The sequence below is a fragment of the Rhyacophila brunnea genome, unplaced genomic scaffold (genome assembly GCF_057557595.1).
Source record: "Rhyacophila brunnea isolate RB1 unplaced genomic scaffold, BYU_Rbru_1.0 scaffold_9, whole genome shotgun sequence".
In the NCBI taxonomy this organism is placed as follows: Eukaryota; Metazoa; Arthropoda; class Insecta; order Trichoptera; family Rhyacophilidae; genus Rhyacophila; species Rhyacophila brunnea.
Genome location: NW_028233361.1, coordinates 25,498,948 through 25,620,843, shown reverse-complemented (window position 1 = coordinate 25,620,843; position 121,896 = coordinate 25,498,948). Strand labels below are relative to the sequence as shown.

Genomic DNA, 121,896 nt, shown 5'->3' with positions numbered 1-121,896 from the left:
ATTTACAATCTGTGACACAGGACGCCAACATAAGAAACGGATTTTTCGACATATATATGACCGATCGTCATAGTGTGTATTTGAAGCATTAACGGATTGGCACATACGGGTGTCATAGAATCTATGCCCACGCCTTTGTCATACATTTTTTTTATATATATTCGCTTATGTGTAAACGGAATGGCATAGATATGATCATATACACTAAAACGCTCTTGGCACAAATGTGCCCAATCGTCATAGAGTGTATTTTTGGTCCTTAACAGTCTCGGCCATTTCTTATCCACTTGCAACATTATTCCTATCATAGACTAATATTTTTTTTATATCTTCTTTTAGCTTTTAGTCTATGTTTTCTATCCTTCTATCAGTATCTAGATAATAGAATTTGACAAATAGTAGATGGATTAAGGGATTTTGCCACTTAATTAACCATATAAAAATATTAAAGCAACTGCAATGTGGACCTTATCTGTAGCACGATCATCTTGCAGGGTATCGAGCCTGGCCAATGGTACATTTAATCCAACAAGAAATATTGCTTTGACAACTTTTAACAGAGAGTCCTTCAAAATTCAGGATGCAAAGGATTTCGATGCCAAAGTAAGGAATAGCAAAGTTCCAGTGATTGTCGACTTTTTCGCAACGTAAGTTATAAGTGTTTAATTTAAATGCACAAAGACATAATTTCACTTATATTAATGCCCAATTTTACAAAATATTAATGGTTACGATTGGGTAAACACTATTATAAAAAAAATACTCCCACCTTTTTTGTCATTAGAAATAAATAATGATGACCTAATATTATAATATATGTGGAACCTTGAATGTTGTTTACAGGTATCTATAACCACACCTACCCTAGAGACTATGGTAGTTTTATCTTAATGTATTCTCCTAATATTTTTATCGGCCTATTATGAATAATTGCCCATATAATGCTTTAGTTTAGGTTTTTCTGCGACTGCAATAAATCTGCCATGTCAGTCTGATTAATTAATCAGCGTTGGAATCGTAAAGAAAGTTGTAAAATCTCATGGCCACCTCTGCGGCACATTTACCAATTGTTTATTCAGCGCTGCATAACCCTAGGCTCTTTGTCTCACAAAAAAGAGATGCACCAGCCGCGAAATAAGGTCATACCGACTAGAAAAACAAGACCGCCGTTGGTTGTAAACAGTCATTTTCCTACAGATCTCCCAGTGAACACGAACTGCATCTTGTGTATCACTGCCCTTAACTCTGATGTGATTTTGCTATCTTTAGATTGCCAACGACATAAATACCCTTAAGCTAACCCGGCGACACTATATCTCTATAGCAGTAGTATCATCGTGTTGAACCAACTAGCTAATAATAATTATTCTACAGTAATTGTGCCGCAGAGGTAGCCATGAGCTTTTATAATTTTTTTTTACGAAACAGTTTATTCTATGTAGACAATAATTATAATAAATACCTTTTCCTGTGGGCGCGCATCGGCTTTTCGATCCAATAATCGTTAATTGAAAATTTTCATACATTTTGATGCAACATTATCACAAACTAAGATTATATGAGATAATATCGTCGGTGTTTTGTAAAAAGGACGAATTAACCAAAATGGTATTTTACAGGAGAATTTTTAACTATTGACATTTATTTGTTTATGACCTGTAGATTATAAATATCTAACAAATTTATAATAAAGCTTAGAAAGAATACTGTCATTATAATAGGCATTATTACATGATATTTTAAAAGGCCTAATATGTCACATTCGCTTTTTATTCGTAATTTTAATTAATTTAATTTTAGTCGATTATCGCCGTTTTTACACAACGAAGCTAGTGGGGTACATATTGTATTTTCATTAGAATTTCGATTTCGCCAAAATGGTTGATTCGCCTTTTTTACAAAACACCGACGATATTAGGTTGGGGTAGGTTAGATAAGGTTTGGTTTGGTTTGGTTCGGTCTAAAAAGAAAGTTGTAAAATCTCATGGCCACCTCTACCTATTCTACTATTGCAAAAATTACCTAAGGAACCAATTAATTTGAAAATATAGTATCTAAGTAGGGTAGTAAAACACGGTGGGTCAGACATTAACGCAACCATCCTGGTACCTATAATGTGTCATGAATTGAATTTAACTGCTTCACCGCATAACATTTAATTACCACATTTAAATAACATGCTAATTATATCTAATGGCCACCTAATGAGGACACAACAGCTGTGCCATCAGCGCTGTAAGGATTAAACTGTAAACAATCTGGCAATTTTCAAAACTCATCTAAACATAATCATTCGTTTTCTAGACTGCACTCCCATTCATATAATTATATTCTCTATGAAAAATACATTTAATATATTGCTCTACTATGATTATGTTGAACTAATAATTCTTAATTCTATATTTTGAATTGTTAATGTTGACATCTCTCTCAAGTTACATAGCTGTCTTCAGAACGATTTATCGATATTTCAAATTACATATCAAAATAATTCACTTATTTACTTTATTCTGTCGCGCTTATCTATAGCTATGAATATATCGGTTTGAAGATGGGTTTGTTGCCTGGAACATTACTGTCAACATCAATAACTGAAAAGATTGTAAAATCAACAGAAACTTCTGTTTCAAAGGGATTAATTCTTTCATCGCAATGTATGAGTAAAATCAATTATTGTCGGCTGATAAATAATATTTAGATATCCTTGATTTCTAACAGATATGTTCAATTCGGAATTATTAACAGTGAAAATAATTTCGGTGTGTATTCTCTTAAATTGACAGATGGTGCAATCCATGCCGAATGTTGACACCAAGGCTAGAAGCAGTAATTGCAGAACATGAAGGCAAGATAAATTTGGCAAAAGTGGATATAGATGAAAACACCGATCTAGCATTAGACTATGAAGTAGGATCCGTTCCAGTATTGCTCGCAATAAGAAATGGCAAAGTGGAGGAACGACTTATCGGATTACAGGACGCTGATAAGCTTCGCAAATGGATCGAGCAAGTCATTGTTAGGGATGGACACGGCAAGAATTGATGTTAATTTATTTTGATTCACTAGAAACCTCAATGCTTTTAATAATTTATATTTGTTGTAATATAATAACACATTTTAATGCAATCGTTACGTGTATAATTGTTATTTTAGGTCACATTAATAAAACTATAAAAAACTGATGAAATATTGTTTATTATTCTTGTATATTTTGTAGTATATCCCGCGCTCTTTTGTATGCTACTTCTGAAGGTTTGGCCTCTGCATTGGTTGCTTCTGAATTTTTCTCAATCCACTTTTCCATTTCATTGATTACTTTGTTGGAGTCATTTATCAAAACTTGCTTAATGCTGCCGGAGGCTGCGCCAAAATATTCCAAATATGGCAACCACAGTTCATCGGGTACCTTATTTGAGTCAAATTTGCTCTTATACAACCATATCTGCTTCACTTTGTTGAATTTCCATTCTGCTTTATTGTGTTTCCACAGAGATAAATAGCTTAGGGCTTGTGTTTGTACGGCTTTGTGAGAGGCTAGGTCAGCTTCTGCCAATCTTTCCGCGTGTTTTTCTCTCTTCAATTGACGTTTCGACATTTTAGATTCCGAGACGCCAGATTGATCTTCAGGTTTTTTCTTTTTTTTGTTTCTTTTCTTGGAAGACAACACTGCCCCATCTTCAACATCATTGGGTGCAACTACTGTTTCTACAACAGGTTCAACGTCATTATTTGTTGATTCACTAGCTTTCCGCTTACGATCCCTGCGTCTTGTTTTTTTCGATTTTGTCTTTTCTTCTTGCATATTCTAGCAATAAGCACTTTAAAGTTGTAAATTATATCGATTTTAAGGTTATGATCAGCGTCGCGATATAAACACGAATTTTTTGACTCGTGCTTTCGAATTTTGACGTGTGGTGTTACCATATAAATTCAACGTCATAGATAATAACAATGTCTCAAAAGACATTACAAGAGTAATCTCTTTGCTTAATTAAAACCGTTTTAGCCGCATTTGTAAGAGCGCTCAAGATTTTTTACAAAGATTGTGGAAAACAAAATTAAAGACGATGATGTTAAGATAAAATATAACATATTTATTTTTAAAGATGTGTACCTTCCTCATAACGTCATAGCAATCAGTTTTTATTAAAATATATTATAGGTCATAGGTACTATTGTTAATATGCCACGTCCAGTGGCGTGCGTAAAATGCCTTGTCCAGACCAAGATACTGCTCGATGAACATAGAACTGAAAGTTGTAGGCACATAACAGATTAATAAATTGAATAGATACTTAACGTAAAAACCATCGTCCCGGACCAAGGTTTTGAAGCAAGGTACTTTATGACGGTCAGGCCGTAAAACCCAAGTACCTATAACGCAAAGTGTGCACAATATTGAATATAAGTACACATTTAGGTAGGTAGGTACCTAAAAGGCTTTAAATGTATAGGTATTATTATCATACAGACGTAACTAACATATTTTTAACACGCAACGTGGGAAGGTACATACTCGAAATCCGTAGCTTGTTACCACACCCATTAGAGTAGCCAGTTCCCATTCATTTGTTTCCTATTTCCGATTCAAATTATCTCAGAATATTTAATATCTACCTACCTAGTTACAGTAATAAAATATTACATTATAATGGAAATCTATTTTTATAATTTACGCAACTTTTTAAGAAACTTACAAAAAAGCAAACCGAAGCCCAATTACTTTGATTCTCTTCGTCGATTCCTTGTGACTAAGAATTGTGACCACCTTGAAATTTCGCCATCTTTTATTTTTTTGCTTACTGACCCATAAATTATTAGTCGCATGCTATAACAGATACCGACAATGTTTATTTTAAACCCAAAACAAAGTCTGTATACTGAGGATGAAATTTCATAGAAATTGAAATCTCAAAAAAAAACTTTGTGAAAAAAGGTAGTGTCATTTTCCTCCATTTTCGAAAGTGAAAACATGCTGTCACTTTGCTTCGTTGTATGGATTTTCGTCTGGATTCGAGACTTGGAGATGAACAAATAACACACCGGAATTGTGTTGGAAACAGCAAGGTATATTTACGTTAATATTCTAAAGGTTACATTTTTATACAAACTCTTTTCAATTCATGGTTTTGTTGGATAGCGAGGTTAACACTGCTTACTGCGTTGCTGTCAAAAATGCTTCTCCGCTAAAAAAACGGTCGCTTACGAGCCATACAAATGCGGCGTTGCCATTCGTATTTTTTTTAACGGCATTCAGACAATGTTGCCGGTCAGATGTTTAACATTATTTAATTATTTTCGCAATCAACCAATACTATTTGTTGATTTGATATCGATTTGGTCCTCTCCAGATTCACAGAGACATCCCCAAATGGGGGCCATTTGGGAAGGTAACAGTAGGTAGGTATAATGTTTTTCAAACAAAGAGATCCCAATCTCAAATGTCAAAGTAGGTACATACAGACCTACAAACTCATATAAAGAATGGATGGGGGAGCCACAGTCGAAAACTACCCAATCAAGACTCGTACAGACCTACAAACTTATTTGAAGAATGAGATGGGAGAGCAACTGTCGAAAACTACTCAATCACGATTCGTAACTGGCAAAATCTGACATTCGAATGACGTTTTTCAAAATGGTGTCCTATGGTAGTTCATAGTTCCATTTTTGGCCATTCTCCAAATAAGTTTGTAGGTCTGTAACTGGACAGAATCTGACATTCGAATGACGTTTCCAATATTGCGTCCTTAAGGTAGTTCGTAGTTCCATTTTTTACCGTTCTTTAGATAAGTTTGCAGGACTGTCAGTAAGTTACCAATCCTTGCAAAAAGAAATTAATATTCTTACCAACATTATTATTATTACAATGTTCCGATTATATTATATAAAATTACCCAAGTGAATTTGATTAGGTAAGTGTTTTATTAAAATATTTTACGAACTAGAACACTTTTTTATTTTCTTCACAAGCCCGAGCGATAATCCAATGATTTCAAAAACAAAAGTTGTGCTTCAAATAGGTACAGTAAAAACGAAACAATAATGTGGTCGGTCGATAGTGTGCGTGCGTATGGGGAGCCGTAATAAATGCCATGACCGCGCAAATATTCAAAAAGTTATTTGTCACACATTTTGAAAAATACCATTTATTGTCGATTCTGATAGTCCATATTGAAATCTAAGAAAGGAAACCAGAATCAGTGTTTAAAGAAAGTTTTATCCTATAGAAAATGTATCCTAAAAATGACACATTCAAGCAAACCATGATTTCTCCAGCACTCGATTTCAATCATACAATGTTTTGTCCTACTAACCAATCACAGCGTAGGAGCCGCCATATTGCATATGTGACTAATCGCATTTTGCACTATGTTTTTCATGATAATCTCAGCTCAACATTTGTGTGACAAATCACTTTTTGAATGTTTGCTCCTCATTCGTTCATATTATACAATCGACGAACGGCATCATTGTTTCGTTTTTACTGTACCTACCTACTCCATTTCAAACCCTGGGCTTAGGTATCTTTTTTTACAACAAATTAATATTTTAACTGCAAGTTAAAAGAAACCATATTATTTCAATAGTTACCTACCACACGTTGAGTTTCTATGAAATGAATTCACACAAATTTAATAACCTAATAAATCTCAATCGAGTGAATTAATCTCACCCCGTTTTACGATTTTTTTTTTAATTTTCGAGTCCATCACTATTTCAAAATTATAGTAACGAAAGAGTTCATTTTACGAACACATGAGAGCAAAAAAGCGCAAGGTGGCAGCTTATGTCAATTTTTTGTGTGTACGTCACAGTCGCGTCATCATGTACCCATATCTTCCGTGAGTTGGCCGTTCGTCCGTTGCTTATCTGGCATCTGGACTGTGTCTGTGCCAGTCGACTCGTGTTGTGTCATATGTGGAACAATTAATTCTACGGTTGACAATATAAATTAACCATGGAGTTAATCAATCAAGTGACGAGCACGCAGTTTCTCTTCCCGGCCGTAGTTGTGGCCGGAGTTCTCATATTGGCCGCTTTAGTTTTTGTTTTCGGTTTTAAAGACACCGAACCGCCTCAGTTCGACAAATTACCTCTCGTGGTTGATGACCGCAAGGGTTCTAACAAAAAACGGAAGACTAAAGAGAAGGTATTTATAGAACTAATTGACCTTATTTCATACATTGGTACTTATTTCTAATTATATGATTCTTGTTGCCAAAATGTATTTTCGTTCACCCATATGTTCCAAATGTGTCACATGCTCACGCTGACTTGTAACTGCGCTGTCGTCCGACTATTTTCAAAACATTTCTCTTTCATGTGTGAAACTTGAATGATTTTTGGTTCTTTTATTCATAGAAGACTGTGTCCAACGGCCAAGCTGTCCACGAAGCGGAGGTGAAGGTGAAGAAAGCGACTTCCCCCGCGAAGGAAAAGAAATCTCCAGCCAAAGAAAAATCTAAGGAGCAAGCTGAGAAAACTGTAAAGCCCAAAGAGAAAACTGCCGAAGTGAAGAATGTCGAAAAAAAGACTCCTAAAAAAGAAGTTGCCAAGCCTAAAGTGAAAAAAGTCGACGTGAAGCCTGCCGACTATGATGACGGCGATTGGGAAAAGGTGCCGACAAAGAATGACAAGAAGAACCGTAAAAATCAAGATGAACCCAAGAAAGAAAGTCCCGTTAAGGAGAAGAAAAAGGGAAAAGAAGGAAAGAAGGAAGAAGCTTCTTCCGAATCAGCTTCAACTAAAAAAGAGTCTCCGAAACTATCTAAAACTGAAATTGATAAAGATCTTCAAGCTAAAGTTGATGAATTTAAACGTTTCCTCAATGAAGTTAGTACATAAAAAAATCCTTTTTTAACTCACTACTTACCCCGTAAACATGTTATACCTACATATTAATTAGTTTATTACCGTCAGAAATTTTTATTGTAGTAATTTTGCACAATCAACATTGAAACATACAATTTTGGCTGTGCAATGACCAAGTTTTCGTCATGAAAACAAAATGAAACCTCACTTTAGTGTATCGCGGGTTTGAAATCTGTCACGGATTTAAATTACGATCTTTTTTTGCAATCGGTGGTTTTATACTTTGGGTAAAGACCCTACGGGTTCAGAAAATGCATAAAAGTCAATCTTAAATAAGTATGTTAATCTTCCTCACTGTGGTTGTCCGGAAGTCAATTGCGAAAATGGTGTTACCTTAAATATACATATTATTTTGATTGTAATTAAGTTTATAATAAGCTGAATTATTGATGAGTAAACAAATTATTGATATATACATGGTCGACTCACACGCTCACATTCTCTTGTTATTCAATGTTAATTATACTGTGCATTAGAAAGTATTAATGCCTGAGTGCTGGAAATATGCACACACGATATACCTATGTATGTGTAATTGCAATGTAGGATATTTCTAATGCATGATGTTGCATAAATTTAATGATAAAAATTAAAAGTAACTAATTATTATACCACCGAGGCGAATTCTATTATATTATTCACAATAGTGAAAGAAATAACTTATTTAAAAATGACGATCCTAAGTATAATCTTAATATTAACATGTTCAAAGCTATAACTCCATTTATTTTTTTTACAATCACATATCCATTATAAAAATTCATGCATTCTTCATCAAGATCAATTTGATGTCGGGTTTTTATTCCTTGTCTGATGAGAAAGCGTTTTTGCCAAATCATTTGAGGTTAACTGTCGGCTGAATAGTTCTTGACATGTGTCATGTGTCAAATTATATGCAAGTGTCCTTGTTATTGTTCTGCACCCGGCCCAAATATTCCCATCTCCAATTGTTCATTTGAGCAAATTATTCTAAATCAAAACGGCCATATAATGAGGATTTATTATTGATTAAATTATCCTTTATTTGTGAAAATATATACTTATGTCAATCTTTAAAATACCAACGTATATCTAAGTATAAAACATTAATATTTTATGTGTTTTGGTATTCAAACATAACTCTATTTCAATAATCAAGTACAGTCAGACCTTGAAATGCAAGTATAATTCGTTCTGGATACGAGTTTGTAATCCACAGCACCCGTATATCAAAACGAATTTAAGAAATAATCGTAACAGATGCTTCTTTCCAAAGCCCAAAAATATCCATATAATAATGATTAATACAATAGGTATATCTTTTTTATTTTTATTATTTAAATTAAATATAAAGTAATCGAATTTATTAATTATTGTGTAGGATGACTTTCAATGTCACTAACGGAATCACTGCTAACTATTGGCTCACTGGAATCTTTTTCTTTTTGTGCGACTTTAACTTTTAACTGCTGGTAGGTGTATATATGGCGGTACCTTGCACGCTGGCTAGATGGCAGCCACTTGCCTGCGCGGTATAGACTTTTACAGCGCTTTTCGTTTTCCGTTTTCCCATTCATACACATGGGTTTCCTGATACAAACCGGTTTGCACAGGTAAGATTGTCGCAAAGCATGAGCGTCTAGCCGGCGCTTAACACTTGCTTTTGCCGCTTTTTGAGGATTTCTCAGTGAGAAAGAGAAAACCCGTAGATTCAGTTATAATCACGTGACGCTCGACAGACAAAGCATATACGTACTCTGCGTATTGCAAGATCTCTCTTATTTGTTAAATTAAAATTTATTACAAATTTTTGCTTGTCTTGCAAAACACTCACGGATCAAGTTATTCGCAATCGAAAGTTTTATTGTATAATATATATATATATATTTTGATATTGTCCAGTTCTTACTGAAATTCAGTTATTTTACACAAAATAATATACATACAAATAGAGTATTCGAGAAGATTTTATTTCAATCAATTAATACGTAATGATATTATTCGATTCGCAATCGATTCGAATCTTTCAAATTCGATTTTCTCAAAACATACTTAAAACATACTTAACCGGAATTCATTGAATTAATCTCCACTGATAATTTAGGATGTCTTACTATATCGTGTTATCAATAATTGTTATTTAAAGTGTCGGTAATATTGCATTTATATTATGCCCGAGGTCAACAACGTTTTCATTATAATGTTTGTAAAATGTCATAACAGGTGGAGAAACGTGAGAGGTCGCAGACTCCAGTAAAGGTGCAGCAAGCGGCCACGTCTGAATCCGAACCTGACTCGCCCGATGTCAAGGACAAAAAGAAGAAAAAGCCGGCTGAAGAAGTAAGCCCTGTTACCTACCACACTAACTAATCACAAATAGTTTTAATTTCCACCTTGTTCATGTGAAATGAAAAGTGAAGTAAATTATTAAGCCAAGAAATGCGCAATCTTCCTGATCGTCTGTTCTCTATCTTTCCCTGTATAATTAACTGATATTGTATTTGGCCAAAGATAATATTATATTACTAATAAACATACTGCTAGTCTTATTAATTTATGTACCCATAATACCTCTTCCATGACTTTTTTATGCTGGTGTAGTCTGTTATGATTAATAAATAGTCTTATGATTTAATAACCACACTGTTTTATTTCGTTAAAACTTGTGGTTTTTTCGACAAATTTTAATTATTTAAATAAAAGTTTTATAGTCCTCCGTTAGTATGGATTTTTAGAATTATCTGCTGAAAAAATATGTGTATGAATGAACTCTGATAATATTATATCTAAAAAACGAGATGTTATACTTATCGAGAAATCGATTTATATATTTATTTGTTGCATTAGTATTTGGATGCCATACTGTTCTAAGTAAATTTGATGTATTTTTTTCATTCATTTTTACAGCCCATTGTTGCTCCGAAGGGAGACAAGAAGAAAGAAGTATCCAATGATGACGATGATTTTGTCATCCCGCCCGTCTCTGAAGGGGCTGTAGTATTCGATGAACTCGGAGGTAAAATTCGCGTCAATTAATTATTATCCACGATATTATGTCTATATTATTTTTATGTTGGTAAAATATTTTATATTCCCAGTGACATATCGTTCACCTCTAAAAAAGATTGATTCATTGAATGTAAATAGTTGACATTATCTTAATTGGCTGAATTACATAACTTGTTGACTAATAATATTGCTTTAAAGTAATGAGCCAAATTGTAGATTATAGAATATAATTGTTATCATTAGATTGTATATATTTTACAAAGATGTTTTTCAAATCACATACATAATATTCATTGAGTAGATAACAAATTTATAATGTTAGTTTATAAGATATTGAAATAAACACAATGATTAATGTTCTTGTACATAATATGTAATAATATGGTTTGGAATCTTTCAATATGTCAATTTATTTGAACTCATACTTTAATTTTATTAGACTTGGAACTTCCCGTTCAGAACGCTTTAAGTTACAAGTTTTACTTAAAATATATTTTGTTTATTGGTGATCACAACATTGATATGTGATCATTTCACTGAAGCAATGACAAGATGTGTAATAGTACTTCCTGCGTACTTTGACATATTTTTTTATTGGCCAGAAAAAATAACCAAAACTGAAGTAAAAATACACCCACAGTGGCCTAGTTGGTAGAGCGGTCGTCTCTCAAGCACATTTACCTATTATTTGACCACAGTTTTATTTGTACCTGAATATTTATGTACATATCAGGTAATGATGGAATCAATGACAATATGTATTATGTAGTATCTTTCAGCGTCTTTATTATAATAAATATGTATTAGGTTAGGAGTTTTCGGTCTGGTCTTGATTCGTCGACTTGTATTATTTATTGTAGATTCCTGGACTGATGCTAAAGCTCCGAAGAAAGGAAAGAAAAAAGCCCGCAAAGACCAGTGAATGAGAAGAGGTATTGGCGATTGTTCCTACGGGACCACCCGTTGTGTCCCTCACCTGCCACGCCACATGACGAGTCACGGAAAGAAGACAGCACCGGCCGATGTGTTCTCCCAATGCAGCCGACTACAACTTTCACTTTCATGGCCCCTGTGCATGTTCCGAGCGAATTGATCATGTACCCGGGAAAAGTTTCCACTTCAACAACATTTTCATCCACTATATTATTACAGCTTCGTAGCATTCTATCTTTTCCCGTGAATTTTACAAAAGTAATTGTTACATTATGATAATTTTCTTCAGCATAATATTTTTTTGTTGCTTATTTTGGAATAACATTTTGGCGGTGTTAATATTGTTTAAGTTATTTATGTTTTTCTTCTGAATGCATTTTGCGATGCTTATAATATATATTTTTTTGTATTTAAATATTATTGTGATTATTTAATAACGATGCAAGAGTTACGAGAATTGCTATTTGTTGAATATTACTCTAAAAGTCATTACGCTCCCTCCTTCTACTGATATTGTTAAATTTCTATTACTTAATCTTATAAAATGTACTTGTTCCGCATATATTTTTTTATCGTATTCAAACTAGCGGTAACATTGAAAAAGCTATATCGGGTCTATCTTTGTTTGCAGCTTACGTTCAAATTTAAAAAATATAGTAAAAAATTATTGTTAAAATATCAACGAATAAAAATAATTACCTATATAATTTTTTACCTCTTGTTCGACGTAAAATTATATCGAATTGAACGTTTAAATAGTATTTTTTGTGAAAATTTTGTGCCAAAGTGACTCGTCTATGTCCGCAATCATCCCCCGTATCCGGCGTGTGGCATCTAAAAGGTTTAAAATATAATTTATTACATTTTTAATAAAATTGCGTCCGATCGGAACAATGCATTAAGGCCTTAAATGACAGTTGATGCATAAGTTACTTAGAAATGTAGTCTATAGGTGGACAGAGTACATTTGGAAAGATATGAATGCAGTAAAACAATGTGAATTCAAATGCTCGTTATTCTAAATTTCGGTCTCTATATTTGAATTGACGAAGTTTTACTGTGTTTCGGATTTGTTTTGGAAAAACTTATAAGCCGATGCGTGAACGCCGTAAATACTGTGACGTTTACTAAAACGGCAGAATAAGTTAGGGTTGATAAATATTTTCGCTTCGGCTTGCGGTCACGCTCTAATCCGCCTAATGGATACATCCCCGTTATAAATTAAGGTATTCAGATTCAGTTTGACATAGAACTGCTGTGACTATGCTAATCATCGTGGTTAAATATTGTGAATATTGTACATTGTTATAATAGTTTCCTCTCGTACAGATCGTTGCAGAAAGAAGCTGATGCATAATATATTTTTGTGAAATAAATTATAATAATAATTAATAGTTGATAGTCTTCCGTTGATATTTTATTCCGATGAGATCCGCGAATGTGCGCGTGTATATTTTTCGAATCTATCAGGAGGTGACATGGATTTTGTGTTTTAAAACTAGCTAATTGAAATGTAATCGAGCATTCGTATTAATATGACATGTGGATTACATTAAATTTATAACTATATTTTTATATTGTGCGATTCAACCAAATTAGTAGTGATCTTGGCTCAGTCAGCTATTTTGTACATTACGATTAGGAACGTTTTTTCTTTATTTTAGCATCTATCAATTGCTTTGTGAAACTTATAATATTATTATGTTTGACATTTTCCTATAGACGTTTTTATTTTGGTTGTTGAATAATTTTACTGTATTTAATTCATATGTGTACATTATGAATGTTTCAAACTATTTGTAAATTTTGATTTAAAACAGTCTTTTTTTTTTGTTCATTTTTGTTTTTATATTGTGGTAAGTGTAAGTGTTATTTTTTGAGATAGAACATAAGTATAAGCTTACTTAAGTCTGTTCTAGAGGAACGAGTACTTCAATAATAAAATTGGTAACTTTGAGGCGGGCGAAGGTCGCTTCGGATTGGATCGACAGTAGCGCTCGACTGCGAAATAGGTAATCTACTCAGTACCTACCTACTCATCAGGATTGCTCCGTTGCTTGTTTTTAAAGCAATTATTATTTCATTGTATCGTTAGTAGAAAATAAGAATGTTTGATATCTGTTGTTTTGAGGAATAATTAATATATTTGTATAGGTTTAATTACTGTCCTGCGGGCTGTTCGTTTTTGTATTTGGAGTTGAATTAAGAGAAAATAAATGCTGATTTTGATTCGCTTCGAGACTTTTTTTATGGATCACACTGTGTGTTGAAAAATTTAATACTTGTTAAATCTGATTTTCCCAACCTAAATTTTATATTAACGAATTGACATCTACTTAAAAACTTCAATCATAACCCATTATGAACGGCAATGAACATTTTCAATATTTCAAACTGAAGATTTACTAATGCGTAGTTTACTTACAATTTACATTAGTATTTTATACTAATGAATTAATTGATCATTCAGTATTTCTTCAATAAAAATTAATATAAATAAAATGACTATTTTAAAAACTATATAGCCATATTATAATTCTCCAAAATATGTTTAAATATTAATGGTAAGAAATGAGAGCCTTGTTTTATATAAACAAAAAACAGTTGGGTCTATCAAATGACTTTGGCAGATGACAGTATCCTACATAAATATAGGTCATGCATTATTCTGAATATAGTAAGTGTTTTCAATACACTAATTGCTAAGAAAAACTGATATTGAATTCTGTTAAAAAGGTTATTAGAGTTGGAAAATTTAACTTAACGCTAAAAATAAATTTTATCGAGTATCATAAATATTTCTCAGACACAAATTTAAAGCAATAATCTTCTTGATCGTTATAAAGATGGCAATTAAAAATGACATAATATTTCTATAATGTGGTTTTTTTTAAATGCAAAGCCATAAATATAATAGTTTTGATAATCACATTTTGATGTACAAAGAAGATCTCAGCTTGAAATAGATTTTTACTGCGGATGTCTTTTATCAGTGAATATATTTATGTACTGTCAAAATATAAATATAGTTGATAAATATAAAAGAATGATGTAAATAGAATTATTTTAGTTTTTGGTGAGGTCATTGTGTAATATTGTCATTAATATCAGTTAGGGACCATTTCAAAATAAAGGTTCGTAAATGGGAATTGTTTTTTTATTTATTGGTGCATAAAAACATTACAATAACCCGCATACAAAATCTCGTCATCCGAATACTGAACATCTTATCCATCAAAACGGTATAAATAACTAAATAGGTAGGTAAAAATGTGAAAAGTCTCTATGTCTACATGCTTAGAAATACTAGAGAATCTATAAATATGACTATGATACATTAGTATCTTTATTCTACAATGGTGGTTGTTACATTTTCTTAAAAATACTTACGTGGCAATACGAATCTGTGCACTTGAAGAGTTGTCAAATTAACGTTTCCCATGTAGATGTGTTGTGATATGGTATTTGAAGAAATTTTATAATAATTACATGTTGTGAAATAAGCTTACTTATCTTGTGAAACATTAATCTCATATCTCAACACAACGAGTAGATAATATCGTAATTTTAAAGAAATAAAATTTAATAAGTACCTACAATATTGTAAGTACATACATTAAGTACAAATGATTAAAGCTTTCAATTGGGTCATAATGTCACATAGTGAGTTTTACCTTTGAAAAGATGATTTAAGTATATAAAATACATAAATTGGAAAAACCTAAAAAACATATTTATTAGAAAAATATTTGAATAATGAATCTTTCGTAAAATTCACATGATTTTTTCCATGATTTTTCAATATGTATATTTTTGATGCTTTTCAAAGTGATGTATTTTCAATAAATAGAATGCTACATACATACAGTCTTCAATAAAAATAATTTAGAGCCAGTGTATTGTATGTCTAATTGATTTACGATATAGGATAAGCTTTTAGCTAAATTCCCATACATAACTTCTGACAGTAAGTAAATCGGGTCCGATCATTGGTCGGCCTATTGATATCAAGTGTTATATAACCAATGAGGTGTCAGCTGACTACATAGTATGGAGCGGTTTTTTGGCAATGAAATTTCACATCGCTATTATGCAGGTGAGCCTAAACTGAACACGGACTTCGTCTTCGGCCCTGGCACCCCCCAAAATTATCAGATTGATTTTAAACATTGAAATTGAAAGACGATAAACTATACCTTTGGGCTTAGACAAATAAAAACACGGCCAAAAAATGATTTGTAATTTTCGAAAAATTTCTTAAATTTTAATTTTTAACACAAAAATTTCGAAACACTAATGTCTGGTTTTTTTAGAAACCCAATCCCTAATGGAACTGTCAAAAAATTCTCGGTGTCGACCCAAAGTGGGGGGCCCGGCGTGTCGGGTTGACCAGATAAGTGAGATAAACACATCATAAATTAGCTTTAATAGTAAAAAAAGTCGCCTGCGGGCGCTATTATACTTCATGACCGTGAACATTTTCAATTATATAATTGTGCAATATATTTTTTGATTATTATGTCTCGATACTCGACAGCTCCATTATTAAAGTAGATGTATTAAAAATCGCCAATAATTCACTGTATGAGTAGGTACCCTTAATTTGAACTAAAACACAATTTGAAAAACGTTAATGTAGTGTTTCACACTGCCTTTAATCTTCGCGGTAGGTAGGGGGCCCGCCAAATATCCTAGCTTGAGGGCCCGTTTCAGGATGTGGGGACCATGGTGTAGGTACACCAAGTGCAATAGACAAAAGGCCGATAAACGAGAAACTAGGCTGTGAAGAAGAAAAAGATCCTATGGGACTAATTTACATTATCCTCCTTGGCCCCCCCCCAATATTAAATCCTGGGTGCGCCACTGTATCCAACAAAAACACTTTCAAGAAAATATAATTTAAGATTTTTCAACCGTTTGATGTCTTATTATTTTTCGTTTTCTGTAATATGTGAATTCGTCCTGAAGATATACTTTGGGCACAGAATCTGTACCTACTTAACTAATTTTCCACTGAATCGTATGTACAACATACTGGATCTGAGGTACAGATATATTATATATTTAAATTAAATACATAGAACTTGATTTATTCAATTCACAAGAAATGAACCCTGTTTTTCTTGGTTGGCAAGGAAGAATTTAAATAAAAATAATGGATGAGATATATAGACAGTAAAATACATACAAAAGTTAGTAAACCATGAATTGGCCAGAGTTATTGATCAAATACCACCAAATAGATGATGTCACTGCAAACTATGACAATTATCTTCAAATTTCCCATTCTTAAATATTGTATGTGATTGGCGTAATTCCACGTAAAATCCAAACTAATATTGATGAATATTTTTGTCTATTTATATTTCTCTTATGTAAGTTAAAGATTTTACTACAAGCAGATGGCGTTAATTACCTGGATAATAATATGTTAATGGCATTATGCTATTCAACGGAGTTGGTTTAACAGTTATTTATTGATTAAATCGAACAATATAATATGCCTTCTACATATTATTGACAGTAAGGAACAATATATTTAAACAGAGGCACAGTCAAGGTCATAATAATATATTTATTAAGGCTTTTTATGCATTATCGACTGGTCTCCGGCTATCAGAAAGTGTGGCTGGTTGCTGCAACCATATACGTAAACGCTGAATTCCTTTATTTTTACCTTGTGGTTGTGGCAACCAAGGTTTCTGGAGATCAGTCGACAAGGCTGATTTAAATAAAATATAAATTTTGGGCAGTTTAGTTATTATTGTTTGAGATGTTGGTACCTTGGGTAAATAATAAAATAGTCCGCCATGGTGGGCATAATGTGGATGGATCACAAAAGAAACTATAATGAAGAAAAGAATGTGGGATGTGATATATTCTTGTTAAAACTGCTGAAACAACTTGAACTGTCACTTCGAAAACCAGACCACAATGATGGCGATGTAGGTTCATTCTGCGTATTAAAAAAAAATCAATTTACAGACATGTGACCCATACAGCAAAATAAATAATCATTATACATAATTTATGGCTACTTTACATAATTTATTTTATAACCAATGATATGTAGGTATTTATATTGATATTATATTATTTAAATGATTTGAAAATGGACAATTTTAAACTTCTGTATCGCTCTTGGCACCTGACGATTTTCCTTTTGCTTTGACAGTCTGCTTGTTGCCTGCGCTTTTGCTTCGTGGTTTCCTCCGTCCTCTACGTTTTATTCTACGGAGTTTTCCCCCTTCCTGGTTTCCAGCTGTTGACTTCAATGCTCCCTTTCTTTCAGGTTGAACTAGAACTCTGGCAAGTCCATCGTAGTTATTAATGATGCACAGCTTACCTAAAAAAGGTAAATGGGAACAAAAATATAAAAGGATCATTTTACTGGTACAAAGATCTACATAATATGGCGTGTAATGTTTACATAGTGAAAGTAAAATGGATTACTTTTTTTCTCTCCATTTAACTGTCTGTTTAATGTTATAATAGATTAGCAAAGACAAAGCAAAGGAACAGTACTATTTTTAAAATACATCCTACATCATATCCGATGATGCGTGTTCTGGTCGATATAATATGTTGTGGAGGAAAGCATTAATAGGGCCTTATTAGTTATGCCCGGGCAGAATGATAAAGACTTATTTATTATTTATTATATTTGAATAATTAAATTTTGTATGGCTATACAAGAGAAAATAATTATATCTAATTTTTCTATGAAACAATGAACCAAAATTAGGTTTAAAAATAATGTTTGATTTTACCAAAAAGTTTATAATGCGAACAAGATAATTTCGGAAAGATTTGTCGACAACAATTGACTTTTTAACGCCCTGTCAAAATAATAAATTAAATTTCAAGATATTTATCACTCTATTGGAGTAGGTACCATGCCATTAAACTCAATTAATCATTTGACCCATATACACAATATTATACAAAATGAGTTTACTGTAAAATAATAAATGTCTGATGTTTTATAATAATATATTAGATTCACTTAAATGCTTTACAAGTAGAAAAATATTGAATTATTTGTTTAACAACCACATGAAAAAAGGTAGGTATATCTATTTTAAAAATTAGTATTATGTATGCACTTTACCACAATCAGGACAGTTGAAATTCTACTGTACCCCAATCAGTATAGTGAAAGTCCTACAATGAACTTTTAAGAAAAAGTATTCTTTCAACTTACTGTCACAAAATTCTTCACCGCACTCGGTGCAAGACACGACTCTGGTTTCCACCACTCCTGATCTGTTCTTTGTTCTTCTTACAGCCGTATTCATTGTCAACTCTCTCTTGTCTCTCACAATTGTTCTCAATTCAGACTTGCCCAATTCAACCAACCTTTAACAGAAAGAAATAATATCACTACAATTGAATTTTAGTCAGAATGGAGTAGTCAATAAACAGTAATATGATTAGCAAAACAAACCTGCTAAAGTAATCTTCGTCTATTTTGGCTTTGGGTCGAAGCGATGTCAACATTTTCCAGTCGATAGAAACTGAATAAAGATCTTCTAGTTTTAGCGATTGCATTTCTATAGGGATTGGATCCATGAAAGTAAATTGTTTTTCTTCAAAACCTCTGGTGCCGAGTTTTTCGTAAGCTCTATATTCTTTTTTAGATATTTTAAACTTTTGTTCCTCTGCACCATCCCTGACCCTGATGTCTTCTGGACGAACCTTGCCAAACACATCATTCAATACTAGTTAAACTTTTAAAATATAACAACAAACTTAAATACATACATACAAATACAAATACATATTTTGATAATTATAATTTGGTTATTTACCTTCTCAGGTTTAATCTTGAAGTCTGGAACCTTCTCAAATGTTCTTCGGAATTCCTCTTGAGAGTTTATAGTCACCTTGGATAGATCTAAAACATCCGCAACTTCTTTCTTCTTTCCAAATATATCATCCATTGTGCAATGCTATTTTTAAGTTAAAGTCATTAGCTTATTTTAGAATTCAAAGCAGTATTTTGTTTAATCAATAGGGGAGGTATTAATATTGATCTAACAAAATTGTAGGGTATGTTTGCTATGGTGATCATATTGCATGTCAGCTAACTGCATCGACAATTTTCAAAATTGTTTTGAAAGCATTTTCTATAATATCAAAAGTGCATCGAATTATTACTTAGATATTAGGTATTTATTAATAGTAAAAAATGAGTCTTGAATATTTAATATTCTTAATCGATTTCCAAATCAACTTCATTTTTTGGGCTCGGAGATCGTTTTGATTTATCATATTTACCCCAAATCTGTTGTTGTTTTTTAAGACTATTTCGTAAAGATCTCAATTGGTCTAAAACTATTGGTTGATTTGATTCTGGATCACAGTAGTAGGCTGATTGTTCCCTTTTTGCTTTATTAAGAGAATCATAGTAATGTTTTCGGTTATCATATTTCTCCTTGTCTTTGGAATTTGTGTTATGGTCATTGTATTTTTTATAATTGTTACCAATGTCTGATAGTACCATGTTATCTTGACAATCGGATGGCCAGAGCTTAGAATTCCCGTATTTGTCAATCATAAATTTTTGCGATAAGGTCATGCCGTGGTTGGATGTGATTTTTTTTTCATAGATTTTTTTTTGATTTTGGTAATTCACATTATTCCGTATATGAACCACTCCTGACTTGTCACATTCGAGGGGGGAGATTTGTGTCGTCTCCACTATAACATTTCCAGAGTTAAACATTTTCTCCGGGCTTTGTTTTTTTTTCCTCCAATGGTTTTCACTCAAACTGACTCTATTTCTGTCGAGCGGATTTGTAGAGAATTGATTAATCAGCTCTCGTGGTGGACTCGGCGATCTATTGTCATCGCTCGAGTGTGAAGTGTATTGTTTCTCCTGAACACGCTTTCTTTGTCTGAGCTTACGTTTCTGAGTGTAAAATATATCCTTTTCACTTTGCTTTTTATATTGCATGGGTGGTACGTTCACTCCCCACTTTGGTCTGCTCTCCAAGTCTCTGTTGAATCGTTCTTCAGAAGCATATCTTTTCTCTTTCTTTCCTATGAGAGAATTTAATTTTTCTTCTGATGTGTTGTTACTATTACTTTGATCTACTATTGTATTGATATTATTGGTAGAATTTCTCATTCTGTCATTATCTATTATGGACTCGACAACAATGTTTTTATGAATAAATTCCAAATCTGTCTGCGTACTCACATCTACGCTGTTAGGATTTCTATATTTTGATGGTGTTAAAACTTTGCTTTCCCTGTTGGAGCCACTGTCGTCATCTGTTTGGGAATGGGTTTGATAAACAGTCTGTTGATGATGCGCTAAACCGTCATTTGTGAAGATCGAAGAATGCATCCCCATGGGTTGATGCATGCATGAGTATAAACTGTTAATGTGTTGGGGCATCAGAATTGCCATCTGAACCCCATTACTATGAGCAAAATGAACTGGAGTATATAGTTCATGGGGCATCGGAACTTGTACTAAACTAAGAGGGGGCTCTGTTAAAAGGTTTATTGGTTGACTGGGTTGCAGAATGGCATTATTCAACTCTGGGTTTTGTCTTGTTGCATCAAATTTTTGTTCATCGCTTAATTGTGATGCAATAGCTAAATTGTCACTTGTTTGGCGATTGAATCTTGCAGAATGAGGATGACACATTAACATGTTGGTTTCATTCGAACTTATGATGGCCTGGTGGGGTTTGCTATTTTTTTCCGGAGATAAATTACGCCTGGGACTATACGTCTGTTCGATATACTTATTTTGGATAATATTAGAATCGCTATTACTACATGGTAAGTTTAAATGTTTCTGTGGACTTTTTTCAGCATCCTTTGTGTTGTTATTAATATTGATTTCAGAATGAATGCTCATGGCATCAAAGTTATCTTGTAATCGTTTATTCTTCTTGTTTTCTTTCTCGAGTTTTGCTTGTTGCTCTGCTCTCTCTAATGCTTGTCTTAGTGCCTCTGTTCTTTTCTGTTCTCTTTTGCGTTTTTCCTCAGAGATCTTTTTTTCTTGATCCAGTCTTTGTTTTTCTAGATCTCTTTGCCGTCTATATCGGTCTTCTTCTTCTCTCTCTTCTCTGATTCTTCTGGATTTTTCTTCTCTTCTCTGCCTTTCTCTTTCTTCCAACTGTTGCATAATGGCGGTTTGTAATTCCAAGGCTTTAATTCTTCTCGATTCACGTTCTGCTTTTAAGCTGGCATCTATTGGGACATTTTGTCCGAGTAAATATGTGTTTCTGGAACATAAATAAATGCGGTATATACTATACAATTAATTCATACCTTTAATATAATATGATAATACGTGTTCCATTGCTACTAACCTATCAGAACCATTTTCTGAGCGGTAATCTCCATCACCCACCGATGAATGATTGCTCTGTTGATCGAGAAGAAGAATTTGCGTGTCGCCATTATCTATTGTCGTTAGGCTTCGTTCCACCCATGCCGGTGTCCCTTTCGCTTGCACCTTAGAAGACAACAATAGAAAGAATAAATTAATTGAATACAATTTTGAAGAGTTGAAGAGGCCAAACTCAAATGAGGAAATTTTTCTTTCTATCATTATGTATCATGACGTATCCGTATCATCAAAGATAGATGTACTTACAAATATGATAAAAGGCCGATGATAATAATAATTTAAGAGCAGATACTGGATATGTTTTCCTCTACGTCGGCTAAGAATCAAAGTAATTACCTATTATTAGAACCTTAATTTAAACCACAAAAGCCGGTAGCCAATATTAACGAAACCTGTAAAGTCCGTCTGTTGCATGATTATCAGTTAATTTCATCGTAATTAGATAGGTAGGTGACTAAATTGGTAAAGCACTTTGGCCAGAATCCAATGGATGTAGGTTCGAGTTCTGTCCGGTATCATATTATTAATAATAAGATTTTTTCAAATAAGCGTTTCCAACTTATGTATAGGTAATATTCGATACATAGAAAACCGAATAGTAAATAGGTACTTGATACATTATTGAAGGCTTTCATGTAAATAGTAAAAGTGGATTTTAACGGTGATAAAAATTATTTATAATAATATTTACTGTTATAATAATAAATGTACCAACTGTTGAAAATCATTACGAAGGTACCGCTTACCGTGAAGATATCTTCAAATAGTTTTTGTATGTCCGTATTGTTTTAGCCTTTTTTTTGTATTGTATCATAATATATACCTACTATTAAATTCATTTATTTGTGTTTTTTCTCCGTGATTTTCTCTCTCATGTCACTTTTATTAAATAACGTCAATCAGTAAACTCGGTCAAAGCTCACTTGAGAGCGTTTCGACCTCAGTCTTGGGTATATGTTCCTGAGACATTACGAGGCGTAAAAAAACTGTTGCTGCTTTACATCGGACGGAGCAGCGGAGCAGGTTGATTTGGAGGGATCTTTGTTTGTGTTGATATAGATCTTGCGTGTTGTCGCCGAGAAGGCTGCTTGATAGCCACACCATACGGGTCACGATACACAGCCACCAGGTTCCGACGAAGAAGAAGAAGAAGAAGAAGAAGAAGTAATATTTCATCACCTAAATAATTTGTTTTTTTCTTCGCCATACCCGAAAACCTCAATCTTGTGCATGCGCTTGACCTTTTGTTGGATGTAAAAAGGTAAATTGCTTCACTAGATAAAGTAACCATTAAAATACAGTATCGACTAAAATTTTCTGAAGTACACGGTGCCATGTCGTAGTATTAACGACATTATAAAAGAGACTTTGTTGACCTCGTACATTTTATGAGCGATCGATTTTTAAATTTAAATAATCCAGACTTAATTAGGTGGGTACTAGGTAAAAACAAGACGCCGGTCTAGGTAAGTAAGCAGTGACGTCCCTAGACAAAATGCCGCCTCTAGGCAGTGCCAAAATGCCACCACATTTTTTTTATACAGTACCTACTTTTTATCATCCTTTCGTGACTCATATATCTAAGAAATGTGTTGTTTGGATACATTACTAACAAGATATACTTATACCACTAAATCTAATTTAAATGCCATCTCTGCTTCAATAGCCAATATTGCGTTTCTACGGTTTCAGATAGCTAGGTACATATTTGGATAAATTTTAAATTAGGTATGCACGTGTCATTGCTGTTTCAATTCAATTTCAATTCAATTTATTTATTTTTATTTTTAACATATTGTGGACATTACACCAAGAACGTGACGTCCAAAGACAACGGAAGTAAGCTAGACATCGCGAACTCGACAAAAAAGTCCTGTTAAACTTTTATAGTAGGTACCTAATAAATACATTTTGTTTCCAACCAGTGAGCTGATTTTTTTTAATGGAAAGATATTTCCGTTATTACTAAGTTTAGGTAGCTATTTCTATATATACCTAATGATTCTCCTCAATTTGCCGCCCTTTAGGTAACTGCCGCCCCCAAGCGACGCTCAATCTGCCTACCCCCATGGGACGTCACTGTAAGTAAGTACCTTCTAGTTGGAACTAAAGTAGCATTTACAATTTACATAATAACGGCTATTTAGTAAATAATCATTGTGTAAGAATAGTTTTGTATACCTATGTCGTTTTGATGTGAAACTTAGGTATAAGCTGTAACGTAACATATGTGTGTATAATTAGTAGAATTGATTAATTTGTTTCGTTATGAAAAAATCCTGTGAAAAAATGTGCCAGTGACGTCCCTAAATAAAATGCCACCGGTTAGCCACCAGCTTTATCATTCTTGCATGAGTCCAATATCTAAGAAATGTGTTGTAAGGACTACGGATACATTACTAACAAAATATCAGACTAATTATTCTCAAATCTGCACATGTCGTTTCTGGTCACCAAGGACGTCGAAGGGCAACGGAAGTAAACTAGATATCGCGAACCCGACAAAACCAGTGAGCTAATTTTTTTAATGAAAAGATATTTACGTTATTACTAAGTTTAGGTAGCTATTTCTATATATTCGAAACGATTTTCTTCGATTTGCCGCCCTTCGAGTAACTGCCGCCCCCAAGAGACGCTCAATCTACCTACCCCCACGGGACGTCACTGATATGTGCTGACACCCGCGATTGTCGAGTGAACAAGCACTTTTAAGGAAGTAGGAAAGGGAAGAGTAATAGTTGTTCAAGTCGGTTCAACCAGCTAGCTGTTGGGCCCATCGGACCGTCCGACCTGGTCGCCACAACGGCCAATTTTATTGCATTTAGAAAAATTACGGTAAATTTACATACTGTCAGTTTCAACGTGAAGATATTTTTACTTAGATTGTACGTCAGTTTTGCTTATCTTTTGTTATCTATTTATTATTTTTGTAAATTTTGATTCAATGTGGTCTTTTCTCCCATGGGCATATTTAAAGATATATCTTCTTCTTATTCTTCTTCCACGGCGGTGGGATTTGGCCTCCTCCACAGCCGCTCTTCACTCACTCCGGTCTCTCGCCACACTTCTCCAGTTACCGGGTATTCCTATATGAAGCCAGTCCACTTCTACGGCGTCAGCCCATCTCCTTCTTGGACGGCCTCTGGGTCTCTTTCGTTGGGGTAGCCACTTCGACATGATCCTTGGCGCTCTAACTTCAGGCATTCTCTCCACATGTCCCGCCCATCGTAGTCTTTGGGACTTACAGTATCTTATGATTGTTTGCTGTTCAATCAGCTCTTCCAACTCGTGCTTCATTTTTATTCTGTAGTTCCCATTTTCCAACGTGGGTCCAAAGATTTTGCGGAGTATTTTGCGCTCGAAAACAGCTAATTTGTTTTTCTCGTTTTGAGTTAAGCACCAAGGCTCACAGCCATAAGTGACCACTGGCCTTATAATTATTTTATAAATTAGAAGTTTACTTCTTCGGCCTAAAATTTTCGACCCCACCAGTCGCTTGCAGGCATGCCAGCATTTATTCCCGGAGATAAGGCGGATTTTTATCTCCTCTGCTGTCTTATTTTGGGTATTTAGGCTGGATCCGAGATACGTGAACTTGTCCACCCCTTCATATGCATGCTGTCCTATGTCTATATTCTGCAGCGGTACCTGATCGCGTGTGCTGACGATAAAACGTTTAAAGATATATAAATTCAGTTAAAAAACATACACGAGTACATGGTGACCTCAGTCTTGGGCAACTGCTCCTAAGACATTTTCAGTAATAAAAAATACTGGTACTTGACAATCAAACGGTTCCGTGATACGCCGCTATTCAATAGCGTTTACGCAGTAACGTCCCTGGACAAAATGCCGCCCCATTTTTTATACAGTATTTTTATCATCCTTTCATGACTCCAATATTTAAGAAATGTGTTGTATGGATACAATACTAACAAAATATATACCACTAAATGTAATTTAAATGCCATACTTCAATAGACAATATTGCGTGTCCACGGTTACAGATATATTTAAATATACACCTGACAACTTTCAAAACTCGCGAATGACTGGCAAAAATATTAGAAAAATTAATTAGGTCAGTATGTACCTACCTATAATTCAAATATAATTCGCAAATATGCACGTGTCATTGCTAGTTATCAAGGATGACGTGACGTCCAAGGACAACGGAAGTAAACTAGACATCGCGAACCCGACAAAAAAAAATCAGGCCTTTTAAATCTTTTATGTTAACTAATACATTTTGTTTCCAACCAATGAGCTCAATCTTTTAATGGAAACATATTTCCGTTATTATTAAGTTTAGATACATATTTCTATATACACCCACTTGCCGCCTTTCAAGTAACTGCCGCCCCCAAGCGACGCTCAATCTGCCTTCCCCCACGGGACGTCACTGCGTTTACGTGGTAGAATTTTAATGGAATGGTTTTTTTTCGTAAACCCTTTGACGATATTATGGTGTTTATCTGTATAGGTACGCGTTAAGCCAAAATGTTTAACACCATTATATCATATTACGAGTATTATACTATACCAACAGTAAACTATTTTTTAAGTAGGTAAGTGTTAAAAGAAACACTATCCATCACGTAATTTATTACTCGTCTACGGTCTATGCGGCGTAGCCGTTTTCGGCTAGCAGCGTAGAGGTTTTAGGCAAGACGCGTAGCGGTCCAGTTGTAACTTGTAACACATTGCTTCAAATTACAATAATATGTGAATGAACCTTTATGTATGTCGAGTTAACCCCGTTAAAGTCGGCGCCGTTGCGTGTTTGCCAATGTTAAAGAAACGTTGGCAAATCAGAAAAAAAACTAAATTTAATATTATTATTGCGAAAATGGCCTCAATTTCATTTAATGATTATTTCTGTGGTACGCTGGCGAAACCTGTTATTTCCGTTTTACTAAAACTTGTAGGAGATGGAAATTAATCCAATGCGAAAGTAAATAACTATTAATTAAATCCTTTACTTATACGAATAAAATTGTTGCTTTTCGGTTTATAAAAATATATGACTGATGTAATACCTATTAGCTAGATGGTTATAAATATTGTAAATGGTTTAAGACGCATAGATAATTAATACTGTGTAATTTTCTTTCGATGTTTTTAATATTTAAAACGGTACCCGACATTACCGCCCGAACAAATCCGCCTAGACAAAACCGCCCGCAAAAAATGGAAAAATATGTAAAACAAGTGCTCTTTTGGTTTTTAGAATTGCTTATAAATATATAAATTTACATAGGTACTTACGATAATCAGTGTAATTTGAGATTTAATCCGTAGCAGTGGTGTTGTTAGTAGAATAATAACTTAAAATCATCAGCTTTTAACACTTAGTACTAAACGGAAGACTGCAAGAGTTAATGCCTTTGTATGGTAGTATTTCTAATTTAGAATATTTAAGAAGGTTAGCACACAATATTGAAATTTAATTTTAAATAATTTATATATTTTTTATGTCTTTATTTTTTATATATCCTTTATTCGCATGTTTTTTTATTTGTGTATTTAAAATATAATATTATGTAAAAATAAAAATAGCCTTTCTAAATTGTTTTGGCGGTAATTTCCGGGTGGTTTTGTCGGGACCCCATTTAAAATATATATAATACTAGCTGACCCGGCAAACGTTGTTCTGCCATATAAATTATTTCTAGTGAATATTTTGGTTGTTAAATAAAAAATAACGAATGTATCGTAAGTGTGTGGGGATGGGATCTATGACAGAAAGAGGAATAGAGCGCTGTAGACGATGACCGCCGATAAAAACAAAAAAAACATTAACCATTCATTTTCTCAATTCAAAATGAGTAATGATGTTCATAATGAATGAATTACCTGTGACAGGATCTCGTTGTTTAATGTTTATGCAATATCCGTCTTGTCCCTTCCAGAAAATTAGCGGATATTGGAGAGCGTCCTATGAACGGTGTGTGTCAGCGATGAACTCCAGATTATTGTTTCTTCTTCGAATCACGATTTCTCGCGTCGATGTGCGGTCGCCAACCATGATTCCAGCAATGTCGTCAACAACAGGCGCATTGAATCGACGCACGTGCTCTCCAGCTGGTGTTTTATCAGGATTGATGACAATAGCGTGATTGTCACTTTGCAATTCGTGCATGTGTGCTTTGAAGAATTTCAATAATTCATTGTGCTCATTCAATACGGCGTCCAGTTTGCCGACGATGCACCTGGCATTAGGCAAATTGAGGTTATTGTAGCCGCAACGTGCATCCACACGATTGATGTCCTTACCGTCCATGAAGTAGATTTGTAAAAATGTATGTGGTTCGTTTGGCATTGGCAGCAATGAGCCTACTTTGTGGTATACTTGGCCTTTGATTTTGAACGTAGAATGGAATTGTTGACCATTTGCCGCAGTATTGTGAACTATTTCTGTTGCTCCGGACGAAATCATTTGGAAGCATAAGTTGAATGTGCGAATGGACTTCAGGAACAGGTTTGAATCTGGAACCGTGCCGATGAGCAAGCTGTTCAATGGTTCTGGTGGTATCTCAATTTCTGGTAGTTGCACTTTTCCTGATGCGCAACATATCCCGGCTGATTCATGTTTGAATTTGAGCGCATGACAATGGGGACATTCTTTGTCCATAGCACCAATCAGCACTTTCGGATGAGCGGAATATTCAATATCTGGCTCGTACTCGAATGCGAGACGAAGGAACGAAGCGGATGTAAATGTTCGATGTACTTGTTGGCGTTGTCGGTCATTTGCTCTGCGTGTGTTAACTACGAACCGGCGCGCTTGGCTCCGTTCCAATTGTCGTTGTTGATTTCGTTCAGTTCGTGCCTCTTGTGATTGAGATGCACGCAATTGCGACATGCTTACACGCACGTTTTTGTTATCTTGTTGGATTTGTTCGTCTGTTCTTTCTGCTCTACTATTTCGCATGTTTGTTGCTTTATTAGTTCGACGGCCCAAATGGCCCTCCTTGCGTCTTGCTGGCATTGTGCACTGTAATACACGCACATAAAAATAGATAAATTAAAATAAATCGTACAAAATTTTGCACGCACTGCGTTGTGATATGCCGAATGAAATGTCAAAATGACGCGACGCTTCTCTTGAATTCTTCTCGGACGTAGAGCCATCTGTCATTCAACAACATAAATAATTTCGTTCTGTTTGAAATACGAACGACGGTTAAATTTGTTCATACAAAAATAATAAAATCGCGATTAAAAAATGGGAGGGTGGGGGTAGGAGAGTGAAAATTTGGGGTTATATGTATTTTTTTATGCCAAATAAAAAAAAAATACAAAAAAAAATTGTCAAAAAAATAAAAGAAAAATTTTCTGGATAGAGATACCCTAATCACCTAGCGGTATGAAATATACTTGTTGACCTATTCTCATACCTAACAAATATACATAAAAAAAATCATAAAAATCGGTCGAGCCACTTCGGAGGAGTTCGACCACAAACATCGTGACACGAGATTTTTATATATATAGAGATATATTATAAGCTAAATTTTGAATGAATACAAAAAAAGACAAAATGTGGTTGATAAGTTTTAATATTTTTGAAACTAAACACTACATTTCATTTATAGGAATCCACTGCATAATAAGTAATTTTGTTTATCAATATTTGGAAGCTTTTGTGAGTTATTTACCTGTTGGTAATTTGTCTATGATGCTATTTTGCCTCAAGATATTTAAAGAAATATTTTTAGTTAGACAAAAAGATACATTTAAATGAATGAATTGAATTTAGACTCTAGTCAGTGATTCCCAATGTTGGCGATGTCGCCCCCCTGGGGGGTGCTGAAGCGATTCAGGGACGGTGGACGCAAAAATGTAGCAGAAGAAAATTTCGAAAAACTATCCGTACATGTTTCATGTGTTGTGTAAATTATAGTTAATTCGTAGTGATTTCTATATTTTCTAAACGAACACACAACATTATAACATTGATATTTTCAAGTAACAAACACAGAAGAATCTCTAAAATTACAAGAATAATAACAGAAGTGCTTAGTGACAATGAGGAATTGAAATTCAAATTGAAATACGGCTATCAAACGTTCTGTAGTTTATCTTGGATCTATGGATAGTACATTTTTTTTAATTGCATTTCCTTCATCATATTTAGTGGATTTAGTGAGGTCACAAATCTGTTAACTAAAAAAGAAACCGAATGCAAATAACAAATTGTGGTGATTTAAGAATGCTGATGACAAAAATAAAGTCCAGCATTAATAAATTGGTGGCAGCACACCAGGTTCATCTTTTGTCTTTATTGTTATTTGTAATTTTTATTGTTAGTATAGTTACAATGGTTGATTTTAATGACTAAGTTTTCAATACAGACATTATCTGATTTATAACACCATCTTCATTTACTACGAATAGATACAGATAATAGATATGTACACAAAGGGACACTTCTTAAAGAATATAGATTTCCATGGGGGCGTTTGAGTTTTTTTTTCTGCAAAGGAGTAGGTAGTTCAGCAAATAAGTTTCGGAATCAATGTTCTTGAATCTAGATAGACGGAGTCTTATATTTATTTAAAATCGAACTGACTTCAAAATTCGATTTTAGAATCAAATGATTGTACGCATGGTTGTATTAGTAACACATTCATTACCAAAAATAAAATGGCGGCTTGAGGTCTATTTTGAAGTCTTGCTTTGTTAACATAACCTACTTACGCATTGCTCGGTGTTTTACGTGATTATTCATCTTTAAATAATCCTGGATGTTTGCTTTTGGCTGCCTACATAAAATTGATGACGAAGTATCTTTCCACAAGCTTTTTAGCTACGGCAATATGTAAGATGCGTAAAATATAAAATTTAAGTCGAATTTAATTATACATTATCCAATCCGAAGAATTACAATATTTCTGGTTTATCTAGCAATATCTGCACATTTAATTATGTATGTAATTAACTAATTGGGTGAATTTGAAATTATAATGAAATGTCAAAGTAGACGTGTGAAGTTCTCTTCAAATAAAGATTATAATGCTCTCACCTGTTTTGCTTTAATTTCACACATTCGGGTTCCATCTCGATAGGTTTTTTTTAACAATTTTGCTTTCGGCCTAATTTAAAATCAGTTTTTTGAGGCGATTCTCATAGATAGCGAAAGTAGGTACTCACTACTTAAATTTTAACCAAATTAGCGTTGACACTATTTTATACCGGGTCTTTAAAATATAATTTAAATTTGAATTTTACTTTCATAATAACTAGGGCGATATATTAAACACGTTTTTTATTTATGTCTGTAACATATAAATACTTATATTGAGTCTTTAACTCTTCGCAAAATATGTGTTGTAAAATAATATATCAATATATTAACCTGTGGGAGTCTGGCATCAGGTTGCTGGGGTTCCCAAAGTCTTCCTGCGGCCATTCCGCGGTCTCCCCAACGCGGACGTTGGTCACTCTCTTCTTTTGATTGGACTACACCCGAGTCTCGACGAATTTCGTCAGGATTTCTTGAAAAAAATATATGTATATATTGGTATATACTTTTCACTCACAATCACCTGCTTAATGGAAAACAATAAATAACCGTTACGAGAGGCAGTAGGTGACTGCCTTTGTTCCCAATTTGAAACATAAAGTGGGTAAGATTTGTAAATAAGCACTTCGCGTGACTCCTTTTACGAGTTTTGATTTTGGTTAAAACCACTACCGCCCAATAGGGAAACATAATAAGCACTGGTTGACTTATTCTTGCTGTCGCTATAAGTGTTACGCAGCTTTTAGCACCTGCGCCCTATAATTATTAATACACAATAAAAATGGATAGGCATGTATTAGCAATGCGCGCGCACGTTTGTTGTTTTGCGTTACAGGTTAGTCGAGAAAGATTTCATAATGTAAGTGATGGGTTAATTTGTTAGTTTATAAAACCATATGTAGTATTTTCATCAGAAATCCCGAAAAATAAAATTTAAACGGTCTCTGTAAATAAGTTAAATGCATTCAATATAGCAATGTCAAATTGGGTAGATAATCAAAAAATGGCTAGCTGATTACTGACATAACAATCACCTCATATTTTGACTTCACTTCGGATGTTGATATATTCCACCTACGTGAGGATGAGTATAGGTGGGCGTTGTTTTATGTGCTTCCATGCTTTACAATTGTTGTACCTTTTACTTTACTTTTCATACTGTATATATGTTTATTTCTTCTTTACACTGTTTTAATACTATTTCTTCGTTTTTAAATGTCATATTGTGAACGTCTTAAACGTTGACGTTGTAAAATAAATAAATAAATTTGAATTTGAATTCATTCCTGAAGATGGTGATATATGAGTTAAATACCTATATATCACTCGGTAAGATTTATTTTATATAGTGTGTGTTTTATGTCAGAAATAAGATTAAAATTTATTATAATTAGTGCACTAGATCGAACGTATATTGAAAAAAAAATCATGTTTTTGTGTCCAGTCGCGAGATCGAACTTGTGAACCATGGCCTCACAGACGAAGTTTGTTATCGACCCTATTAAAATGAACGATTCTTTTATTTGCGTGTCAGTTTATATTTCAAATTTAGAATTTATGTTTTTTCTCACCTTACGTCTTCTTCGTGTGTCGCTCTCTCCTACACATATATATGCGTTTTCTTTCATGCGTAACATACAGGCAGATATATAAATCAGGATAGTTATAAATATTGTAATAATATTATTATTAATGTAATAGATCGATAAACCCACCTGTCATTATATTGCCAAGCAGGGACGGGCAGATGATATTGAGCGTTGTCTTTCTTAAAGTTCCTCTGCTTATTCTGCCAAAGCTCTGGCGAAGACTGCGGTGCTGATTCGCTGGCATATCCTGAAGTCTCTCCTTCGCCATCTTCATACCCGTATTTATTTGGCTTCCCTGCAGCTGCCAGCTTCTGAACTGGTTCCGTACCACCGTTGTCGCCAGGTGTTTCGTCGTTGTACCTCAATATTGGCGGTAATGACGGACTTCGCTGTCTTCTTGGTAAGAGGTCCTGCTGCGTTATGGCAGGGCAGGTATTTCTGATTTCTAGTGTTGAGCCATAGCGGCTTCTGCTTTGTGAATATTCCAATCGATATGCTGGTGGAGGGAGGCCCCAGGGTGTACAGAAGTTTTCCATTTCAGCTGAAATGTTGAAAAATATTATGTATTGGGTGATGAAATTAGTGGGCGTGTGAAAAAATGCTAGACTTAATGGAGGTCAGATATTTGAATTGTACAAGCTACTTATAGAAGCAATTGCTTTCATAGACCTTCAATTTTCTTTAAAAAAACGTTAAAATTTTAGCCAGAGGTGAAGGTTGAATATTATTATTAAAATATATGAGAACTAAAGTGAGATAATTTTTGTGAGATATGTATAATAAAAGAAGTAAATGTATATTCATATATTATATAATTACCCAATTTATATTAAAATTAGTTATGCATGTCACGTGTTTTATAAATAAATGATTATGCGAGAAAATTGGAATTTGAGACCAGTTTACGGAAAGATAATATTAATATGAGCAGATAAGGTAAGGGCTGTTTTTACATGACTGAATAACATGTATATAGTCATGACTTTAAGCTGAGATGCCCATGGTAGCCGAGGGGATAACGTGTCGGCCTATAATGTCGTGGGTCCCGGGTTCCAATCCCAAGTCTGTCAAAAAAAAAACAAATGTTGTTTTTCAATGTGTATTTGGATCCAGAGAATGGACCTATAATATTGAGCAAGTTAAGGCGCTTGCCTTCCACCCGAGAGTTCTGGGTTCGATTCCCTGTCAAGACATAATATTTATGTGTTTTTATTAAAGCCTGGATGTTTGCGATTGTTCAAAATTACTAACAACCACCTTGTACGAAAAAGCAAGGTCATGGTTATTAATAATTCTTTAAAAAAATCTATATCTCGTAAAATCAAAAATCTGTGAATACAACCAGCACGCTGTGGAGGCCCATATATGTAATCTCCTTAGGATCGGACATGGTATAAAAAAACAATCTGAGAATAAGAACTACAATGACAGATGCTGTCTTTACGGTCATACTATAATATCGTCACTGTTCTGGCAGAAGACACTAATTCAAAAAAATGACATATTGAGTTAGTTATACCAAAATGTTCCTTATTTCAAACTTTACCGTCTGGAAACCTTCTTAATAAATAAACAGTCTTTATTTTAAAGTCATCCTTTTTACGATTATTTAATAAACTCACATGATAGACCATTTCAAACAAATTAACAACTTCAAAGTCAAATTACTCAAAACTAGAATTCTCCAGTTAGTGTGTTCTGCCAGAATATGGTGTGTGGCGTCGCCTCTCAGAATTAATAACGCTCAGACTATTCATGTTTCGTATTAGATGGATACACGAATCATTGATGTGGTGTCGAGGATGAGAACTTCTAATTAGAAAGTTAGCATTATTTGTCCACTTAATTCAGGACTATTCTAAATAGTTAACAATATAACACGTGTTTCCGTTATTTTTATTGCTCCAAAATAACATGGATTTTACTCGGAGTAATGTGGTGAACAGGGTGGTTATCTACAATACTTTTAATACACGGCGCTGCGTGATTCCAAACGCATCTGATTAGAGTAAAATATGACGTGTTAAAAATATTTTGTAGTACTATTCAACGACATTCGACAGCTCGCTGTTAATGCGGTCGTGATCGGCCGTGTTCAAAAACAACCCGCCTGATCGTTAAATTTCTGGGATAATTAACTGTCTGAATACGACATATCATATTTATGACCCTTTTTATTGATTTTGGAGTTGATTGATATTTTAGAATAGCCCGACTGATCAGAGGTGTGGCAGATAGGTGAAAAAAATTCAAAATTATGTCCGATAACGGAAATGGTACAGCAAAAACAATATGTTGGTATTATTTGTCTGATTAAACTCTTGACTTATATATTTAAAAACATATTCTTTCTGTTGTCTATTTAAACCATATATTTGATTAAAATTACTTTTGTGGAAAGTATTATAATAGCTTACAAGTATTTATGGGAAAACGTAGTGTTGAACATATTAAATTCCAATGGATTCAAGCTCTGTACTATTCCATTTAAGTCGTTTTTTGCGACCCGGGTTTCGCCTTTCGGCATCTTCAGGGGCCGAGTACACTTACCAAAGGTAAACACACACTGACAACGAATACTCTTAACTCTAGCTTATATAATAAATCAATACAATAAAGTAGATAAAAACTCCATTGGCTACCTATCAAGTCAAAGGTCACAAAAATACAATAAACCAATTATGAATAGTTGAAGTGTCAGTAAATAAGCTGTGTTTACCTTTGGTAAGTGTCCACGGCGCCTGAAGATGCCGAAAGGCGAAACCCGGGTTGCAAAAAACGATTTAAATGGAATAATACAGAGCTTGAATCCATTAGAATTTAAATTCAATTTCCATCAAGTACCTTCAGTCGATAGTATTAATATTGAACATATTAATAAGTGTTTGTTTTTATTAATAATAAGGCGTAATATATTTAAGATAAACAATTATCAAGATTACTTTTTCGTTTAGTAATGTTAATGTACGCGTAGTAAAAATATCATTTAATAAGTAGGAAAAAATTATTGTATTAATATATTTGATAACCTTTTATTCATTTGACTGAACTGTTTGAATTATCTGGAAGACAATTTATAAAGGATTCAATGATGTCAGTATAAGTTTATTTGTTTTCACTCAAACACGTCTTTATATTAAATAAAAAATGGCAATTATTAAAGGTATTTTTACACTAGTATTAGCCGTCATATTAATTAGTGATAAAACCAATTCCATGTACGTTGTAGACAGTGTTCAAAAAATCCACGTGTCTTTCTACGTCACTAGTGGTTGCCAGGATACAATCAGTTTTATAACTAATCAATTATATCCAACGTACAGAGAATTAAAAGACTATATAACCGTTGAGTTTATACCGTGGGGGAAAACGACTAGAAATGGCGGCGAATTGATGTGCCAGTTTGGACCGAAGGATTGTATCGCAAATAGGATTCAATCTTGCACTCTCCACATGCTGGGCGATGATCAACAGAGACAAGTGGAGTATATGAATTGTGAATTTTCAACGTTGTCTTCGACTGTACAAAACTACAATTGCGTAGCAGCTGTAAATATTTCTCCAATCTACGTAAACCAGTGTGCTGGATCGTCTTTAGGATTATTTTTGGAGGAGCAAGCCGAAAAGAAGACGCAAACCATTCCTTTGAATTTTGTTCCGACGATTGTTTTTAACAATAATTTTGATGCTGTATTGCAGGAGAATGCATTCAAGGACTTTAGAAGTGTTACATGTGGTCTCTTACAACAATATTATCCATGTGCTTGCGGGTGCAATTCATATTAAAATAGTTGTATAGATATATTAATTAATATATTATAAAATAAAATGTCTGCTTAATCAAAGAAACCAGCACAAATATAAAATTAAATTTTTATGAAAGCCGTTGAAAGGAGTATTTTTTATTACTTTATTGTATATGCCTAATGACACTTCATGAAAGATTAATAGTCACAAAATACTTAATTATATTTTGAATAATATTTTGAAATACCTACATTTTAGGAAATACTTTGTAGTATTTAAAAAATATTGAATTGAATTATATTTCATCACAAAAACAGTATTGATTGATGTATTTGGCAATACTTTTGGATAATTTTATTGTACTTCAAAGATGTAAAACGTAATAGTATAAACAGGTAAAAATATAATATATTGAATTATCATTTAATTATATATAATATATACTAACTACATACACAATAATATATAACACGTGTTTTTATTCGACTACAGATTTCAAATAAACGTATTAAAGATACAGTAATATGATGAATCTGTATACCAACATAACTGTAAGCGAATAATATTAATCACTATAAGCTATTTTTTTTAAAAAACAATATAAAAGTAGCATATAATTGATTTTATGTGATAATAGTATAATGTATTAATATCTAGTACAGAGATCGGTGGTGAATATTTGTTACGTCCCCTACTGGGTTCGGAATGTTTATCCTCAAATAAACAAATTATGGAAAAACGGGCCTTCTAAATAAAATATCAATTTATTTTCATTATGAATCTTATTTGAATAAACATAATATACCTATTCTATAACACCTTTTTTAAAAATTAATCCATTGTATTAAAAAAACTCGGTGAATAGTCCTGGTTGTACCTACATATAAGGCATGTGTTGCAATTTAAAAAATATGTAAAACAATACGAACCGAATAAAGGAAGACATGACAATAAAATAATTTCTACACATTTATTATTTTATTTTCATTGGCAATAAACGTACGATGCAGAGTTAAACTACTTTACAGCACATAATTAAATTAATATCAAATGTGTTTTAGAATTTTATTGTTTTGAGAAAGTGTAAATCCATATTTCTTTTTTATATTAAACTGTCTAAACAACATATACATTATTCATGTGCGTAATATGTAGGCTAAAATCATTATAAATACTTTACGTTGAAAGAATGAGAAATTATGGAAATAATAGCTTATGAAATATTCATGTCAGAATCGTTATAAAATACACCGACTAACATTATTTCTTCAAGCTTTATCAGTGTAAAAATCTTTCGTAACACTGAGCTTATCTAGAGTAAATTATTCTAAAAATTGGCCACTAATTATTTCCATGCAATAATAGCTTAAAACATTTTTACATATAACTATATAATATTTAATAGTACACTTTTCTTTCACTGTTTTCAGATTCAGTCCTAAAACAGTATTTTACAGTCATTCATAATCTTTCGTGAGGTTTAAAAGACACACTGATTGAATCATTAATTATTAATTACATCTGTCTTCCTTATTATTACTCATAATTGACACAATATAAACTTACTGGTGGCGAAGTCTGTCTATCGGACAGAAATAAAGTGTTAATAATAAAAATATACATTCAGATGGTAACCGACGCGTTATAATATACCTGCGGCATAAGGCGCATATATTAACATTTATTATATATATTTTTTTTAAATATTCGGTTTTACTCGTATATTTCAGAATCATCCGAATATGTTCAGCTAATTTTAAATATTGTTTTTTTTACATAAAATATCCTTTGTTTTTTCTTCAAAGTGCGTCGCTAGTAATCCGTATTCACATGCAAATTAGTTACGATTACAGATCCAATAATTTCATTGTACTTATTCTTTTATCTCATCCGTTTGAGAGATGCGGCTAAATTCTTTCTAACCAGCGGTGCCACCTGCCAATATTCGTGTCGATGCGTTTAATGTGGTTAAAGCGCAGACGAAGAGAGACTGAGTGCTATGCTGTGTTACACTGCTTCACATAAACGTAAAAAGTATAGGTATATTATCTGATAATTTACAAACTAAATGTTACCTACATACAATTATTAGATGACAACTAAATTCTATACTTGGATTATTTTTCGATCTTTGTTCTTCTGAAAACGATGTTATGTTATGTGGACACATTTTTTCGAAACACTTGATTCTCACCACTTTTAGTGTTTTTTAAATCTTGCATTTTTTTCTGTCATCTAGCTTGTTTTCTTACCCTATCTAGCGTATTTTTGTGAATGATAGTTGGAAACACAGTTTTTAACAATGCCTTGGCCACCATGATAAATGCACTTAAAGATGTCGCTACGAGCTTACCACGTTCTAATAATTGCATTGCAATGGTCTAAAAAATCTCGTATTTATATCATTTTACGAATCACGGTAAACGTTAAATAAACACTTAGTATCGAGTGTCCGCCACTAGTATTAACCAAGTGAGAGTATTTATAGTAATTTCATTTTAACACGGAACATGTTTTACTCATGATCTCCAACTCAAAAGCGTTACGAAAAATAGACGTAGAATAACTATAGACGCGCAGCCCGCCCACTCCGATTACTTAAGAGCGCCGATTATTTTCATTTTACGTTCAGTAGCCTACATTCTGTGCTACGTATTGTTTGTCTGCTATTATCACTTCTTTAATTTTATAATTGTAATTATTAAATACATAATTTTCAGAGAAGTACAATTGTTTGATTCGGTTACTTTGACAAATAAATTTTCTTTCGAATTTGGACAACCAGCATTCAGAGTATCAGTAGGCAAAGCATGTTCCATGTTTATTAATTTTAGCCGTCGGGGCTTAAGTAACCATCTGTTTTACAATGCATTTGTTGTTACATTTATTTTCATAAATCTATTTTTATTAAATTATTAATCTCTCTCCAAAACCAATGTATACAACGTTTATTTTTTTGGCACGATAATATCAATGTCTGTAATTATCTTTTTATTTTAATTTGGAATCACTCATTTGAATGCAATGTGTTTACTATTTTATGCGATACGCGGTGAAAAAAATAGTTAATTGTTTTGTTATTATACAAACTGTATTATCGCTACACCGAATCTTTAAAATGTTTGTCGGTATTATCACAAGCATCAACGTAAATTTGCTAAATTACTTTCAAAAATGTATTCAGACAGGTAGAGGATATTTCATATCGCATGCGAGTAAATGAATTATTGGTGCATTATGAAAATTGAAGAAAAACTACCGTTTCTGCAACTGGCACGGATATCTTGAAGGTTTTTGATTTTGATTTGTACAGATGTTTATCTAGTCAAAGAAATTACATGTCTGTTTGGCAAAATAAACTATTACATACATGAAATAATATGACAAATCAGACAATAATAAATTTAGAGCGATTATATAAGCCAATATTCAATAAAATATAAAATTATTTTATAAAATGTGTCAAATAAAAAGATTTTCATGTAGGCATGAGAAATTATTTATACGTTATAAGCTGGAAGTGAATCATTTTTGTGAATCAATTTAATGAGAGAAAAAAACAGTTGATTCGATTTTTCACTTATCGTGGAGTAAAAGTTAACACATTACGCTTTTGATCGATGAGTTAAAATCATGGATGGAATAATTAATAATATCAGGATAAGTATTTACACTCTTAATTCCAGGATTGGTAAAAAATGAAATCTAGCTCAATATAAACATGAATTTTGGTAAGTATTAAAAAAACTCAAAATATTTTTTTTTATTTAGTGATGTTTTTATTATGATTTAGCATGAAAACATTTAAATAGTGAAGTATATTTTTTCCGACCGTGAAATTTCGAGATATTTTCATGTATTCTTTGAGACAATCTTTATGCTATCATTTCTGCTGTAATGACGAACGGAAAATAATGTCTACATGTAAACAAATATAAACTGTATAATTTATTAAAATAACCATCCAGTAAAATATGGGAAAGTAGGTGTAGTTTTTTTCCATTAAAAATATAAAGAATAACGTAGAAAGGGATACGCATTTTTTAAATATATTTTTACCTTATTATTTGAAAATTTTTATTAAAATTTATAGTTCACAAAAATAGTTTTTTCAGGTGAAAATCATATACTTAAGTTAAAAATTAATCCCAGAATTCTGAGATTTGACAATTTTAAACAATCCCAGAAGTTTGAAATCAATAAATCGAGCAGAATTCTGAGAAGTTGAGATTCGAGATTCAGGGATTGTAAACCGTTGTTGCAACCTGGCTGAGATAAATAATACACATGCTATTTTTTCAATACCTACTATAATGTATTTGATTCCTGATCGCAGGTTTGCCAGATCTATTTTTTTGAATATGTTCCTAGCTTTCAAATTAGATATTCTAGAATATAAAAATAAATATACCATACAATATATATTATTATGATGACCAAATTTGTGTTTACATCAAAAATTACAGTTGTATTAGGCAAGTAGGTGTTTGGTAGTCTCTAAACGGTATAAACAATCATATTATATTCTTCAATTCTCGTTTTTGTAAAAATAATTTTTAATTAAGAATGTCCTGAATTTTATTACTATTTGATATTTTTTATGAATATCTTGAACGCAAATAATTTGAATAATTTGTATATATGACGTACAGATAGTTTTTTTCCTAACTTAAGACCTCGTAGGTACGTACCATAATTCATAATTTGGAATAATCGATTAGAATATGTTTGATGGATCATGAAAAACTATAATAATACATCCTATAATACTATTGCTTTTAACTGCTTTACACGGAAGAACCATGCGAGGACTTGGTTTAATTATTCACAACCGTTTGACGTAGCAACAGCGGCTCTACGGTTAATGCGTTGCGTAGTGACGTAGACCATGCAACAAGACACAAATAATTACCTCACTGTTTCATTTATATTGTTACAACCAATTCAAAGGAGGGTTATTTTTTTCTGCAATAAATTGTTAATGTTAATATGATATAGCCATTGAAATATTTTTTAAATCAGGCGGAGGCTATTAATATCTTGATTCAGGATGTTATTAAGTAGATTATATAATTCCGCAAGCTATTTCACCCACGATGGTCACGCGGCTTAAGGGGTGGCCTATATCATCGTGGTTCCCAGGTTCGAATCCTGGGTCTGGCATGTACACATATTGTTTTTCAATTTGTGTATGAGTCAGAGTATGGACCTAATAGGTTAAGCAAGTGGCTGAAATCCATTTTTCGTAAAAACAAAATCTGTTAATACAAACCTCCACTCTGTGGAGGCCCATATGATCCTATTAGGATCGGACATGGTCGAAAAAACAATTTCACATTCTGAAAATTGTTAAGGTTGCATTATATAAATACATATTTTATAGCCAACGTCGCAACATGTGTTATTTTATCGCCTAAGACTTCTGAAAAACAAGGCACTCTCAAAATAAAAACGAAAACTATTTTTTATATAACTTTTCTGTACCCAGTATTAATGTATGGATAAGAATACTGGATAATCAATACACAGGACAAGATACAGATGGGTATATTTCATAGGACAGTGATGCGAAGAATCTTTAAAGTTGTTTAAAGAAAATGGAATTTAGAGGTTTAGGTATAATGAATAACTGGGATATGAAAATATAGAGTACGTAAAAAAAGCTTGTTCCGTCGAAATTAAGATGGTTGGACTACGCCACAGGAGATATAAGAATGCTCGGTTTAAAGCAACTGGAAATTGTCGCCGTTGGATTGTCCAGGTGGATTTTTTTTGATAATACCAAGATCTACCAAGGTTTATGGTGCTATTATAGGTGATCATTTTCAGCACAGTCCAGTATCATATAAAATACGTCCAGAAATTGCATTTTAATAGTGCTTGTGAAAACATCAAATAGAGAAAAAACTTTTGGTTGACAAGAGGATGTGTAACAAATATTAGAATCGCTTCACAAATTTTTATTGCAGAAAAAATCGCAGAAATGATTACCTTTTACAATAGATGTCCTGAGATTATCGATATCTACAGGATACTCTATTTCGTACAATATCGGCGCATCTATTATATACATAAGGCTGCTATCGGCGGCTATCGAGGGTAGTTTATTATATGTATGTATTGAGGAGGTTAATTGTTACAGTAACTTAACCGTGTCATCTGTCAAAAAGTGCTATGTTTTGACAGCACCTCTATTTACTGTGTTTTTTTAGAGCAAGATATACAGTTTTGACAGCTTAAACGGCTAACTTATTATAACAATTATAATATCTCAATACATAAATATGATAAACTGACCTCGATAGCTGCCAATAGCAGCCTTGTGTATAGAATATATGCGCTGAAAAGAAAAATGGTTACTTTTTCCAAAAAAGGTAATAGACATCTGACACAAATCTTCAGTTCAGTATTAATTACATACAATATGTATTTCTAACAATTCACTTTTTCATTTCAATTAAAGCAACAATAAAATGAACGCCGCCCGGAAATTAACCTCTATGACAATGCAGATAGGGTTAATTTTCTGACTCTTTCATCTATATTTATCTGTTATTGCGAAAAAATATTTTTTATGGAATGATTCAGGTAACTATTTTATTATCATTGTATTTTTCATATACTTTGTCCATATTATAATTAATAATTACAAGATAAAAAGAACTTTTTTTATGCAACGTTTTTAAATTTTCTGTTGAATCATATAAACTTGACTTGACTTAAACGATCAAAATAATTTGTACTTGATAGAAATACTGAATAAACATAGAATACTGAAATGTCATTTTGACATTTCATATTGATTTCCATAGTAACGCACGGATATATTAATAATTTAGTTGCTAGGACCCCAGACCCCTAGTAACCAATAATAGTGTTTTACTTTTTATGCATTTCTTCCAAAATAACTTTTCATACAAAACAGAATTAACTGAAAATGAATTTAAATCTACTTAAAAATGGCTAAAAGTATTAAAAGAATGCATTGGCATCGTGTTCTGATATATTCAAAAATTTTCAAATGTCTAGCTAGTCGGGAAGTTAGTTAAAAAAATATTGCAAGATTTGCACTGGATAAACAACCACCGGACAAATAAGAATACGACCTAATAAAAACGTTGTAATATATATAATATAAATAGAAGCTTTTCTTGGCGATATTTTGACAAGTTTTAAGTGAAGATATGGAAGTTATAGTGCTATATTAATATAAAATAGATAGTATTATGAGGCTGCGGTTTCCCTACCCACTTGACCCTTGCGCTAGATCCAAACATTTCGGAAAAAACAAGATATTTTGCGTTTATATGCACGGAATTGGACTGCATGATACTGGCGATTAAAATATTTATTTATTTTTATTTATTTATTTATTTGAAAAAGACACGTTAAGTAATAACAAATTATTAATTCAGGACGTTCACAACATGACATTTAGAATAAAAATTACAAGTAATCAGTTCGGAAAATCAGAAAAAACAAAGTGGAGGAAAAAAGAAAGCAAAAATAGTTTTATTCAAAAGAAATAAAATTTAAAAAAAACAACAATGATTCAAAAAGTACAAATTAAACAATAAAATAGAATTTAAAAAACAGAATATATAATGGATCGCCAACAATATCTACATCTCTAGGGAGTGCATTGACCAACCGCACAGCCCTCGCTATTGGTGCCTGGTGGGCCTGATATGAGGAAACAGCTTTCACCCAAAATAGGTCATGGCTGCGACCACGCATGTAATTGACGGGTGCGTAAAAATTTAAATTTTCTAGAATATCGGGATTGAAAATGATTCCACGTGAGAGCAGGGAAAAATGCTTTAAAAGCAGAAGTGATCTACGAGCTTCAAGAGAATGAAAGGCGAGCATGCCTTGAAGAAAGTTAGTCGGAAAAGACTCGTTTGAGATGGTGTCAAAAGGAAAATAATTATAAACTTTAAAATAGAGATGACGAAGAATTTTTTTACATCTTTCTACACAACCACTGCCGCGTTTTTCACTTAGATAACCAAAATAATTTTTCGACAAAATTACCCTTGAATAGTAAAAGCATGCATGCATATTATATTGACGTTTCTATTTTCAAGTAGTTGAGTAATAGTGTTACATTACGTGATTGATTGATACGTTGTTGTTATACAAGCTTAGCGTGCACACATGTGTATAAACATAATTTATGCTACAGTGTGGATTTATCCGGACCCGACAGGTGATGTGACCTAATGGTACAATGTAATTTTTTCAGTAAAGGCCAAAAAATAACATAACCCTGACATTTAAAACGCGCGCGGTTTTATTTGAAATGTAACACTCGTATTTTAATATTCGAATGCAAAAATAAATCACGAAATAAGCGAATTGCGAATGAATTTTGTTTTTCTTTATCTCTATTGAAAATATTGTGTTTTACACTTATTCACATTGCCTTTCGAGTCGATATATTAATTATTATCAAGTGCAAATGAGTCGGCTATTGAGTAATCGGGGAAAGTACAATTTGTACCTTTAATTACATAACAGATAGCACCTGGTATAATTCCATCCATATCTTTTTGGCACCTCGCTATGTTGTAAATAATAAATCGTGCTTGCTACGCAAAGTTATGGTGGAGTAATATGCTACGTTAATTTTTACAACATATTCGAAACAGGCTTAATTAGATTATTCCGACGTACTGTAATATTTGTAGAATGATTGATTATTAGTCATTAGTTTAACTAATATGTACAGGGCCGAAAGAAATTGAAGTTAATGGCCCATCAATCCAAACCACACCCGGTCTTAATCGGGCATATCACAGAACCCTGCGTTTGGATGTGAAGCATCATTTTTATTTTTATGACTGGGAATGTCTTAGGAGCAGTTACACAAGTCTAAGGTCGCCATGCACTCAAATATGCTTTGACTGAATTTACATGACTTTAAATTAAGGTATCCATGGGCGAGATGAGGACGTAGAGGCAATATTAAAAATTGTAGTAAGTAACAAATTAAAGCTAATACAAAACTGCCGAACATTCTAAGTGAAGAGATCTTTACGTTGGCAGTATGACGCCGCAAATTTTCTAAATGCAAAAAATTGGCCTTTGTGGCAACCAGGTCAGACGCTCCGATATGCCCAACAGCTGGTTGAACCGATTTGAGCAGCTTTTCCGTTTCTATACACATTTAGGAAATTCCCAGAGGATGTGGTTTGCATCCTGTATTTCTCTGCCACATGGACATGTTGAACGGATAACAAGACCAAGCTTAAAGAGCCTGCCAGCGAAGCCACCATGCCTAATCAAGAATTGACTGGTGTAATGATCTGGAGTCAAAGCAGTTATCTTCATTCACTATTTGACATTTGAAAAAAAAATATGTGTGCCTGCCTTTGGTGGAGGCATCCCATTTTTTCTGCCTGGCCGGAAGACAATAGAATGCGGATAACACCATAGATTATTTTATTGTATTTTGTTTTTGGGTTGTGGTCATACATTCCACCTTCTCATTCTTTCCGCCATGTTTCGGTCTCGTTGCAAAGACCATTCTGAAGGGATATCGAAGTAAATAGTTAAGTGCGCAAGTGCGCGATGAAAATACAGCAGCAAAATCCAATAATACTTAATCGTAAACGTCTCATGCAATCATAAAATTAGTTGAGAAATGAATCGTACAAATTCAAAAGCATAGCAGAACCGCGATATAATGGACTAATGCGGGTGAGGGTGGTGTAAAAAACATAATAATCTATCATTTTGGATTAGGTTTTGAAATGCCACTTCAATTTGTTCCAGAGACAATTTTTGAAAATCGGATGTGCGCGGTATTTACGATGCAGATATGGCCCCGAAGGCCGAAATCTCGAATACCGAAATCCAGAACGCTGAAATCCCGAATGGCTGAAATCCTGATTGGCCGGAATCCCGAAGGCCGAAATCCCGAAAAATAAAAAATGATTTCGGCCTTCGGGATTCCGGCCATTCGGGATTTCAGCGTTCGGGATTTTGGCATTCGGGATTTCGGCTTTCGGGGTTTCGTCCATTCGAGATTTCGGCCATTCGGGATTTCGTCCGGCACCCGGTGAGAGGCGCTGAATTAATATATACATTTAATCTTTTGGGTCAATAGCTATTGAAGCGTTCACACGAATTGTGTATTGCTATCTTGACAATGTTGTGAAAGACAAATCTACTACTAACGCAAAATTTGTGGAATTAAATTCGGCGTACATATTAAAATATTAATATTAATAATAACAATAGCATATTCTAATGGATTTAAATTTAAGTTTTGTACTATTCCATTTGAGTCGGTTTTTGCGACCGGGTTTCGCCTTTCGGCATTTTCAGGCGCTGTGTATACTCACCAAAGGCAAACACACACTGTCAATGAACACTCTTAACTCTAACTTATATAAAAAAATAACACAATAAAGTAGGTAAAAACTCCATTACCTACCTATTAAGTCAAGGGTCACAATTGGAATAGAACAAAACTTAAATCCATTAAAATTTAAATTCAAATCCCATCAAGTATCTTCGGTCGAGAGTATTAATATTAACAATAACATATTATGATTACTTAAAACACAATTTTATCTGAATTTTGTAAAGTTATATTATACTTACCTATAGATCGTGGTACCGTATGGATGTCACGGCATCTTCAGGTTTATTTATACGATATGTATTATATTATGTGGTAAACACATCGCACAAATAAAGCCTGAATATGCTGAAGGGCGAGACCCAGGTTGTATAAATAATCAATATCAATGATTTGAGCAAGTTAAAAGCAAAAAGGTTATGTTCCATTTTTAAATCGATCAAATTAAGCCAAATAATTTTATTTTAAACAATGGTTGAACTATTTCAGTAAACTTTACAATAATATGATATATTAATATTTATAAAGTAAAAAGAAAAAATATTTTTTTTGTAATTAATACCAAGTAATGACCATTTTATAAAATAATCAATATAAATTTCAAAATCAATCTAATTTCCATCAAATATTCCATGATATTTTTTTTGTATTAAACGAATGAATACAATATATTATTTTCGTTAAGAGCGTACTTCAGTGAAACGGCAAATAATTTTCAACAGTAAGTGCGACAAAATTTCTCACTAGTCGCCAATCGGAGACCGACAGTCAAGGTGTCCTCACGTCGATTTCTTTTGTCATGGCGTCGGATGAAAATATTCTTTAATCGTGTAAAGATGACTAAAAAACTTTACGTAAAAAGAAAACATGTCAATGAATATACTATTATTATTAGTAATATAACAATAAACATAACATTAAATGGACGCATGTTGGATTTTTATGACAAATTGTATTTCGTTCGGCACGCGTCATTTGCACAATCCGCGCATCGCCTAGCCACGATCTTTTTAGACCATGCCACAACTGAAGTATAGCCTTAACCAATTTATGATATTGAGTAGAATGGAATCAAAGTAGGTTATTAATAATTTAGAATAGCCAGAGAAACAGTCACATTAAGGAGTCATTGAAAGAATAGTACTATCGATAATTCAATTTATTGCTAGTAAATTGTTAAAGTATCGAGTTTTGTATTAATAATTTTATTATGACAATATTCCTGCAAAGTAGAAATGAACCCTTCCAATCGATTCGATCAAACGAAAAAGAAATTAAATTTATCCGAATATAAATGGGTGGACTTGACAATGTATATCAGCAATCAGTTATATTTTTAGGCACGCTAGGTTAATGTGAGTTATTGTAAGTCATAAATCGATTCCATTTCATTACCGATTCTAAAAAGGTCGAATCATATTTTGAGACAATTGTTTTTTATATACATTTTTTTATTCATAAATTAGGTATATTTAATCAGTATCAATAAAATAATGCTCATTTGTATAGAATAGATTGAGAAGGAAAAGGTTTTTAAAATTTGTATTTGACGATAAAGGGTTATTAGCAGTGCTTGAAATTCAATCCTGGATATTCCTGGTAAAAATATGTGAAATTTTATTCAAAAAGCTTTTTTAATATTCATACCAAAATAGATTGTGAATTTTCGATTCTTAAGGGGTTGCTTATACCAGCAGAGGCACTTAGCGGAAAAATACGAAGCTTGCAATTTGAGACATTTTTTCGATAATTTACAATTTCAACTGTATTAATTAATAAATATGTATCTGAAAACATCAAAAAGAAAGACATATATTTTTAACTCAAAGATAAACTTACAATTACAATGTACAAAAAAAAAATCAGAATTTGTTACATATTTATGTCCCCAATTACGTTATTACTAATTTTTATTTTATGGTCATATTTATTATTAAAATTTAGTTTAAAAAGTTTTCTATTTTTTCTCGTACAGATTTTTGACTAATTCATAATTTTAATATTTTTGATATTCATTTAAAAAAACATCGATTTTTATAAAAATAGAAATGTGTATAACTTGAAATATTTTTTATTCCTCTTATTCTTATTTGATAATATGAGGGATAGTTCTTAGGAAACGTATGTTCTTGATCCAGACATATATTGAAAAATTTACATATTAGTGATATCCGTCTACTGGATTTGAACTGAGTGGTGTTCTGTCTACCACTCTTTTAAAGTTTGTTAACATTGTAACTTGTTATTGGAGAATAGCGGCACTGAATCGTCTGGGGCGTGTAAAGTTTCTGGAGGAGACCGAGATCCCCAAAGATTGTAGTGCCAAGAATAATGATGATTTTTTATATAATCATAAATTTTGTTATGCCGGGGCATTCTGGATACATGCTCAATGATATTAATTATCTCAGTACATTGGATTATTTTGCACACCGTCGTTGACTTAGTGATATTTCATGTGTCTTTTTTATCAGTTTTGAGCATTGATCTACTGCATATTCCACACAATATTTAAACATAAAAATTGGTGTTTTTCGTATAAAAATCTGTAAGAACTACTGTTATTAAAATATAGGTAGAGATCGCTTTTAAGTATGTATATAGAATATGTATTTATTACAATTATCTTCAAAAATATGCCAAACAATTTGATTGTTTTATTTTATTTAAACTTAAAGTAACAGTGCAAAATTTTTTGAAATTATTATTGACGTACACAAATCATGGTGTTTAGAAATTGGCACTTATTATATTGCAAATAAAAGTGATTTTTCCGTAAATGTTGTCTGTATTAATCTATATATTATGAAACAATAAAAAAATATGGAATAATTATTGTGGCAGACTAAACTATTTTTTACCATGTCCGATCGTAAAACAATCAGATGGTCCTCCTTGAGTGGAGAACAGAATTTTGTTTTTATGAGAAATGGATGTTAATCACTTGATCAACCCATTAGGTTCACACTCTGGTCCGAACACACACCGAAAATAAACATGTGAATTAGTAGGACTTGAGATTCAAAAATGGGATCCACGACATTATTAGGCGATGCGATAACTGCTCGGCCATCGTGGGCGCTAAATTTTAGGGTTGACAAAGTTTTTGTAAGTATTCATATTATTTTTCACACACTTCATCCAAATAATAAATCCTTCAATGGATTTAACGCTATTTTAATTGTAGGATAGGTAATTTTTGTATTCACCTGTTCATAATAAAAATAGCCTGATACATGATGAAAATAATTATAAAAATATTCTATAAAAAATATATGCCACTTGTTAGTAATAAGCAGATTAATTGTTATTTTCACAGTTTTAATTAGGTATATATTTTTTCAATTCAATCAATAATTAAAAGCACCCCAGTTTACCCATATGTTCTTTACAGTTTTATTTGTTCCACTGAATAATACGATATTGTGCACATATTTTAATATCGCAGAACCACCAAAATATACAAATTAAAATTAATAATAACAAATTTCCCAATTAGTCATGTTTATGTTTAATCAAATAATAATATGAAATGTTAAAAATATCAACAGTTCAAAACACACTTTTGAAACAGCCCTGATTTAATAAAATAAAATGTAATATTAAATAATACTCGAAGAACTGAGAAAATATCACCATTAATAATTGAACGCAAGTAAACAAAAGCTTAACTAAAACTATCACTATTGTGAAAATGAACCGACACTAACCTCGCTCTTCAGCCCACTGGCGCTTTTTTCTTTCAATGAGAGACATAAGTTTATTTATTTTGTTTAAAAATTAAATAAACATCTGGAAAACTCACACAACATATTAATTACACTTTCCACGCATTTCGCTCTGAAATCCGAAAACAGCGCGATGTCCGTAAATAAATAAATAATCATTTGCACTTTCTAACAACATGCGAACTCTTTTATTTCCTATGCACGAATGACGAATGAATTGCTAATGTACATTTTATAATTAAAATTAAAAGAAATTGTTACGCCGTTGGTCGCGAGTACTTGGTTAGTTTGTTACAATTAACGGGCATCAAATCGACTCGCTGGATAATGGGAGCGAAGTTTTCGGTTCAATCACCTTCGTTGCGTATATGTACATATACATATGTTACGTTACTATAGCACACAAAGACGTATACGTCTTCGGCGAAAGAAAAACACGTCCGCCATCGAGGGTTGTCCACCCTCTACTGGCGGAGTACCCGTGGAACACCGGCATGATTTGTTATTATGGTAGGAATGAATATTAATTCATACTAAGTATTTCAATTATTTTTAGTTATATTTTTGATCAAATTGTCGATTGCTTTATGGTAGTAACGTGGTTTATATATTACATAAGAATCAACTCAAATAAACAACTAACATTATTGTATTACTATGTTACAGTAATCATATTGACATACTATGTCAACGTCAAACATTCTAATCAGCACATATATTTATGTAGACAATGTGCGCAGACAGTTATTATTGTTTTTCATCGGCAACTAACAAACATTTTTATATGCGAAAATTTTCATTCATATATATATATGTACTACAATTAAAATATTTTAAAAGTTTGTAAAGAAAAATGGAAATGAAAATGAAGCTAATATATATTTTATTTTTCGAAATTAAGTGTTTATTTGTTACTGGATATAAACATTAGTAGATGACGATACGATGATGGGAAAACTTTTGATAATATAATTGTCTACCTGGAAGTGTTATATTATAAAAGAAAATGTTTCCATTTATCAAGGACATTTTTGACATAAAATGAGTTTTTAAAAGAAAATCTGGTGATATATATTAAAAAATATAACGACAGGCTTTGGAATGGACGGGGAAACTGCTTTGCGGGCCAAAAAGAGATCCTCATCAATGGCACTCAGCTCGAACAGATGAAAAGCTATATCTATCTGGGACAACAAGTGTCTATAGATGGATGTATATGTGATGAAATCGTGACCTTCCACTGTGCCTAAAGCGCAAAGTGTTCAACCAGTGTGTGCTTCCCGTGATCACATATGCGTGTGAAACATGGACCCTAAGTTAAAAAGAGATCCAGAAACTTAGAGTGGCACAACGTGGTATGGAGAGGTGCATGCTGGGCATAACGCGAAAGGACAAAAAGAGGAATGAGTGGATAAGGAAGCAGACAAGGGTTTGCGATGTAATAGAGTTTATTAAAAGCCTTAAATGGAGATGGGCTGGACACATTGCTCAAAGAAGAGACAATCGTTGGACAAATCTAGTCATCCGGTGGTATACAAGAAGTACAAAACGTCCGCAAGGTAGACCTAGAGGCCGCTGGATCGATGAAATGATAAAGTTCTGCGGAAGTACGTGGCAACGCAATGCACAGGACCGAGAGAAGTGGAAGCAGCTTGAAGAGGCCTTTATCTAGCAGTGGATAGATATAGGCTGATGATAATGACGGGATCAGCAGAGAAACAGACACAAGGCACAACTAATTGATCTAAAATTTGTCACTCGTTAATGAAGTAATTACGATGTTAAACAGAAAAATTATAATATTGTAAAGCTATTTAAAATGAACTTCATACATATTATTTTTGTAAAGTTTGCTTATAACACAACAATAAAAAGATTTACCGCAGTATACATTAATCATAACAATAGGTACCTAATTTTAGTCGAAATACAGAATTTGATTTCTAGTTTTATTGATTTCCATGTCATGTCGGTGAGTAGTTTTGAAATAATTGGGAGTAAGTGAGTTACTGCCAATGGTATGACTAAACAAAGTACAGACTGAAAAAGTAGGTAACGAGTATTCAGAAAATTGTAAGTACTTCAAATATTACAATCTCCCTGTATTATCAAAAGGTTTTTCCATTACCACGGCAACTAAAGGAAACTTATGAATATTACCCAATAAGTAAGGGGTCCGGAATCTTATTCAATACGCGTAATAGCACCTTTTACTGTATATTACTATAAAATATACTAATGGTTTCTTAACAATTTTATAGCAATCATACCACTCAGTATTAAATTAGTGACATACTTTATTATGTATGTTTTGTTGTCAAAACAAACCAATAAAAAACCGATAATGATGGTCAGCATTTCATCAATCATAATAATTATGATTTCTTAAATGCGACAATATCTCTTATATTGTAAGTACTGCATTTGTATAAATTGGAAAGACAATGCATGAATCCTCACTCACTCATCGAGCCTGTCACATGACGCAATACTATCGTCACGAGTCCTTCACTCGACATAGTTAACCGTCATTCCACTCGTCTCTCAGTTCATTAATATAATCAATCTCTCGATTACATCGATTTTACCAGTGCATAATTAAAAAATATCCAAGCAACATCGACGCTTTATCTCCTCCACCTTATCTACTGCCAAAAATTAATTGTTAAAATTTGGTTTATGTCAGGCAGTGGCGTCTTTATGGACGCGTAGGCTGGACGCACTGAATGATTTAAAATTAATAATATAAAAAAAACATAAAAAACCTAGTACAAATACTAATGTACCTCTTTCATAGAATAATAAAAATTTTGTTGAATATGACACAATATAACAAAACGATTGGTAAATTTTCTGTATATCTCTTTGAGTGGTTTTATCATTCCTCTTTGATGACGGCCCACGTGCTCGTCGTAGGTCAAAATTGAGTTTTTATTGTATTTTCAAACCATGGCCCTGGACACGCCTTAAACGTTGTAGATAATCTATTTATATAATTTTGAAGCCTTATTATCCTTTATAGTTATTTTAAACATTTGATGACTGCATAAAGTATTTTTGTTACATAAAATAGTATTCTTTTAAACCTCTCGCTCTAATGTTTTAGAATATAGTCATATTTCGGTACATGACTGTGCAGTGGTGTTAAAATTTTTTACATTTATTAATTTTTAAACGCATTTATAAAACCATTAGTATAATTTATTACGAGATAATTTTTGTAAAATATTCACGATAAAAAATTATATTGATAATCTCTGTGATCCCAAATTTGACAAGAATTAGGCATTTTATTATTCAAAAAATTGGCAAGATTAACACATTTGAAGATGATTCTAAAGATACTTATTATAAGCTATGTTTTTGACTATTCAAGTGTGATAAATATCTTATGAATAATGATTGCTTTATAATAATTATTGACCTAAGAATAAGGTAGTGTTTTTTTGAAATACGCCATTTCTTTTGTCATTCCCTAGTGGTTAAGCTACAACATACGGCCGTAACCATAAATTGACAAACTATAATTAAAGTAGGGAGTAATATTATTTTAACGCGCGTGTTTGAACATGTACCTAACCGAATTTTTTTTTATTTTTTTTTAAACAGTACATGTTCAAACACGCGCGTTAATATCATTTTACTCCCTACTTCAATTATAGTTTGTCAATTTATGGCTACGGCCGTATGTTCTAGCTTAACTACTGGGGAATGACAAAAGAAATGGCGTATTTCAAAAAAACACTACCTTATTCTTGGGTCAATAATTATTATAAAGCAATCATTATTCATAAGATGTTTATCACACTTGAATGGTCAAAGATATAGCTTATAATAAGTATCTTTAAAATTATCTTCAAATGTTTTAATCTTGCCGATTTTTTGAATAATAAAATGCCTAATTCTTGTCAAATTTGGGATCACAGAGATTATCAATATAATTTTTTATCGTGAATATTTTACAAAAAATATCTCGTAATAAATTATACTAATGGTTTTATAAATGCGTTTAAAATTTAATAAATGTAAAAAATCTTAACACCACTGCACAGTTATGTACCGAAATATGAGTATATTCTAAAACATTAGAGCGAGAGGTTTAAAAGAATACTATTTTATGTAACAAAAATACTTTATGCAGTCATCAAATGTTTAAAATAACTATAAAAGATAATAAGGCTTCAAAATTATATAAATAGATTATCTACAACGTTTAAGGAGTGTCCAGGATCATGTTTTGAAAATACAATAAAAACTCAATTTTGACCTTCGACGAGCATGTCCCTTCTTAATTGCGCGGATTTTGTTAGGATTTAGGTAATATTTTATCCTCAATTTGTGAGAAATCTGAATGTCTTAAAGATTTTTGTATAGTTTAATAATTCAGTGGTTATTTTTCAAAACTGGACATGTCCACTATTCACTCCTCAGAGATACATGAACTTTTGAAATAAAAACACAGAGCGAAAACACGCACGCGACAAAAACCAAACTGTCAGATTGTATGACAACATACTTTTTCACGTGACTCAATACAGTCTCACCATTAGCTGAAAGTGACATGTCTCATTTCGAATGTCAACAACGTTGGACGTATCCCTATTTTAATGTCAACCTACTTTTTGAAACCTCTTTACAATATGAAATTGGTGTTTTGTGGCTATTTTTGAAAGTCAACAAAGTGTGTATGAGGTTATAGAATGATATTCCGATAATAACTCATTTTCGGCATATATGGGACATGTCCAGTTTTGAAAGTCAACCACTGAATTGTATGATTGGTTTTAAAATCTCTTCACGAATTGATTGCGTCATATGTGTCAAAGAGAATCCCCGATGATGTAAGGAAGGTGTTATTGATTCTAAAAGTAAGAAATAAAACTTAATCAGAATAAAGCCATCATTGATTCATTAACTCGTATAGGTACACGGTTGACTACATAATTCTTTCTCTGAGATTACTGTCCGTTAGATTTTGTGTGTGCAGCCCAGTGGTCGATTCTCGAATTCCCGGCGGACAATATTCTGGATCTCATACATAGTATGTATTCAAACTGTAATAACGAGATCAGCATTCTTCCGCCAGAAATGATTATGTAGGAACCTTGTAATTAATAAATATTTACAAGATAAAAATAACTGTTTATATACCACGTTTTTAAATTTTCTGTTGAATCACATAAACTTGACAATTCTATGTATTAATAATTTAGAACAAATAAGTCAATTGTCAACTAATCATTTTTTTGCTATTTTGCAACAAACAAATATAGAATACTGAAATGTCATTATGATTATATATATATATGATTTCCATAGTAACGCACGTATATATTAATAATTTAGTTGCTAGGACCCCAGACCCCTAGCAACCAATAATAGTGTTTTACTTTTTACGGATTTCTTCCAAAATAACTTTTCATACAAAACAGAATGAACTGAAAATGAATTCAATTCTACTTAAAGATGGCTAAAAGTATTAAAAGAATACATTGGCAACGTGTTCTGATATATTTTAAAAATTTCAAATGTCTAGCTAGTCGGGAAGTTAGTTAATAATCGATTGCAACATTTGTACTGGATAAACAACCACCTCGAGTAATTTAGTCGAGTGATTATACTAAATGATTTAGTAACTGAAAAGTGTCCGAACACCGTACATTAGTGAGTGACGTGTCAAAATGAATAGAGCACTGTTCAGACTTGCCTCGTGGCTTGTTTGGTATCAGACAAGAATACGAGCTAAGAAAAACGTGGTAAATTAAAATGAAAATGTTGACCTAAAAGTGTTAGTTATAATTAAGGAAAGCGCCATTGTTTTTGATCGATATTGACGATATTTTTTTTTAATTATTCGTTTTTACATTACCTATATATATTTTTAACTTTCAAGATTTTTTTGTAATCGATAAATTAAAGAACTTTCAAGTGTTAACATCTGTTTCATCTTATTTCAATTTGTGTAACCAAAAAGGTTGACTATGTCAGACAAATAGCGTGCTTTTCATGCTAGCGTGGTCTATAACGTAGTGTAAATCAGTTACTCTCAACATTTTTTTAACGTTTTCATTTTAAATTTTATAATATATTAATAAATGTATGTTAACATATTTGATAAATATAGCAATAAGAATCTAGTTTTACGCAATATCTCCAAAAAATTGGTGAGTGAAAGTAAATATAAGGCTGACCTATAATTTTTCTACAAAGACTTCTGTCGGAGGTTTTATAATAAAACTAATTTGATACTATTATAGTACTTACAGAAAAACCAGTTTTTTTAAGTTAAATATTATTTAATTTAATTATTTTAAAAATAAATATTTTTGTATAAATACCAGAGTATAATATACAATAATTATCTGCATTAATTTAAGTATTACTCAGTTCTAAACCGGACACGTTGGTTTTGTTTTCAATCTGTCAGCTTGACAATAGAATCTCCGACTTGTTTAGGTGGCGAATTGCAAGATGCCTATCATATCATATCGTCGCTGTAGGATTGATTTGTCGAATAGACCAAATGTTCAGGAGACGAAAACCACATTTCATAATCCTATATTTAAATACATGGAGATATTTAAATTGTTATTTCTACAGCATATGAATGATTTATTCATTACTATTACAAAGTAATTTAAAAAAAAGGATGGTTCTAGTCCATTTAGATACAAAAAAAAATATTCTGCATGGCAAGGTCGATTTCGACAAAAACGGATATTCGACAAACCAATCATATAGCGACGATATGGGAGTGTCACCATTTGTCGATTGAAAGAGAGAAGCTTCTCAAGTCGGTCCGACCCCCAGTTTACCCGGTTGGCCATTGCGACTGAGAAAATTTCTCATCTATCAAGAAGATTGCGGTATTTTACGGCGAGCGACAATGTCTTTTATCATCGAGAATTGACTATAATTTCTGAATCACACACATTCTAGTGCACGCCAACTGAGGTCTTAGAAAGCTGCTCCTGGGATACTCCCAGCACAATTTTGAAAGGCTTCTAACGTTCGTTACACCACGGTATACGCCTGCATAGCGGGTGTGAAGACGTGGCGGGTGGTGGAGGGAAAATAAAGTATAAACACCAAAGTGTCATAAGTATATAATGATATTCGTAATCTATATTGTGTTCAAATAAAATAAAATTTGATGTGACGATCGTGTACACATAAATAATATTTCAGTATAGTATAATCAAAGGAAAATTACATACGTATGTGTGGTAATGTATTATTTACATAATATGTTATCACATATTATAATATATTATTAGGTATATGCATTTAGATGTGGGTGTATTTTAATATGTTAATTTTAATATTTTTGTGGCACACATTTGAAAAGTCTTTTGTATGGAATAATCGATAGCTGAGTTGCGTATCCATAGCAATAGTTTGCCTGTAGACGTACATGAAGAGAAGAACGCTTTTCGTTTGGAGAAAAATCAATATTTTCCAGGATTGAATATTAAGGTTATTCACTTAGTATAGAAAAGTATACCAGAATACGAAAGTAACATATTATTTTTATGGGACTCTAAATCTTAAATACTTAATAATATAGGTACCAACACGGAAAATGATCTGATTCCAAATTTAAAAGGTTGGTTGCCCTTTTTTATGAAACGATTGTCGAAACTATTGTATGTAGGTGTTACAATGTTTCTGGAATACATATTATGAAATATATTATTAATTGAGAATTGTTATAATGTTAAAATAATTGAAAAACCGAGCTAGTGCACTTTCAGAAAGTATGCGTGTAATACAAAAGATTTAAATTTATTTGTATGACCGTACTACATACGTACGATATTATTAATTTATGAGTTGTTAGGTTTATGTAATTAAGTATTATGTAAAACAATATTGAATACAGAGGTAGAATAATATTATTATGTATGTATCGTCATTATTAAATATTAATGTTTAGCAAAATAGTCGGAGATTTAGAATTAAATTGCTATTGGCGATATGATGTACATATAATATGTATGACATGAATAGACAGAGTAGGTATTAATATAATCGTTCAATGAAAATCATCAAATGACAACGTTTTATTATTATGAAAAATGAAAAACTCTTTGTAATTTGGTGACATCTGTACGTCACTAACTACAACTTTGATATCAAAGTTCAGAACCGCTCACCTAAATCACGTAGAATTTTCAATATAATATTATTGTAGACTTCTTTTCAGTATTGAAGCCAGATGAAGTAAAGCTCAAATTGTTATAAATTTATATTCTACATATTGCTTAATTCACTAAAAATAATTTCAAATGCACTTAAAAATACATTTATTATTTTAAAGTTTGACTAATTCTTTTCCAATATTTTATGGAAATCGGAGATATTACTACAGTATTTTTTTAAATATTTTAAGGTGACTTTTAATAGATATGTACATACACTCACCTAACGATGGGATTACAAGACATGCGATTACCGCACATACAAATTTCGCTTAGTTATCTTGTCCAACTTTAAACTCAAATTACTGGCCACTATTGATTGATTTGCACAGTCTAAACAATTAAATACACAGTGACATCTGTTTGAATAATTATGAAATACTAAGCCATAACTAATCGGTATTACAGCGATTTTAATAAAACTTTGTTCTAAATTCACCGTCTGTCGTTAAAGATCTGTGGCCTGTCAGATACTGCCACTGTGATATGTATTTTCTTATCAACAAAATGTGTTTTAATGAGCTATGTAGCATTGCATATTTTTTAATAAAATATCGATTTTTCTCAACAATAAAAATGATTTTAACCGGATGTAGTCTTATCACGCCACCAGAATATTTTGATATCGATATTTTTTAGTACCTACCTACCTAATTAGTAATATAATTTTGAAAATAATATGATTGAAGATTTTAATAATATTAGAGCGATTTCAAATATCGTGAATAATTCATATTATCCCATTTGTCAGTGCTACTATGACAAATAGTAATGATTGTTATAAATCTAATTTAAGAGCGTACATAAGTGAAACGGCAAATAATTTTCAACAGTATGTGGAACGAAATTTCGCAGTCGTCGCCAATCGGAGACTGGTAGTCGAGGTGTGAGCACGTCAATTTGTTTTGTAATGGCGTCAGAGAAATATATTCTTAAATCGTATAAAGATTACTAAAAAACGTTCCACATGCACTTGAAAAAGAAAACATGTCAATGAATATAATAATACACGTAACATTAAAAGGACGCATGTTGAATTTTTATAACAAATTATATTTTGTTCGGCTCGCGTCATTTGCACAATCCGCGCATCGCCTAGTCACGATCTTTTTAGACCATGCCTCAGCTGAAGTATAGCCTTAAGTTTTGTACTAGTCAACACTGTGCTCTGGATTATAATACATGATTATAAGCGAAGATTGTTTATTTGTGTTTATTTAATATATTTAGTAACATGTCTCATTAGGTACCTAATTTAATTAATTATCCAAAACATTATATTCTAGTTATTCAGGATTAATTGAATTTTAATAGGCTTGCTAATTATATTAACAGTGGGTAGAGTGTAGGTACGCATCATAACTTTGTACTACGGCTCTAGGGTGAAAAATGATTTTTTTTACATATTATATTAATCTATTTATTTAATTATTACTACATAATATATTAACACAAGTGAATATTATTTGATCTAATTTTATGCGAGGTAATCAGACAAAGTAGCGTATGTATCAGTGTAGTAAAAAGTGCAAAGTTATAAAACGTATACTCTGCCTAATACACTAGGCTCGGTATATCAAAATACTAGATGTTATACTCAACTTGCTGTTTTACTTAGTAATAATGTTTTCATGTTCTTTTATTATCTTAGTATTGTGTCAGTGTATATTTTCCATTATTGAGTGCGCGTAAGATGTCAAAAGTCGAAAGTTTGTCGCAACAAACGACTCAATTTGAATAGTACAAAAAGTGAAATCAATTAGAATAAATCGATAGTATTAATTACTGTTTCATAAAATAAAGTAAATTTACATATATTCACTATTACTATTATTATTATTATTAAATAATATGATACTTAATAACTTGTTACTATTAACGCTAATAGTTATGATTTGTCTTACGTAAGAAATATTTCATTGAAATGTATAAATTCTTTTACTACAAGTTTCCAATATCAATTAAGTATTATGACACTCCTACATAAGTATAGTAACACATAATGCATTCATTTGTGTTGTACCAGTATACCAACATATTTATCGTTTTTGGTAGCAGTACCACGCCCTGTTCTGCCATGACATAATCCAGCAGTGGACTATGTTCACCTGATGATGCTAGCGTGTGTCGAAACAGGTAAAACGGAGCAGTGAGTGGATTGTTTATTTAAATAAATACTTAAAAAATTAAAACTATCTATTAATACTTGCCTAAAAAATAAATAATTAACCACTTATAAAGTAACTTTCAATGTTTACATTGGACGCTAAAGACGCACCTAGCGCGTAACGACTAGGTGGCCAATCGATATACATAATTTGCATGCTATTTAAATGTGTGGTAATTAAACAGTAATTATTTAGTCAGAATTAAAATTCTGACCATTAATATTAGAAAGAGATCAAAATTATCTATTAATCTTGTTATTGAAGACTGTTATTTGCCAGATTTGGTTTATACAAGATGGCCGCTTAAAGTCGGGCCGTCGTTGGTTGTAGTTCATAATATTTTTAATATAAACAAATACTAGAAATGACATACTCACGTCTACACATAAATTTAATGTATTATGAGAATGAATTTATATTAAAAAATTTACCATTGATATATTTTACAACATACGTAATATAAAAACGTACGGGAAATTTCATATACTTACTCAAAATATATTATAATTATTTTATAAATGCTAGTTTCAATAAATTCTCTGAATAATTGTCTATATAGACAGATACATAAGTGTATTAAAATAAACTAGGTCTAGACCTATTACATACCTACTCACTGTGATATTGATGATAATAATTAATATGTCATCATGGTGACATTACAGAACAATAAATTGATCACTATTTCTCCACAAATAAAATTTGATGCATACGACTCCCCCCATCCACCCTCACACCACCCTACAGGAATTAATGAAATTGCTTCTATATAAAAGGATTATTAATTATAAATTCTCTCCATATTTTTTTACACAATGTTATGACAAGGACTTTCATTTTCTTGTATTTTGATAACGAATATAATAATATACTTAATATAATAGATATTATGTAGGTTCTTCGAATTTATTATTTTTAATGATGTTTCGAGCTATTTTATTTGTTGATTTATGATTATTCAGTTATCAATATTGTAATTTTCCAAATATAACAAACAATCTAATTATTTTAAAATCACAACATGCTTATTTTTAAACATTTATTGACAAATGTGGGTCTATTCTATAAACAAGCCGGTTATTGGCGGCTATCGAGGGTAGTTTATCATATTTATGTAATTGTTATAATAAGACATTAACCCTTTAAACTGTACACATACGATTGTGATGTGAATGCATAGATGATAGATGGTGAATATGCTTAGTTAAGTCAAATTTTTGCTATCTATTTAAATAAACATTAAAATTAACGCCAAAATTTACAATTTACTTTTTGTAAATTATTATGGAAGTAGAGTGAGGTTATGTTATTTTACTGTGTGCCTACTATTTTCCGACGACAAATCTACAGAATTCATGGATGAAATATTCCTGTTATAGACCGAACGAATTATGTTTCACGCTTCAATTAGACCGCCAAAACGTGTCGTGGCCTCGCTAAATATGCTTTTCAGTTTTCTTTCATAAAAGCACATTATATAAAAAAGCACTAAAGCTGAGCACTGAATCAATTCAATTGAAAGCTCTGCTTATTAAGAGAAATGTTAATAATACTTATTGCATTGATACTAGAGCATTTACTAACATAGTATTTTTGATTATACTATTTCTTGTATAACAAGGCTTAAGGTGACGCATCAGTGAAACGCCAAATAATTTTCAACTGTACGCGCGACGAAATTTTGGACTCGCTGCCATTCACTGAGAGAATGTTGACCGAGGAACACGTCACTTTGCTGCGTGATGGCGACGGGTCAATTAATTCTAAAATCGTGTAAAGATGACTAAAAACGTTACCCATTTACTTTAAAAAGAAAACATGTCAATGAATATATTATTATTGTTACTAATAGAACAATAAACAGAACATAAAATGGACGTATGTTGGATTTATATGACAATTAATATTTCGTTTGACAGGCGTCGTTTTCACCCGCCACCCGCAATCCGCGCATCGCCTAGCGACGATCTTTTTAGACCGTGCCTCAACTAATGCATGGCCTTAAGAATGCAGCAACCTACACAATTTTCCATAACATCACAGATACATTCAAATAAATATCCTGATGCCACTTAGGCGTAAAGGTTACTAACTAATTCATTCAAAATTACAAAAGATAGCCTCCTATATTAAGGGAGTTTGAAATAACACTTTAGTTGCATATTGTTAGAAAATTTTGTCTTGAGTGGATCAGTGCCCAAAATCTGATGGTTTTATATTTTTTTTTGAAAAAAGTTGATAAATTTTTGCGTTATTGATCCTGTGGCGGATGTTGTGTATCTGTGGTTTCATAGCTATATTGTGCCTTAGTTTTTTGCGTAACTTAGGGGGAAGTATGTGTAGGTTGAAGGTCTTTTATCTGTTGTGGTTTGTTTAGCGTATTTATTAGCTTCCTCGTTCCCAGATATCCCTGTGTGACTTCTTATCCAGAAGAATCTAGGGTTTGTTACTATCATTCGAAGCTGTGTTGATGTCCCTTACTAGTGGGTGTGTGGATGATGGATTTTGGAGAGCTACCAGACTGGATTGGCTATCTGAGAATATGTTGACATAGTTGTATATGTGGATACATGGACGTATCACATCCACAATACCAGTGATGTCCCTAGACAAAATGCCGCTCCTGGGCAGCGCCAAAATGCCGTCCCATTTTTATACAGTATTTTTTATTGCACGTGTCGTTTCTAGTCCCCATGGACGTCGAAGGTCAACGGAAGTAAACTAGACATCGCAAACTCGACAAAAATTACAGTTCTGTTGAACCTTTTATGTTAATTAATACGTTTTGTTCCCAACCAGTGAGCAAGCTGATTTTTTTAATGGAACGGTATTTTCATTATTACTAACTTTAGATAGGTAGCTATTATTTGTATATATACCAAATGATTCTCCGAGATTTGCCGCCCTTTGAGTAACTGCCGCCCCCAAGCGACACTCAATCTGCCTACCCCCACGGGACGTCACTGCGAAATATAACGATCTTATTAGATTCGCAGATACGTATATTATATTAAATGAAGTATACTTATTGTAAAACGTGTAAATATAAACAATCAATTAAATTGATATTCATCTCAGTGTTCAGCCGACGTAATTTCTCCAGCAGTGTGGTACAAAGCGCCGCGACGCCGACGACGCCGCCGGTTGTAGCATTCCATTCAGGGAAAATCATTTTTATTGACACAATATTTTTATAGCCTCGATTGAGGGAGGTGAAGCCGGGAGTGAAAAATTACTGTCACCACACGCTTTAAATTATGAAACGATTTCACAAAACGATATATTTCCCGTCATTTAAAAGGTTACTTACATAATTCCATTCATCTTAAGGGGGGACATGCTCGTCGAAGGTCAAAATTGAGTTTTTATTGTATTTTCAAACCATGATCCTGGACACTCCTTAAACGTTGTAGATAATCTATTTATATAATTGTGAAGCCTTATTATCCTTTATAGTTATTTTACATATTTGATGACTGCATGAAGTATTTTTGTTACATAAAATAGTATTCTTTTAAACCTCTCGCTCTAATGTTTTAGAATATAGTCATATTTCGGTACAGAACTGTGCAGTGGTGTTAAGATTTTTTACATTTATTAATTTTTAAACGCATTTATAAAACCATTAGTATAATTTATTACGAGATAATTTTTTAAAATATTCACAAAAAAAAATTATTTTGATAATCTCTGTGATCCCAAATTTGACAAGAATTAGGCATTTTATTATTCAAAAAATCGGCAAGATTAACACATTTGAAGATGATTCTAAAGATACTTATTATAAGCTATGTCTTTGACCATTCAAGTGTGATAAACATCTTATGAATAATGATTGCTTTATAATAATTATTGACCTAAGAATAAGGTAGTGTTTTTTTTAAATACGCCATTTCTTTTGTCATTCCCTAGTGGTTAAGATACAACATACGGCCGTAGCCATAAAATGACAAACTATAATTAAAGTAGGGAGTAAAATTATGTTAACGCGCGTTTTTGAACATGTACTTAACCGAATTTTTTTTTATTTTTTTTTAAACGGTACATGTTCAAACACGCGCGTTAATATCATTTTACTCCCTACTTCAATTATAGTTTGTCAATTTATGGCTACGGCCGTATGTTGTAGCTTAACCACTGTATAATGACAAAAGAAATGGCGTATTTCAAAAAAACACTACCTTATTCTTAGGTCAATAATTATTATAAAGCAATCATTATTCATAAGATGTTTATCACACTTAAATGGTCAAAGACATAGCTTATAATAAATATCTTTAGAACTATCTTGAAATGTGTTAATCTTGCCGATTTTTCGAATAATAAAATGCCTAATTCTTGTCAAATTTGGGATCACAGAGATTATCAATATAATTTTTTATCGTGAATATTTTTCAAAAATTATCTCGTAATAAATTATGCTAATGGTTTTATAAATGCGTTTAAAAATTAATAAATGTAAAAAATCTTAACACCACTGCACAGTTATGTACCGAAATATGACTATATTCTAAAACATTAGAGCGAGAGGTTTAAAAGAATACTATTTTATGTAACAAAAATACTTTATGCAGTCATCAAATGTTTAAAATAACTATAAAGGATAATAAGGATTCAAAATTATATAAATAGATTATCTACAACGTTTAAGGAGTGTCCAGAATCATGGTTTGAAAATACAATAAAAACTCAATTTTGACCTTCGACGAGCATGTCCCCCCTTAATTTTCCCTTACATAATCTGAAATCTGTGTACATACAGGTTGCTTCATTTTTTACTACTATTAATAAAAAATATATAAAAATAAAAATGAATGCACTTTGATTATTTGTTTACAATGGTGGATGCACATTAGAAAATGCTACAATGATGATAGGTATGATTTTATATTAGTTTTAAAAAACTGTAATTTTAGACAACATAATATCCATGTTTGCTTTTTGTAACTAATCGCATATCATCATTTTTTTGTAAAGGTGATTACTGTTTCGAAGTATATACTTGAACAGATAATAAATAACTGATCAGGGAACACAGAATTAATGGGAATTGAAATACCTAATAGGTATGGAGTGACAGGCAACCTATCACGAGTGTGAATAAGAATACGCCATTCTAAGCTTGCTCTTCGTTCTGATAACTGCTCTCGGTTTATGCATTGACGCTCATTCAATGTTGGTGTATTTGAAGATTGTAAAAAACACCATTGCACGTCTATAGTGTGTCTTTTATTTTTATATAGAACGCTCATACATTCAAAACCCTGCTTCAAATTGTAGTGTATTTGGGTACAGCATATCTGAATTTAATTTATTAATCTGTTCTGTTCATTTGAGGTACCATTTGCTACAAGTATAAAAATCATATCAAATATTTGTACGGTTAACTCTCCAATAGTTATGCCCAATAGTTATTCAGAAATACATACTGTTACCAGACAAAAAAAGAAAAGACCCCGGCGCGACAGTTTCAAATCCCAGATCAGCAATTTAACATCAATATCGAAACACCTCCCCAACTAAAAGGTTGCACAGCCCTACCTTGCGAACGTTATCTTTCAAAACGACGATGTGAATCTCGGGTATCCACGGTCACAAAGGGAAGTACCTGCCTACAACCAAGGGCATTGACGGTCGCACACTCCGCAGTGAAAAATACCGTAATTCGTTCGAGTTTTGTTAAGCAACTTCATTCCTTACCCCGCGAGGGGGAAACGTCCCTTGAAAAAATAGTTTTGCGGACAGTTCGAATCTACCCACGAACGAGGTGTCACTAAGATACCGAAGCGGCGTGTCCCCGCGTATCCCCGGTGGCGGGAAAGTGACGCGTGGACTCGCCCGCCTGCCGATTATTACGTCTCGAATCACGCGCGGTTATCGATATCTATCAAAGTGCCCGCGAAACTAAATTAAATAATGTGCAAACGCGTCCATGTGAAAAAGAATGCAAAGTGAAGTGTTGTCTATTCGAATGCCGCGTGCCCGCTGGCCGCCGACATGCTTCGCCCAGTCCCTGTCATTTAAATGTTACTTTATCTCAGTCATGCTGAATCCTTGTATTCCTAACCTGTATAATTTAGTGTAAATAAATCTAGTCTGCGCAGGCTGTTAAATCGAAAATATGTGTTATCTATAATTATAATCATATCCCGTAATGACGTCACACATCCCTCAATCGAAGTGATACTCTTGAAGAACCTGCCAGCATACATGCGAGTTCCTCTCCGTTCTTCCCGGTATCAATACTTACTGCTTTTATGTTAACATAAGTAAAAAAGAATGTAATCATTTCCGCTCCTAAGCCGTATATATATATGAGTTTTGTGGATTGCGGATATATTGATAAATAATGAATGATTTCTACCCATTCGCTAGATCCTTGGACTGAATCAAGCGTATGTCAAGAAACAAACGTATATTTTTTGTCAGCCTAGAAATTGAAGCAGCGACAGGTACTAGTTTACCGCGGGTGCTCTACTATTAGAATAGTACGAGGATATCGGCATTTTACATTTGGTTATCTTATGCAAAAATAAGTGTGTTGCCTTGACATGGGGCCTTAGTTAAAATTGCGTTGGTCTGGGGTCAGCCGACAGAAGTCGAGCAATTCCAATCGTATTAAAACGAGTGATAAAGCGAAGAACGGTGTTTATTAAAAAAAATCGATGTACAGCGTGTAGAGAGTCGTGAATGCGGTCGATAAGGAATTCACAGTGAAAATGCGTGAGAGCTCGAGTGTTTGGAGGCAATATAGTCTCGGGGTGCTTCATTCAATTATGTATGTCCAATTAATCTTCGATTTTTAATCGATACGAATATTTTATTAAAATGATACGTTCTCAAAACAGGACCTATGTATAGTTAAAAACATCAAACAGCTTACTGAAGCGTCAATCAAAGATCAAAGATCTTGTCATATTATTTGACTAAAGATTAACTTTTCACTTTACAAGTAAGTTTCTAGGATTCATCATGAGACAAGATAAGCCATTCAAGAATCCAAATGTATTACGTACAATCTACGTGTCGTTAATACGGAGTATTTTTGAATATAAGTCTATTGACTGAGTCCTTATGAGGTTTACCACAAGCTTGTTTTAGAGTGCCTAAAATACTTTTCTTTGAAGTCTTTATTAATCTCAACGTATATAAATATGTTTCTTTTGATAATTTCTCCAACGAGTATTACCTGACTACCTGTCTTCGAAGCATGCACGCCTTTCACTATCTTGAAGCTCGCATGGCACGACTGGTTCCTTACTCTCACGTATCCTGATATTATGAACAATTTGAATTTGTATACATCTGTCAATCACACAGTGGTCGCAGGAAATACCTCTTTTGGATGAAAACTGCTTCCTCGTGTCAGGCTGATTAGGCACCAATAGCGAGTGCTGTGCAGCAGTGTTAAAAGTCAACGCTCTTCCTCGAGACGTAGACGTGTGGTCAATATTTTTTTAAATACATAATATGACTATTTTATAATATATTACCAAGTGTTGTTATGGTAACCCCAACGCAATAATATTTCTGTAGGCGATGCGGCTGCAGAAATGATTTCTGAAGCAGCTTTTTTCCATTGCGAAACACGATCGTCTGCTCCGCTAATCTATTTTCAGACATCTCTTTATGAAGCACGTACACAATTACTTTTTATCGATGGCTAGGCTGCGCTGAAAACACGACATTTCATTACGACATATCTCAGTAAATAATACTAATGTATATTTTTTTGTTGGTATATCGTATTGTGATAGCGTCCTACCCCAGGCAGTCGTCAAACAAAAGAAAGGCAAATAATGGCAAACCTCTTTGTCATGAGGATTGATATACCAAGAGAAACAATCAACAAAAAAAGTAAAACACGTGATTTGTGCAAAATTTTGTCCGCGCGGAAACATTAATAATTGAATTCAACACAATGCAAATTAAATGTTACGAAGAGACACAAAATTTAAACAAAAAATACGTGACGCCGTATTATTTCAATTAAATAGTTGAATAACACCTTTCTACACTCCTCAAGGTTCAAATAGACTATATGACGATCGGTCACATATATGCTAAGAGCGTTTTAGTGTCTATGATCAAATCTATACCATTCCGACATTTATACATACATATTGTATGACAGCTATGACATCGTATTTACACTCTGTGACATCCTGTGACACAGGACGCCAACATAAGAAACGGGTTTTTCGACATATATAATATGACCGATCGTCATAGAGTGTATTTGAAGCATTAGAGTCACAAGTTGTCACGGCGACAAATTTAGTCTATGGTTTCATGGACATTTTGCAGAATATTTTGAATGATACTATCTCTATAAATTCAATGATGGTATTGTGTGTATTCAAGCTAATTTGTGTGTGTGTGTGTATTCAAGATAATTTCAATTAATTTTAACACTTTCTACGTGTGCGTAAGTTAAAAAAACTTTCATAAATAATATTTTGAAGAGAACCCAACCTGCAGACCATATATAATAGGCAACATTCTTATAGAAAATACATAGTTCCTACCACTAAATACACAAACGCGCGATTTTGACACGAGTCGAAAACGTGTAGGCATGTAGAAAATGATAAAAAGCGTTCAATGAGTCATGCGGTTGTCGATAAAACGCGGTACGCGTGAGGTTATCTCGTTGTTGTTCTGGTGATTTCGGCAGATTTTGTTAACTGACAATGTTCGTTTAAAGGTTCAAAATGTGCCACGGGTTGGGAACATCAGTCTGCTAACATTTTAAATATCAAGAAAAACAACATTACACACTTTTTCCCGTAGCGGCAACTTACTGTGACAGCACATAACGTGATCATAATATATTTGAACCTGTACCTATTGTATTTTCATCTCATATAGGTATACCATTATTGTCAGAAAATTCATACTCTGACGTATTATTTTCTCGTGTTCGGAAAATTTTACGTATGCAGTTGGCCGTACTACAGTTTACCGTGATATATTTTATTGGAAATAGATAACCGTTTAGTATTGAAATCAAATTCATGCCGTAATAAAACACTTAGAGAATACGTAATAAAAATACCGGAATTTACGGTAAAGACAGACGAAAATAGGCAAGTAGATAAATTGGAAATACAATCATATCGTATAATATATATAAAATTCTGGTAGTTGCTCGTAAGTATCAAGTTGTATCTATCAAATATCTGAGAATGATGACATCGTTATTGTCAGATATTTGAAACCAGTCAATATCAAATTAATGTTTTTATTGAATCTAATAAAATTTGAACATTACTGTCTACATGCTACACGAACAATGTGATATTTTTTGCTCTACGGCAAAATATCTCACGTGAATAATTGTGCTACGGTGAAATATAATAAATGTAAAATTTACATGACTAACCCTACGATTTTGCTTGACATTAGTTCCTTCAAGTAAGGTTTGCATTATCTTATATAACTTTTATCCATTTAACTCATTTCGATATTTTTAATAGTTTTAAAATAATCAGCATTTAAAATTGCCTCATATTTCTTGATACAGTCTCGTCGGTTACGGTAAGAGTTCAACATATGTAACGGCAAAAAAGCAGATTGACGATCACTGAATTGCATCTGCCATTGTGAACTTCTAACTGGGATCGTTAATATTTTTCTTTTGTGAAATAATAATGTCGCTGTTTGCATATCGCAAATGCCAGGAGCAGGCATAACTTATGTTGCCAAGTTGCCTGCATTGGGGAATCGAAAAATTTGTTCAAAGTTTATTTTTACCTTTGCAAAAACGGATGCTCTTTTGTTGACGGATGTCGGCAGAGATTGCAATATTGTATTGTTGTTTTTACCCGGTATGTATGTAGTTTTTCTTCGTTGTTAGGGGAACTGAAAACAAAATTTGGAGCAAGATAATATAATACTTCTCAACCTCTTCTTTCTTTGTTAAGACTTTTGGTAGTTGAATATAAGGAATCGCGTACCTGTGCATACATTTTAAGTAAATTATTGGTGTCATTAGATATCACTGAACTATATTACATTTAGTCAAAGTTATTCATTGACATTTCTGCAGCGCTCGGGATGGACCAGAACGCACCGGAGCGCAGCTCCAGTTCGTGAAATTCTTGATACTACTGATCCGTCTCGTGGAAAAATTAAAAATGGCACTCCGGCTCGGAAATTATTATGACAATACTGTTACATAAATTTTCATTTTTTTTTTTTTAATTAAGTTTAATAGTGAATTTGGCAAGTGCATATTTATTCCTAAAAACAATAATAAAATGTTCTGTTTTTTTGATACAAAGTTTGTATGCTAAATCTAAATTCTTATTAATGAGAATTTTATAGCATTCCATAAGATTTGGGTTTAGTATTTGCCTTCGAGATCTTTGATGTCTCTAGATATTGTGTGATATTACTTTTAAGCAAGAACGCAGTGACGTCACGCGGGATGGTCAAACAATGTACTGCTTATATGCGGTAGGTAAAGTAAGAAAATATAATATATATTTTTTTATATTTCGAAAAAAATGGTATATTTTCACCTGAAGTGCTTAAAAACGTTGCCTGTCTAAATATCTACAAAGGTCAACATAATAAATGTGGGTAGGTAGGTACTGTTACACTCACAAATGGTCCCCATTTGGGGATGTCTCTGTGAATCTGGAGAAGCCCTAATCGGTATCAAGCCGACACATAGTATGGGTTGATTACGAAAATAAATAATAATAAACCGGCAACGTTGTACATGTTTGGCGGCAAAATTTCATATTGACAACACCGCATTGGTATCGCTTCGTAAGCGACCGTTTTTTTTGGCGCGACAGAACGCTGCAAACAGCCAAATCGTAAACATATACATTTCGTCTTCCGCAAAAAAAATATATAAAATGTAGTAACCTAGTAGATATTAACGCAAATAACACTCGTCGTCTCTGACCACAATTCCGGTGTGTTATTTGTCCACCTCCAAGTCCCGAACCCAGAAGAAAAAAAAGTGACAGCATCTTCTCACTTTCGAAAATGGAAGGAGATGACAGTACTTTAGATTGCTATAAAATAGTGTATCAAATAGATTTTAATAGTTATATTTTATTGATATACCTATACTTCTTTTTTCTATGATATGGTTTGACGAATATCAATATTAATACCGGTATTCAATAAGAAATACCGGTATTGATATATTCATTCGGTATTACAATCCTTAATTCTGTAAATCTGACTATTTTTAATTTTCGTATTTCACGCGAAAGAAGTCAAAGGAAACGGATATTTATTATTTTAATTATCACAAATTAAAAAATAAATATGTCTACCTATGTGTGTTAGATTCGGAATAATCATTAAATCACTAATCAGTAATTTACAGCTGAGGGAATAAAATTACACACATATTAACGATAATAATATGTACCGATAAAAAACCGCCAACTATAAAAAATCATAATTGATAAAAGTATTCGAGCCAGTGATGTCAACCGTACTATTATTATAGTATTTGTACTATAATTTTGGCCCGCGTACTATGTATGATATAAAAGTATGAAAATACGTTCGCAATAGAATTTATCTAAAAAAAGGGTCTCGTTAATTACCTTACAAGTAATTTGTGTATAAAAAAGGGGTCTCGGTAATCACCTTAGATGTAAAAACGGAGTTTGTTGATTTTGCCGGTAGGAATTGATCTAAAAAAAACTCTCGTTTATTATCTCCCTCTCTCTCTCTTGGTCTCTTTAATATCACTTTACGTGTAAATTTTTGAAAATGCAGAAAAGTAATGGTCATTCAACGAGTACTATATTTTTTGCCGAAATACTTTTTGGAAGCTCTGTACTATAATAAAATTATTCCGCTTTGAAAATATGGCAACACTGATTCGAGTACCAACAATCAAATTAGTACACCGTTAAACGTTGTAGCGCCACAATGTCCAACAAATTCCTGTCGGTGTTTTTGATCGTGGCGTTGGCCGCTTTTGCCTCTGCCGAGAGTGGCACCACGGGAAAGGCGACCAAGTTGAAGTTATCCTTCTATATTACCAGTCAGTGCCGCGATACCATCAACTTTGTCACTAAGTCACTGATGCCGACATACACTGAGCTCAAGGAGTTTTTGGACGTTGAATTTGTTCCATGGGGAAAATCCAAGAGGGCCAGCGATGGATCCATCACGTGCCAATTCGGTAAAACTGACTGCCAGGCGAATAAGATTCAATCTTGTACGTTGGCTCAGCTTAAATCCGATCAGGCTAAACAGGTAACCTTTCAACATTTACATACTTCTAATGGATTTAAATTCAAATTCCATCAATTACATTCGGTTGATAGCATTAATATTTACATACTTACAAACTATGAATTTGCATGAAATAAAACACTGTAAATTAATTAAAATAAATCATGATTAGTTATTATTAGTTATTATTAAACATAATTGAATAATTTCTTTTATTTTGTTACCTGTCAATTCATTGTGGAACTGCATTTAATTGTTGTTTGATTTAATAAAACGCAATTTTTCTTTTTAGTACTTATTCCAGTTTTAATCAATAAATTAGGTTCGGTTTTGTCCGAAAAAAATGAAAATGTCCCTTTGAGGCGGACGAGACCGATCCATATTTATTGAATAAAAGTGGAATAAGTACTACAAAAAATGCGTTTTATTAAATCAAACGACAATAATTAATTATCAATAACCACGATCGGATTCGTCCGCATAAACGATGGTTTTTTTGGCTTCATTTATTGATAAAATACTTCCCATCATTTTAAAAATATAAATATAAATTTCAATTTCAATTCAATTTTTTTTTTTAACATATTTTGGACATTGGACAGATTATAAGTTTAAGACGTTCACAACATGACATTTAGAAACAAAGATATATAAAACAGTATTGCATAATAAAGAGATAGATAAATTAGATAGGTACAAGGAAGTACACGGGATGAGATGAAGCAGACCCTATTTTAAGAATTTATAAAACAACGTCCACCTAAACTCATTCTCACGTAGGTGGTATATATCAACACCCGAAGCAATTTCGTTGAACATGGTTATCGCCCTCCCAATTAGCATTACCAGTGGCAGGTTGGTTCTGCACCTTGGGAGAATAAACAACTGATGGTCTCTATTTATAAGATAGTTATCATGGACACACAGGTCAGCTGTGTAAACGTATTTTATTGAATGTTGCCTATCTAAGGAAAGGAAATGATGTAGACGAAGGAGATATAATAACATATTGTTTTATTGTAAATAATATATTCGCGCCCATGGTGGATAAGTGGTAAATTGACCACTTATGAACTCGTGGGTGTCCCACGTCTGGAAAATTCACATGTTATTTTCAATTTGTTATTGGACGCATATCATTCACCTAATAAGTTGAGCATGTGGCTAATATCCGTTTTGAGGCTATATAGATACTATCCGTGGCTTTTATCCAACTGAGTTTCTTTTAGACATGCTTACATACTGTAGTCTAAAAGATATCTATAAGCTTATGTATTTTTTACAACTTATATGCAGTGTAGACGAGAACTCTACCATTATTGGCAGTATTAACATGTATGTCCCTGATAAGTATATTACAAATCAGGAGCATCAGTAGTTTAATTCTCCTAAGGTATAGAACTAACCTGTAAGCGGTGATACCAATTGAGGGGGGCAATAACTCTGTTTAACCAAATAGCTTTGGATATTGATATATTTCACCGACTTGCGAATATGTATAGGTGGAATATGGGTATAACTTCTTTGGTGTACATCCATGTAGGTATCTATTTTATAATACATGGATAATGTTTTTATAATACTGATTTTGTGATTAATACTATTTCTTTGATTTTTTACGTAATGTTGTAAACGTCTTCAATTTGTAAATAATTGTAAAGTTCACTATATTATGTAAATAAATAAAATAAAATTGAATTGAATTTCTCGTACAAAATTTGATTGTAGAGCCAATGAAAAAAAATACAATAATGTCTTTCCACCAATAAATAAAATCTAAACTGACTTTGGATACAATATATTTTTCTGCATTTTGAAATATAAGTATTTATTAATAAATAAATTATTTAGGATTAATTAAATATTATATATCTATAGAATTAGAATGTTTAATTAAACAATGGGCATATCAATCATCATGACGGTTGATCAAAGATTTCACAGGTATTCACAGAAAAATATTCAAAATTTAAGAGCCTTTCGTCACTTAGGATTAAAACATTGCTTATGAAATAATACAAATTAATACTGATTTACGATAATAATATGTTGCTTTAGTCTACGTTCATCTATATGAAGTATAGATATAATAAAAAATCATCAGTGGGTAACAGTTATCAAGCGATTATTGATTGTTACTTAGGTATATAATAATTTAAATATCGAGCATTTATCAGTATTTTTTTATACAATAATAATTGTAAAGTTTTTTAGGTAATCTAAGATAAATAAATTGTGATTGTGATCGTGATCTGATTAATGACAAGACTAAACTTACTTATTGTATAAAAGAATATGTGTATTATTACAAGTTCACCGTACGTTTTGTTTTAATTAATCAGTTTTTGGAGATATAATTTAGTACAATAATATTTATAATAAAATGATCACTTATGAAGCTTGTCATCTGTGAAAGTACCTACTTTAAAACTTCTGGCTTGAAAGGCTTCATAAACTGTTACTTTAACTGCAAGACTTTCATATTGTCATAGCATTATTTGATTACCATGTTTGATCGTATGAAGAATATATTCTTGATTTTACGAGAAATTTATGTTAGCTTCTTACTCTACCTGTTTACACTAACTACGACTATTTTACAGGTACTCACCTCGACAAGGAACATAATTTGAATTAAATTCAGAAGAAAAATTTGAAATCTATTTTCTTTATACTGTATATTTATTATCATTGGATTTATCCGCCTCTCTTTTTAAAGGGCATTCTTGAATACAAAGAAAAATATTGCATTCTACCATTCTAGACAATTTTATTATTGTTTCTTGACTTGGATCAGTAGTTTTTTCCATCTAAAAGTGTAAAATTAACCTGCGAATAATGATACCAATTGGAAGAGCAATGACTACGTTTAATTAAATTTATTTGGATATATATATAATTAGTCCATTTACGTAAGGTGTCAACTAAAGTAGACGATATTTTAAATCACACTTTAAAAAAAATAATAGTTGTACTACAGTAAACATCTTAAATTAATATACTTCCATAATTCGGAAATCCTCAAAATACACATCTCACGTCACAAAATACTGTACCTCTTAATAATACTACTAGAATAATTTAAAGTAACTCAAACTATATAAATAATATGACTCTCTTTTTCAGGTCGAATATATCAACTGCGAAATGAAGTCGCTGGCAGCCGTATCACAGGACTACAAATGCGTCACAAGCGTTGGAGTTTCGGAAACCACCGTCAAGGAATGTTTCGAATCCGCCCTAGGAGATCAGATGCAGATGGCTGACGAAGCAAAGACGAAAACTATCACCATGCTCTTCGTGCCTACTATTGTTCTCAACGATAAATTTGACATCAAGGTGCAGGCGGCTGCTCTTCTTAACTTCAAAAAATTCGTATGTGGACGACTTGAGAACGAAAACCCTGCTGCATGCAAATAGATTATTGAAGTTTTAAATAATATTCTAACCTTACATTAACTTTTCATAAACTTCTAAATTGTGGCCGATAAATTGTAGTATTCATTTTCAAATAATGTGAAAGGAATAAAGCGACTGGGTGGGGTGGGGCCAACTGCCAAAAGTTGCTAAGTCTCAAAATCATGTTATGGAGTAATTTCAATTTTAAGTTTGACATACTCTCTAAAATCAGGCGAAATGGTAATTTCTTTGTGCTTTATGTGCATGTTCTACAATATATCAGATGACTTTGAATTTTTTTCTAACATAAATATGAATAGGTATAGATATAGACACATATTGTAACTAAAAGTATCTAAATTGTCAACTTACCAACTTTTGGCAGCAACAAAATAGATTTTTTTTTATTATTGTGTTAACTAGGAGATCAAACTATATTGATTTAATAATTTAAATAAAACACAATATGTCGTATTTTTTGTACCAGTTGACAATGTCCCGTTGAGGTGGCTAAAGCCGATCCTGATTATTATTAAACTAAATGGAAATAACTACATATGTTTATTGTATTTTATTTGAATTAATATATAAATCATGGTTTTATACAATTCTATATAATATTTAGTCGATAGTAATGCAATGAAAGAAAAGTCGTTATCTATGACGATGGCGTATTTACATTTATCTATTATTGTATTACTTTATACTTTTGATTTAACTTATTTTTAGATAGTTATCACTTTTTCATCTTAGGTATTTTCATGTTCTTCATTTTCAGTTCCAATATAAGGTTAGATTTTTAAAAACTTTTTTTATTCGAAATGCTCACACCATCAAAGAAATGCATTCTCTACCTAATACCACGTGAAATTAAAGATGACAGCGTTTTGAGAGTTTTAATACAATTTTCACTATACAATATTAAATGTTGCAATCCAACATTAAAATTTATAATGATTTTCTGAATAGTAATGCAGCAAACCGAAAAATATTAATCTTCACACGGTGGGTATACTCTGAAAGAATTTTGATGTTTCCTCGGAGGTTCCTTCAATATCTTCGGTTATGCTAAATTTATTAAAATGCTTACATATAATGCTGTAAATCAACAATGTGATTATTTCCTTAAATGATTGATATATTGATTTTTAACCCGTATCTACATCTAAAAATTATTAATCTACTTATTTATAATTGTTAACGTTTGTTGTAGAATCATGGTCGAAGTCCATACTCATATCAACAATATATATAATATAAGAACTGTAATTAATTATAATTTTTATTTGTTTTTCGGCGAATATTTTAATATTATCGCGATAATGTGTATATTCACTAAAATAATCGACATATTACATGCGTTTAATAAAGAAAAAATACTTCAATAGCAATAGGTCAGTGACGTCCCTGTAGACATTTTCATGACAATAATTGCGCTCTAAATAAAAAATATCTATTTGGGTTATTTTTATCTCTTAAATTATAATATACATAAAAATAAGTGTAATTTATTTCAATCAAACTCACCATAGTGCATTGTTATTTTGTCTGTTTCCCAACATTCAAATTTTGTTGAATTATTGTACTTTTTTATAGTAGATGATTTATAAGATATTTAAAGTATTTTAGGAAGACTTGATAAACTGATGATCCATTTATGTAGGACTGCAAATAATCATTACTATTGTTTATATAATAATAAATTTAAAATAACCATTTTTCAAAAAAATATTTTATTTAAACAAACCTTTTAAATCCCTGATATTCCACTCATTACATTGGTAACATTACTAAACATTAGTAACAAACATATTATTATCATTACTTACACGTGTCGAACGATGTAAGATAATCTAATTAAGCTACTATAATATTTAATTGTTAAAACAAAGCCGACAGTATAAAATAACAAACATAGTGGTTATTTAATTAAATCACCTACATACGTATTAGTGATGGAATAATAAAATTATAAACTAAGATAAAGAGAAATGAATATTATTTTCCTTATGTTTATTTGATGGAAAAACGTCGCAAATTTCAAAGATGTTAATAGTTAATGCTGTTGTATCAACGGTCGCTAGCTGAAAGATTCTTAGTTCTAAGGCAGTTCTTTCCAAAGTTTTAGGATCGATGTCGCCTTGAATATATCAAGTAAATAATCTACTTCTTCGGGTGTGTCGATAGTTTTGTTTATCTCGGTTTCCTGGTGACCGATAAGAATGGCATAGGTGAGGAAATAAAACGGAGAGTCATAACAGCGAATGGATGCTACTTTGTTCTACAAAATCAGCTAATCCTCTATCGTCGTACAACTGATTTAATGTGCAAGACGCTGATCTGACCAATACTGACCTACGGATCAGAGTGCTGAACTCTCTGCGTGTGTATAAGTACGTACGATATATTTGATAGGAAGGTGCAGAGTAGGATATATGAGCCTATATTAGAAGAGGACGAATGGAGTATTCGCCATAACATGGAACTCTACAATATCTTCCAAGACTGCCGAGAGGAATACTGTATACCAAACCGGGCGGCCAGAGGTCGATTGGCAGGTCTAGATTCCGGTGGTTAGATGGTATTAACAAAGGAGCTAGTTTCTAGCGCAGACGCATCGAGGACACTATCCCAGGAAGTTCTCGGAGGAGGCTAAGACCCGCCTGCGTTGTTGGGCCACTTATGATGATGTCTCTTGGATAATATATAATCGTTCTTCCAAACTGCTTATATTTTTCGGACAAAATAATAAATAAGTATGAATGACACCTACATATTTAAAAAAATATAATTTATATGGTATAAGACACAAAATATCAAATAAAGATTAATAACTCATTAGAAACGATTGCTTGGTTAAAATCGAAATGGGTAGAACATGTTGCAAGGACATTCGCAATATTGGTACACCAAATGTGTGCTGAAATGATGGCTACATACAACCTAAAAGCTTAGTTAGAGGTTGTCTACTAACAAGATACGAGTAGATTAACAATATTGGCTACTTTTGGGAATGCATCCGAAAGCGCAGAATAGGGATAAGATCTTGCTATATAGAGGACAGTTACCAGAAATTATGATAAGAAGGAACTTCTCAAGAAAAATAAAAAATAATTTTATTATTTATAACTAGACGGAAAGTTGGTAATTACCTAATCTCATTATCATTTTTTTACTATTGGCAAGAAAAATTTCTGTATATAAAAGCATTTCCACAATTAATGAAGTCATTCAAATGATCAGAATCTTTTAAAACCTTTCAATAAATGATTTTCATTCTTTGGAAAAAATATTTCACATTATTTTAAGATTCCAGCACAATAAAAAATATTCACGTATAATTTAATTAATAACTATTTTTCAGTGATTAATGCAAATGACTGAAATGCTATTTCTATTTGTTTTATTACTAAAAAAATATAATTAATGAGATTTCACAGATTAATAAAATTATTAACATAACCCAAAAATAAAATATGAAGCAATATGCACTTACAATATCATTTCAATATATCATCAAACAAATATTTATGATTAGTCAATATTTAACAACACAATAAAATTTGATTAAAAATTCATTTATAAAATTTACATTATCATAAATATTTGTTTGATGATACTCGTATATTGAAATGATATTATAAGTGCTTATTGCTTCATATTTTGTTTATGTGTTAATTTTCTTAATGTTGTAGTATGAAATAGTAATATCCAATCTCATTAATTTAAATTTAATTGATATCGATAAAGTATTATTGGACGGATAATGCAATGTATTGGTAGATTGTTTGTGTTGCCTTTCGAATTTGTTTGGTAAATACCTGATTTATAAATATTATTCAGTTGAAAATGTCCTTCTAAGGCGGACGAAGCTGGTCCAAAATTATTTATTAAAAGTGGAATAACTACTAAAAAATTTTGCGTTTTATTAAATTAATCAATACTTATTAATGTAGTAAATCTCTCTCTCTCTCGAACATGTCTGATAATAAGAGCATATGGCCTCCACAGAGTGGAGACTTGTAATAAAAGATTTTTTTTTTCGAGAAATGGATGTCAAGCACTTGCTCAACCTATTAGGACCATAATCTGAGTCATACACAAACTGAAAAACAATATGTGCACTTGCCAAACTCAGGATTCGAACCTGGGACCCACAACGTTATAGGCCGACGCTATAGCCGCGCGGCCAACGTGGGATACAAAACTTTTTCATGCTTTGCGAAATGTTCCCGTTTATTTTAAGGAACCATCACAGAATGTAATATTGTGTAATACAACTATTATTTATGTACGTAATGCGAATGAGAACAATGCAATTTTTATTTGATCCGAGTGTATTATAGGCTTTAAAATTTTGAATGATTTAACTTTAAGATGTATAAACAAATATATTATAATAGAGTCTGCTGATTGGGTGGTAAGTATAGAGTCGACGCGTTAATGACTGGTTTTTAAAGGAATATGTTATTTTAAAAATTTGCCAGTTGCACTGGTTTCCATTAAACATTGTAAATATAAGACACAGAAAATACACGGAAGCACGAGAAGGATAAAGTGAAAAAGCATACTGTAATTTTTTTTAACGTAATGGGTTGTAAAAAGTGCCCAAGAAAATGGGTTGGCTGGAACAAAAAACTGACTATAACAGTGGTATAATGAGTTATCAATAGCGAAGAATTCTTTATTCTTACAACAGCGTTCTTAAGTAATTAAATGTATCTACCATAATAAGATTTACATCGAATATTTGTTTTGTTAAATCGCTTAACTTTCACAATCGATTGTTAACATTATAAGGGGATTGCCAGTTTGGAGTGTGCGCCCCATATTTTGAAAATCGTCGCCCTAAGCGCTTTACTTAATTCCCAAGTCAAACAAAAGCTTCATAATTGAAGCGAAATCATAACACAAATAAGTTTCTTTCGCATTAAGTATTATGTGTTATTTTAGAGCAAAGGTTACAACAAAAAAGTCAATTACTTAACAGTGAGCCTGACAAACAAAGAAAAACTATATAAACTGGATTCAAGCATTGCGGGCTTTGTTTACATGGAAAAGTTGGGAGGCCCCCAGCACTGGCGATGTGGCGCTTTATGTAAAACTTTTAAATTAAAGCTTAAAGAAAGTTGTGTTTGTCAGAAACAGGGCCTTTTTGTCTTAGCAGAAAAATACATCACCGAATCTTAGCGCCAGCAGCTATCACTACATAATTCATTATCAAATAAAATTATTCATTACAATTTTTCTTTAAAAGAAAATTTTCTACGAAAAACTAATTAAGTATGTCGGTTTGATGTTCGTGTTTAAATTATTAACATGGTTTAATGGTTATTACTAAAACATGCTTAAAATTGTATTTTAATTATATTTTTTGGTACTCACTTATAACTATAAATCTTGGTGGATCTTTGCCTCTTCTAGAATTTTTCTCCATCCCAGCTGATCAACTGCCACCACTTTGGTATAGTAATCATGGGTGGGCAACCCGCGGCCCGCGGGCCGCATGCGGCCTACTGGGTGTCAACTTGTGGCCCGTGGAGCAGTGAGAAAATAAAAATAATATCAAATGCTGCCGCTAGATGTGTTAATTTCGCAAATTGAGATTCAATATTGGCTCAAGATTTTAAAAAGCACCGTGTGCTTTTTGCTGCATTTGCAACGTCATTCTTCGTAGACGTGAATTTATTACTGGAAATTTACAAATGGAACATTGTGAAATATGTTGCGATGAACAGTTGAATGAGAGATTCCATCAGGTTGTTTTGGAAGAGTTTCACAAAACATATTTGGACAAGGAGAAATATCCTACATTTTACAAACATGCTCTAATGATGACTTCGCTATTTGGAAACACCAACACATGTGAACAGATTTTTAGTTGGATGAAGCATATCAAATTCCGAGTGAGAACATGAATCACTGATGTGCAATTGGAAAACTGTTTGCGTGTAGGAACAACCTCACTCGATACCGATATTGATGCACTTAGTTCTGCCACACAAAATCAAACTTCCCACTAAAATTTATTATTTTTATATTATTTATTTAAGTATTTTTTTTATTAATATATAATATATATTTATTTTTTGTTTCGTAAAATTAAAAAAATCGGTTGTGTGGCCCAGTAGGAAGTCTCATTTTTAGAATTTGGCCCGGCTGCTGAAAAAGTTGGCCACCCATGATTGAAGTTTGAAGATTGATGATTGAAGTTGAAATCAGCATGACGTATCAATATTCACCGCAAATCAACAAATGTCACTACGTTCTAAAGAGAGTGTTCGTTCCAAGACACTGAACCGAAGCATAAAATACATATTGTACGAAATACAAATATAACCAATAGTCATGTACGGTTTGGAAATCCAGTGCATGGTCAAAACCATGGAACTTCAGACCCTACAGATACAATCGAGGTGGAGACGGAAATAAAATAACGCGCTGTACGTTTTGTAGTAGATAACTAAACGATAAAAACTACATCTTCTGGGAATGTCCGAGAATGTGCTCCGATAAAGAAGAGATGCTCAAGTCTATCTAACCCGCTCTTTGGCCCATGAGCTGATCGCCAGAAAGGCCAATTTTATTGCGTTTAAATAAATACGGCGTCTTATTGCGGACGTGAAGATTTCTTTACATGGTTTAGTATATCAGTATAGTTTTTTGTACTATATATCTCTTACTAAGAATCATTTATTTTTCTTAGATCACTGTGGTCCTTTCTCACCGGCACTTTTCATTAGAAACTCTCTGTTCAGAGTGCGTGGCAACCTCAGGTCTTGAGTATCTGGTCTTGAGACTATTCCAGGTGTAAAAAACTGCTGATATATCACATCCAAATATAGGGACTTATGATACATTTGATTAAGACCGAGAGTGGTGCTGGGTGAGTTGGCTTGGAGGGTATAATATGTTTGTGTTGTACGCTTTGTACAGGAGCCCGCATACAGTTACGATAATCAAATTGTAGCGCCATATGGCTGAGGTTAAATGCGACTATATTAATTGCTACTGAATTAAGAATTACGATGGTAGTGCTAGTTGTCTATCATTTAAGAATGCAATGCGGTAACCTATTCGCAATAAATGAAGATTTTCGACGTTATATTTCGTTCAAATTATTACCATTTAGCCATTTACCAAACAGTTAACCATATTGCATTCGAAGTATGAGCAATAGCTAGTACTATCATCGACGCTTAAAGTTCAGTGTCACAATCTTACTATAATGGGTCTTAGGCTGAGGTATGTACAGTATAAACGAATCACGTGTCAATCAAAGAAACTGACATTCGGAAGACTTGTACAACATGGAAGGATTGTGTTGAGTTAGATTTAAGGTACTTGGGCATCATAAACTGAAATGAAGTAGCTTTGAAATACCTGAATCTATGTAGATATTGAAAAAGGCTAAGACTCAGTGAAGATTATAGTGCCAGGAAGCAGATGAATATTCATCGCTAAATAATTAATGAATATACTCCGGATACTGACCGAGAATACGGGACATACATTGGTTTCTGGCTGGTGGCTGATCCTGTTTCACGATGCATTGCTACTACAAGAGTAATTTACGTTATGTTTCCTTGAACCGGCTCGCACATTTAAACTCACCTCGTCTGCCACACAGTCATAAATCAAACCTTGTAGGAACGTCGCATTGATGTTCCATATGAAGACCGCGCACATAGGCGTATAACGACAGTCGCGCGTAACCTCATGAAACGTGGATATGTATGGGATGCGGCAACCGGCGAGCTTAAACGTCTAAACAGGAATTACCAATTCGTAGGGTGTGCGTATGCGTAACTGCAATTAGGGCGGCGTTCGACTTGCAGGCGGAGTCACATGCAATTTATTGCTAGCAACGCCATTCAAGCAATTCCAGCAGTGTGCGAAGGTTCATAAGATAACGTGTGTTTTGTGAATAACATGACATGGTGCAGACGAGCGAGTTTAGAAGTGCGAACCGGCTAAGATGGGAAATTGGGTGGGATAATTATATTGCTGGACTGAGGGAAACGGTTCACCCAACTTTTTTTTTATTTTATTTTTATTTTGTTTATTAAGGAAAACAAACAGTTACATATTGATTACAGAAATTTAAAATATAATAATAAAAAGTTATTGCAACCAGCAAAGTTTCATACTTATGATAATAATATAGAGTATAAACTTATGATAATAATAACACAATAATTCATGATACGTTTTCTTTGAATGGAAGCGTCTCGTTTTATGAGGGAATGTCGATCATCCTATCGTTATTCTTATCATTATTATCGAGTACTGACACAAATATTTTTGCAGTTGTAGCACCAACCTACATACTTACCAATTTTATTATTTATTTCCGGCTACCTTAAACCACTTAATGAGATTTAGAGCATTTTCACGAAATTTACTCTCAAAAAATGGTGGTTTTAGATACATGGAGGTTTGTCAGGTTTGAAGGCACCCTTACAAAAATTTTAATATATTACAATACAACAATAGTAATATAGTTGGGATTTTTTTACTTCGATTATTTTTTTTAACGAATGTGTTGATATCATTGAAGTGACCGCATCGTTTGTTTCGTTGGAAACCGCCACTGCTCCAAAAAATGTAATATTTGTATTTGCCACTTCTGCAACGCATGATCTGCCTACACCCACGGGACGTCACTGAAAACCGTGCTCCTTCTTAAAATCAAACAAGAGAAGAAGCAGTGTATTAGACGCACCTGGCGCGTAATGACCAGGCGGCCGATCGATGTAATTAAGGTGCATTTTAAAGGTGGTAATTAAAAAATCTTTATCAAGTCAGCAGCGAATGAGTTAAGAAATCAATTGTTATTCCTAATCGAATCTGGTGTATACAAGACAGTATTAAAAAGATCAAAAGAGAACATAGTTTTCAATATTCTAATAATTCGAAATATTAATCCACACTATTATTATATGTTATAATATTATGTAAGTTCCAAAAGTTAGAAGCTATGTGTATGTATAACCAATTTAAATTCATGGCCACTATGTTAAAGGGTATTTTTAATCTACCAAAAATGATGTTCGTCAAATAAAACCTCTAGGGTGTTTTAAAACTTAAATTACTTTCTAGGCCAGTACATTGTACAATATATAATACATTCGTCTTTTCATATCATGTTATGAAAATCTGTGAGTGACATCCAAATTTATACAAACTTTTTGATTGTGAGATTGCTAGAACACCGGAGGCAATTTTTTTAAATCTTGTCAACGAATATTACATTATATTGATCCGGCTTTATGGTGGAATCAGCTAGAATAATATAATGAAATATATATTAAGGCTTATCATACTTTGGATAGATTGATATTAAAACTTCTGTAGTAATAATCATGGGTAAGGTTACATAAAACGACGAATTGGGTAAATCTCCCGACTACTAAATAAATAAATCTCTTTTCAATAGAATTCATATAAAACTCCAAAGCAGAAAATAAGTAACTCGTTGAAGTAAGTAAGTATCATAGTAAGTTAATAAAATTATTATTTAAAATTTAAATACTGAATACACAATATTTAAGAACGTTAGATTATTATTAATGGAAATAAAATTTTGAAAAAAAAAATAAAAAAAAATTGACCCGAGTGGGATTCAAAATTACATCGTTCGCTGTCTGGATGAGTGCTCTTATTATTTAAACTACCGATTTATTTATAAACCATTCGAATTAATTCTAAAAAATGCGTTATTCGAGGTGTTTTAAAAGACGCATCACATTAGTATTATAGTCCACGCACTTTACAGAGTCACTGTTGTACGCTAAAATTGCTTCGTATCTGTTTTGGTATTATTTGTGTGTATGCATTAAGACTTGTAATAAAACCCTACTTAGAACCGCCTGCAATTATTAATTATTACTGGTCATAAACAAGTCATAAAGTTATTCTTTGGAGTCGTCTACAGTGTGTTCATATAGTGATTGTTACCTGGTTATCTATATAGCTGGGCGCGTCTTTAGTGTCAAATGTATGAAATTATGTTCTTCCTATTATTGATTTTACTTTAACAGCATTATACTTATGTGTTGAAAATGCCAATTGTAATTGTTCTCCGAAGTCCTAATGATTATAATGTATAATTAAATGACATTGCCAACGAAATTATGTATTTCCGGCATTATAATTGTCTTTAAATGTTTATTTCTCTATAAATTTATAACTAATCTGTTCAGTAACGATAATGAGATCGTTAAGGCTAATTCATATATTCCAAAACATTGTATATTCCCATTATCAACTAAATAAATAATAATACACGATGTTTTCATTGAATTGTAACTATTGGTTACAATATTTAGTTAGGTATTTAATACACAATATTAAAAAAATGTACATGACGGGACGCAAACCGAAATCATTAGATAGGTAAATATTTTTTCAAAAATGTTTTCCATGTTATGTGTATTAGATAACGAATGCTACATTATACATGATAATATTGTGACTTATTGATTAAATAAAAGTTAGGTTAGGTTTTTTTTTAGAATTATTAATAACCATGTCCTTGATTTTTCGTACAAGGTGGTTTTTAGTAATTTTGAACAATCACAAACACCCAGGCTTTGAGAAGAACACATACATATTGTGTCCTGATCGGAAATCGAGCCCGCAACTCTCGGGTGGAAGGCAAGCGCCTTACACACTGCACCAGGAGAGCCGCCGGTTAGATTAGGTTAGGTTAGGTCAGGTCAGGTCATTAATATTTAGATAAGCAACAAATAAACCTGAAAGAATATATTAAGGTATATTATGTAGGTATGTAATACGTAAAATAGAACACAATTTGAAAGCGGTTAACATATTTCAATGCACCAATAGAGAGGGATTATTAGTTTTTCTGTCTACCAATATTTAATCATACTAATGCATAGTCATACATCGGTTCGGTGAACACGGACAATTTTATACAAACTGTTGGAAGGTTGTATCATTTTTTTTTGGACATGTATGTAAGTGGGTAGGTACATTTATGTGTTCTGATAGAAATGACTTCAGATTTTTGTTTCCAACGCAGGTGGGTATGTATTGTTTATATACAGATGTTCCTGATCTGGACTATCCTTAAAATGTCATTAAAATCGCCATAAAGCATCACAAGTTTAATGTTATTTCGCCTTACCGCTTTCAATCGATTACATCACCAAAATAATAAAATTGTTAGATATTTTACATAATGGTTCAGTACCATAGATTCATTCTCGTCCGAATAGATCTTATATTAACATGTTCAATACGTCCATTCAGGCATTCAAGCGCCGCAGTAAATTAACTGTTTTTGTTGTGTACCTACTCAACTTGCATTTTATACTATTATAATATGCTGATTTTATTATATTGGACGTTTTTTATTTCTAATTTAATAATAATTTTATATTGTTATTACGTTATATATTATATTTTGTCTTAATTTATCTGCTACACATGAGAGAAAACATAATGATATGTAAATGTATAGGAGTAAGAGATACAGGGAGAATACGTATTAAATAGGGCAAAGTGAAAGAAAAGAAACGTAAATTCTGAATTTAAAAAATAAAATAAAGGAATCGTTTATTTTAATCGGGTCGTGAAAGAAAACAAATGATAAGATACTCTAATAATATTTTGATAGATGTTTACAGTGCAGTATTAGCAGACACCCACGGTGGCCGCGCGGCTCAAGCGTTGGACTATCACGCCGTGGGTCTCAGGCTCGAATCCTGGGTCTGGCAAAGTACACATGTATTATTTTTCAATTTGTGTGTGAGTCAGGGTATGGACCTAATAGGTTGAGCAAGTGGCTGACATCCATTTCTCGTAAAAAACAAAATCTGTTAATACAAACCTCTACTCTGTGGAGGCCCATATGATCCTATTAGGATTGGACATGGTCGAACAAAAAAAAAAACTAGCATATCGCCACATCCACGACTGTTGAAAGGAGGCACTGTCATCTCATATTTTTTTAAAGTAGGTATATTATATTTTACATTTTTATTATAATTGTTCTGTGTGCTCTGTTTTACTGTTATATTTAAGTCTTTCACCGCTAAAGACGAGCTAGGCGCGTGGCCATGAGATACTATTAGATATATATTTATATGATAATTAAATGTGGTAATTAATTAGTAATTAACTGGTCAGCGGTGAATGTGATACATTAATATAAGTAGTTCCTTTCTTATGCGTACCTATATGCTTTTTATAAATCTTTTCTTATACTATTATTCTAAAACATTGTGGAAAATGCGCCAATTTCTTATTTAAACGACGCTTTGCTGATATTTTAACATCTTCACTATGTACATATTATTATTTGACAGAGCCTTCACTGGCTTTAATCCATAAATAACGTAGGTACTCGTAATATTCGAAATTGATTTTTTTAAATACTTCTGTACGGCTATTCACACACAATTCACGAGTGGCGAGGGGTGGAGGTTGGCTGTTAAGATTCGACATAAACAGTGCACAGTAAACTTTGTCAGTCATAATTATTTATTTTTATTGAACTAAGAATACGATTTGCAGATGGTGCTAGTTAGTTTGTAAAATTCTATTAAACCGATGCCAATAGGTATACTTCTAAAAAATGTTGAGACGCCACTGTCCAAGAAAGTCAGCAAATCCTATCTCTAGCCTCCGCGTGGCGTCCCCCGGGCAATGCAGATAATGTGCTGTATAACGCAACATAATATCTGTAGCCAATAGAGAAGGGTGCAAGGCGAAACTCTGGCGCCTTAAAACGAGAGACCTTTGGCTACGGGAAGGATCACCCAGACAGAAAAACCACACACCAACCCGTCTGGACAGCGTGGTGTGTTATGTCCAAAACCTTCATATGAAAACAAAAACTTCTAGAACCCGGCCCTCATTCTCCGGAGGCCAACCTGATACTGATCACGGCAGCGATCAGCGAAGGAAGGCAGAGGGTGCTAAAAATCCCCGGAGACCCGGAAAAGGCTGCCAACAGATGACCATTGCTACATATAACGCAAGAACATTGTCCAGCGATGCCAAACTTGTAGAGTTTCAAGAAGAGCTCCGGAATATCCACTGGGATGTTGTCGGACTCAGCGAAGTAAGGCGTAAAGGTGAGAGTATTATTACTTTACAAAGCGGACATGTGCTGTACTCCAAAGGAACCGATGAAGGACGCACGAGCGGTGTTGGATTTGTTGTCAACAAAGCCTGGAGGGACCGCATAGTCGAGTTCAACTGCATTTCTGACAGGGTCGCAAGCGTGATACTTAAAATCAATGCTAGGTACCGCATTCAGATTTTGCAAGTATATGCTCCGACACAGAGCTATCCTGATGAAAAAGTGGAAGAGTTTTACGAGGAAATAACATCCTTGAAAAATAAAAGTAAATGCCACTTCAACATCATAATGGGAGATTTCAATGCACGTATTGGATCATACCAAAGAGATGACGTAGCGGTCGGACATTTCGGACATGGCTCAAGGGATGGTAGAGGGGACATGCTTGTGGAGTTTGCTGAAACCAACAATCTTCACATCATGAATTCCTTTTTTCAACATAAACCTACACGTAAATGGACGTGGAGAAGCCCGACAGGAAGGACCAGCGAAATCGATTACATCCTCACTGACAGAAAATATACATTTTTAAACTGTAAGGTGATCAATCAGTTTAACACCGGCAGTGATCACCGGATGGTGAGATGTAAGATAAGATTGAACGTCAAATCAGAAAGATCCAAACTGCAGAAGAAGTCAAATGCTCGCGTATACCTGCAGAACAATACTGAATTCCAAAATGAACTCAAAAATGCACTATCGGCTTTCTTAGATGAGAACGAAACCGTTTCCCTATCCAACGCGGAGGATATAACGAATATTATTCTACAATGTGCAGAAAAAACAGGCGTAAAAAGCTCAGAAGTTACACCTTCCACCAAGCTTTCGAAGGCAACATTGAATCTTATGGAGCAGAGAAGGAAAACCAAGAGCGATAGACAGGCGCAAAACGATATGGAGTTTTCATCACTTTGCAAAACCCTCCGAAGGAAGATTAGAGAAGACCTTCGTAAATTCAATGTAAACCTCATACAAGCAATTGTGAAAGCAGGCAGAAGTTTAAACAAAAACAAGCAATGCTTGTCGATAGGAAAACGTCAAATCACAGCACTAAAAGCAAAAGATGGTTCTATCGTCAGAAATTGGGAACACTTGTTAAGCCGAGTTGAAGAGTTCTACAGCGATCTCTACAGTGATGACACTGACAATACGACTATAGACTTAGATCTTCAGAGAAATGGAAATTCGGAAGACCATACTCCCGAAATTACATCCTGGGAAGTAACCCATGCTTTAAATTACATGAAAAGTGGGAAAGCCCCCGGGGAAGACGGTTTAACGATAGATATCCTCAAAAAAGCAGGAAAGGATGCAAATGAAGTACTTGCACAATTGTTCACAGCCTGCATATGCAAAGAGGATGTCCCAGAGGTATGGAAAAATGCCAGCATTGTCATTCTTCACAAAAAAGGTGACAGAGAAGACCTAGCAAATTATCGTCCAATAAGTCTACTCCCTATTCTCTACAAGACGTTCACAAAAATTCTCTCAAACCGTCTGCAAAATGTACTAGACGAGAACCAACCGAGAGAACAAGCCGGATTTAGAGGAGGATACAGCACTATGGACCATATCCAAGTCGTCAGAGAAATCATAGAGCGGTACCAGGAATACAAACTGCCACTATGCATGGGTTTTATAGACTATGAGAAGGCGTTTGATTCGATAAAGAAATGTTCAATACTCGACGCACTCAGAAAACAAGGAATCCCTGGACGCTATATAAATATTTTCAATAATATATACAGTAGCGCAACAGCATCTGTAAATCTCCATAAACCATCGCGCAGATTTCCTATCAGCAAAGGAGTCCGACAAGGTGATACAATCTCACCTAAACTATTTACAGCTACCCTTGAAGACTTATTCAGGCAACTTGACTGGAATGACAAAGGGATCCCCATAAATGGAGAATACCTGAGTCATCTGCGCTTTGCCGATGACATAGTAATTTTCTCGCAAGACTCAGAAGACCTCCAAAGCAGAATGCAGGAACTCGCTGAAGTAAGCAACAAAGTAGGTTTGAAAATAAATGTAACAAAGACGAAAGTCATGTTCAACTGCTTTGCAGGCCAAAAAGAGATCCTCATCAATGGCACTCAGCTCGAACAGGTGAAAAGCTACATCTATCTGGGACAACAAGTATCTATAGATGGATGTATATTTGATGAAATTGTTCGCAGAGTAAAGCTAGGCTGGAGTGCTTTTGGCCGCCTGAATAATGTCTTCAAAAGTGACCTTCCACTGTGCCTAAAGCGCAAAGTGTTCAACCAGTGTGTGCTTCCCGTGATGACATATGCGTGTGAAACATGGACCCTAAGTAAAAGAGAGATCCAGAAACTTAGAGTAGCACAACGTGGTATGGAGAGGTGCATGCTGGGCATAACGCGAAAGGACAAAAAGAGGAATGAGTGGATAAGGAAGCAGACAAGGGTTTGCGATGTAATAGAGTTTATTAAAAGCCTTAAATGGAGATGGGCTGGACACATAGCTCGAAGAAGAGACAATCGTTGGACAAATCTAGTCATCCAGTGGTATCCAAGAAGTACAAAACGTCCACAAGGTAGACCTAGAGGCCGCTGGATCGATGAAATGATAAAGTTCTGCGGAAGTACGTGGCAACGCAATGCACAGGACCGAGAGAAGTGGAAGCAACTTGAAGAGGCCTTCATCCAGCAGTGGATAGATTCAGGCTGATGATGATGATGATGATGATGATGCTATGGGCGATCTGACAAAATAGTGCACACTTTTTCAGTCATACTTATTTATTTGCGTTGAATTAATAATACATAATATTACAAATGGTGTTGGCTAGTTTTTAAAAGAATTTACTGAACCCTGCCTAAGCAAAACCATAATCGATAAAAATATTATTATATCTATAAAATATCTACCATTAAGTATGGTTTAATGGCACACTGTTAGATATTTTATAGATAAACGATTATTTTTTGACTATTATCTACTATGTATTAGGCTAGGCAGGGTTTAATTGATTTAAAAAAAACTGAAACACACTATCTGCAGTATAAGTTCTCTAGTGCTCTATTTATGTCGGATCTTAACAGCCTACCTCCACCCTTCGCCACTGCAATTCACACACAAATAACACATACGAAATGCAACATCACATATGAGGAGTTATGCCATTATTATTCCATGGATGTAAGTAGATTAGCCAGTGATGTTGACTGCATAATATTATGAATATGTATTGCACTCGGCCATAGTTTGGTTTTATACGATGAAAGCAAGATCTATTAAAATCATATCGCTCTGGAACATGTTTCTCGAAACTTTGAACATTCTAACGTCTTACAGAACTTATTAAACTTGATAAATCGATTGTGAAGTGTATGCGGCCAAAATGCTTTAAGATGTGCAGAAGGGAAAAATGACGTCACGCTCCGAAATGCAATTTGAAAATTTAATCTTACCGGTACCCCGCATTGCAGCTCATTTTAAAAACTACACCGTTTTGACACTTCAGTTTCTAGTTAAAAGTTTAGATATTTTAGAAAAGTTTTGATCTTTACAAAATTAGGTTTTGTCAATGTATTTAGGTGATCTTTATTTTTTAAAGCGTCAAAGTCGGAGATTTTGAACATTCATCAACATGAACATTAATCCAGTGTGATTCATGAACATTAATCCAGTTTATCGGCTATTTTCAAAATGCGTTTTCCGCTGTATTCCGTATAACCGAACAGTACCCGTTTTTCTTGTCATATTTTCGTATATTTTTCGTATCAACAGAGACTTCAAATTCAGTATACAGATGCTAATATATTCTATATCTAAAAAATCGAGGGTTGTATGGTATTACAAGCATGCGATTTTCATACAACGTTTTAAAAACTGTGTTTTTTTAAATAATCCTGTCGGCCTCAAACCTTCACTAATACAGACTAACATGAACGGTTTCCAGATAATATATCTGTATAAAATTATAAGTGTATAGTCGATTTACTTTTCGAGATAGTGGAACCTATAACATTGCAGATGGAGAAGGGGTTTACGCGAGTGAAAAAGAGAAACGAGTTCATATAAAATAGCCAACTATTATGAATAAGGTTTTAAATAATGTGGCTGCGCTTTTGTGGACTGGATGAAGGGGGGTTGAGAATTTGGATGTTGGTTAGGGACAGCGGAAGTAGGGGTGTATCGATATCGGATAGATGTTAAGTTTGTCAGCTGGTTCTTGGGGTGCTCTTTTGACTCCCGGGTCATGCACACGCACACTTGTTGTTGATTGTTATGCATAGCACTTTCACTTTCACATGAATTAACCGGAACTTTCTAATTTTATTTACATGGATGGTAATACTTAGCGGGTAATGAATTTACGATTGCATGAATTACGGTAATTGACGCAGAGGTCTAACAGTAGTTCGTGACTGAATGATTGCTGTGGTGATGCGTGGCGGTCTCTATGCAACACGATTGAATTGTCACTCCTGAATCACCCTATGTCGAATTTTAATTACTGCATACACGGCGTCAAACTGAAATAAGTTGTGACTCGCACGTTGTCTTGATGTAACTAGCATTTTCTCAATCACGGTCGACTGATGGCTCGTAATTGAGTTGAGCACCTCGATGGTGACAATAATGTAGACTAGAGATAGAAAGGAAATATTGGGATGAGGGCAACCATAATTGGCTCAACCATAATGCTTTTTTGGAAAGAGAATGACTAAAATGTTTTTTTTAGAATTATTAATAACCATGTCCTTGCTTTTTTTTACAAGGTGGTTGTTAGTAATTTTTGAACAATCACAAACACCCAGGCTTTGAGAAAAACACATAAATGTTTTTTTTGTCATGACCGGGAATCGAACCCAGAACTCTTGGGTGCAAGGCCAGCGCCTTACCCACTGCACTACAAGAGATAGGTTATCGTTGTTTATGATTGTACTTTTTTTGACTTTCACGCAATACTCCGGCTCGTAATATATTGTAAATGTTGGAATCACCAAATTTATTTTAATATGATCATTGTATATTATAATATAAGTGTAGTGTTATTTAAAATAATCTCTGTCCCTTACGAATTGGCAGTTAATATCATTAAAATGATTATTGTTATGTTCAAAATGAACATAACTAACATTCATACCTCTGGCAACCCCGACGAATATCTATGGTCACGTCGAGGGAGCGTACGCAATTTGAGAGATGTCGCTGATAGAATTTCCGGCAGCAACGGACGTCGCGAGGTGTGAAACAAGCAACAGGGCTTTTTGATTCTGTCTGTCATCTAGTATAGTCGTGCTCTGCTTTAGTTTTACCCAAAATTTATAATGGACGTCACTTAAAGGAGCACAATTGCGGTCGCAGTGCTGGAGGCCTCTTGTCGTTCCATTTTGGTATTTTAAAACTATTATTATTTGTTTCACTACTCTTTCAATGTTTCTTTTCCAGCTTAGCTGCTCGTATTTCTTTTAGTAATCCAAATTTCAATATCGAGCCGCTTAATAACCTTTTAATGTAATTCTAATTTCTTGCTTTGACGATAATATAGTTTCTGTCAAGTATATAAATTGATCTTTTATTTATTGTTCCCACTTTATTCCACACTGTTATAAAATTATTATCTTTCACGGTTTCAAGATCATGTGGCACCCAGGACTTTATTATGTACATCTTGAACCATATATTGCACGTGCCTTCAGCCATGTAATGCCTTCTTGTATTCTAATTAAATTTTACAGTTGTCAGTTGCGAGGTTGCAGAAGTAATTATTGTTCAGCTTGAAAGGGATGCAGGTAATCCACGGCCCTTCCTTGTTTGCTTATGTCTCATGCTCTCTTTGCTTTACACTTTACTCTATTCTAAACCCTAAGTTAGAAACCTTCTCTTTTATTTTGTAGTTGTGACGATAATGTTCACAACTACAAAATACTAATATATCATTATGGAATGATATATTTCTATTATCCATAGCTTGAATAGTTTTAATAAATATGGATAATGATTTTGAATGCAACCGCGCAATTTATAATCACGACTGTAATATTTTTCAACACATGCACCTGCAACAATTTGGCGAGAGACAGTGACGACGTGTGTTTCATAATCGTGCCTTCATAGGTACGCGTCTTCAAATAACAGGCAAAGCATCGTCGTCGTCGGCTTGTCGGTTTGATGAGAAATTTCTGATTATTTGCCAGCCCGCTGCAATCAAGGTTTCTACACGCAAGCGTCCCATCTACCATCGTATGACTCACTGGTGAGATGTGTACATATATATACACACGAGATTTATACATTATGTACTCAATTCTACCTCTTATGCCTGTAAAGGTAAGTGGTGTACGTCGATCAGTGCTGTGACTATTGCAATAAAACATACAATTTAATATTTATATAGCGGGGATAAATGAATTAAAATATTCAATTAATAAATTTAAGTGATGTTTTCAACAAAATAATCCTTTCAATAACTTTCGATCCACTGCTAGATGAAATTTTCTCGTTTTTATGTCCATTCTTCTCTGTACTTAGTTTTTTATTCACCGCATAAACCGTTAAAAACAGAAAAATAATAAGAAAACAGTTTTATTTAAAAAGAAATAACCATATAACTAGTCAAATAATAGTTCACTGTTGAAATCAATCCACGTAATAGTTTCCGGTTTTGCCGGAATCCGGATAGCTTTAAATAATCGGTTTCTGTAAATCGTCGTTTAAAAAAAAATCGTATGATTTCAAAAAAATACTACCTCATGCTTAGGTCAATAATTATATTAAAAAAATCATTATTCGTAGGATGTCTTATCACATTTGAATGGTCAAAGACATAGCTTATAAATCGAGCTTAAAAATTGGGACCATACCTAAATAAAATTTCATATAAATAAAAAGGATTTCAAGTTATACACATTTATATTTTTTTTATAAAAATCAATGTTTTTTAAAATAGATATAAAAAAAATATTAAAACTATGAATTAGTCAAAAATCTAAACAGTAAAAATTTGAAAACTTAATAAACTAAATTTTAATAATAAATATAACCATAAAAATAATGTAATAATAACGTAACCTATGTACCAAATATGTGACAAATTCACATTTTTTTTACAATTGTAAGTTAATATTTGACTTAAAAAAATCTGTTTAATGTTTTCAGGTACATATTTATTAATTAATACAGTTGAAATTGTAAATTATCAAAAAAAAAACTCAAATTGCAAGCTACGTATTTTTCCGCTAGGTTCTCTGTTGGCATATAATATGATCCCCCTTAATATCCGACAATCATCTGACACCTTAGTGACAAAACGTCGGCGAGTGAATGATTTACCCTGTTTAGTGGAATCCAAAAAATTGTGTGTGATTTAATTATTAATCAAGCAAAAGACCGTTTTCAATTTTGTGATCATTTTTAGCATCCAAATTATTTTATTCTGAACAATTTATTAATTATCATAAATCTTTTCCTACCAATGATTTTAATTTTGTGACCAAAACGTATGGCTTTTTAGATAAAAATAAACTCAAAAATGAATTGTCTGTCATTTACAGCTTGGATATTTTTATAATGCCGATGATGCCTCAGCATTATTAAACATTTTAATAGAAAAAATCTTATTGACACATTTACGGAAACGATTCTACTATGTATTAAATTTATTTTGTACTATTCTGATGACATCAGTGGAAAGTGTAAGATATTTTTACACACTCAAACGGATCAAGTGATTTAGCAGAAACACCATCACGCAACCAAGCTTAAACACATTATGTGTGCTCAGTATTGAAAAATGAATAAAACAAGAGATTCCTGACTTCAAAAAACGTGTGATTGAAAAATTTGTTTTGAGGAAAAACAGAAGAATGGATTTATCATACAAATGAACAAAAACATACTATAAAAAAAAGTAAACAACCTGTAAAATTACTCACCGGTCGCCACTGCTTAAAGGTATATTTTCTAAAAAGGTTTATTACATCTCATGCTTCTTATTCGGTTTCGTTTGGAAATTGTTTAATTATAGTAATTTTATTATTTTCATTGTTTCTGTAAGACAGTGATTGTTCCTTAAAAATGTGTACTACATTTTTGTTTTCTAAATCTTAATTAGTATTCCTATTAACTTATATTGTTGTTTTAATTTAATAAAATAATTTTTTTTTAGTACTAATTCTACTTTTAAAAGTAACTAGTTCCTATTAACTGTAAATTTTAATAAAAAAACCTGAAACTAAATTTGTAAAATTATCTTTCCGTGATTTGATTATTATTCCCCCATAAAAAAACCACACTACGCCTTTTGAAAAATTCTCGTAATGACATTAAACATTTAAGTATCAAAAACGGCTAAAAAAATTGCTTTACTTTCAAAAGTGACTATATCGGAATGTGAGTAACAAACTCGGCTAAAATGAAATTTTGATCATTATTACTTTATTACCCATATTCGATAAGCATAAAAAGCTTTCATTTTATATTATTTATGCACATAGAAAGTATATTGCACATAATTGCCATTGCAATAAATGAATACACATTCTTTCAAAAGACATATATTATTTCAATATATCTCAAAATTGCATAAAACAGTTTTAGCCGCTTTTGAAAGTAAGCGCTTCATTTATACAATTTAAAAATCCAGTGAGAATAAAAAATAATCTATAGAAGATAGACAAATATTTTTGAATATTAACGTTACTATCAATTCGTATGTCAATCGCACGATAGATTTTATCATGAAATATCACATCATTCTGTTCTGTGATCATTTTTGAAGATTGCAGTAGGTATTGCGATAAACGTTGATAAATATTTCATCAGCTCAGCTTGTGAGGCGCTTATCTCTTTGTGAGGCTGCCCAGATGTTTTTAATATTCACTAGATATTACGCTTTACACTACTTTACAGGATAAAATGGGTTTAATTTAAAATGAAAACATAGTGGGTACTTGATGGAAGAAAGAATTTCAAACGGAATAAAATGCATTTCTTCTTTTCGTTTGAAAGTTAGTGGAACAATGCGATTAAGTCGATTTGTCTTATTTTTTGTCTTCTGTGAAACGATTTTTTAATCAAGTTTCAAGTGACAAGAAAACTCCTTTCAACGAATAATTTCCCTTATTGGAAAAGCAAAACGCTTCGGAAAAATCAGGCAAGATAAAATAGCAAGTTGATTAAGTTTTCATTGAAAGGGTGTTTATCTGACGAAATCCATTAAAAATAACAAAAAGATTGTCATTGTTACAAAATTCACAATTGAAAAATGCTATTAGTATTTAGAATCGGTACTTGAAAAAAATTGCAAGACTTTTTAAAAATAGCTATATTATTTTTAATTGGCCCTAAAATCTAATGTGGGTTTTAGCCGATACAACTTCCTTAACGAGAAATCGTTGTTACCATTTGCTCAACGTATTAAATCAATTATATATATCCAAATACACATTGAAACTATACTTGGGATTTGAATACGTGATCACCAGATTCGTAAAAGCGGATATTTTACCGCTTGATCACATAGGATTCTGTATATATTAATACCGTATTGTAATCTCAGTTATAAAACGTAACTTAAACTTATGAAAGAGAAATTCACTTTATATAATATATGTATGTACGCTGAATACATCATCATCATCATAAAAAGGTCTAACAACCGAGTTTTGGTCCTAGCCTCCTCCAAGAACTTTCCCCCTAATCTGGGCCAGTGTCTTTCAGGTGTCTGCCGGCCGATCTAGCATCTTTGTTGATATCGTCCAGCCACCAGAGTCTGGACCTAGTAATCATCCCCCCCTCCCCCGATCATGCAGTTTGGTATTCAGAATACCCATCTACTTATTTAAAAAAAACGTTGTCTTCACATAAAAAAAACTTGCCACACGAAAGAATGCTAGTAAAATGTTTGCTTTTGACAAACAGAACTTGTATAATTATAAATTTAAATTGTGAAATATAATGGTCATAAACAAATTAAAATTATAAGAAAACATTTCAATTAGATATATACATAATATAATGTTGACAGATAGATGTTCGTGCTATTACAATTAATTAATTAATTAAATTTCCATTTAACTGATCAAGCAAAATAAATGAAATTGAGTATGATATTTTACTTCACGTGTAGATATATTTTTTATAGAAGATTTAATTTTCAGGCCGCGTCCAGACACGTGTAATATGTAACGTAATATACCTACAGTGCAATGTAAAGTGAATTTGTCGTATGGACGTAGCTACGATTCTTACATGTAATGTTCGTAGCGACGTTCGCACTGATTCGCGTCGAGATCGTGTGTTGTCCATACAATTCATGTTACATTACACGGTATATTAAACGCGTCTGGACGCGAATCGATAAATCGAACAAAAAAGAATATCTGCGGAAAATGTTAAAAACCATAAGATTTTCAGATATCAACATACTCACAGCAGTCACAGCCGTATACTGAATTTCCATGAAAAATGTCCCTTCGGAGCGTAGAAAACCGAGGTGATCGTTATTAAATTATATTATGCATTATATTGCACTGTTTAAAAAGAACTAGGTACTTTTCTAATAATGATTATCTATGGTACATTTTCATTTAGTTACTTGCCTTTGTAAAATTAAAAAAAAGTTTCAAAGAATCAATTGGTACAATTATGATATCAATGCAAGCTAAATCAAAATTAATTTAATTTTAAAATGATTATAAATCCACCAATAATAAATACGTCATCGTTATGTATGATGACTCGTATTTACTCATTTCATCAGTGTCGACCAGCCATGTTAATATATTTAAGTCTGAAATTATTAATATGATATTTTCAATATATAAAAGTTTGTCAATTAAATATGCTGATAATAGTTAGCATATTTTACTATTTAAAATTTTATTCGATTAATATTATAATACGATAGCTTTAGTGACAGAGTATCTGTATTCGAAACTGTCTTTAAAGTCTGCACCTGCGCATATATTCTACACACAAGACTGCTATCGGGCGCTATCGGCAGCTATCGAGGGTATTTTTGTATCGAAGTATTAGCACTTATTGTAACAATTACAATAAGTTAGTTGCAATCAGTTACGTCCCGTGGGGGTAGGCAGATTGAGCGTCACTTGGTTGGCGGCAGTTACTCGAAGAGCGACATATCGAGGAGAATCATTAGGTATATATAGAAATAGCTACCTAAACGTAGTAATAACGGAAATATCTTTCTATTAAAAAATCGGCTCACTGGTTGGAAACAAAATGTATTAATTAACTAACATACAAGGTTTAATACGACTATATTTTTTGTTGGGTTCTCGATGTTTAGTATACGTTCGTTGTCCTTGGAGGTCACGTCCTTGATGACCAGCAATGACACGTGCAGATTTTTGAATTATATGTATTATATTATCCAAATATTTTTGCCAGTCGCTCGCGAGTTTAGGAAGTTTCCAGGTGTATTTTTAAATGTATCTAAAACCGTGGAAATATTTCTATTGAAGCAGAGATATATTTAGTAGTATATATTTTGTCGGTAATGTAGCTATACCACAATTTTTTTAGATATTCTTGTCAGAAGGATAATGAAAAATATTGTATTGAAAAAATGGGGCGGCATTTTGTCTAGGGACGTCACTGGTTGTAATTGTTAGAATAAGTGCTATGTTTTAACAACACCTCTCTTGGGTGTGCTAAATTTTAGAGTGAGATATATAGTTTTGACTGTGTAGACGGCTAACTTATTGTAACAATTATAACACTTCGAAACATATGAAAACATATGAAAAACTACCCTCGATAGCTGCGAATAGCAGTCTTGTGTATATAATAGATGCGCTGGACATTATTATACGTTATGTTTGTTTGATCCAGATTAAAGTCTCAATTGGTCGAGGAGATTATTAAAAACCATTCATTGATAATATAATCTCATTTTTCTTCTAAGTCTTATATTATGCTCCAATTATAAGTGGAAATGTTAATTAACATTACGATATACTAGCAATGACACATTATTACTCATACCAGCAACGGAGATAAACCTAATAGGAATACAAAAATACTTTTTTTTTAGACAGAAAAAGATTTTCTTTAATATTGCGTCAAAATTCACGGCTCATAATAAGTAAACCATCATTCTAAAATACAATGTTCCGGTGTATTATCACAGGATTTTTTAAGGAACCGAAAATTCCATTTTGAGAAGAGTGGCGAAGGCTCTGCGGAATCCCCTCTACGACCCTCTCTCCATCCGCCCCGTGAAAGCCTCTTAATCCAACACAATACTACCATTACCTTTCATTTTCCGCTACGACGAGGGTTAGTTTCCTTGGGTTCATTCAACTATCTCGTCTGTCTCGGATACAAATACGATTACCCACATATACTATTGCCACGTCGGTCACTTAAGTCGTATATATGGCTAATTTAATTCCCATGTTTGCAGTGAGATTACTCACTTTAATTATATGGGCAAAATGATGAAATAATATATTTTTTTTACCATTGATTTAATAAAGTTACTTTTTAAATAAGCTATTTTTAAATATATATAATAATTTATATACAACATTAAAGAATATGGCCTTTATATAACATATACTATATAATTAAAAATCATTTCATAAAATGTAATCTTTAAAAAAAGTATTGGATATAGAATTATTAATTTTTTCTTTGCGTAGGTATTTAATTTCTCTGTGTTGTATTATTATTATATGATTGTTTCATATTATTTATTGTGATTAATAAATTATTTAGTAGGTAAGTAGATTTACTGTCTTTTGAAGATCTTGTACTATAATTATTGCATAATTTATATGATGGTATGTTTAGAATGATTAGGTATCACCAACCGGACGATTAGATAACTGGACGACTAGGAAACTTGGTGATGGACATCTGGGTGCCACAAAAATGAATGAATTAAATCGATATAATGTATTGAACTAAGTAAAAAGTCCAACAACGACTCATGTCGGTGGTATAGTTTTGCATTCCAATATTGCACTGAACACCATTGATGCTTAATGCATTTTAAAGAACGTTCGATTTGCACAATATTTGATATTTATCAAAATATCCGTGCAGTTTAGTGAAATATTGGAATGTGAAAGTAACAATGATAAACCTTACTTTATTGTGGGTTGATATTTTAAAGTGGTATTGTTTGTTTATTCGGTAGTTCAAGACGTACTTCCCGTCGTCCAGTTATCCAGTTGGTGTCGTCCTGTCTGTGCCACCAGTTGGCAACACCAAATCATTCCGTTCATATTTTATGAGGAGATACATAAATATCTTTAGTCTCGGAGTGGAAATGATTATTTAACTTATATTTTATAATATGTAATAATATATGATATTTAAAGATTAAAATTTAATGAAACAGTGACATTATAATTCCCAATAAAATGAATAATGGCGTATCAAATAAATTATTCATTGAATATCTATATAAATTTAAAATACCTACCGACCGAATGCAATTTTGCTGTGATAGTATCAGGGTTGCATAATATCACACATTGCTGTAGACTTGGAGCTAAAATATAGCACTGGCCAGTGTAACATATTCTCGCGGGTACTTTACTATGCAAACGAAAAACACAAAAGTTTTGCAGTCCATGCCTCTTCAGCTGCTCTGAAATCCTGGTATACATTGTATGGGTAACGTGATGACTTTCTGTGTTTATATACAGGGCATATAATGAACATTTAAATTCTGTAACTGAACATTTCGTTGATCTTCCCTTGTATAATGAGCTGGAGAATACTATACTTTCGTCTGTAATATGGATCAGGGATTACAGTTTTATGGTTTTAATGATATCTAAATGTAACTTCTCGATTATTTTCCATTCAACTGAAATCATCAACTTTTGATACTTTGGCAGTTTAAAGGATTTTCAGTAAACGTCCATACACAGCCATATTTTGAGGTCATTGTCTCTATGTAATATTTATTGAAGAAATAAGTGATAATAGTTCTTCTTCTTCTTCGATGGCGCTACAGCTCAAGTCGAGCCCTGGCCTCCTTCACCGCCGTCATCCAGCCGGAACGGTCCTCCGCACGTCTTTTTCAGTTCATGATTTTTAGCAGCTAGTTGGCATCTTTTGTAATGTTGTCACCCCATCGTGTGCGTGGCTTTCCCACTGGCCTTTCCCCCCTGAGTTTCTTCCGAGGATCGTCTTCGGTATCCGTGACTCAGGCATGCGCTGGACATAGCCTACCCAGTTTAGCCTCTGGAGTTTTATGAAGGTGGAGAGTTTTGAATCTTGGTATAAGCGGTATAGTTCCGTGTTGTACCTAATTCTCCACTTCCCACCATCATTCATGGGTCCGTATATCCGCCTCAGGATCTTTCTCTCAAAGCAGTCCACCATTTCAGATGCTTTCATATTTAGTGTCCATGTGTGTCCATGTGTCCATAGTATCCATTTTGTGGACATTTTTGGATTTGAATATGAGCAGCAATGAGAAGTACGATTTATTTTCTGCGGTTATTCGGGCTTTTATTTCTTCCAGTTCCTTGTTCTCTTTTGTAATATTGGAACCCAGGTATGTGAACTTTCAGTAAACGTCCATACAGCCAAATTTTGAGGTCATTGACTCTCTGTAATATTTATTGAAGAAATAAGTGATAATAGTTACATCCACAAAAAAGGAAAATAATGTGGCTTACGAATCGCCAAGATTGGAATGAGTTTCAAGCACCAGTCAGTAAAGTGAAGATTGTTGAGATGGCGTGGACCTCCGATGGAAGATGGCATAGAAGAAGAAAAATCTTACACATTGACATTTCACCATTATTGACTTAAGGGCGTATTTTCTTCTCTGTCAACAAAAACGTGTAATTTTCATACACTGTTAAACGTAGTTACTAGGTAGTAAAAAATATTTATTTAAAAGTTTACACGTAGTACTCTTTTGCATTTATTTGATTTCTTTAATTACCTATGTAACTTTATAAAATACACGACAAACAGACAGATCTGTTTTCAAATTTTGCCAAAACAGTTCTTGCACTAGGTATGTCATGCACAAGACTTATTATTCATTTTAGAGAAATTTTATAAAAATAATTGTGGAAAAAATATGCCCTATTGATCGATCATCGTATTTTTTTGATATTTGGAAAAATAAAGATTTTTCGCCATTTTAATTTTAGTGAGATTGACTATTTGAATGATTTTTTTATGCAAAATATTATATAGGTACCACACAAAGAAAAATATTTTTTTTTTGTAATTTAATATATTTTTATTGTAACAGAAATAGAAATAAATGAAAAAGAGTAGATACTACGTATACAGTTTTAAAGAAATATTTTTTTACTATATAGTAACTACCTTTCAAAGTGTATGAAAAATACATATTTTTGTTGAGAGAGAGGAAAATATGAACCCAATGAATGCCCTTAAAGTAAGTATCTTATATAATATTATTTTATATTTTCCAAAAAAAAAAACTTTAAATAAGCACGGGTCTTTATATCATGTCCATTTAAAAAACACAATATTTTTAAGTCCATGACAGATGAAAAAAATAAATGAAAATAGCATTGCTGTCATTTTACTTACGCACTGAAAAATAGTTAAATATTGGAAGGTTTTAGAAGATATTTGGATGTCTTCATTAATTGTTAGTTGTTGGTCATAATTGTTAAACTTTTACAGATTTTGCAATTTCCTTGCCAGTGCTAAACAAATGATTGGATTACGTACCAATTTTCTACAACCTACTAATAATTAGAAAGAATATAGATATTTTTTCGTACGTCCTCATATGGCTATTCAGTATCAATTATATGAAAAGCAAAGATTCAAATCTTATTAAAAATATTTATAATAGTTATTGTAATGAAATTTTAGAAGATCTTTTAGTTATATTTAACGAATAAGTCACTTTTGACTGTGATTAGAAGGACGCATTAACGGCGACCCGGCTTTGATTTTTGTATTTAGGCTGTCATCGTGCATTCTTTTCTTATCTCATCTTTATTAAATGTTACGCGTTCAGTGCATCCCGAAAGTATAGAAAAACAATCTAAATAATTATAAAAGTCACAAAAAGTAAAGAAATCGTTTATTTTATACTCAACTCAAACAAAGATCATCACAAGTATCAGCATATTGATCGGCGATATTAAATAACTGACCGCAATTACGAATTCCTTAATATCCATTTCCAGTAGTGTCTAATTATTGAAAACTCAATGAAGTACTGAGTACGGACTGCAATAATAATTTCCGGCATATCCGTTTTTTCACATAGACAGCCATATCCAATGATGCAAACTCCATAATATAGAATACCTGACTTAATTGTAATAAATATTTCCTAGATATTCTTTTAATATATTATTTTGATTGTGAGTACGTTATTAAATAATAGCGTATTATAATTGATTGGACAGGTCACTCGACAATAAGTTCTCGGTCTGTTAGAATCTCAGTCTCTGTATCGCTCCGCACAGCATCTCATTCTACCGAGACTCGGACCTCGAAACAGTATCATAAGTGTTGTAATATAACTATTGTAACGACTGTGTACGCTATAAATAAAACTCGCCCCTCCATCCATCGGAGCAACCACCAAATCACGACTTCTCATCTCTCCTCCTGACAACTCCCCATCACTACTCCAGGCCATCCTACCACCGCGGTCTCGTTCCTCTACAATGAGACCGTCAAATATAGATATAAATATTGTAAATTTAAAAAGTTAAGTTTGATTAATACACGATAAGATTCATTATTTTGTGAGACATCTGAAGTACCTTGTAAAGTGCTACGCCATATTGTCACTGAGTGCCTGTTCAGGAATCAGCTTTGGCAAAACGTATTTGGGCACATACGTGGGTAGTACTCGTATATTTCAAACGGGGGCATTGATTGAGGACTCGAATAGTGTGGATTCAATTCCCGCCGAAAACACATTTCCGTGTAAGGAGAGCTGGGATTGGAATGGCTACCGTTAAGTAAACAAATGACAACATCTGTTGTTTCAAGACTAAATTTTATTGTATTTTATATGTAAAACAGTAAAAGCAACTTTATCTAGTATATCTGGTATACTGGAAAGTTAAAACTGTATTGACTAAAAAATAAATCAGTAAAAAAGCAATATGTATTGATCTTAATAAAATCTTGGCTATGCACATATATGAATACAGTTATAAAAATAAGGGCCGCGCTAAGCTGGGGTATGAAACACACGAAAGGCAGGATTTAGGTGGCGGCAAAAAATCTAAAAAAACATTTTTTAATAATTCAATTAAACATATTATTATATTAAATCCAATTAAGTAAACTAAATAATATCATGTAGCATATATCGGATATATTAATTAGTCATGTAAGCTTTTTACTGCTGAAGAATGGTACTTACCATATAATTAAAGAGAAATATTATACTTATTAAAAAATTAAAATTAATGCTAAATTTTTATTTAGGACTGTAAAATCTCGAATATTATGAGTAATGTGTCAAAGTTTTACAGAAAAATACCGAAACTCATTTTTTTCAATATCTCAATAGAATGGATCATTGCTATAGACATCATATATAAAATGTTTTCGCAAAAATGTATTTTTTTGTACGACAAAGGGCGCCATAAAATGAACTGAGTCGTAAAGGCAAAAAGTTTTGAATAACGGAAATTTTCTTGAGTTTGTTTCACGGATAGTAACAAAAAAGCGTAATTTTATTTCATGTGATTAGACATTTTTAATACTACAGATTAATGTAACAAAAAGTGAGATTATCGAAAAAAATATTTTGATAATAATTTTTTCTCAAAATTTGTAATATAAAGTAACGAATGCTTCATCTTACGTTAAACCAGATTATTTCAATTCCACAAAAGAAAAAAATAAACTTTTCTAAAATCTTTCATATCGTAATTAGAAGTAAAACGGGTCGTTTCAAGTACAGTTAAAAGTTAAATATTCGTTTAGTATCAAGTTGTTGCTACTGTTTGACAGTATGACCCAACCCCATAATTAAATATGATAGATTTTTGATATAACCAATTGAATGACGAATTAAATAAAACAAACGTGAAAGTTAATGGACTACCAAACCATATCGACCCGCATCACACCCGGTCTTAATCGGGAATATCACAGGATGATACATTTGGTGCAAAGTATTATTTTTTTGATAACTGGAATGTATCAGGCGCAGTTACCCAAGATTAAGGTTGCCATCCACGAAAGTGTATTTTGACTGAATTAAAATTAATTTAACTACGTAGTGAAGGGTAGGTTAGAGGCAAAATAAAAAATGTAATACCTACGTCACAAAAGCTTATGCAAAACTGTCGATAAATCTACCTAAAAAGATCTTCACGTTGGCACTATGATGCCGTACATTTTCTAAATGCAACGAAATTGGTCTTTGTGGCGACCAGGTCGGACGATCCGATGGGCTCAACAGCTGGTTGAAACGACTTGAGCAGCTCTTCCCTTTTCGTACACATTTTAGGATACCCATTATCAGATGATGTGGTTTGCATTTTGTATTAATTGCCCGCCACATTAAATAAAAATAAACATACAGAATTTAATATATAATGATATATATTGCAAAATATTAAAAGATAATCGATACGTTAAAAAATAGATTTGCAATAAATGCAGCGATTTATTTTATAGTCGTAAATAATATTTTAAACCAAAGATGGAAATGTTAAAGATAACCTTTTTAAAGAAGAATCCGTTAAAATCTTCGATGAGCGCCTATAGAAATTCATTCGATTCGGTTATTTCGCGCAGATCGTTCTTTTTTTGAAAATTAAATTCAATGGGAAAAGTAATCGAAATTCAATTTTCAAAGGGATTTTCTATCCCGGTATAATGGAAGGTTGTCTTTACAGCGCGCTATTATGTCTCCCTGTTTGCGGCAATCCCCTCTTTAAATGGCCGAATTTAAGTTTTAAGTCGGTTCTATTAAAAGGATTGAATGGCTTTACTTTAAGTGGAGGGAAAGTTATGACTTATGACCGCGCGCGTCCATTCTCCTCTTTTTTGCGCGGGAAACTTAAGAAAGATTTTGTTAAATTTTCATTAATTATTTATGATATACCTGCTAACTTATGCAAAGTAAATTTATTCAGAGTGAAATAAAAGAGTTTTGTTTTAAAACTATTACACTACATACTATGGTATTGGCATTTTCATCGGGTGGATATTACCCTTCTTCAAGAAATACCGCTTTCTCCCACTGTCCTGGACCTGAGTTCTCCATATGTTTGCATTGGTTATTCTAGTATCTTTATTGACATTGCCCAAGTACAGAAGTTTAGGTCTGTTAGTTGAATGGTCTGACATGGGCATGCCAGACTGTGAGCACACGGATATCTCTCGGCCGTTGGTTATTGTTCATTTTTGTGACGTGTCTACCAAGTTTATCATGTATGCAGATACATAATTCTTCTAAGATATTGTATATCTTCAGGTTGTGACGTACAAACAGTTTCTCTCGTTCTTGAGTTGCACCTTCCTCTCAAATCCATCGTCAAGATTGGTGATAGTCAAATACCCCACTAGCAAATCAATATTGGTCGAATCAGCGACTTGTACAATTTTTATATGACGCGAGAATTCTAGACTTCAGTTTGTTTTGTAAACAAACTCTCTAGCTCTAAATTGCTGCTACAACTCTTCATTTTATTTATTCACTAATGACATTATAATTGGTTACCAGAGAACCGAAATAAATAAAGTCATCAATACACTCGAAAAGGAAGATGTATATTAAATTTCGAGGTAGGTATATATTACCGCTGGCTAACATATAAAACAACTTCTATTAACTAGATTTTCCCTTCACTGAACGACGATAATATAATGCTTAATTTTCATCGTCTCAAAAAGTAAATCGATGGCACTTAAGTTTTTTTTAAATTTTCTATCTGGAAACCGTTTATGAGGAATTTTTAGTGAAGTTTTCCGATCGATAAGGTCGTTAAAAAAGTTTATTCAGAGACCCCATGTTTAGAGAATCAGACCACCTGCATTTTTAATAAAATTCATTGCTACCGCATTAGCATCTGTGTTCTAAATTTAAAGACTCTAAATAATTGAAAAAAAGGCGAAAAGGGTTTTTCAGCGGGTCAGAAAAAGGTTGCGTCAATTAGTTTATATTTTTATATTGTATAGTGGAAAGTTGATATTGTTGACAATAAAACATAATACTTATATGACGAACTAAGTAAGAATTATATTTTAAAATAATTAAGATTTGATACTTACTATTTGGTACTTTATATAAATCTTGTTGGTGCTAAAATAGGTATAGAATATATTAACATTTTCTTCATTTTGATTTTTGGCGAATCAAATCTAATATTATATGCGGGAAAGACAAAAATATTTTCATTCAAAAATCAAAATCAGCTTAAAGGGGATAAAAAATTTTATTCAAAAGATTTATACTGGTTACTGATGGAGATGATTTATTCAAACGTAGAGCGGTGAAACACACATTCATATAATACAGAATGAATAATATGTACTAACTGTAAGGTTCATTGATTTGAATTTATGCGTTTGTCGTATATGTTACAGTATCAATGTAGAATATCTCCAATCAATATTCATTAGATTGCGGTCAGAAAATATGACGCTGCGATGTTTTCTTATTCAAATAAAATACCACTATTGATAGTGTAGCCTTTTATCCTTTGGTGACCTTCCACTGTGTGGGGAGCGACCAGGTAATTGAAATAGAGCTTGGGTCAATCAAGGAAAAATTGCATGTGGTTAGTCGTCTAGAATTATTGTAGGTATATGAGGATTGGAAAATTACAACACAATATAATAATACTCGTATGTTTATTATAAAATTGAACGATGATACATGAACAAAAAAGTTTGTTTTTTGCCCTGGAAACATGATGGAATGAATTTTAATAATTAGATTTGAATTAATAATAATTACAAGATTAAAAGAACTTTTTATATACCACGTTTTTAAATTTCCTGTTGAATCATATAAAATTGACAATTCTATGTATAAATAAAAACTTTTTATTGTACTTAGAAATAGAAATACTGAATAAATATTATAGAATACAGAAATGTCATTTTGACATTTCATATTGATTTCCATTGTAACGCACGTATATATTAATAATTTAGTTGCTAGGACTCACTTAGCAACCAATAATAATGAGTAGTAACTATTACTTTTAACGATTTTTTCCGAAACATACAAAACAGAATTAACTGAAAATTAATTCAATTCTGCTTAAAGATAGCCAAAAGTATTTAAAAAAATGCATTCCCGTCGTGTTCTGATATGTGCTAAAAGTTTCAAATGTCTAGCTAGTCGGGAAGTTAGTTAAAAATATTGGACAAACAAGAAAACATCTGTACGGGACAAACAAGAATACGAGCTAATAAAAACATGGTAAAATACGTTGTATGGATCGGCCAGAGCGACATTTCAAGCGAAATAATAATCAGAGAAGCGATGGCGTGTCACAGATACGAATTTGAATCTTATTCGGAGCTAGAACGATGTAGATCTGTGAAGATGACATCGAAATGTATAAATGAATACGTGTATTAATTAAGGCTCTAAGTACCAAAAAGTAGTATTGCCTGTAGTTACAAAATACCGAGTCATTGCAGTAAAATTTCATGAAGCAGACCTTTTGAAAAATGTGGTTTTACAGTGTGAAGCAATCACGGCAGCTCCCATAATTTTAGGTATTAAAAACTCGCAAGTGTCAATACACCATCGCCAGCCATTTTATATTGAATGAGGTTGACCACTGTAGTGCTATTTACACCATTATAAATAAAACAGGCCAACGGACTTACAACGTCGACAGGTTTAAATATTTTGCTGTATTTTTTTGACTTGCTTGAGGCACTTAGACCATAGTTGAAGTTATTGGCGTTAGTATGTAGAACACTTTTCTATAAAAATGTCAGTTTTTTTGTTTTTAGTACTTAGCGCCTTAATTAATAGACGTATTCAAATATAGGTTGATGATGTCTACTTTTAAATGATACCGGTGATGATTTAAGAGTATAAAAATTCCTTTTTTTCTACAATTTAAACGTGAAATAAATTAAGGTAGTCTCTTAAAACAGGAATGAATTAAAGATACCGGTTATGATGACGATGAATATTATTCTCAAAGTTTTAAGCTGCAAGATTCCGCTTCACGGTGCATAATTCTGAAACGAGAAAATAATGAACAGGGTCAGATTTAGGCATTCAGATGGCCCCAAAATAATTTAAGAAGGATATAATGGAGTCGGGGGCAGCTGCTGGAAGATTGAAAATAGATTACGTACTTCCTTTTCCGATGCTTACTTTGCTGAAAACAAAACGAATACATCGGATATGAGATTTCAGCGCGCTTGCAAAAAGTTTTCCCTCTCTAACTAAGCAAGATGTAAACCAGAGGTATCTTTAAATAACTACACACTAGGTACTAGTTAAATATTCAACATTAAATAATATATTTACAAACATAAAGTTTATTTTACAACGTTTTTATAAGCTTGTATTCTTATTTGTCCGGTGGTTGTTTATCCGGTTTTTAACTAACTTTCCGACTAGCTAGACATTTGAAACTTTTAGAATATATCAGAACGCGATACTTATCAATGTATTCTTTTAATACTTGTAACCATCTTTAAGTAGAATTGAATTCATTTACAGTTAATTATGTTTTGTATGAAAAGTTACTTCGGAAGAAATCCGTAATCCAATCCACTATTATTGGTTGGTAAGTGGGTGATCCTAACAACTAAATTATTAATATATACGTGCGTTACTATGGAAATCAAAATTTCAATTTCAATTCAATTCAATTTCAATTTCAATTTATTTATTTTTACATATTGTGGACATTACAAATTATAAGTTTAAGACGTTCACAACATGACATAAAAAAGAGATAAATAATATGTTATTAAACAAATATGTACATACAAAAATATTAATTATATAGGTACATGGAAATACACCGGATGAGTTAAGCAGACCCTATTTTAAAAATTTATAAAATAACGTCCACCTATACTCATCCTCACGTAGGTGGAATATATCAACACCCGAAGCAATTTTGTTGAACATAGTTATCGCCCTCCCAATTGGCATTACCAGTGGCAGGTTGGTTCTGCACCTTGGGAGAATAAACAACTGATGTTCTCTATTTCTAAGATAGTTATCAGGGACACACAGGTCAACACTGCCCAGAATGGCAGAGTTCTCATTTATACCTCGTATAAGTCGAAAAAAATACATAGCTAAATAAAGATTTCTTCTAAATTGCAAACTGCTTATGTATCATGCCTAAGAGAAAGTCAGTTGGATAAAGCCACGGATAGTATCCGTACAACCTCAAATAAAGGAGTCTCAAGAATTTCTTCTGAACCCTCTCCACCATAAGGCCATACTTCAACTGATGCGGTGCCCAAACAATAGACCCACTCTCAAGTCTGCTTCGAACTAAAGAATTAAATAAAAGTTTTAAAACCGTAACATCCAAAAAGACCCGGGAAGTACGCATGACGAAGCCCAACATTTTAAGCGCCTTGTTACAAATGGTAACTATATGGCTAATAAATGTCAGTTTACTCTCAAACGTAATGCCAAGATCCCTTACAGATGATATTCGTGACAGAACTCTGCCATGCATCGAGTACTGGAAAAACAACACTTTTGAGGCTCTGGTAAACGACAAAAGATTGCATTTATCAATATTGAATTCTAGTTTGTTACGCCTGCCCCAATCTAATATATTATCTATATCAAGTTGGAGCTGACGACAATCGTCCAAGGTGACAACTTCCAAAAAGAGTTTCAAGTCATCAGCGAACAACAAAAACATAGCATTTTTTATTTTTATTTTTTTTATTACCAATATATAATAATTGAACAGAAAATTTAAAAACTTTGTATATAAAAAGTTCTTTTATCTTGTAATTATTTTTTTTAATTATTAATAACCATGTCTTGCTTTTTCGTACAATGTGGTTGTTAGTAATTTTGAATAATCACAAACACCCAGGCTTTGAGAAAATCACATTAATAGATTGTGACCTCACAGGGAATTGAACCCTGAGCTACCGGATGGAAGGGCAGCGCCTTACATACTGCACTACGAGAGCCGCTAATGTTTAAATATTATGAAATGATTAAGAAAAGAAATAAATAGCAATACTTCTTGATGAAGTAGGTTTCTACAATAAAGTTTTAAGTAAATTTGTCTTAAAAAAAATCATATATTTAAAAAAATAAAAAAATATCAGGTGGCAGTGCCACCTGTCAAAATTCTTGTTTATATCATAAGAAAAAAAGCAGTATAAGGTAAATTTAATTCTCAAATCTTGTAAACTCGTAAAAAATAGTTTATCAGAAAATTTAGTTGAGCTGTATTGGAATTATCAATAACGTTGTTTCACAATTCAACCGAAGACCTCAGATATGAAATATCTATAATTAATCATTAAACGAAATAGCTATTAATGAGTAAATAAATTATTATAGATAAAGAACCTTACGAGTTTAAAAAGAGGTTTTTTTTCTGTGTTACCATACCGATATAGCATATTATTTAAAATGAATGCTCTGTAAAGAGGTCATCATTTATGATTTCTTTGGTACTTTATGTGACAAATTGGTACAAACGTGCCAAGTGTACTGTAATAGTATACAAATTTTTGATAACTGATCTTAGTATAAAAAAAAGTATATAAAAGTAATTGTACGCTGGTTGGTCTGATTTTTTTTTATCGTGATAATAAAAAGTATGTTTTTATACATTACTTTCGTGTTGTTTACTGTATTTTTACTGTCATATTAGTCATTGGATCTATAAATACTGGTGTGCTCAAGGAATAAGCTGTTTATTCACTTAATTACTAATATGTGACATATTGTTTAAATAATTATATTAATAAGTTTTTATTTTAGATCAAAACACCTGACTATCAGTGGCAAAGGGTGGAGGTAGGCTGTTAAAGTCCGCCATAAATAGTGCACACTAAACTTTGTCAGTTATATTACGTATTTTTTTTCATTGAAATAATAATACAATATTATACATATGGTGCTGGTTAGTTTTTAAAATCCGATTAAACCCTGCGAAACCAAGCCATAATAGATAATAGTAAAAAAATACGCGTCTATCTATAAAATATGTAAAATTATGCAATTAAATCATACACAACTTTTAATATTTTATAGATACAATAATAATATTTTTCTATTATAGTTTGGTTAGGCATTCTTAATCCAACGAAAATAAATAAGTATGAATGAAAAAGTTTGCACAATTTTGTCGTATCGCCCAAAGTATACCAAAACTATTATGGTTTGGTTTAGACAGGGTTTAATTGATTTTTAAAACTAACCAACACCATCTGTAAATTGTAGTCTTAGTTCGATAAAACATATACGTACGACTAAAAAAGTTTTATGTGCACAATTTATGACGGATCTTAACAGCCTACCTCCACCCTTCGCTACTGCTGACTAAATATAAATAATAAAATATAAAAATACTATTATTATTTGATTACTAGTCTCCTTTTAAGGTTTGAACGTGATCAAAATTTACTATCATAATATAAACGTAGATGTATACCTTATTATCATTTTTGCATACCAAATTTTTACTCTTTCCATTCTAAAAATATATGTCTGAGTAGTATTATGTAAGTATTAAGGAAGTAGGAAGCGGGAAAAGAATTTCACCGAAAGCAGGATATTTCCTTTTCTTCATTCCGTGATTTGTTCTTTATACAACATCTTACAAATATATGCCAGCGCCTACATACGCGTGTCAGCGAGGTATTTTAGGTTTAAATCGGGAAACAAAAATGGAATCAACGAATAGAATACAACCAATTTTTTGCTCCTGTGAGTATTATGGAACGGCGGGATCAACTTCAGATAAACACCTTTAATATTTAAACTGGGTTTATTAGAAAGTCATATATCAACCATGTTTAGGAAAAAGGGCGTAACCCACACATCAAATTTTACAGGAGAGGCAAAAAACGTTTTTTGAATGATTTTGGTTCAATATTAATAAAAAAATAGGCGCATACATTGGGTGCATGATTATTGATGATTTGGTGTAATATATTTTCGATCTACTAATAATTAAAGAAGTTATTATAGAAAAATCATTAAAATTGAGGGTAAATGCTTTTTTTCTTAAATTAAAACCTGAATTTAGATAATAAATCAGCACTTGCAGCTTACTTCCTTTTTACAGAACGTGTATTTAGTTGTATACATTGTTAATATCTAATAAAAGCACTTTTAGAAAAATCGAGGGTTACGCCCTTTTTCCTAAACACAGTCGATATATAATTGATTATGTTTTAGACAATAACTTGTTAACAGTCTGATTTGATCACAGAACTGATAATACATAGAATTCCAATAGGATATATACCAATACAGTACATTTTGACGCAGGGTTTTGAATGTGTTAGTGTCTTACGAAAATGAACCACGCATTATAGACATAATAGTGTGCGTAAAACAACAATATTGAATTAGCGTCAATGCATAAACCGAGAGCAGTTGTCAGTATTCTATGTATGACGTATTCTTGACACGTGTTTAAATTTATCCCATATTTTTCCTTACTCGAGATCGGTTATTTGTTTCTCCTTACCCGTTAGGTACTTCAGTTCCCATTATTTCTGAGTTCTCTGGATTTTATACAGTGATTGAATGCATTCGATGCGTCCTTCTTTAAAGTTGAATTAAAACTGAATTGAAAATCTATTTTGATTGCTTTTGATTGATTTTGATTGATTGCATTTGAAACAATGAGCGATAAAGATGGATTGCATTCCAAACGTTTTATATTCATAATAATAATGGTGTATTAAAGCAAATCTTTATCAAATACATTCCCAGCCATTCATTCATTATGCATGCTTATTAATACTTGATAAGAATACAAAGATATGCTCAAAGCTGTGGGGTTATAACACGAGTTTCTTGAATTTTTGATTATTGTATTTAATTATGTATTTCTGGTATAATGTAATTATTATCAATAATCAAAGACTAGTATTGTACGGATGTTGGTTTCAGTTACTCATACATATAATAATTTGTCGAAAAATGGTTTATTTTATACAATATACCATTCAAAACCGACACAATATCTTTCAATCTGAACTGTCTTGCATAAAATAATTGATTTAATCCAATAATAATTTATTTATAATACATAATGATTGGAACTGAAAATCCAAAAACATGCCACGTGGTTAATATTAGAAAAATGATAAATTTATGTTTAGATATTAATTATTGTATATTTACAAGTAGCAATAACAAGATACACATTCAATCATTTATGTGAACTCAATGTGTAATAATAATTATCGTTAGATTGTTGTATGAGTTAAGAGGTGCGTTGTTTTTTTTATACCAACATTCTTACAACGGTTTAATAATTAATTTAGCACACATATATTCACGAGCGTAAAAAACCACTTTCATCCCCCAAAATATATTTAGCAAACGCGACGTTTATTCATGTAGGGTAGTGATTCGTATTCTATGGCGACATAAAATCCTTCTGTTTCTTAAGACTCCCCCTATAAAATAACACTGTAGTTGAGTAAATAATATGTAGAAGTATACTTTGGAATATATACGTTTAGACATTTAATCATTAACTGTCAGTTTAAAGCAAAAATCAACAGAATTTTTTATATGTGAAGCGATGAGTTGATATTTTAATAATGGAAGAATTTTTATTTTTATTAACACTTCCTGCTTTCCGGGAAAAATATGTCTTTTATTTCAATTAATCATATATGTATCATTTTTTAATTTAAAAAAGACAGTTGAAATAAAACAACTTGGAACAAAAAGATAAAACCACATATTTATTAAAATAGAATTAAGACTATTGACGTTTTATGACTGATATACATAGCTTTCTTTAGGGTGAGATGTTTTAAGATTACATTCGATTACATATTGTGATATACGTATACTCTATGACTCGTTAGTACATAGTATTCTTCAATATGGATCGATTATCTGACTGTGCAAGACTAGTCAATGCGCTTCCTAAAGACATAGACCATTTCAGTGATGTGGCATGTATTTTATTTTCGAAATTTTATTTTTATGTATAAAATTGTATGCTTTTTTTATATTTTCTTATCTCTTGTGAGGGTAATATTTATTATAATGTAAATCTCATGTTGTGAACGTCTTGAATTTAGATGTCCACAATATTTTGTTTTATTAAATAAATAAATATATAAATAAATGTCAAACAGTGACACATGTGAGGTTAAGAATACAATGATACCATACGTGTAAAAGTGTTGCCAACTATATACCTAGTATGTAACAGTCATAGTCAATACACTGTATTTTCACCAATATGAAATTTTACATAAACACACTAGATTGATCAGTAGTAACTACTATTAATAATCAAATCGTTAAAATTAAAAATAATAAATAATGCGATGGATGAACATATTGTTGTGCTACTGATTTGTCTCTATTTATTATTGCCTACTTGCTCATTAACGCCTTTCTACTGCCCTTGGGGCAGCGATGTCTCCCGGATTCCTCCAAGCCGAACTTTGAGGAAACACGACCCGGAAACCGTATGTGGCCCTTCATGCCTTTTATTGTAACCCATACAGTAGCAAACAAGTATTCTTATTACTCGAGTATCTGGAATGGATGGACGTATTTCATTCTAAATAATAATATGTATAATATACTAGATAATTAGCTTTTTACTACTAACTGCATTTTGTTCACGCCGAAGCATCGAATGATAGAGAATAATGAGGCCACGCCGATTCACTCAATCACCATGCCGTGTACTTCTGTAGGATAAAAGAGACTTGGTCACGGCGCCGGAATCTTTGAGGCCGTTTCTCAAGATTACGGAGTGTCGCATTCTCCGACGGTACCCGGAATACATGTCCAAGACACGGGAAAGACTGTCATGTCAGTCAACAACTCGACTTACTAGAATATCTTAAGCCCAGTTGCACATTGAAAATAGCCTTGACTGCGATATTCTCGTAAATCAAAACTGTTGTAATGTTGCAGCTTTATTCTGTGCGCATATGTGAGGTTATGCCGGGACGGTGACGTCATGCGGTTAGCTTGAATGAATGAAAAAACAGCTTCTGCATATGTGCCGGTGTGACATTTTTATATTATACTATTTTATATTAAATTTGTTGTTTGCGATACCAGTTGTTTTTTTCAAACTAAAGTAAACTAGGTACAATAATTTACACGTGTTTTGTAAATACTAATAAAATCACATCGATGTGTTCCAGTCGAGATGAGTTTAGTAATTTCGGATTTAAGTTCAAAGTTCAAGATTCGAGATCTTTTCACTTAATTTTTCCCTATGCTGATAAAAAGTGGTATCGGAATATTGGGATTAAACTAAATAGTTATTACATGTTCACTTTGATAATACGTATATGATCATTATACTACAAGTATTAATTGTCAACTAATCTATCAATCACCTTTTAAGGAGAGATGTTTTTTATAGAAATACGGTAATGTTATATTTTCGATTGATTTGGGAGACTGACGGGTAACCCCATAGCTCGTTGACACACAAATACGATATAATATGACAAAATGGTAGGGGAAAATCTAACTTCTCGTGCATTTTCATTTTCAATTTTCCTCTTGCTTATCATATCAAACGACAAAAGAGGGGCTTCCCCAGGATAAGTAAGATGTTTTGAAAGATGTTTTTTTTGTATGGATGGAACCGTGGCGAAGTAAAGTGATATGGGCTGCCGCCAGTCTGACAGGAATGATTTACGAGTAGCGGGATATGCGTACCTCCTTCTTGTCGGATACAATGAATTATCATGAGAATCGCACAATACAAAGCTACGTAAGTGAATACAATGATTTTTCCTATACATATAAATATATGCTTATCTTTCTACTATTGTCTCCTTCTAGTATACCTAAATGAGAAGCTGAGAATTAAAATAGTATACGTTGCATTTAAATAAAATATAATTTTGTAGCATTATTTTATTCTTTCATTTTCCGTTACGATGAGGGTTAAATTCTTTGGGTTCATTCAACTATCTCTTGTCTGTCTCGGATACAAATACAATATGCACATCTATTGATATACCGGTCACTTAAGTAGTTTAAATGGGTAATTGAATTCTTTATGAATAAAATTTTTATTTTTATTCAAATGAGCGATGTGGCGAAGTCATGTACTAATATTTTTATTTTATATTTATAATATGTAATATTATATTAAAGAGGACCAAGGGTGGCGCATTCGTAAGAATGCCGAACTTTACGAGTCTTTCAAGCCGAAGATCAGAAATATTCTGAGGGCAAGAAGGCTGAGATGGTCCGGTCACGTTGTAAGGTGCGAAGAAAGCAGAGCTCTCTACAGATGCTCTACAGGGTCTACAAGGGAGTCGCAGTGGGTATCCGGCCTCTAGGTCGACCTCAGAAGAGATGGTCGGACGCCGTCAGCAGGGATGCAGCGAAGCTGGGTGTGACCGACTAGAAAAGAGAAGCTCTGGACAGAGATTCCTGGAGGATGGTCGTGCAGTCGGCCATGGACTTAAATGGACCTTAGCACCAGTTTAATCATAAATCATCATCATAATAAATATTGTATGCGACGAAAGCCACTGAGTATGTGTAAAGATAAATGTCTCGAAGAAAGAAGTAATTGTAAATTACTTTGCTGAACCAAAAGCGATCATATAAAAACGTATGAATGGCGAGATTGCTCGCGGAACCAAACTGATGTGGAGTGCATTTGGGCACCTGAATAGTATCTTCAAAAGTTTCCTGCCATTGTCTTTTAAGCGTAAAGTGTTAAACCAATGTGTGGTAACAGTGCTTATGTATGCGTGTGAAACATGTATCTTTAATGTAAGCGAAATTCAACAATTGAGTGTAGCGCGACGTGGCATGGAAAGGTGCATGTTGGACATATCGCGGACCACACATCAACGGATAAGAAGCAGGCAAAAGGACATGATGTGATAAAGTTGCTAAGAAAGTAAAATTACAATAATAGGCTGGGCATGTCGCTCGGCTAGTGCGAGGACAAATGCTATTATACAGTGGTACCCAAAAGGCACTAAACGAACTAAGGGACCCACTGGATATACGAACATACAATTCGGTAGATGTACGTGGCAACAAAGAGCCAATGACTAAGATTAGTAGAGGGAGCTAAGGGAAGCCTTCAACCAGCAGCGGATCTATTTCGGCTGATGATAATGATATTTTGTATGTGTTTAAATTATTTAATTTATTCATAACCAAGTTTCCAATGAAGCTATAATAATTATTACAAGAGTTTTTTATAATATATAGTAATGATCAATAGATCATGAATTTGATTTTTTTTTTAAATAACCACAGTCATAATTTTACATATAATAATTTGCTCCGGTTTCATTAAAAATTAATGAAAAAGATTTTTATAAAAACTATTTTTTATTACGGCATTATTGTGAACAAAGTCAATACATATATTATATAAATACAATATGTATGTTAACGATATTATCCTAGTAAATTTAAATATATTAATGTGAATGGAAAAATAACCTGTTCAAAAAGGTCAATTGCCATGTTTGAATAAGCTGACTATTTGTACCAGGAATATTTTTTGGTCATCCGCCCAAACTATTTAATCCTGGGTCTGGACTAAATGCACACTAAAAACATTTGAATTTGCCAGACTCCATGGTTTTAGAGGTCTTGGTCTTGCTCGTTGTTCTCCGCATAACTGACGACCATCATCACCCTGCAATTTTTGTTCAGCTTTCTAATTTTCTCTTCTCTGTAAGTCTTGTGGTGGATGATATGCAGTAAATTTACCCACCTGATCAAATTCCTTACCCCCTTCTCCCCTTTTACCTGGCACACTGCCCAATATAATTACAAGAACACACATATTTCTTATATTAGGTATATATATTTACAGCTCTAGTAGTCTAGTGCGTAATGAGATGATCTTTCATCAAAGGGCTTCGGGTTCGATCCCGGTGAGGTCACAATATATTTACATAATCTAATATGTGACTTTCTCAAGACTGGGAGTTTTGCCACTGTAATTGGGCTGCTCTGCCTGTTGTGGTGTTTAAGAAAGAAACAAATACTAATAATAAACGAATATATATACTGAACAT

The 121,896-nt window shown here is 32.7% G+C and overlaps 7 protein-coding genes across 7 annotated transcripts; 4 read left to right on the top strand and 3 right to left on the bottom strand.

The window, feature by feature from the left end:
* The first annotated feature begins 360 nt into the window (after positions 1–360).
* Positions 361–3,059, top strand: LOC147063435 (thioredoxin, mitochondrial). Its single transcript, XM_085959979.1, has 2 exons — positions 361–647; positions 2,784–3,059. Exons 1-2 carry the CDS (start codon positions 460–462, stop codon positions 3,040–3,042), a joined length of 447 nt encoding a protein of 148 aa, XP_085816105.1. The 5' UTR covers positions 361–459; the 3' UTR covers positions 3,043–3,059.
* A 117-nt stretch (positions 3,060–3,176) lies between these two features.
* Positions 3,177–3,802, bottom strand: LOC147063434 (cholesin). Its single transcript, XM_085959978.1, has one exon. The coding sequence runs from the start codon at positions 3,800–3,802 to the stop codon at positions 3,197–3,199; it is 606 nt and encodes a 201-aa protein (XP_085816104.1). The 3' UTR covers positions 3,177–3,196.
* A 3,012-nt stretch (positions 3,803–6,814) lies between these two features.
* On the top strand, positions 6,815–12,480 carry LOC147063433 (uncharacterized). Its single transcript, XM_085960069.1, has 5 exons — positions 6,815–7,153; positions 7,366–7,836; positions 10,078–10,194; positions 10,762–10,870; positions 11,724–12,480. Exons 1-5 carry the CDS (start codon positions 6,962–6,964, stop codon positions 11,783–11,785), a joined length of 951 nt encoding a protein of 316 aa, XP_085816195.1. The 5' UTR covers positions 6,815–6,961; the 3' UTR covers positions 11,786–12,480.
* Positions 12,481–17,352: 4,872 nt separating this feature from the next.
* On the bottom strand, positions 17,353–19,989 carry LOC147063432 (uncharacterized). Its single transcript, XM_085959551.1, has 4 exons — positions 19,608–19,989; positions 19,244–19,494; positions 19,001–19,155; positions 17,353–18,142 (listed from the first exon to the last, which is right to left on the bottom strand). The coding sequence occupies exons 1-4, from the start codon at positions 19,737–19,739 to the stop codon at positions 17,919–17,921; spliced, it is 762 nt and encodes a 253-aa protein (XP_085815677.1). The 5' UTR covers positions 19,740–19,989; the 3' UTR covers positions 17,353–17,918.
* A 22-nt stretch (positions 19,990–20,011) lies between these two features.
* LOC147063430 (uncharacterized) lies at positions 20,012–51,104 on the bottom strand. The gene is made up of 5 exons (XM_085959414.1): positions 50,615–51,104; positions 32,915–33,329; positions 31,533–31,671; positions 22,131–22,276; positions 20,012–22,043 (listed from the first exon to the last, which is right to left on the bottom strand). The coding sequence occupies exons 1-5, from the start codon at positions 50,658–50,660 to the stop codon at positions 20,012–20,014; spliced, it is 2,778 nt and encodes a 925-aa protein (XP_085815540.1). The 5' UTR covers positions 50,661–51,104.
* LOC147063431 (GILT-like protein 1) lies at positions 35,873–36,737 on the top strand. The gene has a single exon (XM_085959662.1). It carries the CDS (start codon positions 35,936–35,938, stop codon positions 36,572–36,574), a length of 639 nt encoding a protein of 212 aa, XP_085815788.1. The 5' UTR covers positions 35,873–35,935; the 3' UTR covers positions 36,575–36,737.
* Positions 51,105–72,902: 21,798 nt separating the features above from the next.
* Positions 72,903–77,864, top strand: LOC147063429 (GILT-like protein 1). The gene is made up of 2 exons (XM_085959758.1): positions 72,903–73,241; positions 76,347–77,864. The coding sequence occupies exons 1-2, from the start codon at positions 72,912–72,914 to the stop codon at positions 76,638–76,640; spliced, it is 624 nt and encodes a 207-aa protein (XP_085815884.1). The 5' UTR covers positions 72,903–72,911; the 3' UTR covers positions 76,641–77,864.
* The last annotated feature ends 44,032 nt before the right edge of the window (positions 77,865–121,896 follow it).

Coding starts and splice junctions, on each gene's coding strand:
- LOC147063435 (XM_085959979.1), top strand. CDS start 460: ATGTGGACCTTATCTGTAGCACGATCATCTTGCAGGGTATCGAGCCTG. Junction 648..2,783: donor ATTGTCGACTTTTTCGCAAC/GTAAGTTATAAG, acceptor TTAAATTGACAG/ATGGTGCAATCCATGCCGAA.
- LOC147063434 (XM_085959978.1), bottom strand. CDS start 3,802: ATGCAAGAAGAAAAGACAAAATCGAAAAAAACAAGACGCAGGGATCGT.
- LOC147063433 (XM_085960069.1), top strand. CDS start 6,962: ATGGAGTTAATCAATCAAGTGACGAGCACGCAGTTTCTCTTCCCGGCC. Junction 7,154..7,365: donor AACGGAAGACTAAAGAGAAG/GTATTTATAGAA, acceptor TTTTATTCATAG/AAGACTGTGTCCAACGGCCA. Junction 10,871..11,723: donor AGTATTCGATGAACTCGGAG/GTAAAATTCGCG, acceptor TATTTATTGTAG/ATTCCTGGACTGATGCTAAA.
- LOC147063432 (XM_085959551.1), bottom strand. CDS start 19,739: ATGGATGATATATTTGGAAAGAAGAAAGAAGTTGCGGATGTTTTAGAT. Junction 19,495..19,607: donor TCAAGATTAAACCTGAGAAG/GTAAATAACCAA, acceptor GTGTTTGGCAAG/GTTCGTCCAGAAGACATCAG. Junction 18,143..19,000: donor CGGTGAAGAATTTTGTGACA/GTAAGTTGAAAG, acceptor TACCTTTTTTAG/GTAAGCTGTGCATCATTAAT.
- LOC147063431 (XM_085959662.1), top strand. CDS start 35,936: ATGGCAATTATTAAAGGTATTTTTACACTAGTATTAGCCGTCATATTA.
- LOC147063430 (XM_085959414.1), bottom strand. CDS start 50,660: ATGTCTCTCATTGAAAGAAAAAAGCGCCAGTGGGCTGAAGAGCGAG. Junction 33,330..50,614: donor CCAGTGGGCTGAAGAGCGAG/GTTAGTGTCGGT, acceptor TCAACATTTCAG/CTGAAATGGAAAACTTCTGT. Junction 22,044..22,130: donor TCAGAAAATGGTTCTGATAG/GTTAGTAGCAAT, acceptor TTTATGTTCCAG/AAACACATATTTACTCGGAC.
- LOC147063429 (XM_085959758.1), top strand. CDS start 72,912: ATGTCCAACAAATTCCTGTCGGTGTTTTTGATCGTGGCGTTGGCCGCT. Junction 73,242..76,346: donor AATCCGATCAGGCTAAACAG/GTAACCTTTCAA, acceptor TCTCTTTTTCAG/GTCGAATATATCAACTGCGA.